Source organism: Ixodes scapularis, unplaced genomic scaffold (genome assembly GCF_016920785.2).
Source record: "Ixodes scapularis isolate PalLabHiFi unplaced genomic scaffold, ASM1692078v2 PGA_scaffold5__190_contigs__length_132052651, whole genome shotgun sequence".
In the NCBI taxonomy this organism is placed as follows: domain Eukaryota; kingdom Metazoa; phylum Arthropoda; class Arachnida; order Ixodida; family Ixodidae; genus Ixodes; species Ixodes scapularis.
In genome coordinates this window covers 53,544,999-53,687,607 of record NW_024609880.1, presented here as the reverse complement: position 1 = coordinate 53,687,607, position 142,609 = coordinate 53,544,999, and the positions used below count along the sequence as shown (strand labels likewise).

Genomic DNA, 142,609 nt, shown 5'->3' with positions numbered 1-142,609 from the left:
CTCGGCGAACAGCGGCGCGGCGGCACGTGAAAAACAGACACGCAACTCTGACCCTTGTAGGGAGCCTATACAGGAACTCTAGTTGCCTTGTTCTGTGTCCTGCGCAATGCTGCAACAACATGAATGACAACAAGTTCCAGATTTCAGTGATGTGATTGGCCTAAGCCGTTTTGGAGCACCTTTTGGAGCAGCCCGAACAGTGTTTTGGAGCAGCATAAGTGGTTTTTGGAGCAACCAAAAGAGTGTTTTGGAGCAGTATAAGTGGCTTTTGGAGCAGCCAAAACAGTGTTTTAGAGCAGAAAAAGTGTTTTTTGGAGAAGATATTCTTCGAAAAATAAAGAACAAATATTCGTTTTAAGTGCTGGACAAAGGAAGGGCACTTTGCTCGACGCAATAAACAAATTATGGTCGAGTTAGACCACCTGGGAGTCTTTCCACATGTAACTGAAATGCCAATGACATGACACATTTTGCAATGCTTCAGTTAAATGGTACATATATATGTACCCGCTAGAGATAAATAAAAACCAAACTGCATATATAAAATTTATTTGAAAATGACCAGCTCAGTAGTAAATATCGCACCATTAGGTTTACTAGGTATATGATATAATGAATGAAAGCAGCCTCCAAATCATGAAACACGTAACTACTGCAGTGCATTGCGAAATCGTATACACAAGACAAAGGTGCATTACGACTAGCGGGTACTCTTCTTTTTGCTTTTCTAAACTTTCTGCAAGGCTGCTGCAAGCCTCGCTTTGCCTTCGGCTAGTAATGAATGTCCACTTTCAATTTCTCCAAAGAGATATTAAGACGCCCCACAAGCGTACAGTGATGTAGGCGTGGCCGAGCAATTCCGAAAAATCGCTTGCCACCTTTTTACTGTTTCCCGACGTGCAAGATTTTCGTCAAAAGTAAGCAAATGCCAACGTAAAAAAAAAAAATGGATTGCCAACGATCGGCTCGTGCCCCTGTCGTGCAATCATGTTCACATGCACATGAGAGAAACTTCGGCAGGCTTGCAGTTGCACGTGCTTAGTTGCGCGAGCGGAGACAACGGCTGTTCAATCGAAACCGAAACCACACCACTCCGCTCAGAGTGGTGTGGTTTCGGTTCCCGACAGTGTATACAAAATGTAACTGTCCAGCATACGACTAAAACAGTCCAGCGGCACTTGCTTGCCAGGCCGGCAGGGGAGGTACAACCTAAACACACAGAAAAAAGAACCTGAGCATAACGATGGAGGACATCGCGAGCCAAGTTCGAAACGTTCTTGGAGCGCTTTGTGAAACGACTGAACGCGAGACAAACAAGCGCGCTGTGCAGGTTCAGCGTGCAGACATTGCCTTCTTTGCTTAACTCACTCCTTTTCAACGTTCTTTCGCGGCAGATTTTTCGCATACGTTTCACGTTTCAGAAAGCCCATCGAGAGAAACCTAGGTAGTGAATACTTCGACACAGAAGTCTTTGAGTTAAAGAGGGATTTCTGTAGTACTAGTAGCGTATGATTTAAACAAGAACAATAATGCTGAACATGCGGCGGTCCTTACGTTTCAGTTTAGAAAGCGCTATATTGGCAGCGACGTGGGGACAGCAACACCCGACGTCGCGTGACGACGGTGACTGGTAGGCAGGGACCAAATCTGGTTTTCCCACGGCCGTTGCATTTAGGAGCGAGTGCTTCAGCTCACAAAGTAACTCCTACCACGCAAAAACGTGGCTTCGTTTCACAGCATAACGGCATGGCTGGTACCCGGCACGCTAGCGCCGGAGCGCCCGCACACACCCGCGTCTATCGTTGAAACATTTTTAAAAAGATGCGAGACGAGACCCACGAGACGACGAGAGTGCGAAACGCAAGACGGCGGGAAAACTATGCAAGACCGGATGGATCATTGATGCAGGTTACTTTAGTTTCGGTTTTGAAAGACGACCGAAATCGGTCCTTTGGCGCAGGCTTGGCGCAGATTACCCATATTTTGGCAAAATGTAGCAGGATGTAGCAGGGTTAGCCCCTTGGCGCAGTTTGGCGCAATTGGCGCAGCAATCACATCACTGAGATTTAGACCGAGCGCTCAAATATGGACCTCTGACGCATGGGCGTCGGCAGGGGGGTGCAAAAGGGGCAGTTGCTACCCCCAAGCCAGACTGTGACACTGCCACCTGCCCCTGCCTGCCCTGCCCCTGCCCTGCCCTGCCCTGCCCCTGCCCCTGCCCTGCCCCCCCCCCCCCATTAAAAAAAAAGAATGACAGGTGCGCCCCCCCATTAAAAAAAAAGAATGACAGGTGCGAAAGTTTTGCCCCCGCCAAGAAAAAATCCTGCCGGTGCCCATGCTCCGACATGTTTGGCTAGACGTTGTATAAATGTGGCTGGCAGCCTATAGGTAGTCATTTGACATTGCGTGTAGGTATAAAGAAACTCTGTATTTTCAGAGTACTACATTTCCTTTTCCTACCTGGACAGAAAGAGCAATGCTCTCCCATGAGCAGGTTTACTGACATAGAAATGCCAGATGGGGTACCTCCAGCATGCCATGGAACAACCTGCCACCATCCGACTATAAAGAATAATGACGACCCCTTCTAACCTTCCTTCCAACAGTTGAGCTAGCTCATGTTGGCACTTACTGTACATCAAGTGATCCTCGTAAAACCCCAACATCAATAAAGCTCAATTTCAGATTTCTTAAAGGGGCACTAAAGAGGATTCCGCAATCATCTGTTCTTGAATAAAAGGTTAAAAAGCGCGAACAAACGAGGACAAAAAAGAAACACGGACGACAGGACAGGCGCTTCACTCTCAAGAGTGAAGCGCCTGTCCTGTCGTCCGTGTTTCTTTTTTGTCCTCGTTTGTTCGCGCTTTTTGAGTGAAGCGCCTGTCCTGTCGTCCGTGTTTCTTTTTTGTCCTCATTTGTTCGCGCTTTTTAACCTTTTATTCAGTAAAGGACCAACTAGCCCAAACCCAAGTTTTAATGCATCTGTTCTTGGTCATAACTGATCCTAAGGGCCCTAAGCATCCTACAATTACATTAACGAGATGCCAATTTCCTTATTAAAAACCTGATGAAAGGTCGGGACAAATCCCTTTCTGAGCGCGCTCAGGAAAGGCGGGGCACACCCCAGCAGCGGTGTCATCGCGCTCATGCCGCTGCTGGGGTATGCCCCACTTTCCTGAGCGTGCTCAGAAAGGGGTGTGTCCCGACCTTTCATCAGGTTTTTAATAAGGAAATTGCCGTCGTGGTAATGTAATTTTAGGATGCTTAGGGCCCTTAGAATCAGTAATGACCAAGAACAGACGATCGCAGAATCCTCTTTAGTGTCCCTTTAATACCATATTTTCCAGTCTCTAAGTGCCTATAAGTTGTGCCCCCTATAAATGTCAGTTTTAATGATAAATGTAGTATACAAGTCTCACTTCTCGTCCGTCTGTGGCGCAATGCTGCAGCCACGGATCTATGTCGCCACACCTAGGTCTGTTGGAAGAGCAGGCCACTGGCAGGTGCTCTGCCGTTCCTCCTTTGTCGCAAAAAAGGCAATATCGCCTACATCTTGCAGTTAACGTCCATACTTATATAAAGAAAATGGGTATAAGTCGCACTATTGCATGAAATGCACAAACGAGAATTTGGGGGAAAAAAAAGTTACTTTTACACCAGAAGATATGGTACTAATAGGTCACATTTCTCGAGCTGTGACCGAAACAATGAAGTGCTGTTGCACATTATTCTATTTTTTCCAGGAACCCATTGCAGTCTGCTGCATCGAGACCTAAGTCATAACGGCCATTAGTGTAGTGCTTCCCCTCAGGAAATGCTATCAGGCAGAAGCACTTGCCCATAGATCTTGGACCAGTGAGGGGGCAAGGGAGGGAGGGCGTAGATGTCGGCCTCCACTTGCGGGTTCCGAACCGACGGATGGGCGTTTCGGCGAGAGGTGAGCAGGCGCAGGCGTGCCTTGCGTTGCGCATCGGCCAGCATGGCTGCGCGTCTCTGGTGCCTCGCAGCCTGCATTCCAGGACACATTTTCATGTTCTAGGTTTGAAACACTTTAAACAGACAATACGACGAGGTTGGAAGACCATTAAAGCTGTCTAAATAAATGGATGCGTGAAAGAACAGGAGACAGATCGAACCAATGGCGTTGACATCCGCCATCTTCACGAAGTTTGTCATCTGTCGTCCCCAGAAAGTTTTATTTAGAGCGCAGCTCTTAAGTGCCCGTTTCCGGGCTAAGCGGCGTCGCCGTCGGTGTAACCGCGCGTTGCATTATGGGACGTTTCCCCGCTAAAGTTAGCGGGAAAATGTTTTGCTAAATTAACCAAAACTTTTTCCGCTAACTTTAACAGGGAAATTTTTCCGCAAAGTTTATTTTTGCTAAATGTAGTAAGAAATTTAGCGAAGATTTCTCGCTAAATGAGAGAGGAGCAGGAGAGGAGGGGCATACCCTCCCCTTTGTACTCTCCCCTCCTCCTCCTCAAGAGCTGCACTTTAATTTGGCACTACAGAGAATTGTAAACATTTTTCATTTTTTGCCAATCAATGCACAATACATAACTTGAGTGCGATGTCATTATTTTGACTTACTGTCCAGGCCGAAAAAATGCTCCCTTGGCATAAAGTTGGCACAGAGAAGGAAGGTAATCGACAGAACAACCACTGTATTCACTGACAGGATGAAAACAGCAAGGCACCTCTGCTAGATGAAGAGATGCCAATTCAAGCTATAAATGAAAATGACCGGTGCCCACTTACCAACGTCTGCTTCTTGAGTTGGGGCACCCCACCATCAAAGACAAACACAGGCTTGACGCCGTAGAAGAGCAGTTTGCAGGCACGGTGGAAGAGGGCCACCAGGTGTGCATTGGCCGCGGGACCCCCTTCAGAGTCCCGCATGCCCTTCAGTGCCTGGTGCATCCACATGCTTATATCTGGGCACACAAAGTCAAGGAGCCACAACACCCAGGAGACAAGGGGCAGCTCCGCTAGTTTGAAACAGTGCAACCGGCACTTACAGGTGGCATCCAAAAAAACCCTATGATAAAAAATTAATGCTTTGAGTTTCTCTGGAGTAGCGACAATCATTCTTGAGCGAACGCGTGAAATTTGTCTCCACAGTATTCAGGCATGAAGTCACGTAGATTTAACTACTTCGAGAGGCTTGCCGAGAAAACACTTTAAAAGGCCAGGAATCTCTAGAATTCCATACAGCGCTTTTGGAGATGCGGGCGTCATGAGCATGTGGCTGTAGACAGTGCTTTATAACAATAATAATAATAATGCTTTATTCGGTTTATAAAACCCGGATGACAGGGAAAAGACTTTTGTCCATACCATGGAGGCTCACTGTATCCGCTACTAAGATAATTCAAATCGATAGTAAATTACACTAAAGCCTCAACGCAAGCACTTTTGCGAACTAAATGCTATTGCGAAGAGTTAAGGTATAGCGCCTGTGATGGCGCTGCCCCACAGCTTGTGAAATTGAGCTTAGTGGGGAAGGTTGAATGGAAGGTGAAATACAATTTTTCGATTCCCTGCTACTCCCTCGCATGCTTTCGACTTTTGCTTCCTTTCATACATCTTACAAATTGTGTTCCTATGAACCCAGTGGCTCACCAGACCACTATCATGGGCTCCCCCGAGCTTCCAAAAGTCCCTGACCGTCCCTGTCTCCGAGTAAAGTGTACGTCCAGATAAGTCGCTCTTTTAGCAGACCTGAGCAACCCATTGTTGCATAACTACGCTCCCTATAACTCTGCATTAATTGCTCAAAATATCCGTAAGATTATGTACTGCTTCACTGCATCGGTGCCGACACCTAGGATGGGTTCCTCAGTCCATTCCTCGGGATCACAAAGTTTGAGAACTCGACAAAACTTTTCCCAGTGCAAGGATACCAACGGCGAGGACTTTACTCTCAAGAGTTTCCAGGGCTACGGGCTTGCCAGCGGGCTCCAGTATCTGCCAGAGTCCTTGCACTCCCATGGTAAAGGATAGCCGGTAGCAAGTCACTCGAATTGGAGCTCGTGATGCTTGTGGGTAGGGGCTAGCTTCAGCTGATTCACCGGGCCACCACTGCACCACTTCGATCAGGCACGAAAGACAGTTCGAAAGGCATAATGTCCCAATTCGCAAAGGCACTCTAAAGACGAGACGTTGGCAGACTATTTTCTATGCAAATCCATCGATTGGTTTGAGTGGTAGATTGAAAGCCGCTCAGAGTGTCACGAGGCCAAAGGAAGGCGAGAAGGCGAAGTCACCCACAAAACGTGGAGGACGCCATCTTTAAAGGGAAACTCCGGTCAAAAGTTGAAGGTTGAACCACTGAGATCAGCGAGTCGAACCAAAATAAATGACTGATATCGATTTACCGAGACTAAATACGAGCACTAACAAAATATTACACTAATTGTGCTAATGAGGAATCGCCACATGAACGCGTCGCCGGCTGGTGTGCTCGCTGCGTCCGAAAAAAGGGTGCCTTGATTTCTGCTTTATGACGTCATAAAAGTGTCATGCTCTCGCCGGCCGCGATCTTGGTGGTGTCACAGAACCGGTAGTGTGTGTGACAGACGCCTGTTCTGCGGCAGGTCGCTCTCCTACTTGACAGTCTATGGAAGTTAAGGCTCTGTTATACTCCGACGTAACGCGCGCGCAAGAGAACGCTGGCCGAAGTCGGCTACGTCACGTCGGTCACGCCGCGCGCGTCCAAAATTCGACCTTTCTATACTCCGGCGGCCCTGGCGACTCCCGCGGCGCGCGTCGGTGGGTCGCCAGCGCGGCGCATGCGCAGAATCTGGCTACGAGGGCGCGCTTCCTGCGAGAATGCGCCATTTCCGGTTCCTTTTCATTTCGAATAGCAGACGAGAATTCTCGCGCTTCTTGAGCGCCAAGTTCGAGCGATGGCGTGGACGTACCTTGCCCGACGAAAACTCGCTCTTGCACTGTTGGTGCACCCCCTGCGCCGCAAGCGTAGGTGGTAAATGTTTATACCCTACATCTTTGACAAGCGCACGGTCTCGTGTCGTGTCGTGTCGCACGGTCTCGTGTCGTCCTCACCTGTGTTCCTCGTGTCGTAGAAACACAGGTGAGGACGAATTCCCTCGATCAGCTTCTCGACCCCCGACCGAGTCCGATTCTTCGAACATGGCGCCACACGAAGTGCTCCCGTCGTCTGCTATTGCTCGTATTCGCCGCGCTTCCCGCGGGAGGGCTGCCGGGAGCCAGCGCGTGATGCATCCTGGTCCGGCGTCGCCGGCGCGGCCGGCGCGGAATACGGCATGCTCCATTTTGGCGTCGAGGTGGTCAGGCTGCGTCGAACGCCGCCGGTCGCGTCGGTTACGCCACGACGCCGGAGTATAGAGCGTCGGGTTTTCGCCGACGTGACGTCGCTGTGACGCGCTCGCGCGCGCGCACGCGTTACGTCGGAGTATAACAGAGCCTTTAGCGCAGCCAGGAGTTGCGACATAGTGACGACAGCGACACTCACGTTCGCGCCAGCTTTTTGCCAGAAATTTTATTACCAACCGCCAGGATCGCGACATCCGTTAGCATGACATTCCGGCTTCTGTGGCGTCATTTGTTGCCCCTTTGGGAATGGGACCACGCTCGATGCATCACTAAACACACCAGTCGGAGACACCGAAGTCAGAGGAGTGCAACTTCCTATACCGCCCATGGAACGCAAATTGGAAAACCCTGGGAGGCCGCAGCGCCATTTGAATCCCCTGGTATCTGGTGGCTGTACTAAAATCAACATGGCGGCACAGCGAAACCAAAACCGAAACTGCACGGCAGCGCCATTGTGTTTGGATGGATGGGCGGCAGCTTGCGCCACCTAGAGTTAAAAGTATATATATTGTGGCTTTTTTTTTTTTTTTTTTTTTTTTGCCCGGGATGCGCGTTGCTTTGCTAGGCTTCTGCTGCTTTGCGGCTGGTTTTCGCATTTCAATGCTGGTTAATGTGCGTTGAAACGCACACAAGCCAGCACTGAAAAGCGAGACCAGCAGCAAAGCAGCAGAAACCTAGCAAAGCAACGAAAGTGACACATACACAAAAAATATGCAATGCTTGTCCTTTTGCGTTCATTTTTATTCAACAGACAGTAGAAAATACAGACGAAATTTCTCACTGTTTTGCACACGAGAAACAAAGAAATGAACAACAAAACAAGATAAAACGTTAAGGTTATACGTGCGACGAAGGTGATGATATGTGTCCTTGCAAATTTGATTATATAAGTAAGCATATAAGTAAAGACAGACGACGGTGTCTTAATTGCAACTAAAGGAAACTAAGCAATGAGTACCAAGAAAAACAGCTCAGCTCTTTGGTATTGAGTCTTCATCGAGAACCTGCCCATTCGTTTTTAATATCTCACTGCTAAACGAAACGGGAAACCAGAGCGGATCGCTCTATCGCTCATCCTCGGTTAATCGAAAAATATTTAGGCTCATATTTTCACTCCTCGCGAACAGACGCGTGAATCGCTGACAACAGTGCCAAATAAACAGCTCACAGCAAAAAGTTTGCCATCTTTTAAAGTGAGCATATGTGCTCGATCTTGATATGAAAAAGTCTACACAGAAGTCTCCAGTAATTTGACAATGACATATTTCTCGCGGCGAGTGAAGAGCAATCCTGAACAATGATAGGATTTGCTTTTGTGATTGGAAACCATCGTAGCTATTGCCAAAATCAAACAATACTCACTACCACTGCGACAGTTAGGTTTTGTTGCAAACATCTAATCAGAAACTTAAGCAAGAGAAGACCAAAAGAGCGTACCGCACGTCCATTCGAACTCGAAACCATTGATATCCCGGCTTTCGGCAGTCATTGTTTCCCCACTTGGCACATCAGGTGGTGTGTTGATGACGATAATCCATGCTTGACCACATTACACCAACAACAAGTTCCCACGAAAAAGAAAAGATAGCCGCGCGCGCACGAGCGCGGGACGAATCTCGCGCCGCGACGCACTCCCAGAAGCGAAGCAACTCACCGGCTCGCGTCCCTCGCGCGTTCTAACGGTCCACCGACTTCCCGGCGCCAGCGGCCAGCGCATCTCGAGGCGCGAGGCGCGGGTTCGGAGAGAGAGAAAGCGCGCCCAGACACGTTGAATGAGTGAAAGAGAAAGTTACGATAACAAGCTTTAAACCCATCCACACCTTCAAAACAACTTCAACTTTAGTTCGCTTAATTAAATATATGAATCATATTTATTTAAAATGAAATAACAAGTGCCAACAGCCGCTGGGAGCGCGGCAATCGGAAGCAGTTCGCCGGACCGGACAAACGTCATAAGTATACGCGGCGGGACGGAAGTAGCCGAGAGCTTCACCCCACTGCCGAAGTCGTCACCGTAGCAACCGTAGCTCAACGGTTCCATTTTCGGTATGAACGAGTTGTCCTTTCCGTCCAACCTTCGTCACAAAGTTCGGTATCGCCGCGTGTTTGAAATGAATCTGTTTTATTGAAGCAGATGAAAGCAGCACGTGGGCTTAAGATGTTGTTCAATACTCACTTTGAGGTCTCCGGAAGAGTGCAAGGTAATTATCGTGAGCATGCTTTCTCGGAGGACAGCTCCATAGGAACCGAGTGCTTCTCCATTGTTGAACCTCGTTAATGTCAGTTCTACCATACATACTCCGTTTTACCTTAATAACCAAAGCGAGGCTCGGAAACCAAGCTCATAGTTCTGGCAGTTGCTCGCCGAGATACCGAGGAGCTTGGCATGGTTCAGTGCATAGAGAGAGGCAGTGTCTATTCTGCCGGCAGCCGATTCTCCCGGCAGTCCCATCCCATTGGCTGTCTGAAGTCATGTGAACACTGCGGGTGGAATATTGACTTAATTCTTCCGGTACTACATAGAAACACGTTTCATAAACGCGTTCGCTGAGGCGACGTTTTAAGGGGGGCGCGTGTTAACCAGTTAAGCCCCCCCCCCCCCCCCCCCCCCCCCCCCCCAACGTCCCCTCTCCTCCTTCAGCCCAGTTTCCTTCATCTTACTTGCCCTCTTGCTTACTTGACATATTTTGAACATCAAGTTTATCGATTGTTGGTTAATTTCTCTCCCTGTCGGCTTCCTTCTAGGTGTTTTCTTCCGCAAGGTATGTATGCCGAATCGGAAAAGAGAAAAAAAAGCAAGAACCCAATTTGCCCTCGCATCTTAACTTGCCATGTGCACGCATATCTCTTTGACTCAGTGCACCAAGGAGAAAGCGGAGGAGCTGGAGCTCAGAGGCTGGGTCCGCAACACCTCTAAGGGCACCGTCGAAGGTGTGGTGCAGGGAGAGAGGGAGAAGGTTAACGAGATGTGCGTACAGCTTTGCAAGTCGCTGGTAAGCGCAACTTTTGATTCTTGGGCTAAATGTCGTATCTTTCCGTTTTAGGAAGGGATGGCTGAGCAGTGTCGGAAGTCCTCACTCGAGCATCTCCAAGTGCGTCTTTTCAGATGAGAGAGACGTCCAAAGTCCCGAATACTCAAACTTCGCAATCAGGAAGACGACCTGAATTAAGGTACCTTCTCATCAACAAACTTTGCAATCAAGTCTTTGTGGCTGAGCATTTGTGGACCAAAAATGCTGTCACAATGTTGTTATACACTACAGCTTGGAGCTCGACGTCGTCGTATTTTCACCGAAAACAGCTACATGAGAAGGCAAATCACAAAGCATGAGCCATGTGCGGCTTTTGATGTGTCAAAGTGCAGATATCGTACATCTCAGTTACCTGTGCTAATTTGCTTTGTTAAATGCTCTACCGCAGCCTCATTCAAGTGCTGAGGTTGTCGTTGTACTGATCCAACTGACAAAATAACTAATGTGAACTTAACAAGCTAGATTGACAGATGTAATTGATTGTAAGTTTCAAGGTAGACATTAATCTGGTTAATGAAACAAAGCACTGCTCAATTATAATGGACATAGTACTGTACCAGCCAAACTTGAAGTAATGCTGTACAGTTGTTGACACATGAAAACATTTGGGCACGCAGGGATGATACCACTAGCTACCTCACAGCAAGATCTGTCTCTAGAAGTCAACTTAGCACCCCCTTACCCAATAGCAGTGTGGGCTCTTGTGCTACATCAGTTGTGACCACCCTAGCACCAAAGTAACGATGGCTTTGCGAAAATGATAACATGCACGTTTAAGGGGGAAATGAAATGATTTTAATGTTGGAATTTAATGTTGGAAGAATATGCAGCTTGTATTTCTTAGTATATCTTGGTGCAAGTGAGAAAAATACATTCTCTCCCCTTGAAAGACTGCAATTCCGCTGCCTAATCGCAAACAGAAACACCTGTTATTTCCCAATCTGCAGCTGCGTATGGCAGTTGTGGGAACCACGATGCGACATCATCAATGGAGTACACTCGTGGGTTAGCAAGTCGTGAAACAATTCGGAGTCAAGTTTGAAAGAAATCTTGTTTAAGCATGCATAAATCCATCAAAAGACTTGCATTATCACCAGAAGTTTTATTAAGTTTTCATGGCACCATCTAGCTGTAGTCAACAAAAGTATCCCCCATCCGTTCGAACAAACCCGGTTCCCCGTGGTAAAGCCGGTTTTTTTGACAAACGGAATCTGCGTCTGCGTTTTGTTTTTTGCCTCGATTTGGACCGCTCACCGCGACTTTCGGCGACATTGACCGGGTGCTCTTGTGCCCAAAAAAACAGACCTTGAAAAGTTGACAAGCACGGAGCGAGCGCTGATGGACTAGGTGACAGGACCTAACTGTTGTATGGTCTCCCCGTTACATCACTGCGCACATCACTTGGAAGATGGTGTAACCACAAAATTCAATGTGTTTCATTTTTTTCTAAATAATAACTAGTGCATACAAAAGAAAAGAAAAAGTTTCATTTTATAAATGACAAAGACTTCTTCCCGCGATTCATTGATCAAAGTCTGAAAATCATTGCACTGCCTCTTTAAACAGTGGCACAAGCATAATTCAAATAGATTGTTGAAACGGAGTTGATGGTTCGTAAATTGCTGCTGCAGGACGTGCAATAAAGTGTAGATCAAGGTGATTGCAAGCTTTTTTCCAAGTTACAACAAAATATTTTTTTCTTTTTCAGGTATAGATTTTGGACATGTCATGCTGTAGTGGAGTCTTCAAAACTTCTTCCCTGGTTGTCATGGTAGGAGGGTGGATTAGACAAACCTAACAAACTAGCATTCACATTAATAATGTGCGCTGTATAAATAAATCCCCTTGTGCTCATCAACTGCTTGTAGTCACTTTAATCAATTTTAGAAATGTGCCTGTTTGTATTGTCTACCATAATAAACAGCTCAATATTGATATGAATGAACTCACTGGCAACTTATAATTTTCCAATTTGAGTTCACAACTTGTATATAAAAAATATTCCAGGTGCTTGAGTATGCTTCTCCCACAGCGCAAGTGCACTGTAGCAAAGCGAGCACACATAGCAAAGGTGTCCTGGCTTTGGCTTTTCTGCACTGTGGAAGCACTCAGGGAAACAGTTCTCTGTGGGGTTTTGCGCACATTCCGCTAAAGTTTGAGCTTTGTTGTACAGAGCTGCTAAAGCAAACAAGCGATCAACATCTATTTTTGTCTGTTTTTTTTTTTTTGTTTGGTTTTTTTAGCATTAGGATGTCGTCATCAAAACTATTAGGGGCAACACTGCTTCTAGAGCTTTCTTTTTTACTATATTAATGTGATCCAATTCAAATTATATTTACATAGCTTATCTACCTTTACAATCTGACAACAAATATGTGCTTTGTTAGGATGTAGCTTAATTAGTCTTGCAAATATTAAAAGTTTTATTTGCAAAAATTATGGGAGGATTAAGACAATTTGAAATAGTGAAATCATAAAATAAACATATATCGGTAAACTGAAGGGTCTGTGGAATGCAATAAAGCAGTGGTTCTCAAACGAGGGTCCGCGGACCCTTTTAAGTCCGCGAAGGGAATCTAGGGGTCTGTGAAGCCCTGCCTAATCAGACAAACCTGGAAATAAAAGTTGTATTTTTTCAGATTAAGAAGAAATGTTCCAATTATCTGGTGATTTTTCTTGTGTGTATGTCAATTGGAAAAGTCTCTTTCATGCTAGCCCTTAGTTATATCCATTTATTAAACCATTATAATAATTAACCTATACCTTTCCCCTCCCCTCACCACAAATGGGGACCTCCATCATCTCTGCTGACCCACAAGGGGTCCGCAAGACCTCAATGGTTGAGAACCACTGCAATAAAGCATACATGAAAGCTCTAGAATGATTTATAGCTTTTTTTTGACACTTTTTCAGTTTAAAAATGATTTATTGCAGAAAGTATAAAAGGCGTCTAACAAAACGCTGTTGCCATATTTAAAGAGCACCTGAAACACTTACTTAAAAAATGAGATAGAGGTTGATTCTAGCATGTTTTATCCCGTGAATCTGAATATCATGTTTGTTTTCCCCGAGTGAGTAACTAAACACAAAAAATCTCCGACCAGTCCATACGTCATAAAAGAATCTTTTGGCCGCCAAGCGTGTGTTGCTCGTGTGGGCAGCACCTGCAATTGCAAGCTTGCCAAGTATATTCCCCCGCACTGGCACCAGTCGCAACGTTTTTTTTTTTCCCTTTTAAAAAATAGCAAGGGTGCGCGTGCAAGGCTTTGACAGGCGCTGAAGATGCGCTAAAGCGGAGATTCCAAAAACTCCTTTTGCGAAATCACGCTCCAGGAAGGAGGGCCTTCAGCGGTACTTTAAAATTAATTTTCTGCAGCCTTCATGCACCAAATTAAAAAAAAATAATGTCGATTGTCGAGATTCTGGAGGTCAAATGAAGATGATTTATGTGCTTTCTCAAATACAAAACCGCTTCAGCCTACCGTTAACATAGTCATACCCCTTATTGGATACCTCGCACATGCAGCTAGCAGAGAAAGACAAAAAAAAAATGACTTGGATATGTGCAAGTGGAGATGTGGCTTCCATAAAATAGTGAAGTGTGTAAATAGTTCTCAAAATAATAGCCTAAAACATGCACAGATGCATTTTACTACAAGTTCAAATCAATATTTCAAAATAAGAGACTTTTCGTGAAAATAATTCACAAGATGAAAGTACCTGTAAATCTTCAAAAATACAATTTAAAATATTTGCTTCTTTTATTATGTTTTAAAGAGCAAGTGGTCACTTCAGACTAGTGTAAGAGGTAAAGTTTGGTGTCCACAACTATCCTTTCAATTGTAAAACGAGAAAAAGTGCCAATGTTGCGTTTGCAGAAACAGTGTCGTGCAAAAATTACTAAGATTGTATATGTGCAAGTGAAGATATGGCTTTCATAAAATAGCAAAGTGTGCAAATAGTTTTTTTTAATTGAAAAAAAACAAAAAAAAAAAACACATGCATTTTACAATTTTTTGAAGTCAATATTTCAATATAAAAGATTTATTACATGAAAATAATTCATGACACGATGAAAGTGCCTGTCGATCTTTAAAAACACAATTTCAAAAATGTGCTTTTTTGTTTTTGTATTTTTAAAGAGCAGTTTTTCCCTTTGACGTAATAGAAGGTGGTCACTTCAGACTGTAATGTAAGAGGTAGTTTGGTGCCCACAACCACCATTTCAATTGTACAACGAAAAGAAGTTTCAATGTTCCGTTTGCATAAACTGTGTCGTGCGGCGTTTGGTGCTCGCCAAACTTATCAGGAACGTGCGAACAACGTCTTATCTCATGGAAACGCAATCTTGATGGCAGTCGAAGAACTGCTCCAGGATGTAGCATTCGGTGAAACAGACCGAGCAGAGGAAGCCGCTAGCTCCAGGCTAAGATCGCTGCTGGATTGGGGACATTGCGGCAATTTTGCTTGCAAGGCGGTCTATGCTTCTCACCTTATCCGGAAGAGACATAAGATGATTACCGATCAAACCATGCAATCAGTGACTGTTTCGACAGCTCCCTATGCAGCATTGTGCAAAGAGGTGGCGGCAAGTATGGACTGGCCAGCCGGCAAAATTGTTGCGGCATCCACAATCCAGCAAGCGGCCTCTCCTGCTCGGGCCGTTTTGTTGAGAACTACGTCATGAAGCAGTTCTCTGGCTGCTGCCAGGATGATGCTCCCATGAGATAAGACACCATTGGCGTGTTCCAGATAAGTTTGGTGAGCGCTGTGCATGCTAGGAATTCTATTTTGGTAAATGAAAATTATAAAGCAATTATTCGAGCATGCCATACTTCAAAAATTTCTTTATTAAGGATTGTGCGAAATAGTTTTGTGGACGGCTGCACGTTCCACGGTCGCTCAGGTGGCAGACACTGGATCCGATCAAGATATGCAACAGAAGAAAAACATTCAAGTGCCTCGTCGTCCCGCAAACTGTCGTCTGTCCTTGACCGACGACTCTCAGTCTTGGACCGGACCGCTCATCCGCAAGAGCCAAGAAACCGCAGATTTGTTACAAAACCGGACCGGTCACCGCAAGAGCCAAGAAACCGCAGATTTGTTACATATTCCAAGTTGGATCTCGCAATAGATTTTTTCCCTGCTGCCTCCAAACTCCAAACTAAAAAACTGAGCGTATGCAGAACCTATGCAATCGCTCACAACGGAACACCACCGGGACTATTCAAGTAACTTTCGCCCGCTCCAATCCCGCACGTCGGTTCGGGATCTAGTACGGCATACGCCTCGAGTACTCCTCCCCACGCCAGGTCACTCCTCCACGAGACGCACGTCATGGCTGCTCCCAGTTTGGCACGTCGAGCATGCGTTGGACATGGAAAATCTTTAATTTTATCCTCCGCTGGTTCGACGAATGAAAGGCGGATACCCCCTTTCTCGCGTTGAACTCGGACTGAGGGCCTACGCAGGAAGGTCGACCTCGAACTTGGAGATGCAGTCGAGGAGCCAGGGGGCCCCGACGCCGAAGACGCCCGGACGACCACCCTGCTGAGCGGGACGTCCCTCCCGCTCCGTCACGAGGAGGACCACGCCGGCGGCGTCTGCCGGCGGAGGCCGCGAGAGCAGGGAGGCCCCTCCCAGGCCAAGCAGTGCCGCCAGGTCGTCCTTTGACGGTCCCCGTGCGAAGGGCCCCTGGAGCACCGTACTTAGGCCGGAGAACAGGCGGTCGGCATGGGATGCCCGGCGGAGACGCGCCCTGGCAGGAGCCCCGTTGTCCGGGTGCTGCCTGGTGCCCTTGGCCTCGTGCTCCAACTCGTCCACCCTGCGCCCCTGCTGCAGGCACGCCTCCACCCCTGCAGAGAGAGACCGTCGTTGAAAGATGCGGCAGTGTGGGCAACGCCATCTAGGAGACTAGACTCGCGTACGATGGCGTCCTCGGTGAACCCCCGTCCCGAGCGGCAGACGCGCTGCAGCTCGACTAGAGTCGTTCTGGCGTCGCCGCGTGCTGGCCTCATGCTTGTTGTGAGACACTGCGAGACATACCCGCAGTGTTGGCAACACAAGCTGGGCGATGCTGCGTGGATCCACTAGTGGCTACGCTCAAAGGTACAGTGCAATCCCCTTGTAATGATATCACATGCAACGGTGTGCCGCTTATGACGACCGGTTTCTAGAGGACCGCGCCTTTCTGCACTGGGCATCCAATCCAAATACGACGATCATCGGTCATAACAATTGCATTTTCGGGTTTTCTCGTTGTCATTATGACTGGAGTGTACTATACTCGCGTGGAACTGCGGTCCCTACCCATTGCCGGGAGCAATCCAAGTCGGGGGTTTGGCAACGGAGGATCGCGAGTGTCTGGGTGAATGGATTCCCCTTTCCTCCAATTGTTTACTGCTAATGTTTACTTTTTACTGCTAGATGTTTACTGTTAACCATAGTTCCACGGCAATGCCGGCGAGGTGGCTGCCGGTACGAGGGAGGGACTTACATGAGAAGCTGAGGATCCAGGTGCCGGTGACCAGGGCACTCAGCACCTTGAGGGTCCTTTGCCGGCAGTTGCCACGCTCGTCGCAGCTCACCACCAGGTGGCTCACTGTGAGGACGGACAGCTTGTGTCTTGCCGTTTGAAGGAATGTGATGTCTCTTAACGGAACCCCTAGAAATCTGTTAGTTTCTCTGCCTGTGTCCTTCTCCGCCATATGTTTAGCGGAGAAATCACGCAACGTCGGGATAACGTACGACACTGCAACTCGATACTGCAGCGTCAATTTCGCTGCCACTGCAAAATTGACGTTGTGTGACGTCAAATCGCACTTTCAAGTCCCAGTATCACACGATATTGTGACGTTGCGACATCACCTCCTCCGCTAAGCTTGGCGGGGAATTGAATAAATTAAAGGAAGATCCATTGGTGGATCATTAGGGAATGCGTTAGCACGACCCTTGGGAAATGCTAGCACTGAACCCCTTCACTTTTCTGTTTTGGCTTTCTCTTTTGCTTCGTCTAATTTTTCCCACTTCTCTTTGGCCTTGTTACGGGGTCAGTGTTAGCGTTTCCCAGATGAGGGATGTCTGGCATTTCCAAAAATGCATTTTCTAAGAATCCACCTATGGATCTTCCTTTAATCTTTGCCGGCTTTGGGGGTTTCTTCTGCTAGGCGCTGATTCCGCTCCTCTGTCTCGTTTGCCCGCCTTGCACGCTTAGCAGTGCATCCGCTGCCTGACGCTGCTTTCACTGTCCACCGGTTTCAACACAAAAACTTTGTCCACAATCCGTCTTCTTTTGGCGCCTACTTGAACCAGCGCTAGTACTTGGTTTACACTCCATTTTGTAGCGCAAACCAAGGCATGCGCACTTCACCCATCTGCAAGTTCAGACTCGCCCCAGCATCCACGCGCACGTTGGCTCTTGCCACGTGATGTCGCCTTCCTCTCGCCTTTGTCCTTCACTACTCGCCTCCTCTCTACACGGCGACTTCTTTTTCCACTGTTGTGTCCGCAGACGGACGCCATCAGCTTTTTCCTGTCATGTGGGTACTAATGCTCACGCAATAATATAAAGTATTTTTCACTCCCTGCAACGACTGTGCTAAACAAATATAAACGATTTAAATACTGCATTCCACGCATTACAAGACTTTCGAGATATTTTTCTTTTTCTTTACGATGCTGCTATCCTTCAAAGTATATTGCGGTGTCGTCGAGCTCCAACGTAGGCCTTTATTGCCGGCCCCCTTCTTTTTTCTTTTTTGTGGAAAACAAAGAAAATACTAAAAGCCTTATTGCCATCATTATTAACCCTATGACGGTCGAGTTTTTTTCCCCCTAAAAGTTTTTCTAGTGGTCAAGTTTTGTTTTTGAAGGAATACTATTCGCAACTCTAGCGCGCCGCTCGCCCTGAAACGGACCAACGGAGAACCAGAGGAGCGGGGACGGCAGCGGCCGCGGCGGCGCGGAAACGGTGGCAGGGACTGTCTGCCTTGATGCGGGAAGCCGTTTTGACGAAAAAAGTGAGCGCGCTAAAAAAGTAATTCTTATGCTCCGTCTTGCAACAGCTTTGCACAAAGGACCGGGATGTCTAATTTCATTAGTGCTTCTCGTGCATCGCACACACTGCGGATTTCTGGTCTTGTGCATGGCCCCCAGCTCAATCTTTGCTGAACTTGACGGAAAACGCTCTCGGTAAATATTGAAAAACTCTATAGTACGGACTACGGAAAGTCTATTCTTTGCCATAAGTAGGAGAAAACTCGTCGCGCAACGGTATGTCGAGCAATACAAATCGAGAATGGGTTCGCGTTTTAAGGCCATTACAAGGAACATTACCATTTACTCCAAGCACTTTAAAAAGACAGAATATCCGTACTTGCTTTCAGGTAATTACAAAGCAAATAAAGAAATGCTCGAAGCATTTTAAGCGCGTCTGTGTTAGCCAGCCGTTCGTGACGAGAGCTTAGAACGCGCAGTTTTGGCCAGAAGGACCGGAATGTTGCAAATAACATGGTACAAAAAGTGTTCGGTATATTAAAATATTTACTTTTGATAGAGCAATAAATAAAACCCCTAAACACGCCGATTATTTTAATAGGCAGTATTTGCATAGCGTACGACACCCCTAAACTTCAGTTGGACGTACAGCGTACTGACGTTAAACCGGCGCAGCCAACTTTCACGAGCTGCTTGATAGCCGAGTTAATTAATTTTTTTTAATTAATAATTTTATTTTCCTTTATTTACAAAGGAGGGAGATAGGGCAAAAAGCTACATGGCTTGCAGCTTGACGAGGCCCTACTCCGTGGAGCAAAGCAGCAGAGACATTTCAAACAGGACAAGCAAAAAACAAAGTACTAGACCTTATTGCATGGATTATCTACAAAAAGAGTCGTTAACACTGTTTTCCGATAGCATTTCGCGTAGCATACCCTTTGATTTTTTAGTAATATCAATATTTTCACCTTCGAGCTCCTTTAAAAGTGACGGTAGTGTATGTTTTAAAGAAGGGAGTTGTACAACTTATTAAAATAGCTTAAGTAAGTCTAAATGACTGTAAAAAAAAGAGTAGTCGTTTTTTTTTGGTTTTATTGCAAAACCTAAGCGTTTTTTTTGTTTTGTTTTTCTCTTTGACGCATACTTTAGCTGTTTAATATCTTATATTGCGTCGTCATCAAGCCTCTTGTAAAAGTTGGGGCCGTCAGTTTGACGTCAGTGGGCTTCACGGCGAACTGAAGATTTGGAGTGTCGTATATGTGACAAGGAGTGTAAGGACTACTACAACATTTTTTTTTAATAATGAGCACGGCAACGCTCCTGGCGCGCACTGAAAATTGTGCTTCGTAGGCGCAGCACCAGCTTGCAGCTGTAATGCTACACCGCACGGTAGCCTGCGGTAACAAACTTTCAATCAATAACCATAGAGCAGTTTGATTACGTGTTGCAATACACCAAAAACCGAGATGGTCAGCAGCGAGTTCTGAGGCAGTGACGCGAAGACACCAATACTGTGAACGCTGCTCTTCCGAAGCTTGACGGTCACCGTTCGCGGCTCTTTTTTTTTTTTTTGAGCACTAATGGCCAGGCAAAGCGCAAACATATCTTCATCACCCTCGAAAATATTCTGCCACAAACAGTAACGTGGCCGGTGCCTAAAACGCGCAGGCTCACCACAAAGCTTCGCACTTTGAGGTTTCTGCAACTTCTAAATAACAGCATGCTCGTTTTCCTAACGTGCATCAGCATCTCGGTCACCTGTAATATGATCCCTCCCTAACCGCTTCGCATTTGTAAAAAAATTAATCATTTTTAGCGCGCTGAACAGCGTCAGCGAGCAGGCGCACGGGATATCCTGGAGAATCTATCCCCGTCTCTTCCGCCATCTTGGAACTACCGCCCCGCCACCTATAGGGCGTTGGAGTTGCGAATAAAGAAAGGGTGGACCCTTGGGAACGACCTTCATGAATTCAGCTGAGTTTTCACTTAGCCCCTTGATGCCCAGCGTTGCCCGGGAGCAACAATTCAAGAATTATTTATTTTCTCCTGTGCTATGTGCGCCTCCATAAATTTAGTGCCACCTGTCGCATGGGCAAAGACATCTGCGCTAGCAGTGGAGGATCGAAATGCACCTTAAAAGCAGATCACTCATCCTTCAAAATCAGAGTCAATAGTAGATGTGACGTATGATGGCATGCCCCACTGGCCAGCGCAAATATTACCAAATCCCAGGAAGACCAGCGCAAATATTACCAATTCAGTTATACCTTTCTCTACTGTACAAAATTCTATATGCGCTTGGGCTCTCTCCCATGTCGTAACTGCTTTCATTTGTTTGACGGGAAGTAGCACCGCAAATGCGCACTGTTGCTCACGAGCAACACTACGAAAACATGCTTACGAAAAAAGGCAATATGTACCGTAGAAAACCACGCATCTGCGGATTTCACATTAAGCGCCCATACCCAAATTTGTAAGACCTGAGAAAATATGCACAGTACATTGATATGTAAAATTGATGACTGGACGAGCGCCCATCTCCCCCAAGACCAGATTTCTGTTATTCTGTGTGTTCTGAAACAATGCCAAGGTTTGTAGGTCTCTAGTATTTCAAGTAATGTTTTGCGCACGAAAGTGTTAAGCATGGTGTGCAGCAGTAGTGAAAGGCTCGGAAAAACTATTTAATGTTTGATTTGAAAATATTCGGCTAAAACCACTGATCGCTTCTACCCCGAAATCTACTATTCACACATGACTAGTGTTCAATGCATTTTTATGACAATGCAATAAATTTGTTTCACAGATCATCCTGTTTAACACATACAAAGTATGGCCCCACGAGGTATAACGTTACTGATTTCCCACTATAATGAATCTTCTCGGTATAACGTTACTGATTTCCCATAAATCATTGTGCTTCAACAAGTACAACCTTGCTGCTCCTATCTATTTCTTTTTTCAGCCAAAAGCCTTATACGTCCCATTATCCTAAAAGACAGCATCGGCGTTGTGCCCGATAAATGGCCATAAAAATATGTCATCAAGCATGCGCCGCTCAAGGTCAAAGCGGATGCGCCTCAGAAATAAAACACAAAGAAAAGCACAGCAATGCAGATGCTTTGTCACGGAAACCGTGAAGCAGGTGGGGGCGCTTAAGCAACGCAGATGCTTAGTCATGGTAGCCGTGAGGCCGACGGGTGCGCTGCGCCTGCACGGGGGGAGCGTGATGTCACAGCTGGAACGCCGTGTGCAAAAGAAAGACGTGGTGTGCTGCTTGTAGGAATGCGCTCGCATTCCTACATCCATGCAGCCATTCATGCAGATGCATCCTTTTAAAGCTTTCGCTTAGTTCATGCTTCATTTACTATGTTGAAAAGTTATTAGGTATAGCAACATTAGATACAGCAATAAGTGTTGTGTTAAAAAATGTTGGGGGGACAGAGGAACACAAAAATGTGTTTAGTGACATCTAAAAGGCAGTTTCACATCTTCCTCGTTACAGCAACGTTCCTCTAAAGCTGGGATCCATACTTTTTGATATTGAGGAATGCCCACCTCTATCAATTGACAACCGAGCAACCCTCCCGGTCTCGGTAGCGACGCAATAAAGCGGCGCAAAAGCTTACAGACCTTGTAAACAATAATGCACATTATTGCATATATCAGCTGCTCTAGACGAGGGTGTAGTGTCTGGATCGTAGCTATGCGTTGATGAGAGGCTAAGATAAAACAGTGCTGTTAAAACGCTCTCCACGGGGGCGGGGACGATGGTGTCCTAGGGTTTGAGAAGCCCCGCCCCACGCACCTTCCTCGGAGAAGGAGGAGCGGCAGCTGCCGCCAAGCATCTCTGCACAGCGTGCCAGATCCCTGCACTGGGCCTCGTCCAGCCCAGAGGCCAGGAGCACCGGGGGAGGGCCGGATGCCACACCCTGCAAAGCCAGACGGACCGCAGTCGCTTACTGCAGTCCCGTGACGTTGCTCGTTGCACCTTTGGGATTACTTTCCCTGCGTGGGCGACATGAGACGCCAGACACACCAACACCAGTCCAAGATGATGTTTTGAGCAACGCACCTGCTTGCAAAAGCAAATAATTTAGGTTGCGTTTTGACTGTGCGTCATGACTCTTCCCCACCTTGCTCGCAAATGCTATGAAGTAAACCAACAACAGACAAGCTGAGAGGACTGCACATTTCTTTAATTTTCTTTTAGTCCTTTCAAGCGCTTTTTAGCGTGTATTGATGGGTGCTTGTATTGGATTGTGGCTCGTGCACAAAGGGACGCTAGAATGCCGCTTTCATGAAAGCGTCTTCTGGGCGCTGCAGACGGTTGTATACAGTGGTGGAGTAGCAGACGATGGCATACGGCGTCGGATGTTGCAGTGTCGCTGCTCACATGAGCAGCAGGCAGTGTCAGATGCCAGACTGAACTAACCGAACATTGTGACAAGGAGACATTAGGCTTGCATGCGGTGTTTGGCCGAGCAGCCAGTCCAAAACTAGTGGGCCAATACCAATGGGCGGTTTCTATAGTGGGGCGTGGGCGGAGTACACCTCCATCTAAATTGTGTTTCACAACATAATTATTGCGTGGAATATTCTTTTTTTTTTAGAGCGCAGCTCTTAGGCACCCGTTTCCGGCTTGAGCGGCGTCGCCATCGCCGTCGGCGTAACCGCGCGGTGCATTATGGGTAAATTTTTCCGAAGGGACCCGAGGACTCCCGAAGGAACCCGAGGTCGTCCCGAAGGAACCCGAGGTCCTTCGAGAGGACCTCGGGTCCCTTCGGGAGGACCTCAGGTTTCTTCGGTAGACCTCGGGAGGACCTCAGGTTCCTTCGGGAGTTGCATGCAACTCGCATACAACAAGTTGTATGCAACCTGTTGCATGCAATCCAGGTTGCATGCAACCTGATGACGTTATCGTCATCCGCATCGTCATCGTCATCATCACTGATGACGTCATCAGTGACGTCACTGATAACGTCAGCAAATCGTCATCGTCAAGGTCACGTGACCGCCTGAGGTCACGTGACCCGACTGAGGTCACGTGACCCCCTGGAGTCACGTGAACCCCCTGAGGTCACGTGACCCCTGAGGTCACGTGACCCCTGAGGTCACATGACCCCCTGAGGTCACGTGACCCCACTGAGGTCACGTGACCCCCTGGAGTCACGTGAACCCCCTGAGGTCACGTGAACCCCCTGAGGTCACGTGGCCGCCTGAGGTCACGTGATTCTCCCGAGGTCATGTGACCCTCTGAGGTCACGTGAAGGGTCACGTGACCCCCTCCCCCGAGGTCACGTGACCCCCTTGAAGTCACCCGACCTCCCATGAGGTCACGTGACCTTAAGGAGTCAGCTGTCCCTCAGTACGCTTCCATCCTCCTCCTCAAGAGCTGCGCTCCAACCGGCGTTACAGGGATTTGTAAACCGCTTTAATTTTTTTTTTTTTTAGGAAAATTTATTTTATGAAGTATTGTCTTATTTAGGCACTTTAAAAAAATGTTTTTTGCAAGTTTCGTTTCGAGCATAACTTTTTGCTCTTTGAGGTTCATTAAAGAGAAGCTGAAAAGGTCCTTGAAGTCTAACAAACAATAAAAGCTGTAATGTAGACACCTTAAAAATTACGTGCCTTCAGTTTTATTTCAATCTTATTAGTAGGAGCGTCGTAATAGTCAATTAAAATTTCGACGTACACCCGCCTGTTGCAGCGCGCCGACGGTAGGGAAACGTGAGAGCAGAGAAAAAAACCACAAGTGACGTCGGCAGCAGGGTGCTGGCCACTAAGGTGGCTCGGGGATGCCGTCAATGACGTCACGACCCTCTGGACAGATAACAAACGGCAGAGAGGATCATTGCATACCCGGCGGCAATTGCTGCACATATTTTAATGCGAAAGCATTAACTGGTCTCATGGAGTGAGCCGACGTCATCAGCTTTGAAACCATGCAAAACGAGCCAACGGCACCTTTTACACTTCGGTCCCATTGGCTGGCGCGTCGACGAGGCTCCCATTGGCCGCTGCGCGTCAGTTTGTGTAGTGTCATCCTGACTGCGTTATTACACAGTTGTGTTGTCACTGATTACTGCGTTCGCTCGCCGCTTATCGGTTGTAGGGCGCGTGGAAGTATATACGGCGCATAGAATAAACCAAGGGGTTCGTTCTGCTGGGAACTATGTTGCTGTCTCTTCCTTCCTCGCACCGCAAGGCACACGACAGTTTGAACAATCATTCACCCGATGGCGCTGCATGTCCGCGAGGCAGTGGCTCTACCGTTCCACGCCCAAAGTCAGCGCGTTGTATGCCGCAGACTGAAGGGAGCGAACGAGTGGCTTGCATGCTTTCGCATTCACAACTCATAAGAAGTGCTTAGGTGTACCTCGAGCCTTTTTAAAAACAAATCAGGTTTACGTTTACTTCTGCCCAAGATAAATGCGATAACTGAATCCACGGGACGAAATGCTATGCGGAGCACAAGTTTGTCTGCTTCTTGCACAGGGGTTGCAATGATGTCAGAACACTAAGCTCTTATTGGCTGATTAAAAAAAATAGTGGGTAAACTTCAAGACATTTAGCATTGAGGTCTACCCACCATACATTCAATCAAAGCCAATCAGAGCTCGGTGTCATTCTGATGTCACCACAACTCCTGCGCAAGAAGCAGACGACTTGTGCAGGAGCTCTCCTCCTAACTCAAATTTCTTGAAAAGTGCTTCAGTTTTCTTTTAAGTAGTTCCTTGCAGTGCAGTACTGTCAGAAACAATCAGGAAGAGCAAGAGTGTGGATAGTGCAAGATGAAGAGCCACCTTCCACCATCCACAGTTTCATGTTGCCTCACTTCTTTTGTTGTGGACAGTGCCTACATAGTACACTCATGTCGAGCTTTTCTCTTTCCGACGGGAAGTTACAGTTCTGTGGCAAGCGTAATTTGCTCCTTAAAGAAGAGGCGTGTTTCTGCTGCAACACGACATGCATCGCCTAGCCGGGAAGTCAAACTCTTCAAAATTGCTCCAGCGAGATCTAGGCCACAGTCGTCCCTAGTTCCGCAGCCTCCACTCAGCCGCTTTAGCTTACATAGGAGTCGAGCAGAGTGATGTCGATTACATACAAACCATTAATCAGGTAGCCCTTCGCAAGAGTACGTGCCGGCCAAAAGCGAGCCATCAAGGAGGGGCCCCTCTCGATAAAATTCCAATAAACAAACAACGAAACAGCTCAAAGGGGACGCAATGAGAGTAGTAGTGCTGCCATCTGCCGGAGAGCACATGGAACAAGTTCAGAAACCGAAAACCAAGCCAGACCTTAGGCTTGCACACAATGTTCTGCCGAGCAGGCCAAGCCAATCTTATATTAATGGGCTCCGTAAGAGGTGCCACGTGGCAGGTGGGGTCGTCGGTACGAAGCTCACCCCAGACCGGAGGGCGACCACCTTTGGCGGAACGGCCGTGCAGAGAGCTGCCCTCATCACCTCCCCCTGAGCCAGATCTTGGGCTGTGAGGCCGTCACTGGTCCTGCATGGCAGAGCAGCCAATCAGAGATCAGCCCGGACACGGGTGCTTGGCATAAACACCAGGGAAACCTCGGAGAGATATCTGAGGTGCCGAGACCGCATGCTCTCTATCGCACGACTCAAGTGGATTGTTGATTCTTCGAAGGGGCCGCATAAACCGATTCCTTAACATACAGGTTCTCAAAATAGGTTCCTAGGAAACCAGGTGTTCCCCAGAATACCCTCGTTCTCCAGGATACCCACAAAAGTTCCCCAGGATACACTGAGGAGTTCCTCAAACTCTCAAAATTCCTTGACTCCAAAGAAAAATGTTTTTCACATACAATTTTAGCAGATCTGAGCTATCCACTGATGGATAACTATGGGCCAGGCTCTCTAGTATATAGCCTTATTTTACAAGTTCTGTATGCTTCTGTATGGTCTTATTGTGTCAGTGTCAAAACCTGGAAGGGCTGTCATTCAAAAGAGATGGTAAAGTTTGAGAACCTTAACATGTCGAGATTTTGTACCGAAGTGGCCGAGATTTTGCATTTTGTGTATCAAAATTTGGAAGAGTGAACTTACCCGAGTAAAACATATATAATTAACAACCTGATTTCGCTACCTAAGGCGCCCGTCAGCTAACAAAAGGCGTCTGATTGGCACAACTGGCGAAAGACGGAGGCAAGTACAAGCAAGAGCACAGACCCTAATCTACGATAGCAGTCAATCTTATATTTGAAGTGCGGACTTTTTTGGTCTGTGCTTTATTTTGTTACTTTTGCTGGTAAAGCACGCTGAAAAAACACAAAAACAATGAAAAAGATTCCTTGTCTGGTTCTCTCAGCCGTGTCAACAGCTGACGCCCCCTCTCGGCTGTTGCGTCACCCAGACGTCTTTAAGACGACGGCCGTGGGTAGCAAATCACAACCGAACGTGCGTGTCGGAGTGGGTATTTTGTTTTGCCTCAAATTATTATAAAGAAAAGTCTCAGGTTCATATTGAACAAACCCACTCTTCAAACTTTCTAAAATAATTTTTTTTTCTATTTTTTTTATAAAATATTTTGCGTCGAGCACGGTGGAATACTACAAACGCGCCATGTCTCTGTCTACTTCTTCGTCCCTGTTTGTTCGGCACTTCAGTCCAACAATGTACCAACTAGCCCATCTTTCAATCTTAGTGAAATACTACATTTTGGGTGCTTGATTCTTGTACCTACTATCGAGAGTGGCTATACCGAAGTCGGTTATAACGAAATAGTGATTTCCGATTCCCGTTGACTTCGTTATAACCGGCCTCAACAGTAGTTCTGTCAATTGCTAAAACAAGCTAAAAAAAAAACAAAGACAAAAAAACACAAAATTTATTTTTTATGAATGTACGATGCACAGCCTATTATTTTGTTTAAACTGAATTGCTTTAGCGAATGTCAGAGAAAATGAATGCCAGACATCATACATTTTATGTTTTGGTGGCATATTTAGAGCCTCGCATCTTAAATTCGTTACAAGTGTTGCTTACTAAACACTAGATGCCTGCAGTCTTATACATGTGCTATCCACTGGTACCTCTTTAGCTTAATTTATTATTGCAAACTAATTTATATGGAGTTTTAAATTTCATCAAACATTCAATTTAGCCATATCAGTAATGTGATTGGTCCGAGTCGTTTTGGAGCATATTTTGCAGCAGCTAAAAGTTTGTTTAACACAGAACTTGCTAGCCAGGCACGTAGCCAGGGGGGAGACCCATGGGGCCCAGGCCCCCCCCCCCTCCCCGAAATCTTTCATTTTGCTGGGACCTCCTCTCCCCCTCTCCCTCATACAGCATTTTGTCATGGGCGGCCCCCCCCCCTTAAACCAAAATCCTGGCTACGTGCCTGTAGCCAGCTGTTTAGTTGCATGTAGAAGCACCAGTCACGACAGCAATATGCTGAGTGTGAAGGACCGTATGAACTGCAGTGAATGGCCATTTTAGAAATGGAGCTCAAGGTAAACCAAATTATGTTCTGTAAAAATAATGACAGAGTAGAATAATATTGAGCACCCAAATTGACGTATAATTAAAGGTCTAAAGGGTGTAATAGAACTGCAATTATTCATTCGGGTAAAAAAATATATTCTAATTTGAGTATAACCTCAATTACATTTTATATGTAGAACTTAGTGATAACAAAAAACGGAATGGGAACAATAAATAAGCCTTAGAAACAATCCAGTCGAACTCGTTAAGGTCATTCCCGAATTTCAAGTGATTGTGACTTCTAGTTTACCTTGCTTTCTTTTCAGCTCCGACTCAAATTTTTGTGTTATTCGCCGACGGCAATCTCTGTGGAGTCGTGTCTAGTCTGCCTTCTTCCTAAAGTCTCTGAGCACATCATGCTCAGAAACGGCACTTGAGAACGAACTGGAGCACTCGGCTAAACAGATAAATCAAGGCGTGTCTTGGGCAGCATATCTGAGGCGACCAAACCCGAGAGGCACTTACTTGGCGTCGAGAGTGGCACCGGAGCGCACCAGAAGCAGCACGATGTCTGGGTGACCGTTGACGGTGGCGTCGTGCAGGGGGGTCACCCCTCCGGGCCCGGCCACGTCCACGCATGCGCCATGGCTCAGCAGCAGGCGTGCCACCTCCCGGAAGCCGTGGTTGCAGGCCTCGTGCTGAGCAGAGCAGACCGAGTTGGGCAGAAATCGAGGAAGCGCTCTTTAAGACGTGGTAGACGACATCAATCAGAGATGCATGGGGGGCACCGTAGTAGGGGGCAGAGGAGAGGCGTACCAGGGGGGTCCAGCCTGCGTTGTCTTTGACGTTCGGGTCGGCCCCCTCCTCCAGCAGCTGCCTCACCCGGTCTGCATTGCCCTGCAAGCGTCAGGAATGCACGGGAACACGTCAAGGAAAAAGCCCCCTAAAAACAGCGCACGAAAGGGCACAAAAACTCCAAGGACACGTAAGCACTTCTTATGGGTTGTGAATGCGAAAGCATGAATGTAGTTCTTTCGCTCCCTTAGTTTGTCTGTGGCGTAGTGGCATGGACGACCACGTTCCGCCGGCGGACGGCTGAGCGCGCGACTTCGTGAAGTGGCCGCACCGAACTCGGCCGTGCCACCTCTCTGGAGTCTGCCCGGGTAGGCTCCGACTCTGCCGCCACCGCCCCCTCCTCTTACCGGCAGCCGCGCCGCGGCCAACGTTGTTAGATTAGCTCAGATACGGAACTGCTCATAGACGCTGCATGTACGAGCAGTACTCACCCATCACTCACCACAACTCGCCTCCAGTCGTTCGATGCGCCGGATGGCTGCTTTGGTAACTGCAGTGTATTCTATGGGATACGTACGTTTCGAAGTGCAGCGTCTCAATGACATTCCACCGTACTCTATAGAATACACAGTTCGTAAACGAAAATCTAGATGGCGCTTCAAAAGATTGGAGGCAGACTGAAGTGAGTGAGGGGGGGTAGCCCCTTCTGTGGAAGTTCCACAACTGAGGTAATCTAGTAACGTTGGCCTCTGCGTGCACTGCGCCGCCATGGAGAGGGCTTCTCTGGTTCCCTGATGACGCGCGCCAGCCAATTGGAGCATAATTCATCAGAAATCGGCTCCACTTGAAAAAGGGTATTTTAGATGCCATTTGGCCAGTTTGGCGTGGTTTCAAAGCTGATGACGTCGGTTCCCTCCGTGAGACAGTTAATGCTTTCGCATTAATAAAAGAAAGGAAAAGCAGGTCCCTCGTGCCAAGTGAGGCCCGCATTAGCGACTGCTTACGACCGGATGCAGCTCTCGTAACCTCCTACGACGAAAGGACCCGCCGGCATCGTGACAGCGCAGCCAAAGAACGCCCGTGATTTCCGCATATTTCCTACTTTTTCATGCATCAAATCTCTTTTTTTTCATTGACTCGAGAACCTTTCAACCACGTTATAAGCGACCGTTTCTTGTAGACAGTGTATGCACGTTTGTGTTGTGTATTCAAGTTCTCCCGCCCCGGTCCTCACCGAGGCATCGCACATATTGGGGTTCCCCCAAATAGCGCTAGACAGGAGCACGCATCCGGAGCTGCATTCCCAAGGATGCTGTGGAGCTTGTGGAGGCGAGTCCCTGGTTCGTTGCTTTCCAGACGCATGGTCCCATCTGGCGCTAATTGGGGGAACCCCAATATATGCAATGCCTTGGTGAGGACCGGGGCGGGAGAACTTGAATACACAACAGTTTGATCTCGCAAAGACTGCAAAACCTTTGTTCTAGTAAAATGCAGTTACAGGGCCACCTCGTAGGTGGCACCGGGTGCCAGTGTGTCCTCTAGTCGTATGTGATCGCCAGAACAGGGGCACACATTACTATATTTGGTGACAGGTTGAGTTTAGGGGAGGCTTCTCCCTTCTCTTTCCCATTTAACAGAACCAACACTGAAGAGGAGGCAACCTCCTCTCTAGCATCGGCTCTGCTAAAGTGGAAAGAGGTGCGACGAGCTTCCCCGAAACTCTTGACCTGTCGTCGACCATAGAATTAATGCATATGCTGCTTCAAGCGTTATCTGCTTCAACCCTAGGCTAGACCGATGGTCAGCAATCCACATGTTGGATCTCGCCCATGCCATTGTCTCGCCGGGATCACTACGATCTCCAGCCAAAAGTGGTGTCAACGATTGTTCAACGATCAACGAACGACGATTGCCGAAGATGGTCGGATTGTGCAATTCAAGAAACCCTCAATCTGGAACACTTTGGCTCTGTGCACTTTGTCAGTTGCTAACGAGCATTTTCGCGAGCTACGCGGATTACGCCGAAAGTTGGAAATGTGCAACGCCCACTTGCTTTCTGCTCCTTTATTCGCGTTCGACTTCCGGCAGGCATCCGACTGCCTGGCACACACTCGTCACAAAAGTGGCTGGTTGTGCTTGAAAAGTGAGACTTTGGAGAGTGTTTGCGCCAGACTGGTGCACAACGTTCAACGCAGCCATGACCAATAATTGGCGGAACAAACTATCGGAAGCACACAAGCAGTGGGTCAGCGTGTCCCACATGCCTCGTGGTGGTCCAAACAACAGACTTTTAACCACTGTTAGCCAGTCCTTAGGAATGTTGGGAATATATCAGCTCACCTAAAGTAGTCTCAGGCACTCGAATTCGCATCTGTAGTTTGGAACGGTATTTCGCATCATCTATGATAGACATGCTAGTCAATTTCATTGTAAGTAGGGTTTCGTGGAGTTTATTTTTCTTGAAATTCGGGGGGGATGGGGGGGAGGGGTTTGGGCATCTTTTTTTTACTGCAAATTCTGTGTTTTCCGGTGTCGAAATTTGGTGTTGGGCACAAAATGGGTGTGTGTATATGTAGGAGAAAATGGGACACCTTTGGGAAACACGCAAGTGACCTGCATGCATGGAAAATGTCCCGGTATCAGTAAGAGAAGGAGTTGCGAAGGAAGCAGCCACCTCATGAACAGTTCAGTTCCGGGTTAACGCAAGATAAAACTGTAGATAAAGATTTTCTTTCCACGGGTTTTTCTTGTTCAAGGAAAGCTCCAATTCGGCATTTTTTCGCCTTCCCTCGTTTTTATAAAACAGTCTAGGGGTTACCCTTTGGAGTTCATTGGTATTTATAGAATACATGGAACCCTAGTAATTATGAACCAGAGTTCTCCCAAGAAACTTTTGAGATGTGTACATATCACAATTTCTGGGGTATTGGGAGGAGGCGGAAGGGGCGACGGCTGCAACTTTTGGTCATTCTCGGCAGTTTCTCTGCCGCACAGCAGCGATTTTGTTTACAGAAATTGTGCAATTCCATTGCGTAGCCACACAAGTCTGCCAATTTGACAATCTGGGTCGTCGTGCATTTTAGGAATCAGCGTCATCTTGTCCAGCGGAGGCAAAATATAGAAGTGGGCTGGACACAGCAGAGATGGGCAATAAGCCAGACTGATGGGCAGCAAAACCACTCCCGCCCACTACAGAGAGAACCGTTATGAACATAATTCAAGTTCAGCCAGAGTAAAACTGCATATTTTACATGACGGAAGGTTTCTTCGGGATGTTATATTTTGCACACGTTAATTCACGGTTCGACAGACGGTCTACACTTGCTTCCATCAAATTTCACGTCTCTGTTAGAGCAAGTTCCAGAAGTGTCAAAGTATTTTTTTCAGGACCTTTATCTGGGGAAAATACCTTCATTTTTGCTTTATAACTTTTATAAAATTTATATATAAACCTTACATATAACCTTAACGTCTCTAAAAAGTAGCAAACCGGGACAAAATACCCCAGGTTAACTTCTTTGTCTTCCTTTCTGCCCTTTCTTCTTCTTAACGTCTCTAACACTCCCAGCGTGTTGCTCGCTCATGACGCTCGATATGATGCTCATTTGTGACAATGTTTTAATAGAAAATGCCGCATAAAATGCATTCTTTGTTAAAAAAATGAGCATTGAAGATAAACATGAAACAGTCATTGAAAGGGACTTTGAAAACATTCCATTGGGACAGACCTTAATGGCTGCCACTTGAAGCATGGTCTCCCCCAGCTTGTTGCGCTTTTCAAGTGCCTTGGAGACTGGATTGGTTGTTCCTTTGGATGTCCGGCGGTCCGACGATCCAGCACTGCTGGGGGCCATTGGCGGAGGATCCTTGCTGGGGGCTTGTTCGGGTGGCCGCTCATCCTTGGCTGAACAGACACTGCCATTAGATCAGTGTGGGTCAAAGGGCCTTGCAAAAGGCCCACTCGCTACGCTGTCAGAAACATGCCCAAACAGTGGACGGGTATCATCTAGTAACGTAAAACTGGAAATATGTGTGGGTGTCACAGGGCAAGGTCCTAATGCGGAAGACTGAGAACTCGCCTGTCTCGTACATCACGTGTGAAGGGGATTTGATGAGGGTGGTGCAACTGTTCTGAACCTGACGCAAAGAATTGTGTTACTGCGTTTATCATGTCTTTCACTTTTCAGCGTGTTGAACAACTGAAACGAACAAAGATAATCTTTCGATTTTTCATTGCAATGTACGTAGTTTACGAAAAAGCTCTAACTCTTAGTTAGGCATGTTTCCCAGCATGCGCTTGGTTTTGATGTAATCGCAGTAAATGAAACTTGGTTAAAAAACAATGAAAGCATTGTTATGCGTGGCTACAAGTTATCATATCTTCCATGTGATACACATACGAGAGGTGGAGGCATCGCGTTTTTTGTGAAAGAAAATATTGTCTTTTAGGTTCTATCACCTGCCACTATTAGTGATGATGTCATTGAAGCACTTTTTATAAAGCTTGATTGTGGCGTAATAGTCAATGTAGTGTATCGACCTCCAAGCTCGTTAGTAAACTCCTTTCTTGTAAAATTCGAGGCAGTGCTTACAGCATTGTCTAATGGACGGAATGATTGCATTGTAGTTGTTGGAGGCTTTAATATTGATCTGGCGAATGATACGCATAATAGCTATATGCTGCTTTTAGAATCTTTCTACTTACACAACTTCATTAGTGAACTTACTCGCATTACTAGCACCTCCAGTACATTTATTAATCATGCATTTTGCAATACTGATATGGATGTCCATGCTGGTGTTTACCTAAGCTTGATAGCTGACCACTTGGCCATTTTTCTTGTTTTAAAAAAAGAGATCATTCATAAAAGAAAATCTGGTCGACCTGAACAGCGGAATAAAATAGATTATGCGCAGGTTTGCAGGGTATTAGAACTAGATATTAACTCCACTAATAATCAAAACGTTATAGACCAATTTATTAGTCATAGTCATTAGTTATAGACTAGCTGTAGATCAATTTCAGTTTTAAGTATAATTAACACAGTTTTCGAAAAAAATAATATGCTAACGAATAAAGGACTTCATAACTGAATATTCAATATTTTGCCACAATGAAAAAATGTCTAATCATTGCTGCTACTCACTCACCTGCTCAGATCTGCATTCGGTGTTTATCTCAAAGAAGCTCTCACATTTTTGCTTTATGTTATGCCATCTGTGAGTAGCGGCATCAACCAGATAGTAGTTAGAAAATAAACAAACTATTTTAGGCTTAATTTATTTTTTTCATTTTTCTAAAACCTGCATTTATAAAGTTTGGGTACCACCTTGTGTGAAAAGTTTAATCACGCAATATGTTAATTTGTTTAATTATATACATTTTTTTATGCTTGAATAGCACTCAGAAATACCCCGTTTATGCTTGAATAGCACTCAGAAATACCCTGCTGCAGATGCCGCATGCCCTCTCCAACAGTCTGTTGCTTTCACCGTTTGTCAAGTTATTTAGAAAAGGAGCGCAGATAGATGTTTTGCTTCACAGTCATAACAGTCATCATCTGTGAAAAAGCTGCAATTCATCGTTTGGAGTTTGAATGTTAGCAATTGCGTACCATTGTTAGACCTCTCCTCGACCTCGGGGATGTGGGATGTGGTCCGTGAAGTAACAGCAGGACCTGAAGAAAACAAATGCATAATTAAAAGCTCTTTTTGCCCACGCTATGGCCAAGGATGCAACAGGCCAAAATTGGCAAAGCTTGTCTCTCAGAGTTCTCCACACAAACATAAGCCTTGCATCACCAACAATGCACACATTAAAAAAGTTGCAAGGTCCACGTGAGAGCAACATGCTGGTGGTGGCAACTGGGCCAACGAAAATAATGCCCCGTTTCCTCAACTGATCATTATACACTTCAAAATAATGCCCCGTTTCCTCTAACTGACCGCCACACACTTTACAGGAGACATAGAACAATTCCTGCGATTAATTGGCCAAAATCCGATAATCGTTGCACCACGCCTTTAAGCACTAGTTGAACATATCTGAGGTATCTAGTAATGCATAACTATGAACCAAACATCTCGTATCATGTGCCTTACTGCTTATAGGGCCTGGAGACCTGATAACTGCTTTACTGCATTAATCTTCTAGACTGGCAGCAGTTCCTCGGCTTCCAGTCAAGCCAGAAAGGGGTTTGTTGAAATTGCAAAGTTTCAGGACTCCTGCTCTGGCCCAACTTGACGAAAAGAAAGAAGAAACATACCTGGGGTTAGTGTGAACAGCAAATCCTTAAGCTGTGCAGTGCAGGTGATCAAATTCTTTATCTGATGATCCGGTTTTACTTCGCGGTGCGTCGTTGGTGTACCACAGATGCCACAGGCCTCGGCACTCGCAATGCACTGCCTGCAAGCATGCACGACCATGCCCTTCAGGCACTTTCAAATGTGTTTTCGAGACTGTTTTGAATGCTTAGCAAAAATAGCACTTTGGCGCAAGATATAGCAGAATTTCGTTGATGGCACAACTTAGCACAAATGGCACAGCACTTCCATCACTGCAGCTGTAAGGTCAAAGTAATGGGTAGGCACGCTGAAACAGAGAGTGCCCTCAAATATTGACTAAAGCGGACCTGTAAGTATATTTGACTGTTTCGTGTCAGCATTCAATAAGATTGCAGCCAGTTTTGAAAGTGGAAGGAAGGACGTCTGCCAGTGTCTCGAGGCCCTTCGTTCGACCATTCCACATTTGTTTCACCTGTATTATCAAAGTGAGTATGCGCTCAAAAGCTGACAAGCACACTCGCAATTAACTTTTTGAGCCTCTCGATTTGCTACCACACAATTAAAACTTTCAATTACCCCATAACTTGTTTCACTCAACTCTCCCATACCTGTATGGAGCTTTCCCCATTACCCCCTTTCACAGTTATTCGCTCCCCCTACAACAGCCTCAGAGCACATACCTGCTTGGCCACAATGCCATGCCATCTGCAACCTCATTAAATGCTCAACTGAACCCAACGTTATGATGTCAGTACCAAAGACACTTTCAGCTTTCTCGAGAACTGACATAGAATATAGACCTTCTGCAAAGCATGCTGCACCTTCTGTGGTGCCAAAAGGAATTGCCGGAACTCGAGGTACAACCTATCGTAGCGGACGACGGAGGCGACCTCGGAGATGACGGCGAACGGGCAAAGGCAGGCGAGCAACTGCACAACCCTCTCGCTTTTTTTAGTGCCACGTGGGGGCAAGGACTGCACTCGTGGTCTTTTGGCATTTTAGCAAAAGGTCCGTCAGATCTATTCTGGAAGACAAGCTTGGAAGAGAAGAGCTTTGGGAGGGATGGACACATTAGTCCGAAGAGCTTGCAAGCACGACGAAGCTCCCCTGATCTGGCACCATAACCACGGGCGGTGTGCACACAGGACGACGGCTCACCTGCAGACGGTGTGACCACAGAGTCCGACGACGTGGGGCTCAGACAGCAACTCCTTGCTGCACAGAAAAACGGAGCCATCCAACCCTTGTAAGGGCTACCCTTATACTCCCTCTAACCGTAACTTGGCAGATGGGGAAGGCTACGGACCCAGCGAGCCAATCGGTGCGTCAGAGGGAGACACCCGTCTTATCTCACTAGTTGCGCGCAGTGCTGTCAAGGGCAGCAGAGAAAGGAAAGTCACTTTTGGGCCAAGTTTCCCTGTGGGGAGAAAAGCGGTCTGGGACACGCAAACGAGCCCGGGCACGATTCTCAGGTTACGATCTCACGTGCTTCACCTTCGTCGCTCCAGTTGGCTCGAAGGGGTTGTAGCGTTCGCTCTTTGCCAAGTTACGGGAAACGATTTGAGAATCTATACACCAACTCAACTCTGTTACGTCACGCCGCGGTGGTGGCGTTTCAGGTGCATTTCCAATCAGGGGGCGTGGGCGGAAGTCGCCATGCGGGACGGGCATTCTTGTGTCGTTTCGGAAGAAACCAGACTAAAATCTGTCTTCTAGCCAAAACACCACGACCGGGATTGTACCAATAGCCGGGAAAGGCGTGAAGATCCGTTTTCAGTGTTTTCTCTGCCTGCTTGGTTCGTCCGAGAACGTGGATAGGTGCCGTGAAAAGGGAAATTCAGACTCTGTCAGACTATGATTACTCATGCTGGAAACACTGTGGTTTAAATTCACGGATACTTGCCTTGCCATCACCAATTTATTTATTTTGTTCCAATATGAACATAGGAAAACCATCAAGTTCTTTCAAAATGTTGTCTGCTTATTCAAAACGACAGCGGCGAGTAGACCGAACGTTGGGATAGGAAGTCCAAGCCTCAGAAGATTTTTAAGTTTGAAGGTTGTTTGGGGTAAGTAGGCTCGGTGTAAACAGTAGATACAAGGAAATTATCATTGTTATCTGTGGCCATCACCGCCTTGTTATGCCCGATTCACTTGGTCCAATTCTGTTTGCGATTTTCAGTAATGATGTTGAGCACCGCAGCTACCGTCCAAGCTAATGCACGCCGAGCGACGTTGCGACTGAAAATAGTGAGCAGAATCTCATCATGTGAATCGGGCATTAGCATTGATTTTACAGCATTCACACGCAATGAATCGCCACAAGTCCTATTATTTTCACAAAGTTTTGTGGTCTAATCAACCTTGTTAATTTTGCTCAGGCCCCTAAAGTAGTAAGACAATGCTAGGAAGATGTAGAATGAACAATTCCAACGTGAAAATGAACATGGGGACTCACACCGATGTTGACAACATCATATTCCTCTGGTTTGTTGATGTGGGACGCAGCGCTTCTTGCCCACACCTCAGTGCGCATGCGTGGCGCCGGTGGCGTGCCACTAGAGGTGCTCCGGTTTGTTTGCAAACATCAGCTGGTGTACAGTCGATGACAGGTCAAGAAGGAAGTGGAAGCTCCTCCCACCTCTTTCCACTTTAGCAGAGCGAACGCTGGAGAGTTGGTCGCCTCCTCTCCAGCGTTCGCTCTGCTATTATGAAAAGAAGTGGTAATTTCGTCCACCATATTGTTGTTATGAGCTGTCTGCCGCGTGCTAAAAGCGAGTTTTTCGAAGATTAGCCAGCTTGCCAGTTTCATCATGAATTTTTATTTTCCTCTAATAAATAAACCATTTTCTCACTTACTTTCCATAAAAACGTATGTTAGCACGTTCATTGTTTTTGGTATTATGCACGCGCACTTTCTGGCTGGCCGCAGTTGCGAGCGAGCGCTGGCTGGACTGTGGTTTTTGTAAAGAGTAGAAACGTGTGTACGCGGTAGGATGACTTTTAACGCTCTCTAGTAATAAAATAACCTTTATTGGCGGATCAGGAGAGCGGCGACACCGCAGAAAGGCGAAGGAGGCCCGCGTTGCCGCGTCTAGCGATGGTGATTATGTGGTATCTTGGAATCGACAGTCAAAGTATGTACTGGCAATAAAAGAATGATAGACGACTTGCCATTGCGCGCAGCTTAAGGTGGAGAGCAATTCCAGCAGAGCATGCTTTGTATTTTCCATCTTGAGAGCACCACCCGATTTTGCTGTCCGTGTCCGTCCGTAGCGCTTTCACGGCTTTCACTCAGCGCTTCCCGCGTTTTTTCTTGTTACTGATGACGATTGTGCGGGCCCAGCGGACTGAACTCAGCGTTACTGAAGTTACGTTAAGCAGTACGTTCAATGTACGTTTCGGAGTTTATTTTTGTACAATTCTAATATGTTTTTCGGTTTTTTTTTTTAGAGATTCAGTGTTTTTCAGTATCATTTTTGTTGCCGGGCGAAAAATCGGGGTGACTCAAATATTTTAAAAACGTGCCCGATAAGAAAAATAATCAAGACAAGATCCGTATGTGCGGAACTAACCAGCCATAAAAAGGTTCAGAAATTTAATAATTAAAAAAATAATTGCATGTAAATTATTCGAATCGGGCGGTGACTTGCGCCACCTAGACGACTGACGAGTAATGGAAGTGAGGTTGATAGATACGGTAACGATGGGCGAGGTTTCTGGGTACCGTTTTTACACCCAGGGGCGGATATAGGAATTTCTTGAGGGGGGGGGGGGGGTCAGGTGTTGGTCAGCGTACCATATGTTTAGGAACCCCCTCTCCTTCTCCTTCGTTTTACGCCCTAAATTTTACGCATACAGAAATCAAGAGGGGGGTCAGGACCATAGGTCGGCATTTTAGGACCCACTCACTCACCATCACATCACCGAAATTGGCAGCCCATCAAAGTCATTCGGAATCACATCACAAAGTACACCACCATTCAAAAGTCACAGCCCTTCACATCACAGAGTTCAACTGTGCCAAAGACTCATAGCCAATCACATCACGCACCCGCAAACTCGCCCCCATCATGGTTACTCACAATCACGAGGAGGTCCCACTCACAGCCAGTCACTCACATCACGGCCCCTCAGAGTCGCCCCCTTCACGGCTACTCACACTCATGAAGAGGAGGCCCCACTCACGGCCGCATCACGGCTACTCACACTCATGAGTAGCTCACACTCACGGCCAGCCACTCACATCACGGCCCCTCAGAGTCGCCCCGATCACGGCTACTTACGCTCATGAAGAGGAGGTCCCACTCATGACCCCATCACGGCTACCCACACTCATGAGGAGACCACACTCACGGCCAGCCACTCACATCACGGCCCCTCGGAGTCGCCGCCTTCACGGCTACTCACACTCATGATGAGGAAGCCCCACTCACAACCCCATCACGGCTACTCACACTCATGAGGAGCTCACACTCACGGCCAGCCACTCACAATCACGGTCTCGCGTCCCCTCATCGAGGGGCCTCCTCGCTACGAGCCGAGCGGGCCGGCGCCTGCGGCTCTAATGTTTGTTTTGGTTTGTTCCCAGTATTTCTTTTTAGTTTTTTTAACATTGAGCAAGAGGCATCCACACCACGCCGGCACCACAGCACTACTAACAAAAAAAAAAAAAAAAACTATATATACAAAAAAGCCAACCCCCGAAAGTTTTTTTCTTTTCCCCTTTTATTTGCACCGAGCGCGAAACCCGCTTTCCCAAGGTCAACCAGATTCGGGACGACAACTTCCTGTTGTCCCCGGCCCCCCCTCCCACGGGGAAAACCGCTCCGCGACAAGCAGGGAGCGTGTGCTGCAGCCAGCATGGTTGCAAGCGCTGCGGACTCGAAAGTCGAGACCCCCAACTCTTGTCCGCCGTCTTGTTTCCGCCCATCGAACGTCGTTTCTGGAGTGCAGACCGTTGAAATTTTACGTTGTGCGGACTATCCGCAGGCTTGTTTAGTATCACGAAACGAATTTTGTGAATGAAGGAGTATGTTAATTTATATATACATATATGTAAATTTAAAATACGTTTCGAAGTGCGAATTCATTACTTTATATATATATATACGGCAAATCTCCCCCCTCAATCGTCTTTTTAATGTTTTGTTGAACGCTCATTCTCCGCCAAGATGCAGCGCTAGAGGTCCGAACCAAGGTATGGTGTACTAGACGTACTAGAAGACTGGGCAGTGTAGCGAGCGCCGGCGGAGGGCGGGCTCTTTCAGCGATGACCGGATCGGTGGCCGCGAGAGGGCGCAACGTGTAGTAGGCGTGCTGTCGGAGTGCGGAGCGCAGGCGGCGGTAGCGCTTGGCTGGCTTGGCGTTCTGCACGGGTTCGATTGCTTCGTATTGTTTGGCTAACTCTTTACGGTATTCTTTAGTTCTGCTGTTTCACATATTATTTATCGCACTAATTCGTTGCCAAATGCTTTGCCCGAGACGTGCATCTTCGGGCAGGACACCACAGTACACATCGCGACACCGACATTTACTTCGAAAGAGTATTAGCGAGGACGAACTTTTATCACCTGCATTATAGACCCGAATGAGCTTTTTCCCCAGCAATTAGAACTTTGCTGAGATCCTTTGATTTCTCATAGAAAAACCATCGATCGCTTGTTCGCGCTAGCAATGTTGCGTTATGAATAGCTGCGGGAAATCCATCCCCCAGGGCAACGTTCGGGAAGTCTCTTGAAAGAGACGTCCCAAACGTGTGTAATCCTCTGGGTAACATAGGATAAGCATGCTGATGGCATGATACTTAAACAAATGTGTGCTTTTGTGACCCTATAATTTCGCTGTCACTGTAGTTATGATCAATAAAATCCGTGGTTGAAGCAAAATGGGTCTTACAAAACGGACTATATCGTCTACTTCTGTAGGCTGCGTGGAGATGCCACCGTCGACTCTCGCAACTACTTCCACGGGCTTTCGAAGGAATTTCCAGCACTAGCCTTTATCGTATTTGCTGTTACTACGTAGGGTCTTCAAACAGGACTGTGCGAATAGTTAGAAAAATGTATCCACTCACCAGCTCTGGTAGTAACCACAGTGGATAAATTCTTATTTATCCACTGAGCACCAGCTATATTGATGTGTGTGGGCACCAGGGCACACAGATAAAATTTTAATCATGCACTGGGCGCCAGCGCACAGATGAGATTACACCCATGGATTCCGGAGGCGATGGTACTTGCTTTTCCCAAGAGCTCGGGAGAGGGGGGCTCCCGAGCTCCCCCGTAGTCGGCGCCTATGGCGTTTTGTACCTCTACATTCTCCAACATGAGGTCATGATCTTGATGAGCTTCGACATCTTCAGGATAAAGGACTCAGTATCTTCCGCTGGGCCATAAGACCCTTCAATTTTCTTGCGGTAAAAAAAGAGGCCTCTTAGCACCTCCTCATTGAAGAGACGGAGTGCTGGGCCAACCCTCATCTTTTTAAAACCGTTAGGAGAGAGAGAGAGAGGAAAAAAAATAATTTGCTGATGTGAGGCTATAACCTTTAACGTCACATTTTCACAGTCACTTCTCCAAGCCTTTCTAATGCAGTCAGCGTGCACAGGACCCTTCGGTGTGTCCAAACCAGTGTCTATAAAACCGATTTAGCAAATGGCCACTTTAAAGTGCAAAAAGTCCGAAAAAAAAAAATGCAGAGGACGACTGTCATGACTGCCTGCATTACCTGAAGCAGAGCAGGGCCGTACCCAGAAAAAAATTTCGGGGGGGGGGGGGGGGGGGGGGGGTTTCGGGGACAACGGCGGCCATTTTGTCTTATTTTCGCCTATGAATCATGTGCATCGGTGGCATATAATGGAGAGTTATAGCAAACCGAAGAACCGGTCCCGGTTTGGTACCCGGTAGCCGACCGGTGCCGCTGCGCGTGCGCAGAGGTGGAGATTAAAATCGGCTGGCTGCAAGTGCACCGACCAGGGCCGTACCCAGAAAAAAATTTCGGGGGGGGGTCAGAACCCCCTATCCCCCCCCCCCCCCCCTGCATGGTTACGGCCCTGAAGCAGAGTCTCCCTGTCACTCCTTTTAATGTTGCGGGACGACGACTGACGCCGATCGAAATCGAGAGGGGCACGAAAAAGGGAACGGGCTTCTTTGCAGGACCGGTAGCCACTGTTGCAACCCGACACGGGCCCCAGGAATTGAGGTTAGGGAGGGGGGGGGGGGGGGGGGGGGGGGGGGTTCGGGGGGCATTCAGAATATAAAGGCCCGTTCACACTCTTGCGACCGAGTACGACTGAGAGAGACGAGATCTTTTACAACTTCATAAATGTTTTTAGAATGAGGGAACACACTGACATTGTGGCGCCATCTATGCGGTGACCCTGGAACTGCATTTCACAAGAGCGAAGGTTTTGCGGGATTTTCGAGGTCAAATGTGCGTAATACCCATAGAAAGGCTCGTTTATAACATTGTCAAAAGTTTTTCGAGCCAAGAAAGGAAGGATAATGCGCGAGAAATAAAAAAAAATATGCCGGACCGCCGGGTTTACACTGCTTCCCAATAGATGGCGCCAGTGTGTTTTCTGGTTTAACAAGTTTTAAGGAACCCAGGTTTAAGAGGTCGCAAGCAGTCGCAAGAGTGTGAACGGGCCTTAAGAGTCGTTGCGAATTAAAGGGGCGCTTTCGGAAAAACAAGGGGGGAGTGCACCCCCGTAGAGGGGTGTAGGGAAATCACTGCCCCGACACAAAACACGTCCCGTCTCTCTTATCCCGCCGTTTTTCCGTCATTGCACGCGTTGTCTACATCCCACTGAACGGCACCGATCACAATCCATTTCACTCAAGCATTAAAAAAAAAAAAACTGCAGTAAAACAAGGCGACGACGCGAACCACGCGATCACAGGCAGTACGACCACGCGGCAATCCGAGCGGGAAGGAGCACGCCTGTTACCCGCAGCGCCCCCTGGCGTCCTTGCGCTCCGTCATCGCTGCGCCGACCTCCTCCCTCCGTTGCTTCTCGGCGCGGACGACACACTGCCCAGTTCTAGTACACCATAACCAAGGTAACCAACCGTTATCTTCTTCAAACGTTATTTTTTCTAAAGTGGTCTTGGGAAACTGGGACCCATTTTTGCCCGTTTTCGCTAACTAGCGGCATAGAGCTCCATATATCCGAGCCATATGCTGAGAAAGTTCGGCAGATGGGTGGAGCTTGTGATCCGCTAGATATAGCTAAAATAAGCCGACCTCGAGATAACACAATATGGAGATTCGTTTTCGCTTCGCCACTTCGCTCTGAGCGAGCCCACTGAAATTTGAGGTTACAAGGAGCGTTATGGAAACATTTCTCATTCATCGGTATTCTATTACGCCTGTGATTCATCACTGTATTAAAAAGAACAAACTCTTTTTATCAATCTCTAAATAACAAGACCTAAAAGAAAGTTTTTTTTTTTTTTCGTTTGTTTGTTTAAAAAAAAAAAGCATGGTTTCTCAATCAAAAAGGGTCAGGCAATTTAGAGCATGTGTTCGCAGTCTCAGCATGGGAAACGCTTTCAGTGGTGTTGAATTGTAGCAGTAGTGCGAACATAGAAAATTAATTTTATAGAAAAAAAAGAAGGAATGGAAGACGGTACTATTTTTGGAAATCGTTGCAGATAGGGAAGTCTGAGCAATTGATCGTGTTGAAAGACATGTCACAACGGACGTGGAGTGGCTAATTTAGAGTGGGCCATGTTTCAACTGAAAGTACAAGTATAATGTTTAACGCAATATTTTATAAATGAGAAAACACGATTAAAAAAGAGAATGACGTCAGCCCCGTAGCTTCCGCAAGCAATTATCTTGTGGAGGAGAGTCCTCTCCTGATATTTTTAATCTCTTCACTTGCGCTGACAGAGCTAGGAGTAGCGGGAATTCGAAATGCTCTGGGAAAGCCGGACAAGCAACACACCGTAAAAACAATTTTTACGGTGTGTTGCGGCTTTGGACTAGTAGGGCCACTGACTCGTGAGCAACGTTACTAAAGCAAGCTCAGTTTCGCAGCTCCCTATTCTCGCCTGCAAAGGCGAGTGGCCCAGGTGGCGGTCACGAAAACTAGCGGCGCTGCAGTCGGATCTTGCTTCCCGGTCCCGCGCGTCGTCTACTACCACCGCGTTGAGAGCTTCTTTTTTGCTTTTTCTTTTCTTCCTTTTATTTTTTACTTGCATGTGTATATTAGCAAAAGAAAGAAAAAAAAAAGGTAATGAAGATGAAGTGTAACACACCACAGAGATCAGAGTCGGCGCGTTGTGAGTGTTCTTTGAGTGTTTGAAATTTATTTTTGTGCGCGTCTGTTTCCTTGCGCTGTGAAATATTAGTATGAATTGCCAACTCGCTCAAACTCGAGTATTGCTATTGAAGCTTCGCGGGCTAGACGATCCGGAAACAAGACTCGACTCGCTGCGAGTTCTCGTGACCGCCACTGAGCCCACGTCACAGGCAGAGCTGTGAAACTGAGCTTGCTCCAGTAACGTTGCTCGTGAGGGCAGTCATGGGAAGAATTTCTCAAAAAACATCCTCGGGATACTGATGTCTGTGACTCGAAATTAGAAATGTATGAGATCTGCTTGGGCATTTGCAGAATTTTTTTTTTTTTTTTTTTAATTTTTAGTTTTCGTTTGTGTAGTATATTTTTCTTATTTTTCTTTCGTCTGTTATTTATTTTATATATGTACTCCTTATTATGCTTTGTTCTTTAAAAAAAAATTCTAAAATTGCATTCTATCTCAAAATAAAAAACAAATTAGTTTTGTTTATACAGCAGGAGTTTAGTCTGCCAGAACATGGCGATATTGTTACACACTGTAGATGAGCAATTTAGCCAGTGCAGTACGACTGCTAGCCTGGGGTCTTTAACGTGCACCACGCAGTAGTGATGCACGACCGCACGCCGGTACGGTGCAGCGCGAGCTTTCGCTCCACGCGCGTCGAGCAGGGTGTGCGCTTTAGCCCACTCGGCCACCGATCCCCCCCATTCTATCTCGCAATCATGGAATGCTCGAAGGAACTACGAAGAAGAGGAGGTGGAGGAAGAAGAAGTATTAAATAGTTGATGGTCAGCTCTGTGTATGTCCTCCCCTGTCTGCGTGTAAGTGTTTAATGTTCAAGCTGTTTCCTCATAGACTGATTTGTACTCACCTCAGACGTGGACCACTTATTTTTTTCTTCGCCGTGCCAAAAAATGATTCTTCCCTTCTGATTATTCAATATCAGTCACACATAAGCGTTTAAATTAAAACTACCGAATGACGGAAACTCCAAATCAAAATAAATGCTGTTTTTCAGAATAATATTTGGCGGAAAGGGTTCATACAAATTGAGGCAGCAAGAAATTATGTGATTTAAATAAACTCCTTTTTTCTCCACCCTGCTTGTAAGTGTGCTGGTTAAAGCCCCTTGATAGAGTTCCTCAATGGTGCTGTGCTGGCGCAGCGCACAAGCAACATTGAGGCACTTTAACCCTCGATGTGCTTCATATGTCTTATATTCGAAAAAAAAAGAAGTGCCAATGAGCAGGTGCACGCTTCGTGGGCTCTTGGAAACAAATGGCGGCGCAGCACTGAATTGTATTGGAATGAGCTATCGATCGAGACACAATGTTTTCGTTCTAGCACGTACTGCCTTTACGTTTCTCGCACGTCTGAAGAACAATGTTTGTCGACTTTTAGGAATCACGAATCGTTATTTATCGAAGGATATAGGCGTATGTGTCGCTGCTTGTACTTCTGGCTTATGTGAGAACTGCATTCGTCCGTGTGCTGCCAATGCACAACTCAATCACGCGCCTCAAATAAAAAAAAAAAAAAAAAAAAAAAAACGTTTACGAGTTCGACGAAGGGCATCTGTACGCCCCAGCGGAGAGCTGAGGATTAATTTCGACCATCTGGGGATCTTTCGGAATGTCTCCGAATTAAGCCGACATTACGTTGTGCGATTGTGCATGTAATATTTGTTCTCCTGTGGCATAAAGCCAGTAAAGATAGCTCGTAGTTCAAGTGCCATTCACGATTTATTATTAATATTTTCTTGCCGCACGAGTGACCTTGCAATCGAAAATTTCAAGTATATGTGGAAATTGGGAATTAAAACCCAATTAATATGATAAGATTTCGCTTGCGATGTCTCAGCTCTAACGTTAAGCACCGTAGCTTCCACCGCACTTTTATGGCCGCACAAGCGACGACGCAACAACAAAAGCTTACTTAAAATCGTACAACGTGTATCAAACATAAAGGCATGATTGTGCGAAAAAGACATGTGCAAAAAAACAACCCCAAATTGCACGCAAGCCGGAACAGGCGAAAACGGTTTCATGCCTCCTTTAAGATACTAAAGTGTTCAATGCTAGCTTATAAAACATATCGTTTTGTTAATAGCTCTTTAGAATGGAAAGAATACAGCTAGGCGAGTTAGTTAGGAAACGATTGTGAACCCATTATCAGGTTCACAAGTATGTCGTTAAAAGAATACAGTATGTAAGATTTCTGTGCGATAAATACCAGCCTGCAGATCGTCTCGTGCAGACGACCAAGCTTCATCCGAAGCAACTAGTTCGCGCTTTTAGCATTCCCGGTTAACAGTAGTCCATGCTAAGGTTAGACGAAGTATAGCAGGAGTTGAGCGCGGACATCGTTTTGTCCGTGGACTCGTGCTCGGAAACGTGATTACCACGTTCCTTGCTTCTAGCTTTACTGCCGACGGAAACCAAAATAAAAATTAGAGTTACGTCCAAAGTCATTTTACCCCAAGGTTTCGAGTTACGTCCGACGGAATTCGAAATCAAAATTAAAGTTAAAGTAAACATTAAAGTAGACGGAAATAAAAGCTTACGTTATGTCCTGTGTAACCAACGCAACCTTACTGAATGTTACACTTTACGACCTATACATGATGTAAACGAAAAGATATCGTGAATTATTACTACGTTACGTCCGATGCAGCATTCGTTGATCGGTTAAAAGCGCTTGGTCCTATCTCGTCGTCCTCGTGTCCTCGTTTTTTAGGCGCTTCGCAAGTTAAACATCTACCAACTAGCCCACCTATCCATTTACCGTAACTTTAATTTTTATATCGGGCTCCGTCGGACGTAACTTCACTCTTTATTTTGAGTTCGGTCGAACGTAACTTTAATTTTTATATCGAGTTCGGTCGGACGTAACTTTAATTTTTATTTCGTGTTCAGTCGGACGTAACTTTAATTTTCATATTGGGTTACGTCGGACGTAACTCGCAGCCTTGGGGTAAACTTACCTCGGACGTAACTTTAATTTTTATTTCGGTTTCCGCAGGACGTAACGCTAGACATTGCGCTAAACGCGACCTTTCTAGTGCCACGCCCCCCCCCCCCGCCCCCTCCCCTCCCAGCTTGTGGCAGCGGAAGTAAATATTCTCGCCCGCTATCTTCGATGACTCCATTTCTATAGGTATACAAGCCCCGCTATCGCCGGTTTTTGCCCAGCCCGATGTGCGTGATGCACACAGCACTTCAAACGTTCCAAAGGCTGCGCGAACACAACTCGACAATAAACGTGCTTTCAATCAATCGCCATGAAATTGCTGGCAAACAAACTTCAGCTCCTTGCACTGCGAACGCCACCTCCCCAGCCCACGACTCTCCTCTTTTACGCGCGGAAGGCGCCGTAATCCATGCCGACTACACAAAAACCTCTCTACAGCTTTGCTTCTGCGACGCCCCCTCAAGCTCATCCATCTGCTCAAGCACGGAAACGCAATAAAAACACAACCAAACACAACAGTCGCACGTTTACAAAAAAAAAAAAAAAAAAAAAAAAAACACTCCACCACCCGCGCGGTTCGCACCACCCTTGCCATCAATATCCCTCCCCCCCCTCCCCCTCTTTCGCGGCGCCACTCAGCTCTCCAAAGTCAAGCCGCACAACTTTCGCAAGAAACGCCAACAGCCAAACACATTTCAGCGTCTGAATGAACTCATGAACTCACTCACAATCACGAACGTTTCAGATTTCACAGGTTCACTCCCCATCAGATCACGAACCCATCACGCTCACGATGCTACTCACAATCCCATCACAAACTCATCACGCTCACGAAGTCATTCACCACCCCATCATGAACTCATCACGCTCACGAAGTCACTCACCGTCTCGTCATGAACTCATCACGCTCATGAAGTCGCTCACGATCACATCATGAGCTGATCCGAGTTCATGAAGTCACTCACAATCACATCATGAACTCTTCAAACTTCACGAACTCGCTCACAGCCACTCACAATCACGCGGTGAGTGTGAGTGAGCGTGAGTGAGCGAGTTCATGAGTGAGTTTGCCGAGGTATGGTCAGGACATCCGGACCCCCCCTCTAAATCCGCCCCTGTTTACACCTGTATGCAACGATACTGACGATACCTCAAAAATATCAAATTAGTCTATCTAGCTTCATGTGGTCAGGGCTCTACTGGTCAATGGAGATCACTTTCGAGTCTTTGCGAGGTTCAGACTAATTTAATCACTTCAAGCCTTCCTTTCAGACTTTGCTGTTAACCTTTCAAGCCACAGGACAGAAAACTTTGCCCAAGGCATGCTAGGATAAGGTGGCGATGCAAGCGAGTTTGTTCATGACTTCTGAAATTGGAAAACAGCGCGCAAAAAGACGAAGACGGCGAAAGAAGAGCACAGGACAAGCGCTGTGCTCTTCTCTCGTCGTCTTCGTCTTTTTGCGCGCTGTTTTCCAATTTCAGAAATGCTAGCATAGCTCCCCCCAGAAAGTCCTGCTCTCTTTACTTTACCAGAGCAAATGCAGGACAACCTATCTTTGCCTTCTTTCCAGCCTTCACTTTGCTAAAGTGGAAAAAGTGGAGGGCTTTGTGGGTGGAGCGTCCCCTGCACTCTTAACCCGTCAGACTGTAGTGCACGTGACCAGCAGCAGCATTTAATGCAATGTCATTATCTGTCTTGTGTGTCAATACCTCCTTTATCTGCAAAAGCAAATAAAATTATTATTATTACTATTATTATCATTTCGGAGATTAATACTGAGAAATTGCAAAATCGGAGCCAACTCAGCGTTCCAAATATCTCAGCAATTGAATACTTACTTTTATTTATGCTTAACAAATTGATTCTAAAGCTTTAGTGACCAAAACACCACACCCTATCAAAAGTTCCTCAACATTGCAGAAGTCCAGAAAATTAAAAAAAAAAAACCAGCTCTAAAAAAAAAAAAAAAACGTGCATGTTTCAGCAATGCCATAATCAGCAGACAACCCAGAAGTTAATAACAACATTCTGTGGTTTTAATGAACATCTCCAAACCACAAAGGAATGGCACAGTGTCGTCTCCAAATGATCTGTCCCATGAGTCAGCAAATTTCATGTCCAGCACAGGGACTCCATGCTTGTCATCTGAGGAAGATGTCAGTGTTCCGGAAACTGGAGTTATCCCTGGAGGACAAAAAAACAATGGCACATCAATGATGTCGCTCAGACAAAAGACCAGAGAATGACTTCCTCACAATTTATTAACCCTGAGAAATAGTCCCCAAGGCATTAGAGATCAGGCACAAACTTCACTTGTAACCTTTGATTCAGCAAAAATCAGCCATTCTACGCTTTTTCCAAAACCTTTAACATGTAAAGGCCAGTCCTTAGAGATATGTGCGGCACAGTTTCTCTGCACACACGTCTTTCTTGGCTGACGGAAATGATGTTTTACGGCCATGTTCTATTGTCTCCTCTCATCAACATGCAAAAAAAAACACTTGGTCATTTGCATGCTTTTGGTACTTTCACATTCTTGATAGGGGTGACAAAAAACAACGAAAGGAAAAATTTCCTGGCTTAAGACATTCAGTCAAGTGCCATGAAAGTGTGATAGCACATGATGGAGTTTTTAACAAGCAGTCTTTTTATCGGAATTTAGCGGAAACATTTCCCTGCCAGCGGCAAAAGCTGTAACATCCTGTCACGCAATGACGTCATGTGACACGTGATACTGCGACATCACATGAAACTGTGATATGTGACATTGTGATGTCAAATAACACCTTGATGCCATGTCACACAATGAGGTCAAGTGACATTGTGACATCACATGACATGTGATATTTCGACATTGCATGACACTGTGGCACCATGTGACACCATGACATCATGTGGCACTGATCTCATATGACACCATGACGTCACGTAACATTGTGATCTCATGTGACATTGACGCCATGCGGTGCGACCAACATGAGCAAGCAAGGTGCGTGGAGGGTTTCCACACAAAGCTATTGCTTTAAAAGAGAGAAAGGGGTGAGTGCCTCAGGCTGTCGGTGTGGGTCTTGTACTCCATAACAGTGTTGATGGGTAGGTTGAGGACCCTGCGGAGGGTGTCCCGGATGCGGATGGTGGTCTGGGAGTCACTGGCTGTCCGGTTCCAGATGGACACTATGTCCTCCTGGAAGCGGATGGATACCACCGCACCGCACACTTCCTCGCCAACCATGAACTGCTCGCCCAGGATGGCCAGGATCAGGTTTTCCCAACAGCGGGAGGCCAGGCCCTTGCGCAGACGCACGATCCACTTGCCCCCCGTGCGGTTTGCATCGTCCTGCACAGCGTCACGGCGCAAGTCTAGAGACACTGTACATAAGCTTTGTTTAGGAACAGTGCTGCTGAAGCCGTATTGCTGCAAGGAAACCTCTAAAGGCTTGTTCACACAGTTGCATTTGACTGCGTTAAGACTGCCTGCGTTGAGCTGTTGCTATGGCGACCTTATATTGAGCCAATGGGGAGGCGCTGTGCTGCACGACGCATCGTAACACAACGCAGTAGACGCAACCGTGTGAACGAGCCTTAACCCTTCTGTGTGACTTCGTTATAACGAGGTAGAAAAGAAAAACAAAGGCAAGTTGTTCGCTACAACAAGTCTTGTAGCCTGCACTGTTAGTAAACATTCTTGCTAAGCCTAGCGATTAAGGGTCAAGTGTAACATACATTTTTAACACAAAACCTATTTTATCAGCCAAATTCTATAAGAAAATTGTCGAAGAATCGTCATGAAGGACTGTGTCATTCCACGACACCATGTCACATGACATCCTAATGTCACGTGACTCCACAAACCATGTAACTCCATGAAACTAGTCATGTGACACCATGGTGTCAAATGACACCCTGATGTCGCATGACAACTTGATTTCATGACACCACGTGAATCTAATGTAAAGTAACATCATGATGTCATGTGACACCAAGACGTCATGATAACAGGGATAGAAAATCTTCAGGTGGCGTAACACTGCGCCTCCGCCGAAGAGCTGCCATGTCAAAGATCGGAACGCGATTCTCTCCCGTCGCCAGGGCGTGCCACCAATCCGGAGGCTGAGGAGGCCGTTTTTTTATGAGCGGTAGGGTGCGCCGGGCTACAACAATGCGCAGTTTTAAGCGGTTTTCGTGGGGTTCTTGCTTTGTTTCCAGGGGGTTAGCTTCCAGAAGTTGCCAATAATAGGGAAGAAGTGCTTCGCACCACGCAGTAACGCAGGATACAATACATGCACAGAGAAGCTCTCCCTTTTTACTGCTCCCAAGGAAGAGGACTCCCTGAAAGTATGGCGTCATGCAATCCCAAGTAAAGACTGCCTGCTGCAGCCAAGATATTTCGGTCTGCAAGAAACACTTAGAATAAAAGTTTGTGACCAAATCGTGGGAAGCTATCTGCAAGGGCCTCGTCCTCGTAAGTGCACTCTGGAAAGCCGCTCTCAAGAAAGATGAGGGGCCAATGAAGTTCCCGGGCTGTTCCAGCTACCCAGCAAAAAAACAGAAAAAAAAAAAAAAAAGACCCGACGATTGTTAGTTTTTTTCAGCAAAGGAGTGCTCAGGGAGCTCACATGCCACCAGCCAACACGAGTTCTCACATTGTTTGCAATTCTAAAAGAATTGAAAGAATTCAGAAATATGCATACAACATAACCACCGAATATGTACTGAACATTTTCCACTCGTCGTTTCCTTACCACGAACATAAAGTGGACATCATGGTGCAAGGTTTACATTACTTTGTTGCGATGCAAATGCATCAGCATTGTGAACGGCTTAAACTTAACGAGGCAAACAAAACTCAAAATCTGTGCAAGCTGTCAAAGGTAGTCCAGTAGACCACCACCACCTCTCCTGGAATGACCAAAAAAGTTTGAAGAGCCAAGCAGGCTTAATAAGCAAACATTTCAGGAAGAAATTGGCAAACTGTCTGCCTAATTAAACCTCTTCTTCTGTTCAGGCTTTTCTGATTGTTATGCAAAGCTACTTTTTAAATACTATTTTGAACTTTTTTTGCCAAATGTTGCTCTTTTCTAAAGTAGCTTTGTAAATTACGCCAACAAATTAGTTTTCTGCAGAATGAACAAAATCCACACATCAAAACTTATCTATGCCGTGTCCATCTCATTGTGTTTGTAAACAGGAACTAAAGTTCAGTGAGACTTGTCTTCCGGTAAACTCCATTAGAGAGTTTTAATATACCGTTTTGGCTTAATCATGCGATAGAAAAAGTAGCACGCCAGCTGCAAGTACTTTTCACATACTATAAACGACCTAACTTTTGAGAGAACCTCATTTTCGTGAATTTCGCAACTTTAATAATATTGCAAAAAATAGATCCCGTGAAAAGGTTTCCCCATGGTGACAAATACATAGTACATAGTGTACCACCCCAATTGGAGAAATATCCCTGAAAACCACACTTTGCTAAACTCGCAAAATATTGAGCCCGCAAAAAATAAAGTATAGTTTACAGTGTGTGTAGGTGTGGTCCATGAACATGTACAATATGTCTTAAAAAGTATGCCGATAACATAATCTTTTTTTTTTTTTAATTTTATAAAGAGCACAGTGCACTTGAACCTGAAGGTCTGCTGTGAACACGCATCAATGTTCAAAAATTTCACAGTAGAGCACATATGCGTTTCTTGCTTCAACAAAGAAAGCAAGCGCCATATGCATGAACATTAAAATTTATACCGGCCAAGAGCCCTTCATTTATATGTTTATTTGAATAGCCATATGTAACGCCAGGTATATCCCCCGCCACCTAAAAAGTGTCATGTTTAACTACAACATTCAGTTCAGCACGTGCAAAGCTTCGCTGCACTTGCCAAGCGTTTCACTCAGCGCGTAGCAGACGGACGTCGTTGGCCTCAACGCCCGTGGCACCATTGGTGGTGCGCACAAAAAATGGGGACGAAAGTTTGACGCCTCCGGAGATGGCATTACTCCATCTCAGTCTTCCTACACCATGGTTGCGATACACTAAGACGTTTTGTGACATCACATGTACACATATCACATGCCCAGCTCATTCACAACACATTTCGTGCTCTCCAGTCTTTGTCAGCATGATAAAGCTTTTTTTCTTTTTTTTTTTACAATACTAGTTGTTGACATTTGGAAGGTCCTCATATATTAGTCTCACTGAATACTGCGTCAGAGAACCGCATTCTCATTTTTTAAGGCTTTGCCGACAATAGCCTCACTCTAGCAGTGTATGTTTTGATTTCCTGCAGCACCATTGGACAGCAGCAGTCACGCGTGCTGTTACTATCATTATCACCGTTTCGAATTGCTGCCATGAGCCACCATATTGTGGCTGGCCAGCTTCTGCTGCAGCACTCCGGGTCACTCCTCAGCCACTTAGCGCAGTGACGCACCTACTTTTTCCGCATTTCGCGACTTCCATGTGCCCGCTTGCCTTTGGGTGCCGAAACATGTCAGAGAATGGCAAGACTCTTCTGCTTCCCGTCAGGCAAGAACGCTACTGTGAAGTAGAGGAGCGTTTGGCTTGCCATTATAAAACGAAAAAATTCCAAGCACACAGCAAGGAAGCAAGCTTTGCGAGGTGAGTGTATTTCACTGGTCTTTTTCACGTATTGCTCATTGCTTTGCAGCTGATAAGGCTGCTTTGACCGAGCTTAGCTTGGCACGAACAATGATTGGTGGAAGAACGGCAGCCTCTGAATAAGCATTCGATTGCACCATTCAAATTGCTTCGCTTCGTATGAAGTGTTAAAAACAATGCAAGGAATTGCTCTGTAGTTTGTTTTGTGCCACAAAACAAAAATAATGAAGCCCTCACAGTACAATCTTATAGAGGTATGTCACTTGATGTCCCGAGTGAAAGAGATGCATCTTGCTCCTCAGGTAGTATGAACGATGACACAAACTAGTGTTTGCCGTTTAGAGAATCATTGATTCTCTAAATAGAGCCATTCTGATAACTCACCATCAGTTTCATTTGTCTGCCTTAACCTTGCGCAGAGACCGCATCGACTGCCAATCGCCTTAGGAATTGTTACAAGAAAATCATTACTGGACTTCGCTGCAAGCTTCATATGGCCAGCAAAGCAATTGTCAAGCTATCACAAGCACTTGAGACAGTTTTATTCTACCGTGTTCCTGTCGTCCTGAACATCTTTATGCAGTAGTAAATAAATCGAGAAAATTCTGCTGCCTTCATACGACGGTCTTTTGAATGCTCAAAAAGCGTGAACAAAAAAACAAAATGCCAGCGGCTTAATGCAATTACAGAAGCAGCAGCTAAGCTTAGAGTGATGAAGTTAGCCACTGCAATGGGAACACGGCCCAGACCACCCTCATCGAGTGAATTATTGGTCTTTCTGGATATTTAGAGAGTGATAGGTGTCTCACCTGAAAATGAGATATTTTACCAGTGCGGTCAACAGCTAGCCTGGTGTCTTTAATGTGAACCGTGGAGTAATGATTACACGAGTGCAGCTAGACTGCAATGTAAATGATGTTGTAATTGGTATATGGTGGCTATTCACAGCACCACACACTTACCTGAAAGACCTGTTGACAATGCCAACAGCGCACAATGAGTAGTTATCGTACAGCGTACTATGCAAGGCTCTCAAATGGCGGCACGCATACGGATGAATTTGAGTGCCACAGCGCAGAGCTTGGGAGTTTTGGCACTCTGAAAACCCATTCGGTGACTAAGTAAATACGGTCACAAATCAATTACAGTTGAACCTCGATTTAACAAAGTTGGTAAAATCCACAATTTACTTCGTTACATTGAATTTCTTTACATCAAAATTCGGTGCCTAGCACGTAAAAAATCAATGAGATGTGTTACGGGTGCAAACACTCACCAGAAGCCAGCAACTTTTGCAACACTAATATAGGCGTCACATGGCGTTCAAACACTCGAATTGCATGCATCGCCTGTTGTTGCTCATGTGCACTGGTCTACCGCCCCAGCACGTCAATCGCGTCAAGCACTTCACGGCTGCCCGGCCCCTCGCAAGTGTCTTCGGTGTCCGCCTCGCTGTTATCGTTTTCCCATTCGCCAAGCACATCCTTCGTGATGGAAGCATCGGTAACTTCTTCCGTCCCGACGACACACGAGTCCCCATAGAGAAAGTCCTCCAAAGTGACACCATTCAAAACGACTCCGTTACTGTGAAGGAACTACCATACACCCAAAAGAGCCTCTTGGTCGTGCTCGTCTTCCTCCAGGACAGCTTCTCGGCTTTCATCGCACTCACTTTCTCTAGGAATGGTAGAGGAGGACGAAGGCCCTCCCTTTGGTTCCTCGCTGTCCACTTCCTCGGCGGCACTGGCTGCTGGTGTTTCGAAGCCAGCTTTCCTGAGGAGTTCTTGATGACCACCTTCGCTGTGACCTTCCACAAAGCAGAAAGCATCTCGAAAGCTTGAAAGATGTCCACTTGCGTTTGGTGCTTCAAGCGAAGATCGAGCAGAAGCTTGTCAATCAGCCGCCGCTGATACGAGCACTTGACGCTGTTTATGATGCCCTGGTCGAGCGGCTGGATCAGCAACGTGCAGTTGGGTGGAAGAAACTTCAGCACCACGTTGGTCAATTCCAGGTCCTCAATGTGGTGGGCAGAACAGTTGTAGAGCACCAGGCACACACTGGGGTAGTCATCCCTCATCTTCTCGTCGAACTTCTGGAGCCAACCTTGGAAGATGTCGCGGGTCATCCACCACACCTTCGAGTTCAAAGTGTTCTCGATCTAAAGCTCTCAAGCACCTCTAAAACATTTCGGCTTCTTGCTCTTCCCAATAATAAACGGCAACCGCTTGTCACCGGCATCCACGTTCACACACAGCAGAACTGTGATCCGCAGACCTGCTGTGTTCCTCCGTGGCAGTGGTCTCCTTTGAGAGCCAGCGTCTGGTTCGGAAGCATTTGGTAGAAGAATCCCGTTTCGTCTGTGTTGTAGACGTCTGCTGGCTGATAGTGCGTCAAGATTCCTATCATCTCTTTCTCAAGCCAAGCAGCAGCTTCAGGTGCATCGGCCAGCGCCAACTCTCCGCTCACCATCGTCCCGACGATCTTGTGCAGAGTTTTGAACCAATGGAGCTATCCACTGCTTGCATTGAAGTCATCGTGGTACAACAGGCATCCGAAGCCCTTCGTCTTCTGCTTTATGACAGCACCACTCATTGCAACGTCTAGTGCCCGGGTATCCACAAACCAGGAGAAAACTGCCTTGTCCACGTCTGGGTAGGAGGCGGGCTTCAGCCGTTCTCACTGGGAAATTGTGCCAATTTTCAGAGCACTGAGGATACTCTCTTTTACTTTTAAAATCGTCGAAAGCAAGCTCTGCGGTATCTCAAATCAGGCCGCAACCATCCTTCTTCTTCTTCTTTTCGCCGTATGAAATGGCTTGCAGGATTTTTTACTTCTCTTCAAGTGAAAGCACTTTGCGTATACCGTCACTCATGGTGGCAAAGCACCTGAGAGAGGACGAAGTATGTACAGTCGGATGAGAGAAGCAAAGCAAAGCAAGCAACAAAACGAGGCCTAAACACGGACTGGAACGCCCGAACCAGCACGGAAAGTATGCAGGTTACACTTGCGCCCCCTCTCGTCTTCGCTCAACACCACACATCATGCACTCCAAACTCAACAGAGGCACCTTGTGGGTATTCTCCGAGATGGCGCTTTCTGCGACTTCGCCTCCCAGTGCTGCCCGCGTCACGCTCCGAGGCCTGTCCGTGTGAAGTGACATTTTCAAGCACTCGCAGTCACAGTAAATTTTTTTTACATTCTTCACTCCTTTTTTTGAAATATTCCTTTAGGGCCTTTTTTTATTGGTATTTTACGGCGATGCCACTTCGTTATATTGAAATAGCCAAAGAAATTACTTCGTTATATCAGGCTAAAATACAGTTTTCTATGTGCAAAAAGTTATGAAAAATGTGGTACTTTGTTTAAACTGGGATTCTTTTACAGTGAGGTTCGTTACATCAAGGTTCAACTGCATAACAAGATTTCCCGAGTCACTGGTATAAGGGTAACTGTCGAAAAGGAGCATTGGGTGCACTAATGCAGTCACAGGGACCCCGCCCCACAAACAAATTTTATGAAATTCCAGGAACACGCATGTGGCACGAATGAACAAGCATAGATGGTCACACGCACCTCCCACATGGGTTTGATGCCCTCCTTGAAGAGATGGTAGTCGCTGTGTCCAGACAACTCCGAGGGTCGCATGAGGTGGCTGTAGTTCCTCCAGAACTGTTCAACCTGCACACCAGCACAAACCAGGAGCCACCCAGATAAACCGGGTTCTTGAGCTGCACCACACCTTTCCTTCGAGATGCACAGAACGAATGAGCCGAATGAGTTTCACAAACAAAACTAAACAGCTGCGGAACGACAGAGGCCCAGCCGTGCCTCTGTCTATATTCTTTCAGATGCACACTCGAGGCTCATGAGATGCCGGCATATTAGGAAGTTTTCGAATAACGTACACAATTTTAGTGCATGCTTGCGCTAAATTTAGCACTTGTGTTAGCGCATGATATGCAAGTGTGTTCTAAAATAGAATTCTAGAACACACCACGACGAATAAGTCAAAGCATCTTGCGCTTGAAATGCCAGCAAGGTAGTCAATTTTTATTTCACACACGAAATGCTGTAACTTGAGAAGAAACAAGTCTTTTTTGTTCAGAGTAACATTTTAGATTTATTTAAACATGGGAATGCGACGCGAACGGTCGACCGGTCGTGTCCGCTTGCGTTGCCTCAACAAGAGGAGTCTCGTGTACTGACCTTCGTGCACCGTACCTTCGCCGAGAAATGTTCGCGTGTCGCAAGCATCAAGTCGCCGGTGAAGTTGTCCACCTTACTGGGTTTTCCAAACCGAGTGCAATATCGTCCCGTATTTAAAATCGCCGTCGCGAAGATACCGCCGCCGACGCGCTCATGATGCTGCCAAAACAGCTGCAGCCATGGTCCTGAGAGTCGCCATTTTTTAACTGCGCTCGTGTTGGCTTTAGCCAACTGCTCGTCACGAATCCTCCTTGGAGGAGCGCAAAGACTCTTTGTGTACGCACGCAATTTCCAAAAAATAGCGCATGCAAAGCGCAAAACGTGGTTAGCGTTCGGCACCTGTGCAGTGGCAATGACGCTATTCTTTGTGTATGTAAAGCTTTAGCGTGCGCTATTCTAAAACTCCCTATTATCGAAAGTAGGTAGCTCGCGCTCGAGGCGGAACAACTGAATCACCACCTCGCTATTCTTATCACGCCACCGACTATAACTATGAAACGAATTGGTGCTTCGCATCCACACGGCCCAGTCACCGGCTGACGAAGAAAAAGCGTTCACACGCTTTCTCCATAAATAATGTGAAATTTAATATCGCAAATACTACAAAGAATTTCTGGTCTAGTGTCATGTTCCCATGTCGTAAGCAGCTACGGGTAATTGAAACACAGCCAATGACGCTCGAGCGCAAACGTGTAAACCAAGTTGTGCCCAACTACTCGGGATCTGGTGAGCCACGATAACTTGGAAGTTTTTCGAAAGCATTCAATGTGCCGCCGAAAATGGTAAACTATCTCTGGGCCTAGCGAGACTCATTGTTGGACTGGTTGGCTCGTGGTACCGAATAAACTTGTATGTGCAAACATGGAGAACGAAACACGAAGGAGTGAACGAGGCCACGCTTGTCCTTGTCCACTCTTTCAGGCTTGACCTCTGTAGCTGAGCACACGAGTTTACTCGGTATGTCCGGGCTACGTATCTCGTAAGATACTTCCTCCCGATTTTTACGAAAGCCGAAACGAGTCACTCGGGAGGATGTATCTCGTAAGATACTTCCTTTTGATTTTTACGAAAGCCGAAGCGAGTCACTCCGGTACCAGTATAAGTGCCCGGTGGTCATGGCAGACGCGGTGACGAAGCGGTGCGCTTCGGCGTAACTGCTCGGCGGCACTCACGGTGTCGAAGGTGCAGACCAGCTTGAGGTTCTGGTCGTAGCGCTGGTTGTTGGGCTGCTTGCCCGGTGCCCTCCTGGAGAACCACAGGGAGTAGGCAAACTGGAGACGGTGCTCCCCACGCTCCTCGGGGGTGCCGGTCAGCTGCAACAATATTTGATTCAAATTCAACTCGAACTGAAATTTCACTATTTTCACGCCCCTTACTCCGGGCCCATTTCCGAATCGCAGACAGCATGTTTTAGCGCCTTGTCAGGGAACCTTCCCTCGAGAGAATTTCTTGTTGAATTCTTTGGCACGAGTGGATTACCGTGCGTCAACTTTTGTCTAAACCTTCAGAACCAAATTACGCGGTTTGTAAATGAACCGATGGACAGGAAGACAAACTTCATCACAAAGCTTTCCAGAGCTAAGTGGGGTGGCCCACGGCAGATAATGCTAATTACTTAAAAAAAAAATAATTTGCTCAACATTTTTTTTTTAAGATGCCTCTCATATTCAGGTAGATAACTTGGAGACTGTACACTGTATGTCCAGGCTGAGGACATTTCATCGTTATCAGAGAGGCACATCCCACAGTTCAAAAACCACCGCCCTAACCACTGTTCCCTCGTGTTTTGGATTTGCTCTATCCGACGTAGAGCTCTCCTAAATAATTTACAGAAAACCATTTAAGCTACACAGCCTTTCAGAGATAAATTCCGTCCGGATCCCCTACCTATTTGGTAAACTGTAGAGTTATCTTTATCATCCAGGTACGACGTTGTCATTAACGTTAATATTGTCAAACAATAATGCCCTTTGTCGCCGAAGCATTATTTTCCGATCGTACTAGTTGCAAGAGCTTATATTTTTATTCAGGTGTGGTTGCCTTGTTATTACTATACACAAAAAAGAATCACCTGGCCTAGACATTTCAACAAATGCAACGACGGCACGACAGCACTTGTGGGATTTTAACAAGCATCACTTCCTATCAAAATTATGTGGACACATTTCTCTCTAAATTGAGCAGCGGAATTGTGCTGTCACATCACATGACACTGTGGCGTCACGTGGCAATGTAACCTCACATGACACTGTGGCATCATCTGACAATGTAACATCCCATGACATCATATGACACTGACATCACACAATACCATGACATCATGTGACACCGTGACGTCATGCAACACCATAACACCAGGACTTCATGCAGCGAGCATAGCACGAGTAAGAAAGCTCCGTCGAGCGTTCCCATGCAAGCCTGTCGCTTCAAAATGGGGTCCCAGTCTCGGGGCACCCGTCGGTCCAAAGAGCAGGGAGTGCCTACCGGAGCAGCCATGATTTGTCTCTGCTGGCCCACCACCGCCTCCCCGTCGTCCCCCTGCGACTCGTCTTGGGCCAGCCTGCACACACCGCACAGGGTCACGGGTCACACAGGGCTCCTGCTAACGCTAAAGGTTGATTCACACATTTCCGCTTGATTGCGATCAACTGCGTGGCAACTGCTCGTAACCACTGACGCTGAGAGAAAACACCGGTGCCTTCTATCCGGCAGCCCTGAAAACACTTCCAATCTTCACATATATTGCCGCGTGCATGGCCGGGACGGAACGCTTCTCCATACTTTTAGAGGGTTAGTGAGGAGGCAGACATGACCTTGCCGAGTCAGTCTCCTGAGTGTCCGATGCTTCAGCATTCTAGGCGGAATGTTCAATACCGAGCCCAGTATGGCCTTGCCGACACCCCGACGCTTTTTCTCGATGCTCGTTCTTTCTTTTGTTTCTGGCACAAGTTCACAGATTAAACCTTTATTATCAGTTTTACGTTGGTCGAGCCTCTTCCATCCGCAACAATACTTCATTCATCATTCTTTCATCGTATGCTTGAAATAATTTTGGCAACGTTAAAGGAGATAATTTCTCATAGATAGTGTGTAGACTTGATCTTGCCAATACTGCAGAATATCGGATAGATGGCATCAGTGTTACCTCATTGTAAGCAGTTGCAACCCAGCCAATCACACTCAAATGCATATGCGTGAACCAGTCTGTATATCTGGACGGCCTGATCTCAAGACCTCGCTCGTACGCCACAACTAGTTTGTGCCAGCCAACCCGAGAAACTGACACCTCAGACTACACTGCGCCTCACCAAACCTTTTCAAATGGCGAAGGCTACGGTCCCAGTGAGCCAATCAGTGAATCGGAGTGAGACAGATCACCATACCCCATCGCACTAGTTGCGTGTAGCATTGTCAAAGAGGAGAGCCACTTTTTTCCGAATCTTGAGTGATGTAGCTAGTTTTCTAGGGGGAGGAAAGCAACGTATGGGAAGCACGAAAAAAGGGTCCGGATGAGAGGTGAGTTCCTCTTTCCCATCTGCAACTTCTTTGGATTATGCTCTTGCCACTGTACCTTTGGTAAGGGCTGTCACATGCTTTGCCTCCGTTGCTCTGACTGACTCGAAGGAGCCAAAGCGTTTGCTCTTTGCCAAGTTGCAGTGAAACAAAGTGTAGCTAGAGCTGTATATGGGGAGTGTTTGGACAGTCTATGATCTCGCCGTCGTAACGCCTCTTTCCCGAGTGAGCCAATCAGCCCGCGGAGCAGAGTGAAAGACGTGAGCACATGCGCGTGAACACCCGGCTGCTCCAAGCTGAGCGGGGAGGGCTGCCATTTTCATTCACGCGCCTGACGGAATGTATGGGATCGACATCCAAATTTCGGCTCTTTCCTTTTATTTGGCAGGCTCTGGCAAGAAAATTATACAGCGTTATTCCTCGGTGGTTTAAAAAGCTAACGAATTAAGTTTCTCCATGTTTGAACGCAAGCTTTGATTCAGGCGAGAAAGGAATAAGCCCATAGCAGATGATGCGTAGTCTCAACAGTGCTCTGCGCCGACAGCGTTGAGTCAAAATGGTGGTCGTCTCCACTTTGCTCCCTTCTTTCTCTCTTGCTCCTTCGGCGCTCTCCTCCCTTTCCTTCACTTTCACTTCGTCGCCACACCCACTCGCCAGACTCTCCAAATATACGGCTCCGAGTGTAGCAAGGATCGAGTTCAGTCACTTCTTTGTGGTGGAGTTTTTGAAGTATAACTCCGTCTCTGTCGAACTCCTCACACTTTAAAGTATTTGATCTAGTCTTTGTTCTCTTGTGAAACAAAAGTTGGTCCAGGACATTTTACAAGGTAGTAGTGACAATTAAAAAACAGCATCAAAATAAGGGATGGTCAAGTTCAGACAAGTAATTTTTCTGGTTAATTTTGCGAGGACCAGAGTGCGTGCGGCATGCATCACCTACAATAGCGGACAAATGTGTTCCCATATATATATATATATATATATATATATATATATATATATATATATATATATATATATATATATATATATATGGGTGATTTCATCTCAACTCAGGCACGGATTTAGGGTCGAATTTTTAATTTTGACGAAAAAAATATATGTTTTGTGGCAATTCCTATAATAAAAGAAGACGCAAACGGTTATTTCGTCGGATTTTTTGTTCTCAAGTTATGGACCGTTGAAGCGGTCAAGGTGGAAATTGATGTTTTTCCAGCCTATCGGAGGTGCCATATTTCACTCTATCTCTTTTCCCTACTTTTTACGCTACATCAATATAACTTTTTGGGAACACTCTAGACATAGGCTTTTTCATGCTAATTCAGCGTCTAGGTCATAACATTCTTAATTATTATTTTTTTATTTGTCAAACCTCTTCTCTGTGACGATATTTGACGAAGTTCAGCAAGCTGTGCTGTGTGACCTAATCAACATAGTTTTATGATATTTATATCACCGTAAAGCGCCAATTATGCTCTTTCTTTTGAGTATAATTTCAATATTTTGCCACAAGTATATAATGAGTTACATGTGCCTGAAAAACGAATATTTCGAAAAACTAGCAAGTTTGGAGTCGATTTTCTAAAAAACCCCACTTTTTATTTCTTTTATTTTTTATTCACAGTTAGTTAATATAGTAGTCTATCAGGAACTACCAACAGAAATTGTAATATATTGTTTGTATGGCCGCTATTAAGACTCGAATCTCGTGCTATGAGCGTTTTGAACGGGACTTCGCACAGGCGCTTTGCTGAGCAGAATTTTGGCCAATGTAAAGTTTTCTATTTAACGTTAGTACTTACCACAATATCTGAGCGCAAAAGCAAGTGAAGTAACAATATTTATCCTTACAATATTTATTTACTTGGCACTGGGGTGATTTGAAAGGTGTGTGAGCTTCGCCTTATGTATTGACAGAGAAGTACGTAACATCTACTCACGGACAAACTTAAGTCACGAGGGAAACGTCTAAGTAACCTGGCATGAATCACTGCAAATAGAAATGAAACCTAAACACATGACTAACACATTTGAAGCCTTACACGCCACGAAATGCTCGTCGTTACACGCCACGAAATACTCGTTATTTTACGAAAGAGCCCGTATGCGCACAAAATAAACCGTACTTCCTAAGCGTGAGATACTAAATCGCACATATGTATATGCACTGCATATCTGTTTGACATAAGAAAATATGACAATTACATATAAAGTTCGGAATTTTAAACTCAAGATGCGACACGTAACCAGAGAAGGGAAGTAATATTTCATGTTGTAGCCTAAACATGTTCATTGCATAAAATATATCAAAATGTGTTCACCAAACGTCTCATATACTCCTAATTAACATAAAATACACTCAAAGCTATGACAAATATAAACTTTAAAACGAATTGAACACCGCCAAATTCCGTCTGGTTTACGGATAGTCGACGCAGTACCTTTTCAATACTACACGGCGCTGCTTACACAAGAACAGTGATAAACACCTGGGATAGGGATAGTCATCTTTCGACGTAGCACAATTCGAGACAATAGGTTGATGCGATTCTGAGCCAGTTTTCGCTTTGTCCAAATTGCAGTCAGTTCAGTGTCAAAGTCTATGGCGCGTCGTCTGATCACACAGCGCGCACTCACAGGGGGACAAGGATGAACGCACTGTTGAAACGGTCCGGCCTTTTCACGGTCCCACCATTTAGCTCTGTCTATTCTGGGGTTTGGTAAACTCTTTCTAGGACCACATCACCTCCCCCTTTCCCCATTGCTTTGCTCCACACATGAGAAGATCGGATGCCTTTCGATGGGGTTACCTTCTCCCACTCCTTCCTTTTAAGCTCCCGATAACGGGACAGCTCCTCTTGGTCGATGAAGAGAAGCGTTATCCCCTTGATTTTCTGGCCGAGAGCTTCAACGAACGTACGCGCGTTAGTTATGGAGTTCAGCTCAGTTGTTTTCAAGTTATGCAGTGACGCATGATGCTTCAGCACACCACCCACTCCATCGCACGCGCTTTTGCCGTGCCCTGACGCCGAGTATATCCACCTGCTGACAACAAACTTCTTCTGAAATTTGTGTAATTGGTGCCGATTTTTGAAATGGCTTGGAGCGCCGTCCTAAACATAGATTAGCTCCAAAAAAATGGGCAAGAGTTCCTCGAGCCTGTCTTCAATCATTGTGAGCGCAAAGAACGCGTGTGCAGAATCATGACAGGTATCGTCACTCACGACGCCGAAACTTGGTGTTCCTTTCGTGGTCGTCGCAACGCAGGTGAAGAGTGTCACCATCTTGGTTTTCCAGTGGTATCCCTGCACTGCACGTTGGAGCACAATACTCCAGTTTTCGGCGAAATCAAAGTGAAGGACTACGACACGTGGCTTCACATTTGCTTTTTCAAGCCATATTGCTCTCTGTTGTGCGCGCCGAATATAATAGTGGAGTATGTATTGCTTTGTCCACTTGTTGAGTTCGTTAAGAAAAGCAGTGGCCTCCAAATTTTTTTTCACCAACTCGCCACCAGATTCCCACAGTGCCAACTCCAGTTCATCTTCAGCGCTCATCCCAAGCATCTCGAGGGATATGTCCTTCCGGTTCGAACAGGCTTCACACCTCAGCAAGAAGCAGTTTTGGGAAGGATTTTCACAAAGAAAAATTTTCTGGACGTCTTCAAAGGTCATGGTCTTCCCCGCTGCATTTGACAGAGATGTCAGACAGAGTATGAAGTTGGTGCAGCATACACACACACACTCTTCATGTACAGGGTGTTTCTTAACCCACTTGGGCCGAAGAGAATAAAATTTTGTTAGGCCCATTTTTGACTCGGGATTGGCCGCCTTGAATTCTTTGTAGGTTTCCCTAATAGATCTCGTCATAAATCGCTTCGTGACGAAGACTTCCTAACCATCAATAAAAAGCCTTACGACATCCTTCTTGTTCGGGCTTTGTCTTGAGCAGTCTTTCGCATCTGATGTGTAGTAAGTCAACGCAAGAGCGACATCGTTTTCGTTGAGAGCATGTCCTTGGTATGGGTCAGGTGATGCCCAGACCCCCATTTTTTTTCAGCTTCCTTGATTGGTCCAAAGCATGCTTCGTCACTTCAGGAATTGCTTTCAGGATATCTTTCTTTTTGAGGTTAGATGGAAAGAGAGTTAAGAGGCGGTAGCGTTCTAGCTGCGACGCGCTCTTGACGTAGGCTGCTCGTAAATTGCTGACCCAGTCGGAGCACGAGGAGCATGGATCTTCTTTGTCTGTGCCCGTAGGTTCTCCGTACACGTCACTTAGTTTACGACCAATTTTCTTTTTGAAGTCCGCGGTTATCTCAGATTTTTTTCGCTTAAAATAGCCGGTACGACTTCGTGGGGTCACGCTAGAGGGGAGTTTAAGTGGTGTCACACTTACTTCGGCAGCATCAATTGCTTCAGACACTCCTTGGACCAGGGCTTCCTCGTCAACGAATGATCTGTCCGCTGGTTTCAGGGATGATGACGATGAGCTTGATGACAACGTTTCCTGTCCTTGCTTATGTTCTTCAATCTGACCCAAGAACATTGTGTAGCAGTTATTGCACAGAACATCTCCAGGGCTTACGCGCTGGGCGTCCTCAGCCGGTAGAAATTACTTAAGAAAACTTAGGTTTAGCTCCGAGACTTGACGAAAATGGCGTCCGTAAAACACTCTTTTCTCGTGTCCCCTTGAATAGTCGGCGCACACTTTCCGGTCTGAACTGAATAATGTATTAGCCATGGCAGTAACGAACACTTCTGGCTTTCTGAAAGCAGGAGCAGTTTTAAGTTCATCCAGCTCAGACAGCACGGAGGTAGAATGTGTACCAGCTTTCCGCCGTGGCTTAGGAATTCAAGTAAAGAGCCAGAAAGGGACCGAGAAGGCTATTATCAGTTAGACGACGTGCGAAGATTCGGCTTCCTTTGGGTCCCCAATCTTCCCGTCGATCCATACATCCATACATTCGCTCTCCGCCTCGCGCGTAATCTGAGTGCCACGCAGCAGCGGCGTCTCTTTTAGTGCCCGCGGATTAGTGACACGGTTGTGTTAGAAGGACGAGGAGGGGAGCTTGGAGAGACAGAGGGGGGCTTGCGACGTAAACTCTAAAGGCGCGTTCACACTCTTGCAGCCGAGTACGACCGAGAAAGACTTCTTGGGACCGGATGCGCTGAGCGGAGCTGGTCCTAAGAGATCGCAAGAGGCTTAAAAACCGGTTTGGTCTCTCTCGGTCGCACTCGGTTGCAAGAGTGTATACGGGCCTTAAAGGCCCGTTCACACTCTTGCGACCTCTTAAACCTGGGTTCCTTAAAACTTCTTAAACCAGAGAACACACTGGCACCATCTATTGGGAAGCAGTGTAAATTCGGCGGTCCGGCATATTTTTTTTTATTTCTCGCGCATTATCCTTTCTTTCTTGGCTCGAAAAACTTTTGTCGATATTATAAAGGAGCCTTCCTATGGGTATTACGAACATTTGACCTCGGAAATCCCGCAAAACCTTCGCTCTTGTGAAATGCAGTTCCAGGGTCACCGCATAGATGGCGCCACAATGCCAGTGTGTTCCCTCATTCTAAAAACATTTAAGAAGTTTTAAGAGATCTCGTCTCTCTCAGTCGTACTCGGTCGCAAGAGTGTGAACGGGCCTTAACCTCGAAACGCCTGTTCTCCCGACAATCAGGGTTTCCGTGTCGGTCGCATCCAAAGCCATAATCCTTAGAGGCTCCAGGACCCCGACGAAAATAGAAGCGGTAGCCCCGTGATGTTCAAGATAAAGTATTCTATACACGCCACCTGACTGGGGTGGCATCTGGAAAATTTCGGAGCCGAAAGCAAAAGGCCTCAGAGGACTTCTCTAACGATCTGCATTCCCCCGTATTGGGAGAAAAAGATGCGCTCGCACTTGTGAATACGGACTTCTAAGTAACTTTTTTTTAAGAGCACTACTCAAAATTTTTTTTTAATGTTTATGGTTGTATATTAGGTAACTGCTAACGATAAATAGAAAACCCTAATAGGCCAAAATTCTGCTCAGCAGAGCGCCTGTGCGAAGTCCCGTTCAAAAAGCTCATAGCACGAGATTCGAGTCTTAATAGTGGCCATACAAACAATATATTACAATTTCTGTTGGTAGTTCCTGATAGACTACTATATTAACTAACTGTGAATAAAAAATGAAAAAAATAAAAAGTGGGGTTTTTTAGAAAATCGACTCCAAACTTGCTAGTTTTTCGAAATATTCGTTTTTCAGGCACATGTAACTCATTATATACTTGTGGCAAAATATTGAAATTATACTCAAAAGAAAGAGCATAATTGGTGCTTTACGGTGATATAAAAACAATAAAAATATGTTGATTAGGTCGCACAGCACAGCTTGCTGAACTTCGTCAAATATTGTCACAGAGAGGCGGTTTGGCAAATAAAAAAAAAATCATTAAGAATGTTATGACCTAGACGCTCAATTAGCATGAAAACGCCTATGTCTAGAGTGTTCCCAAAAAGTTATATTGATGTAGCGTAAAAAGTAGGGAAAAGGAATGGAGTGAAATATAGCACCTCCGATAGGCTGGAAAAACATCAATTTCCAACTTGACCGCTTCAACGGTCCATAACTTGAGAACAAAAAATCCGACGAAATACCCGTTTGCGTCTTCTTTTATTATAGTAATTGCCCCAAAAGATATATTTTTTTCGTCAAAATTAAAAATTCGACCCTAAATCCGTGCCTGAGTTGAGATGAAATCACCCATATATATATTTAAGAGCGGTCCCCGCTCGAAACGTCGTAATAAACTTTGAATTAGTAACTCCGACAGTACGCATCTTTGACTTATTAACCTTTCCCGGTCCATTGTTTTTATATTTACCTCACTTTACCTATATATATATATATATATATATATATATATATATATAAACATTCCAGTTGTTTAAATGAGACCATGATGTTACTAGAAACAGCATCTAGAAAGTATGACCAATCAAATGCCTGCCTTATATTGACTGATCCCTCCCTCTGTAAATGAGTATGCAGATAGCATGATCATAATATTCTACCCCAGACAATTGACTGGTCCAACAGTGCATAGCTTCCACCACGCTGCCAGCTTAGCGGTGAATGGAGTATAGTTCGGTTCTCAGACACAAAGTGCTGCCGTTACTTCTCAAAAAATGCAAATGTTGACATAACAAAACCCTGTAGCAGCACAATAACTGTTTTTCTTGCTCTTAGGGTGCAGTAAATGAGGTATCAACGTGATCCCGAGCCATTGCTCAACACACAAGATTAAAAAAAAACATGGCATATTCATGAATAGAAAGTTGGGCTCTGATTGGCTCACTATGGGGAGAAAACATGAGGTGTTGACCAATATGATTACTGCATTTTCCCTCATCTACATAAGGATAGGAAGTCTGTCACCTGGATCCTAAGTTCCCGGGTTCAATCCCCTCCCTTGCTCTTTCAATCTGGATCAGCATCGTACTGGCGTGCGGTCGTGTATCACTACTGCATGGTGCACATTAAAGACCCCCAGGCTAGCGGCTACTGCACTGGCTAGATTCCTCATCTATAGGGGGTATTCACTGGACGCCATATTTGAGATAACTTCTCACAGCGCATGCTCGGGAGGAGTTTCCCGTCAGCTCTTGGGCAATCACAAGAGAAGAAGGGAAAGAGAAACTCACTTCTCACCGGGACTTTCCTTTGTATGTCCCAGGCTTCCCCAGACATCGCTATTCTCCCTCTAGAAGATTATAGAAGATTAACTTTCACTTGAAATTCTTACAAAAGCAGCTTTCCCCTCTCTCTCTTCCCCCGCAGTTCGAAAGCAGCAGTGAGCTCAGCTATGACCGCCAGTGAATACAACCTATAGGGTGCCTCAAGTGAACCTTCCGCTTAGAACTAAACAGAAAAAGCGGTGCGTGCATATAGAAAGCTTAAAGGCATAGGTACCTTTCTGTAAGAAATCAGAGCAAAACACTTGCCAAAGTCCACATTAGGTGCGTTCGCAGACCAGACCAAGTTACTGGCGCTACTAAATTGTGGCGCCATCTCCCGATAGGTGCAGAGAACAAACAAGAGAGCATGTCATCTGCTTGCTGCACGTATCAGCAGATGGCACCACAAGTTAATAGCATAGGTTAGAGAGCCTAGATTGTATAGAGGGTTAGACTCAAACCGTGGGGAGCATTTGCAATCTAATGTCAGACGCGTTTTGCGGAGATTGGTCTGCTAATGCACTGCATTGTCACACGGCAAGGAGGAAAGCGGGCAGAATGGCCACGACGCTTGCAGACAACCAACGTGCCTGTCACCTCCCCTCAGCTTGTATAGCAAATGCGGCCCATAAACCACATGACCCCAATCAAGCGGTTGGAAACTTCGTAATAAATGCTCTCTAGCGTCGGTAATTCGGTGATCTGCAAACGAGCCTAACGTGAACTTCGGCAAGTTTTTTGTGCTCATTTTTTACAGAAAGAGACCTACGCCTTGACATTTCACACGGTAACTCACCTGCTCAATGCACATTGGGTGAAAGATTAAGCTTTCTATCTGTAAACGCTGATTTCTCCAGCTCATTTTTCAGCGAAAGGTCTGCTTGAGACACCCTATACAGCTGAGAGACAAGTCACCCATTGAGGCTGGGTGAAAGCTCGCCCGCGTACTTTCCCTCCTTGTTAATTTCCGGTTGTCTAAACATACATACAACATACTTACTTTATTTCTGCCTTCACAACCTTGTACTAATGTCAAATCAAGCTTCCTAGCTCAACATACCGCATGCAATACGAGGACTCAGGATCGCGGGTGACTGTTGGCAGGCATCTCTTCTGGCCTAAAAGTTTGAAGACTACAAAGCGCCGAGGATGTTTCAGAGCGGATCTCCTGAGCTCGTCATACGCTAAAACATCGATTCGGTCAAATGACCGCTGTTCACTAAATCGTCATTCGCTCAGGTGATGGTCCCCATTACCAGGGTTCTCGTTCACTCTAAATGTCCGACCAGCGAGGCAAGCTTCGTTTTACACGTAACGAGACAGAAAATCTCGTGTGCTTGCGAGACGTAAATTTAAGCTGACGATCGACAGAGAGGCTGGAAAGGGGGGATTCCACAATGCTGTCTCCTCGAACAGCAAAAGTTAAAAGAGGTATGAAACGGCATGCTAGTAACGATACTTGAGATGCCTCAAGCAAAGGCGAGCACAGTCATTGCTCGAGAGAACAAGGGATTGAGGAGGCAACACTCAACGGTCGTATTTAGATGCTTTGTCCCAGATACAACAAAATGAGAGAAAGGAGAGCTTCCTTTCGAACGTCTGCGACCGGCAAGGCAGGCAACGAGGACAGCATACTTACGGATCGGGTTGACTGCGTTAGTTTTGCATCGCTCTTTTCTCTGTCTACAAAAAAACTGCGAGGCTTCAGTTTTGCGGTACTTACTTTACGGTACGGTGCTCAACAAAACTCAGAAAGAGAGAAAAAAAAAACCCTTTCAGGACACTGTCTATCCAACGCTCATATTGGTCGTGGAACTACGCAGGATGAGACCAAAAGTGGACGAGTGAGCACGTCGCCCGAAGCTCGAAGAAACCCGTCGTCACCAGCACGAAAACAACGAAAAGCAACAAAAAATCACACAATACCAGTTTTGGATATGGATATGGCTTGATATAATACTTTAGAATCTTGCTTGGCTTACGGATTGGTTGCTCTATGTTTGTCTACGGCTACAGCTACGACAACCACTTTTCCGTTTCCGTTATAGTGGCGGCGCAGCTTTGGTTTTGATTTGATTTTCCCCTCGGAGCTCTGTCAGAAAACAAACTTGCGTATAATCGGGCATATTTACCACGGAACTCGATAATATGTTTGAAAACTGTATAGGCTTTCATTGATTTCTTTCTGTGCTTTCTAGATTATGATGTTAGAGCGCATAAATCGCCAGTCCAGTGAAAGGTATGGTTCGAGTTTCTCCTTTCATTGTATTGTAATTGTTTTTACACCCGCTGCAACCTAGTATAAATACCTCGTTTACGCAAAACGAAGCTTATAGGCGCCGGAAATAACACAGCGACAAGCTTTATTCCCGTCTCCAATTTACGATTCAATCCGTGTTTCAGGGAAACCACCGCAGTTCCTTTCTCGGTTCTGCGGAGAGACAACCGTTGTCCCACATCAACAAGAATCGTCGTCATGCCATCGCTAATAAGATAGTTGGCGTTTACGCCTGCTGCACCAATGCGACTACTTGGCATCACCGTGTGGGCTTTCGTCAGCATCACCTTTGTTGGAGTGCTCGCCTACTGCCTGCTACTGTGGAGCCAGTACTGGAGGTGGGCTTCACGGCACAGCTCCGGAGCGTTGGAGGTAGCCACCGTTCGCGGTCACTTGCCGGCGCCTGCAGCGGCGCTGGCTGTGCTCAATTCCAACGGATCGCTCGTTGGAGGCGTGCTTCAAATCCACAGGATGGCTCCTCTCCCAAAAGACAAGCTGCTCGCCAAGGTATAACGCGCCCTCTTTTAGCGAGTTGTGTTGTTTGTTTGTTTAAATAGCGAGCCCCAATGGGCGTCGTGTGTCCTCGCTGCACATGAGACATTTAAGGCCGGTTCAGTCACTTGCGTTTTAGTGCGTTTGACTGCGTTGCGGCGAGAACCGAAAGCGAGTCACCGGCACATCTGTGTTTCGTACGAAGCGTGGAATCCAATTCAAGGAATCATCTTGGCACGCGACATAAGCAGCAGGGATCTCCTGGTTTCCCGCTGCCGCAACGCAGTCAAACGCAGTCAAACGCAACTGTCTGAACCAGACTTTAGACAGTGCAGCACCACTGCTAGCCAGGGATATAGGACAATGTTGTAAGTGTGTGCTTGTCTGTCGTCCACGTGCTTCCCTCCTCTTTCCCTGTCTTTTTGTGCGCAATTTTAACCATGTTTACTCAACCGCATGGGCGTACCAACCCGTGTGTGTGTGTGTGTGTGGGGGGGGGGGGGGGGGGGGGGGGGCATGTTTTAGAAAGCGAGACCTCATTTTTCTTCGGATGACAGCAGTCGAGACGCTCTTCCCTACCGGGAGTCTAAAACACTAGATAGTTTTAGTGGATTGTTAGGACAACTCCGGTAACGATACCCGATACTCTGTCGACGCTTTTGCGCATGCACCGTGTCGTTATCGGGTATCTTAATTAGGGAACCGTTTTCGCACATACGATACGACACAATGGTCTCTCCGGTACGAACTGCGCATGTGCGAGACTTCTGCTGTAGCGCATGCGCAGTTCGTACCGGAGGGTGTGCGGATGTGCGAAAACGGTTTTTTAAACTCTCTCCTGACTCCACGATGGACTCCCGTTCCAGGTGGAAGCTTACCGGGTGCAGCTGGTGCGTCAGCTGCGTCGCGCCCAGTGGGATAGCAACAGGCCGGTCGGGGCCGGAGGTAGGGACCCCCAGGAGTACCGCTACAACGTCCGCTCCAGGGGCCCCAAGATGCGCAAGTTTGCGGCCCCGTCGGAGCTGCTCGACAGAGCTCGTCGGCTACGGCTACGGATGATCACCAGGTTGGCTTGCTCCTTTTCAAACGTTAGACAAAAAAAAAAAAAAAAAAAAAGAGAGGGGGAATTTTTTTTTTTTTTTTTTTTGTGAATGGCGGCGGAAGCCGAGGTACTACGTCACGCAGCTGCGGTGGCGCTGTCAACGGCACTGCGCATGCGCAGACGCTTCGCGTCACACGAATTCGGTTTGTGCGCACGCGCAGTGCCTACACCTAGTGTGGGCAAACACGGGGTTGTTTGTAAACAGCGTGTCGGTCTATACACGCAATCCTACTGCACACTGACCGTGACGTCATGTACGTGCCATGACATCGCGACCTGTGGTGTCATGTGGCGTTACAGTGTCACAGGACGTCAAGGTTTCGCGTGTCGCCTGGACGTCACGTTACGCCACAGCACGGTGTCAAAGTTAGCGGACAAATTCTACCGCTAAATTTAGCGGATAAATTTCACAGCCAGAACCCACACGAACCGCACGTGGGCCGAGATCCCCTGACAGATCTCGCCAATATCGGCTCTTGCCGAAAAAAAAAAAAAAAAAAGAAGGAAAAGAAAGCAACACCAACATTACTCGCACGTCTTCTTCGCCGCATAGCGCACTGAGATTGGTGTTGCCATGCTCAGAAACAATGCGCATTAAAAAAAAAAAAGTTTTTGTTGTGCTATATTTATGCGTTGCGCCAAGTAGTTCTTGCAAGATTTGCTTGTCAAAGAATAATAACAACAATAAAACTAGACTATTTGGCTTTTGAAAAGTGTATACGGCTTGATAAAATAACAAAGCTAATCCAAGATGCATCTAAAGTTCCTCGATGCACCTACAGATATATTGATTCAGCCGGACTTGTTTTACTACGGTTCTTAAGGCCGTAATGGTGGATTTTCTACGTCACTTATTGGAAGCCAGCGTGGTGCACTATAATTGGCCACGAGTCAGCGTTCGGCTGCGACTCGTGTCAGTGAAAACGCACGAGTCGCGCAGCCAAACTCGGGTTAGACCGTGTGTCTAATCTCACCTCGTTTTGGAGTAGCCGGCGCCATTTCAAGGCTGCCAAATTCTCCATAGCACCATTTATTTTCTTCTTCTTCTTCTTCAGCACTGTATGCTTCGTTTCACCTCTTCCGCCTGCATAAATTTTGCTTATATATATTTATGAACTTATATTGCCAAAGTGTTTCCGATGTTCTGTTTCTTTTTTCTTTTTTTTTGCACTTTCCCTCGTGTAACAGAGGCGGAGCGGAAGTTCGTCTGCTTCTTTTGTAGGGGTTGTGGGGACGTCAAACGCCGAGCTTCCTAGGAATGTCCTTGAGGGCAATGAACTTGAACCTTAAGTTCGGACGCAGCCGACGGTAGGAGCTGATATAGTACCAAATAGACAGCATAAAAAAAACAAAAAAAAAACACCATCATTGGTGTTCGTCATGTTTTTGTACGTCTTCTGTCATCCCTGAACCAATCATATATACACAGAAAAGGCCCAATGACTTGCGCTTTTAATGCTGCTTGATTGGTCCCATTACTTGCTCTCTCTGTTCCGTGAGGTATTGTCAAGGAAACATGTTCGCCTCGTAACCGGCAAGGAGGTAAAGAGTAGAGATCAACGTGTCCAGCTTGTACGCTGTAAAGATATGTCGGTCACGGCGGATTTACTAGAAAATTAACGGATTTGTGGAATTCCTGATCTTGTAGTCAGTCTAACGGAATGACGTAAGCTTACTGTGACAACAAACGCACGGTCAAAAGTGATCCACCGTGTCAAAACTTTTGGCTCAAGGTTGGACGTCTCGGCACATCACTTCTAGAGAAAATACGATAAATGAGTGATCAAGTTAACGGTGAAAAGAAAGGGATTGCAGCTGGCAAAAGATAAAATGCTTCACAGTAACGCACAAAAAAAAATGTTTTGTGTGTGTGTATGTCTGTGTGTGTGTGTGTGATCTACGTCCAATTGCGTACAAAACCTTCCTGGTCGTCTGTCTCTATTGGCATTGACGCGGGCTAGAGAAAATCAACGCAGAAAGAAACAGAAGTCCACAAGCGAAGGGCATATAGACGCTTTACACACTCGCCAGAATACAGCCGCCATTGCTGACCTTCTCTTGTTTTACCGAGATACCGAGGCACTGAAATTGGTGCGGACGAGTCTCCACAAAAGCCAATGCTGGGGAGGAGGACAGAATAAAATCTAAGGTGGCAATAAGCTAGCCTGCTATGGTAATAATGAAGTGAAGTAAACGTAATTAGGGGAAACAAAAACTGAAGGTCAGTTATGGCGGTGCCCATGCACAGCTGCTGCAAAGCGTCTATATATATGGGTCCGTCCGAAAGGAAACAGGAAACAATGGCATTACACTTTGTTTCTTTTCCTGTGCGCGCACTTTTTTGTCCCTTTCAGATTCGCTTCCCGTGTCTAACAAAATAAAACGTCAGCGTGCCTATCCAATTGAGACGGTTGCCCTCTCGTAATTCCTCCGGTAATACTCATCCTGAGTCAACGCCTGGGCTAGGAATCTCCGACCACCCGCCAACAATGGCGGGGTGTTCTAGACCGCGCGAAAAAACTCCAGGACAGGAGCAAAATATGCAATTGCAGGAATGCCCTGCCCATTTACTTACTTTCGTAACAGGGATTTATTGAGGATTCTCGCTCTGGGGGATATAAATATTTTTTTTTTTCTTAGACACCCCACTTCTTGAACTACTAAAAGCCCAGTTATTGACTTTTTTTTTTTTTTTTTTTCTGCCTACTGTCCAGTTCCAAACTCTCAAGTTGGGTGAAACTTCTGTTTCGCATGGCCACACCAGACAGACATAGCGAAAGGTTATGTGCGTGCAGAGTTCTTCCTGTGGCCACGTCTACGATACATCTATACTTCGTTCCACCTTCAGTCCGAGCGCAGTGGACGCTACGAGCTATCCCAGCCGATCCAGCGCCGGGAGAAAATCGCGTGACCTGGCGGTTGGGCATAAGGACACAGGGAGCTCAAGGTCACATGGAACTCTCTCTCAACGCTGGATTGGCTGGGATGGCTCCTAGCGTCCGCTGCGCTCGGAGTGAAGGTGAAACGGAGTATAGGAAGGATTTGCGCGACTGTGTGCTCGCTGAGCCGGCTCTTTCCCACTCCCAGGGACACGGAGCCTTTTAAGCGCATGGGCTACAGTCGCTACTTTCCGACTACGAACCTGTACGAGAGCTGCTACAACAGCTGTGCCCTTGTATCCAGCGCGGGCTCCCTCCTGGGCTCGCGGCTCGGCAATGAAATCGGCAAGTCATCGCCTCACCGGATTCCATTCTGTCGCGACTTTGTTGGGGTCTTAGGGTGCACAGTGTTCTGTTGCCCCGATGGTCTCCTCATTGCCAACCTACACCGTAAGTTTTGGGCGACAAATGAAAGTTTTTAGAGAAACGCTTTTGGTAGTCCCGTACCGCTGTGGAGTGGACGCACGCATTCTTCAAAGCATGCTGCGAACTGGAAGCGCAAGTTCCCGGTACCAGTATCGTTCTATGCTTTGTCTGGCCTTACAACCTACCCGTGGACACGAGTGAAGGTTGTTGGGGCTAGGGGCCATAGAGTTATTACAATAAACGCTAGAGGCTCAGCTGGCGCTAGTATGCTGTTGCATTTTGAAGCAGACAACAAGCAGTCAGAAATTGACTTCCGGTAATGCATTTTTATGGGAAAAAGCGAGTGCATTTTCTCTCTGCGCTCGATTATAAGAGCAAATATCACGAATAATTTGTGCGTACTAGGCACATTGTAACAGTTCTCAATAACTCAGACGAAATAATTGGTCAGTTACAGTATTTTTATTTGAAATTCGTGGTATGAAAAACGGTGTTAAAACCGCTTCGTAAGTGTATTTATGTGCACTGTCGGACACTGTTAGCGCGAACACGGCGTCGACGTTTTCCAACATGGGGGTATGCGTGCCAAACGAACGAAGGACATGTGGAAAACCAAGAGAGACGGCAAGAACTACGCAGTAACACTGGATAAGTAACTCCTTGTGCACGCAGACGATCAAAATAAATTGAAAGCCACGTAATATAGTCAGATTTGCAATAAATAAGTACTGCTTTATTCTTCCTGCTCATCGAATATGTGCGAAGATGCTTGTTCTGGGTTCAAATCATCACCCGCACGCTCCAAATCTTTGCAAATAGGGTGAGCTAGAGAGCATGTGACCGATAAAAACTGCCCGACATAGAAAATAATAAAAAAGACACCTTTCGTAGCTCACGTGCTTTATTTTTTGCGTTCGAATGTTTCTTTAACCGATCGTAAAGGCGCACGACGGAGTCATTTTCATCCAATGAGAGGACTGGCATATTAGCAATATATAAGCACCACCGAAATGCTAGCAAACCTTAAACACACTCTACATTTTTTTTTTTTTTTATCGTTAGTTTGCTTAGAATCGTCGCTCGTTTTCACATACCTTCCTTGAAACAGAGGTTTGGACCTGAAATAGAGCGAAGTTTAACATCGTTCAGTGGTAGATAAAAATGCCTTGACTAAAGCAATTACACTTTCACAATACCAATAAAAGTGCATACTATCCGGTACAACCGAGATGACAAACGTTATTCATCTTATTTTCCGGCAAAGAGACATAATTCATGCGCGTTTTCGCATAGGAATACACAGGGAGGCTGGAAATGTAGACTGCATGCTGTCTGCTTCAATTTGCAACCGGAAGTCCCGTAAACACTAGCGCCAGCTGAGCCTCTAGCGTTTACTGTAATAACACTATGCTAGGGCCAGCTTTGATTGGTGCTTACCATACAAACTTGTTAATTGGTCGATTAACCTACCGATTAATCGATTAATGCTTTAATCGCGATTAAGTTTTTTAACCGGTTAATCCGCAACATTTTGACGAACCAAAAGAAAGTAAAAAATAAACGCTTTTACCACGCAGACGTGGACGAGAACACTTGTATAAAGTGCAAACTTTAGGTGAAATTTTGGTCTAAAGTAAGCTGCAGGGGCGAGATTTCTAACTCCAAAGAAGTGCGGAAGGTTACACGTATTTCAATCAGGAGACAGCTTACACCAAGCCTGAAGGCAATGAGGTACTATGAAAAATCAAACTTTAGAGCCTGAGCGATACGTGTAGAGGCTTTAGCGTTGATGCACCCTTGCCTTTCAATGCGCTCGAGGCTAGTGTAACAACATGTAGCGCTGTTTCAGTGTTCATCAGCATGCCTTGTGCGTACATTCACCATGTTTTTATACAATGTCACACTCCACCCTCTGCATATTTTGCATTTTATGTTGCACACCAGTACACTCGGTGTCAGCTTGAGAGTTCAGGGGAAGCTCCTCCAACACCTTTCCACTTTAGCACAGCGAACACTGGAGAGGAGGTCGCCTCTCCAGCGTTTGCTCTGCTAAATTGTGAGCGGGCCTTAATGCTTCGAGTGAATTTTGAACCTTGGCATAACCTTTGCTATGTATTAGGCGTTAGACTCCGGTACCAGTCCTACTTTGGGTTTACCAAACTCAATATGCGTACACGCACAAAAAAACGACCTAAAGTCATTTGTTTTGTTTTCCAGTCTCATGGCTTTGCTTAAAATACACACCCTAGTCACCTAAATGAGACACCTAGCCAAAAGGAAGTGGTTTATTTATTTATTTAGGTAATTAACTCCTCAACCTATAATTGAATTTTGGAAACCCGCATCTATCACGTCATCGCGTTTCTTTTTTTTTTTTTTAATCTATAAATACTTAAACACGCGCACGAGCAAACGGCCGACCCGTCAAACAAATCTGACCACATTGAAATATGCGGAATTGGCCTCTGGAAATTTCAGAGTGCTAAGTGCGCACCGGTATGTATGGCTTAATGTTTGACTCGTCGGTTCTTTTATCGAGATTGCAACTCGCCATTAGCTCAGGACGATTTGCGCGTTTTGTTCTGTCTACATTTGCTGCAAACGTGAGTTTATAGTGTAGGCAGCTGCTCCCTTTGAACGGGAAGTAGTGCACCCAAAGTGCGTTCCACGCAAAGCTCGCGCAGGGAGAAACAAGTGATGTCAATATAGGATGTAAAAAAAAATACCGCACTGTATAGAATACCACACACGATTTAGTGCGTTGATGTACAGGTCTGGAAGGCGCCATCTGTTGGTTAAGAATCAAGCTAACGAAAGTTGTGGTTTCACGTGAAAACCACGCTCTCTCCGCCAAAATAATTACAAATCGCGCGTGCACATGTAAAATCGTAGCTGGACAAGCGCGCTCGCCACTTCACCGGAAAAAAAAAAAAAAAAAAAAAACACGGGCGCACAACGCACAAACATCGCGTGCGTATGAATGAGCGAGAGTGTATATACAGACGCGCGTTTGCTCATGGACTTATAGGCATGTGCGTATGCGTGCATGCATCGTCGAATGTGCGTGTACGCGTCGGTGCCTTTGTCTGTCTTCGAGTCTGCGTGCGTATGGAAGAGTGCGGAATGTATTTCTTCCATTAGTTTCGTTTACGAAAAAAAGCAACTACTCCATATCTCGGAGAAAACCGACGGTAAGTTATAATTTAGGCAGCAACGCGAGAAAGATCGCATCACTGCAGAACTACCGTGAGTTTATCGTTATTTGCACTTCCCCAGCTTTGCGACGTAAGCTGCAACGTAAGTTGCGACGTAAGATTGCCCAAACGGGCAATCATGTCGGCAAGACATCCAGATCACTTGACATTGTAAAGTAGACCGGCGGTGAACAGTTAAAAGTCCAGGACCCTGCAGTCCTGGATCAGCCATAACCGTTTACGCGGAAGATGCAGTCCTTGAGATCTTGCGTGCTTCGACCTTGAACGCAACCTTCAAGCTTTCGTCTTATTTTTCTGTCGCGCGTGATCAAATACCGCAAGGGATCAAATACCGCGCAGGGTCAGAGTGCCATCAGAGCCGAGTGCCATCAAGGTCCGTAGCGAGACACGTCGCGGTACTCTGAGCCGGAGGTCAAGGACCGCTGCTTCCAGAGACGGTTTCTATGCGTTTACGGGAATCGCATACAGGTATTTCTAAGGCAAAGTTTGACTACTGATGTGCCCCTGGCAACAGTAATTAAATTAGAGCGACCGAATAATTTCGTGGGGACGAACGTCTCTGAGCGGAACACTTCCAAGCGTCGAAATAAATTAACGTTTACACGATTCTAGTCAGTTAGTTCTGCGAGGAGTAAAGTTAACATTTAAAAGCTTATTACGTAGTTCGGGTCTTACTTTTATTGTCTTTTTGCAAAATGTTTCAGACGCCGAATTTTATGCTTTAACCTTTTTTTGCATAGTGGCCACTACGGTGGACATGGTTAATTAAATTTTTTCAAATAAAGTGCCAGGCCGCATCCACTTCAATGGACATATGCATTTTCGATTGCTACTCTTGGATGACACCACCATTACACTGGTGTTGACATATTCAGCATCCAAGATGGCATCTTCCACAAATTCCAGGTAAGGCACGTGCATCCTCGCAAAAACGTCGTAAACTGTTGCAAAAAATTATTACTCCTCTGTTAGACGTTTTTATGCCTTCGCGGAAATCTTGAGGTTTCACATGTATAAATATGAGTGTCCAATAAGTCTTCATTGTTCAGTAAGTGATCTATTTGTGGCTTATCCACTCTGGTGGACACCATGAACAGGAGCATTGCGGGCCATATACTGTACACAAATTGTTTTTTGGTCAGCAGCGTTGTAAATATACTGGAGTGGTCCAATTTTCTGTTGTAGTGAATAAGGCGCCATGATTCTACATATTGCAAGAAAGAAAAATACTATGTTTTGTTCTTTCTTGTTTTACGGGCAAACGATCTGCTGCCAAATCGCCCTGGAGGGGAGAAGACATTGATGCTTTATTGCATTATATTCCACTATCTGACTCAGAAATCTATGTCCTACTTAAAGATGGTTTGCCGTTAGGAAGTGAGGATGATCTTTTAGACAGCGAGCATGATGACATCGATTATGCCATAGAGGATGATCAAGGCAGGTGTGAAGAGAGCTCGGAAGATGCCAGCCAAAGGGATGACAGTGATGGAGGATCACGACACGGAAACCCAAGCTCCGCCAACAAGAAAAAGACGTCGAGTTTAAAAAGAAAAACCCAAGTTATTGTCATGGGACGAAAGGGATCTTGAGCCCCCAGTGCATGCTGTATACTTTAGTTGACGTTCTGGAATTAATAAACCACATTCCTGAAAGCTAAGAAAAATCCTGGGTTAAACTCAGTACTAGTGGTTGCAAAAACGCAAAATTTTATGATTTGCGTGGACGTTCTTGAAGTGTGCAACAATAGATTAATTAAAACAAAAGCTGGGAATGAACAGCAAGACCAAAGAAATCGATGATGCAATGAATTAAATCGTATCATCACGGAATACCAAAAGCGCTGACGGCAAGGCGAACATGCGCCGGAATGCCTTGCTCGTTCTCCAGTTTAGTCGACACGACATGTCGCCTGTGAAGCCATTTCAATGCGTTAACTATATTGTGCTACATTAGAGAGTTATAAAATAGGGGGTCCCAAAACTTTGGGTCCCTCAAGCTGTTTGGGTGACCCAAAGCGTAGGAGCCGGCCCCTATTCTAAAATTCCCTATTGACAAGACTAGTGAGACTATCACCGTGCCGCACCTACCTTTGACAGGTTGGAGCATGGGGAAGCTACGCTATCCCTGACAACACGCAGAATAGTTGACGCCGAGTATAGTTAGAGTTTCCGGACGAATCTCTAGCAGGGCGTCTCTCGCACTCTCCGGCAGATGCTCACCAGGCCGTGCTGCGCTTCAACGACGCCCCGACGCAGGGCTTCGAGCAGGACGTGGGCAGCCGCACGACGGTGCGCCTGCTCAACTCGCAGCTGCTGTCCCGGCCAGAGTTCGACTTCTTCAACTCGCCGATGTTTCGGAACCTTACCCTCATCGCCTGGGACCCTTCCCGCCAGGGACAGTCGTTGGAACAGGTGAACAATCTACAGGACTATAGGTCACGTCAATGAGCGTCACGCAGGTATAACTTTATGAAGGTCGCAGGAGATCTCGCGTCCTGACCACAGTTCATCCCAGGTGACTTCAACCCTGGACAGTTCATGCCGGTCATTTTATACCAAAAGACATAGTAGTCCAGTATGTTTTATCTAAAGAAAACTTTTATCGTAAGGACGCTTTGGGTCGGAAGGGGTCGAGGAGGCTTCGTGCTTTCCATGCGATCCCCACTTTTTATTCAAATTACTTTTTACTTCGAAAGTGGGTCCAACGGGTCATGCAGATTTCTAGTCTGACAGATTGCTTCATAGAGTCGATAATAAATACGAAGGTGAACGAAAAGAAAGTAGCTCTTTCAAGCTGCTCTATTGATCGCTGTTATAGGTCGTCCCAGGGCAATGTCCTATGGTTTCTTTCAGGACTGGAACTTGCCCTCACATTGAACTTTCCAGAGAAAAATGTAGAAGTGTTGACCATAGAGCTCCTGTGCCTTCCCAAGAAAAGAGACCTACACAAGACTTACCCCGATCTGCTATAGACATATTTGGCTATTGCGTGTCACTTCCAGTCTCTGCAAATATCTGATTACAGCCTTGCAGGGAACGAGTTGAGGTTGTTTGATTGACAAAACCTGAATACTTTAAGATTTGTCGTTTTCAATAAAGCAGTTTCACCCATATCAAAAAGGGGAAACTTTTGGTAAATCTAAAATTATAAAAAAAGAAAAAAGTGGCAGCCAATTCGATCACTGCACCTCGCAATTCCAGCCCGCCGCTCGCCCTTACAAAAATTATCAATGAGTTTCAATTGCATTTCTAATTTTTTTGTAAGGGCGCCCTCTCGCGGACGAATGAAGAACCAGAGAAGCGTGGACGACGGCGGCGGCGCAGAAACGGTGGAAGGGACTGTCCGCCTTAAAGGCCCATTCCCACTCTTGCGACCGAGTGCGACCCAGTACGACCGAGAGAGACCAGACCGGTTTTTAAGCCTCTTGCGATCTCTTAGGACCAGCTCCGCTGTAGCGCATCCGGCCCTAATAACCGGTCTGGTCTCTTTCGGTCGTACTCGGTCGCAAGCGTGTGAACGGCGCTTAATGCGTGAAGCCCTTTTAACGGAAAACGTGAGCGCGTTTAAATAGAAATTTGTGTGCCCCGCCTTGCAACAGCGTTGCACGAAGGACCGGGATGTCTAATTTCATTAGGGGACTTTCCATATATCGCATACGCTGCGGATTTCTGGTCTTCTGCATGGCCGCCCCGCCAGCTCAATCTGTGCTCAACGTGACGGCAAACGCTCCAGCTAATAACGTAGAGCTCTAGACTACGGTCGAAAAGTCTATTATTTGCCATAAGTAGGAAAAAAATCGGCAAGCAACGGTATGTCGAGCAATACACATCGGGGTTGGGTTCGCGTTTTAAGGCCATCACAAGGAACATGACCATTTTTTTTTAAGCACTTTCAAAAGACAGAATACCCGTACTTGCTTTTAGGTAATTACAACGCAAATAAAGAAATGCTCGAAACATTTTAAGCGCGTCCTACCCAACCGTTCAAGACGAGAGCTTAGAACGGGCAGTTTTGGCGAAATGGGCCGCAACGTCGCAAGTTGCACGGTACAAACAATGTACGGTATATTGAAATATTCATTTTGATAGAGCAATAAATAAAACCCCTAAACACGCCGATTATCTTAATAGGCAGTTTTAGCATAGCGTTACCGTTGGCTACCGTAAGCACGGCAACGCTCCGGCGGGCGCTGAAAACTGTGCTTCAAAGGCGCAGCGCAAACTTCCGGTTGTAATGCTACACCGCACGCTAGCCTGCGGTAACAAGCTTCCTATCAATAACCATAGAGCAGTTTGATCACGCGTTGCAATACACTAAAACCGATACGGTGTGCAGCTAGTTGTGAGCCTGTGAAACGAAGACATCAATAATGTGAACGCTGCTCTTCCGAAGCTTGACAGTCACCGGGCGCGGCTCACTTTTTAGAGCACGAATGGCCAGGCAAATCTCAAACGCGATATCTTCCTCACCCTCAAAAATATTCTGCTACGAACAGTGACGTGGCCAGTGCCTAAAACGCGCTTGCCCACCACAAAGCTTCGCGAGTCGAGGTTTCTGCAACTTTCAAATATCAGCATGCTCGTTTTCCTGACGCCCCAGGGCCTTGAGGGTATGTAAATAAATAAATAAATAAACATCTCCGTTACGTGTAATATGATCCTGTCCAAACCGCTTCGCATTTGTAGACAAATAAATAATTCGTAGCGCGCTGACCAGCGTCAGCGAGCAGGCGCACGGGAAAGCCTGGAGAATCTATCCCCGTCTCTTCCGCCATCTTGGAACTATACCGCCCCGCCACCTATAGGGCGTTGGAGTGAGTTTGCTTCGAAAAAACAGTCCGAGTTGTTACCGTGTATCACGGAGGTTAGAACAACGATTCTTTTTTTATACGTGACAAGCTGCTTCTTACGCAAGCCTAAAAGCCTAACGGTGTTGTTGAATGAGAACAAGCGAGTACAATTGACGTTCGATCTCGGCAAGTTGGCACACCTGCACGCTCGCACCAGACGCGGGGAAGCCAAAAGACTAACTCTATGCGAGCCTGTTCAAATATTGTGCTGAAGTTCGAGGATATCTGTGTTACCAGTGCCATATGTATACGTTCAATGTAAAAAAAAAAAAAAAAAAAAAAAAGAGAATAAACTAAGCGAATAAAATGTACAAGATTCAGCGAATAGATTATTTTGCAATCCCGCCTTATACCCTGGTTACATGGCCACCTTTAAATGCAGTTAAGTGTGAGTCAGACTTAACTGCGGTTTAAGATGTCCGTCGCATGTCTGGTGTAACTATAGAGTATTATTACTCGAAAAGTCAAACTGTTCCATTATGTCACTCGTCGGAGGTTCTTCTATTTCGGCGACGGTAAGAGGCGGTCTTTGTACACGTCTGTAAGGTGATGCGTGTTCACTGGCAGCTGATTAAGAAATGCATCACGTGACTAACTAGGTTCGCGCGTCTTGCCTTGTGATTTCTTTTTTTTTTTCGGCGTTCTTCTCGGGAAATGGTCCAATCTCGTTGGCTACGGAATGATATTACGATGATCAAAATTGGCAACGTCCTGCCAAATTTCTTAAAAAGATGGTGAACCGAAATCTGGATTCCACAAAACACGGCGGCAAAAGCGTGCAACGGGATGCTACAAACACCAAAACACCACTCATACAGCGATATCTCAAATAAATGACCGTGTTTTTTTTTTTTTTTCTTTTTTAAGGAGGCGCATTTGACGGATGTGTTTACGTCTTGTTTCTCCGAGAAGGAAAGGGAACGGTCTCGCGTTTTCTCCGTCTCGCCGCCTTGAGGGGGCGAAGCGACGAGAGGAGGAAACGAGATATCTTGACGTCACGCGCCTCGTCGGTCTCGTTCAATCTCGACCTTTTTTTTTCTCCCCCAAAAAATACGGCCGTCGATTTGAGATATCGCCTTACGAGTAGTGTTGTAGGGATTGCAGAGTCCCGCCTACAGCTCCTGCATTGTTTTCTGAAATCCAAATTTCGGTTCACTATCCCTGTAAGGTATCAACAAGCATTGCGTAAATCAAATTTTCTTATTTTTTACGTCACCGGTTGCACTATCTCTCCACGGGGCGCGGTGCCGCCGGGGCTGAGATGCGCTCCGATAGCAAACCGAAACTTAAAAACCCGTCGATTTGTGCGGTTTTTGAGAAATCCATACAATGCTTCGCGTGCCTTCTATCGTTCTGCAATTTGTTGATTTAGTGTTTTTTCGGTGATGCTGAGCAATTTTCTAATTTAAACCATGCCCTTAAAGGGATACTTCAACGAAATTTGAAATATATCCGTCGTGTTCAAACAAAGGTTGAATATGAGCCACAATATCCGTAAATGACAATCACACGTTTGTATTTGGAGCCTGCTGTATTTTTTGTTATAAACGGCCCACTCTAGCAAGCGCTCGGAGAAGGCCCAGCTTAGAGCACGTGACATCCGACGCAATCGTGACGTAGGTCGTCTCGGGACGAGCGATGCTACGGCGAGGCTGACGTCGAGGGGATGGCCTAGTCGTTCCAGCCAGCGAAGCGGTTGCTTTTGTACGAATTTTGAGTGACAGGTTAATCTTTTATAATCTTGTAGGGGGACAATAGCTACTTCTGAAACACACAAAAGGGATTCTCGGAAGATGGGAGTTCCTCCTTCCCCTCTTCTCTCGTCGTGGCCGGAGGCGAGACACTCACCGTCACTAGCTGTAAAGGTTCCCAGACGGGCATTACAAACGAGGCGTTAGCAACATCCACCAGGTGCTCTTTGCTAATCGTTTAATTCGTTTTAAAATTCCCTTTCGTGGCTTTTTTAAATGGTATGTTCGATGTGATGCTGCTCTTTTGAACACATATAGACCAAAAAATGAGCGCCGAAATTTTCTAGCTTGGACGTGTTGCATGTTGCACCCTAACCTCGAAAACACCAGTCTTCCGTTGGAAAGCTCAAGAAAACTAATTCTAAAGCTAAATAAACGATATTTCAATGTGCACCTGGTGGATGCATGCGGAGCCTATTTGGGAGGTAATCTAGCAACGTTGTGGAATCTGCTACGTAGTCGTGACGTAGCAGATTCCTTCGGAGCAGCGCCGCTCTTTGGCATTTCAACATATGTAGGCTCCCTACTCTCCCCCTAGAAGATTAGCCCGTCCCTCAAAACTCGAACAAAAGTTGCTTTCCCCACCCCGTTCAGCCCTAAGCTGACAGTGTTGTGGAAGCTACGTGCTCCTTGGGCCAGCCACATGCTCGTCACCCCACGGGTACTTCGAACGGCTCGGTTGTAACGCGCTGACGCTATTGACTCCACCACAACGCTGACAACGCCACCAAGGGCAAAGCTCATAACCACGCCCGCCTTGCTACTGTGATACTCTGTATTGCTACTCCACGAACGCGGGGAATCTTTTCTTTCTGTTTTTGTTTGCGCCGGATATCCCATGACGCATCGCTTCTCTTCGAGCGCTTGCTCGAGTGCACCGTTTGGAACGAAAAATGTAGCCAGTCGTTCAAAATACAAACGTGCGATTATCATTTACGGTTATTATCCGTCATGCTTGACTCCTTTCCGAACGAAATCTGAATATTTCATTTTTTGTTTCCGTACCCCTTTAAACACAATATTAAAAATTTAATTACGCAAAAATAATGACAACTTAATTATTCCGGACTTAATAATTTTCCTAAATGGGCTCTTGGCTCAGGACCAAACGCCACAAGCCTTTTTTCGTTGCGATGAGTAGTTTTCGCAGGAGCGATTTGGCCTGCGTTTTCTGAAACACCCTGTATATGTACGCTATATAAAAATATATATATATATAATGTATTATATATATATATATATATATATACATACAGCACTACGGCCTTGTTATCTATGGCGGTGTTGGCCCGCAGACGTGGTGGTGCAGGAAGCGAGGGAAAAGAGAACAAGCATGTGCTTCGGAGGAAACTGGGAGGGGCTAAGTAGTATGGTCAAGGGCTCGAGTGTACGACCGAAAGAGACGCGAACGACGCGTTCTACTACTGCCTCTAGAGCGCTAGCTTTGGCAGTGTTCTCTTAAAAACAGGGTGAAAAAAAAAAACCGTGAGATTTTTGAACAAATCAAATAAATCAGATTTGGATACATTTGATTTCAGTCACCATAGCCCGAAAAAAGTAGTACTTTATCACTAGATATGTATTTTATCACTAGATGTATCCGTCCCGTCACTGAAAAGAATATGGAATAAAACTTTTCCGTAAACATAAAGTACAATTTCTTGTTTTCGTTTCTTTTACGCTTTGATTTTTTTTTTTTTTTTTTTTTTTTGTGGGGTTATTATGTAATTGACGAACGAACTAGGAAGAAATCTTAACGCTCTGATTTGCTAGCACCGCTTTATGCTCGTGTTCAGCCTGCCATAAATTTTTCTTCTTGATGATTGTTTGAACTGAATACGAAACACTGCAGGCATACCAAAAGTGTAAAAAAAAAAAAAATACACAGACGAAAAAAAGAGTAAAAATTTGGGATTTATTTTGCTGGAAAGATTTGATTTAAATCGGTATAGAAAAACCGGTGTGAATCAAATCACGATTTAAATCATGATTTAAATCGTGATCTAAATAATCTTGATTTTTATTCTCCACCCTGGTTAAAAGTGACACTGCGCCCGACGATATTCGCACCGTCGAGGCACGAAGTACGTTGCCACTTTCGTCTCTGAAATGTCACTGCGAAGCTGGGTGTAGAATAAAAATTAAGGTTAGTTAAATCGCGATTTAAATCACATCGGCTTTGAAGATTTTCGGCGAAAAATAATTAAAACTTCTCTTTATATTTACTGTTTGTGCGCAATAGGATGCTTTCTATGGACATTTGTTTTTCATATAACTTAAAAAAGTAATCGAGCAAGGAAGACTTATATCAAGCTGAACACAAGTAAACAGCGCTGCTCAATCGGAGCATTAAAGTTTCCTCCTACCTTCCACTTTTTTTCTGTCAGTTTCGGGATCTCCTATTGCAAGCAAATTCGGACGCTAAAGAAACGAAAACAAGAAAAAGTATCGTCATATTGCAAGTGAATCAGAAGGCGGAAAAGAAAGATATTACAGTTTTCCTCATTGACTATGAAACGAAGCTGCCTTTCTTCTAGTGTGGCAGAGTTTGCATCAATTGGAAGTTGTTAAGTCAACTCTAAGATTTACTCTTATTCTTGTGCGCAGTTTCTATCGGTCAAACGAATTGATCAATTAATCTGCCATGCTTGAAACGTGTCTACTGGTAAAGAATCCTTATTTCCTAGATACAGCGATTTAAATCATATATTAATCAGATTTAAATCAAACAAATTCAGTTTGTTTGATTTCTTTTCTAAAAACAAATCATGATTTATTTCTTCCCTCTTGCCGCGAAGCGGTACACAATGCATTCTGAATGCGGAAAAGGGGAGAATATTTTGTTTTTCTGTCAACGTTTATTCCCACCCGCAGCCGCAACAGAATGGTGTTTTATCGCATGTGATTGATTGACTGATATATTTTATGTTGACACAGGTGTCAAGGCGGTTTTAACACTACATGATTGATTGATTGATTGACATATTTTAGTTTGACACACGTGTGTCAAACTAATTGATTGACAGATGTTATTTTACACAGGTGTCAAAGCATGTAACGCTACGTGATTGATTGATTGATTGATATATTTTAGTTTGACGCAGGTATAACGATAGCATTTCACTAAACAATGAGCGAGGCAAGTTAACATTATTAAAATGGAATCGGTTAGTTTTTTTCCGCGTTGTTGAAAGGAGACACAGTAATTAGGACTCCAATTTGTGGCGTCTTTTGGTGTCGTGAACTCAAGCAAGGATTGTGCGCTTAAGTATGCGTCACGGTATGCGTGCTGGTGCACCGCTCGCCGTTTTGTAACAACAACAACAACAAAGCGTTTTTGTGGCGCGTTTTTTTAGATGATTTTTCAACACTGGTTTACTAGAGCCTCCTGGCTCGACTGCGTGCTTCAGGGGTTGGGTTACATTTTTTTTTTTTTTCTGGAATCTTGTTTTAAGTATTTCAGACAAAACCCAGACGAAACCTGCAATCCAGGTTTTCAAAACTTCAAATGTCCTCCGGAATCCTGAAACCTTCTTAGCTGTAACTATACCAAACAGCGGATGCATGATTACACTGCAAGGAATAACAACGTAAACATGTAAACAAAACAAAACAAAAAAATAAATAAATAAACCGCGGTGTTTTATGCGAAGATTGCGAGCGGCCTACTGCAACGCGCTCCGCAACGCGAAACACACATCGCCTTGTGTGAACAGGTCTCCGAAAACTGTCAATTGAAAGGGAAGTAACAAGAGCTCGACCTTGCGCCACGTGCTGCCTTCACGTGTGTGTGGATACGTGCAAAGAATATGGTCACGCGATCGCTCGGGACAAACCGCTAATAGGTTTGGCAAGCACGCAGCTGCCACTCGACTTTCCACCTGTGTGTGAGCCACACACAAAAAGGGCCGGTTTCATAAAAACGCCACCAACTGCTGCAGTTTCATTGGGAAGCTTCGGCAGATCGCGTTCTGTCAATCCCACCTAGAAGACAGGGCCTGCGCCGGACGTCATGGCAGTACCGTGCGCGTGAAGAGCTCGCGCAGTCACTCCTCGATGGCTGCTTCAAAGAGTGCGCAGGGAGCATTATCGGGCATTCGAAAACGAGTTCGTAAACCCCTTAGCGTAAAAAAAAAAAGATAAAAAAATACAAAAAAAGTTACAGACGGAATTAGTTAGGAGAAATTCTCCATTCTAAAAGTCCCCCCAAAAAATATGTAAGGGCTCAAACGAGCTCCAGAGGTGATGTCTAACAAAAGCTTCGACATTGAAGTCATCTCATGCGGGACAACGGAGCCGCAAGCGAGGTGTCTATTGCTTTCGAGCTCGGCAGTTCTCAGGCTCTCTGGTCCGGTCGTTGAACTCACGTCACAGGTCTGTGATTTTGTTCGTACTATTTGTAAGCATATCGACATCGCTTGCAGTCACTGACAACTTAAGAAATGCAGGGCGGGGCTCTTCACGCTTCTTCTTTCGTGATTGGTTCTTCGCCGTTCTTATCGTCAACTGTCGCAATTTCATTGGCTGCGGCGGAGCCCTTTTCCTTTTCCTTTTCCTTTTCCGTCTAACCTCCACCCAGCGCGTAACGTGCGTAGCCTCGACTCGGCGACTCGGCGCGCAGCGGGAATAGTTCTTCCGGTTCTAACACTTCCGGTATGCGGGAGCAGGCCTAGCCGGCTGGCAAGATGCTGAAGTGGTGCGCGTTAAATGGGGTTTGAAGCCCTTGACAGCGAAGTGAGTTGTAATAAGGTGGGTTAATGCGTCGATGTATCATGTCCGCGCATATTTGGTCATCGGGCTGCCACTGCGCAGTCGTTGACTGCAGCAGCAATTTCCGAGAACGGAAGACAGCGCGCGACAAATTGTGCACCGAACACAAGTCGCAAAGCGAATGCGGCTGTAACGTAAACACTTTGCATCGCTTCCCCGCTGATATCAGCGGAGAAGCGATGCAATATCAGCACATAAAAAAAAGCAAATAGGCAGTATAGAAACGGACATCTACAAGTGCAGTAATAGGCCTCGACAAGTCAAATGTAGAACGAATTTTGCAGCTTGTGGTGCAAATGTAAGACCCTGGGTGTAATGATTGTTATTGGCTACTCAAGTTTTCTTTTTCATTCCGTTCATTTCTACGAGGACGTGCACTATCATTTTGTGTGTTGCTCGGTAGCGACGCCCGTTAAAATACGTTAATGGAAACACTACGAAAAGAGGGCGCAAAATCGTCGTCGCCCGCCCCCCCTTTCACCCCCACCTCCTGAATAGTTCCGACGCATCTGGGCGTCATACGAAGTAGAGATGTCCCGGTAACTAGCCGGTAACTAGCGATCGTACCTCGGCGGTGCACCATAACAATAAACCGTTCGGCCCGCGTCGCCAACTCCCATTATGAGTATTTCTACGATTAAACGATGATACTTCTATGCCCAGGGTCGCCCTCGCTCGCGCATAGAAACACCTCCGTTAGTCGTTCGCCAGAAGGCTGTCATTCTTCACAAACAACAACACGCGAAGAGTGAACACTGGTAAACGTGCTCAGGAAACGTGAACATGCCTCCGATTTCGATTACCGGCGACGCTGGCGACGAACCTCTCGGCGCTGTTGGCGCAACAACGGGCGCCATGAAGGCGAATAAATAATAATAATAATGACTTTATTTGTTTACGCCAGAACACAAGAATAATTCACACTTTCAATAACAAACAAAATAAGAACTCACTAAAGGAAAAACAATGAAGATACGATGCACGGGGTCAATGGGAACAACGCGGGAGCTAGGAACAACGCTGCTCTCCGCATACCAAAATGGGCGCACAACAACCGTACGCCAGACGGCGCGGCTGTCGCTGCAACACGCAAGATGGCGACGACTACGCGGAAAAGGTGTATACTATAACTTGGGACTGCCCTGTCAGTGGCAATACATGGGTTGCACCTGACGTCATCACGCCGTACCAATGGTCATTGCTACCGGTTCTTAGCGGAAGGTTCCCGCAATCAGCAGCAAGGTCTTCATCATGGCCGCCGACGCGACGCCAACGTAAACCATGCATAGTATATATCTTGTACTCGCCGTTTACTTTTCGGGAATCACCTTGCTCTCGGGGACATTTGAGAGCGAGCGAGTGACTTATGAGGTTCACTAATGCCGCCATACTGTTCAGATTTCATACAAGAGACACGGAGTTTCTTCGCAAACACGATGACAGATTTCTCCGCGGACACGCCTCGAGTATATATTCGAAGCATGTTTGGTTCATGCACACGTATGCTTTAAAAATCTCTGCGGACAGTTCTTGTATGAGCGATGCGATCGTCGTACAAAGAACAAACACGCGTCAGACAGTGCCTGCAGAATTTCTTTTGTAAGATGTACTATGACCGAGTCCCACTAGAGTGACGAACAGAAACAACCGACACCGACAAGCCTCATGTCCGTGTGGTGCGCACGCGACGGTATAGACCGACACGCTGTTTAAAAACAAGCCCGCGTTTGCCCACACCATGTGTGGGCACTGCGCATGCGCAGAAACCGAATTCGAGTGAACTGAAGCGTCTGCGCATGCGCAGTGCCGTCGACAGCGCCACCGCAGCTGCGTGACGTCAGGGACGCGTGTTGGTCTATACCCTGGCGAGCTTGCCAAGGGTACGTTGAACGCTGAAGCCTTCAGAAAGTTGAAACCGTCGAGAAATTTGAAGCCAGTACGTTGTAGCATGCCAAAGATACTTTCGGGTATACGTCCTCTGCTCGTGCAAAATTGTCGATGTCGGTTGTTCATACGTTTGCCGCTTCGGTGGGACTCGGGAATTAGCTGTGTGACCCCCGCTTGAGGTTCTGGGGAGTACTATTTTTTTTTTTTTTTTTTTTGACGTATACGGAAGGCGTGGACGTCGCTTCTTGACGGCGAGTATGTATACCGCTCCTTGGGTGCCAGTGGGTGAAGAAGCCCGACTTCGACCTGTTCCCGGGCTACTGGCTGCGCCGTGAGGTGCTCCCTGAGGAGCCCTTCTACCTGCTGCACCCGGACTCCGTCTGGGAGGCCTGGCACTTCCTCGACAGGGAGAACCCGGGACCCGTGGTGCGGAACCCACCCTCCAGCGGCTTTCTCGGTGGGTGGCTATAAACGCGGAGTTCGAACCCCGCGCCCCGCCTGTTTTCGGTGTAGACGGCCGTGTGGGGCGCGTTAAAGACTCCGGGTTATCCGGGTTAGATGCACTGGCTAATTTGAACTTTTGCAGCCAGTCTCACCAAAATTATGAAGGGCAGATCGACCTTTGGTAATTTTGGACAGTCGGAGCATCCGGTGTTGATCTCGACATCATATGTTTGTGTACCTCGCGTACAGAATTTCAGGTGGACCGGAGGTAGCGGGAGTGCGTGTTTGAGGGTGAGGTGGAGAGGGAGCACGGTTCGATGGTCGTCCAGATCGGAACAGGCAGAGGTGGGGATCGAACCCATGATTCGTGTACCTCTCAGGAAGCTTTGCGAGTTCAGTCTCCTTCAGGAAACGCGGCAACGAATCACGGTGAACACTGAAAGGATCCACGCATATGACGAAACTTAACACGATTAGGTCTGAAAAAACAAAATATATGCAATGTGCGTGGAGAAAATGAGCACATTTTACTTCCTCGTTATCTTTGTGCTCATCACATTTTCAGATCTAATCAAAATATGAGCTTCGTCATTCGCTGGGGTCTTTCTATTTGTTGTTCCCCGTGATTCGTTGTCTCGTATTGTGCAGAAAGCGAAATCAAGGACGTTTTTATAGGATGCGAGTTCAGTGTATTTTTTTTTTCTTTAGAAGAGAAGCGAGGGGCTTGTTTTGAGCACGTCTGGTGAACACCGCGCTCAAATATGGCACTTGGTGTATACCTCCTATACAGTAAATGAACTAACCTGGATATGAGTGTATAACGTATAACAGTGTAATGTGCCGTGTACGTTTAACGTGCCTTGAACAGGCCTGCTGCTTCTGCTGGGCCTGTGTCGTCGGCTGGACGCGTACGAGCTTGTGCCGTCCATGCGTCTCACCAAGCGCTGCCACTACTACGAGGTGCACGAGGACCTCGGATGCACCCTGGGGGACTGGCACCCGCTGGCCGCCGAGAAGTTGCTCGCGTTGCACATGGCCGTCCCGGAAGTCCTGGACCAGGTGTTCGCTCAGGGACGTCTTCCTCTTGGCGGAGGCTCCTCTGCGGCCCCGTGAGCGGCAAGGACTTCGATGGTGCGCCTCCAGACTGACCAGTGTGCAGAGGGCTCTTCCCGCTCTCCCATCCACTAGGGGGATATTTGGGGCCGCGTGTGTTAGCGCAGCGCAGCTTGGAGCTCGTGGGGCGAATGCTCGCGCTGTCGTTCCCATGGATCCTGGGCTTAATCCCCACCCTTGCCCTCTTCGATCTGGATGAGCATCGCCGTGTATCGCTAACGCGTGACGCGCGTTAAACAGCCCAGGTTATCAGTAATGCTTTACTGGCAATAATCCTCATACTACAGCGGATGTACCAGACGCCCGTTGGGGTTTTGACTAACTTTCTGTTCCATGCAGCCATTTTTTGCTGCATGGCATTTTATTTTTTCTGCACATGCGGCAGCCTCTTACTTGCAGAGAGACGTCACGAGAACTATCTTACCTGCTGTGAACTAAAGTTATTGCGGCATCACGCATGCGCTGAAAAAGCTTGGTGATATCAATCAATTACAACGCTTGAAAGGAAGTCATCGGTTGTTCGGCCGGTTTGGTGAGACATTTCGGTAATCGGAACAAGTCAGCCGCAGTGAGAGGCATTGAAATGCGCCGTCACCCTCTCTCGACCATGTCTTGGTTAGCGATTTAAGATCATTCTGATTCTGTCTTGCTGCAAACCACGTGGGCAGAGGCTCAAACGAATGTTGTTGCTCCCAAAGAAATATGTCCAGAAAGAATATACTTTAAATGGGTATCAAATACTCCCGAAACGTGATTAGTGACGCAGCTGACTGCCATGTATAGTGTTACGAGGCTGGCCGGGAATGACACGCAGGTTATGCTGAGGGGGTACTTACCTAGTAATAACTGCGTAGTGAATATCTCGAACTATAGCCACGGACAATGAGAATGGTTCCTCGGTTAAATCTGCTATTATATATCTGTTGTAGCTGTACCCGAGTTTGACCAGTTTAAGTGTGAGACATCCCCCTTTCCGTCTCTTTTACCTTCAACTTCTGCAATCTTCCTATTATCTATTCATTTTTTACCACGCTGGCGGGTAGTTTTGCGTTATGAATAACTTACATTAGCTCGCTTACACTGCCCTTTTGTTAATTTGTTTTTCTAACATGACCTTTTTTAGTTAGACCGACGAAGATGATATGCTTCTGGCCGCACCACGGACTGTTGACAAATCACAAATTTCACAACTTTTGCCGCAAAGCATAGAATCTCCCGAACTAGAGATTGCCGTGCAACTTACAGTGAGTCCCACTACACCTGTATGGTAGATAAACTGCTGCATACGTAGCGATGCGCCGTTTGCAAATGAAAAAAAAACAAAACAAAAAAAAACAGACACAATAAATCGCAATTGAGTGCCATTTGTTGTTACGGCGAAGCAACAGCCTTGCTGCTTAGACCTCGTTTTGTACGCCACAGAGTATGAATATCACGTACATCATTATATTTTATCTTATTCCTCGGTGATGTTTGTTCCACGTGACCGAACGAAGATTGTGCGGCCTTTTCCTCAATTATATGCAGATGAAGACGACGGAACAGAGGCCTGATTGGGGAGGTCATCTTGTCGTTCTGCATTGCAGCCTTCGTTTGCTCTTCCTTTGCACGTAATTGACGGACGTCGGACGTCTTTTCACTCGCTTAACCTTGGGTGGAGCGATGAACCGAGCACGAACACAATTACGGCCCCGAACCCTACACACTCCTTCCAGCATGTATTATCGTGTTCGTTGGCAACCAAGTTCTGTAGCGTAGCGACAGAGTCCTGAATGCTGGACTTGTCCCAATTTTCATTTTTATTTCAAGCATCGTTACTTCGTAATTACGAAAAACCCCGAGACTAGCGTCAAAAAGAAGGACCCCTCTCCTCCTTTTTTTTTGTTTTATGTTGTTTTTACCCTAATCTCAGAGTTTTCTGTAATTCTGTTAAATTTACACAACATCGTTTGCACACCCACTCTATCTCTTTGTTATATATGGCGGCTAATATTGTGTCTTTTTTCATTTACCTGCTACCTCGTAACGTGCTTTACGCATACAGCTATGTCTCGGTAATAGAGACTTTTTAGCAAACCGTTACCCTGATCCTCGTACTGCACTACCGGAGCCTTTAAAGCGTGCTTTTAAGCGCGCGCCTTGCGGTCAAGGTATCACCCTGAAAGGCTTCGGTAGTGCGGTACGCGGAACACGGTTACCGTTGGCTAACACTCCCTAATATGGACACCTCTGTTTCCCAAAAGAATCGCTCCTAATGTGAGTCGTCTGTAATAACGATTCAAGTTAAAGAGTGAAAATAATTAACAACAAAAGTGGCCACAAAAGCCTTGATGCCGTAATTCCTGGCCGCTTCCGCTTCACGCCTGACATGGTCTTACCTCCTTCTATAGTATATGGGTAAGTGTCCTTACTTTCATGCAAAACTGGTACATTTGACCTATGAATGTTCTTCAGGTTTGTCATTCGTGGGCGCGACACACATGGGGACAGAAGGGCAAGTAACCAACTTGACCGGAAATTCCCGAAAGATCGAACCGATTATTTGGTGCTCAGGTCTTACTTACATGTGTGTCTCAGAAGAGACAACCAACCACAGACAGTAGTAAAACTCTGGGCGTATACCCCGTAACCTAAAAGCAATGTTTGTGTTGCGTTTGTGTGGGTTATTTCTAAAAATTCTGTGTCTGTTATACGGGACAAAAATGTGCGTGTTAATCAGTTTCGTCCCAAACTTGCTGTCCATGGACCGGACTGTGGATTTCTATATTAACCAGTCAGATTGTATAAAAACGGACCTATCCCCCAAATGTTGTCTATATAGTGGGGTGTCCGTACTAACGAGATATGTTTCACAAAAACATCTCATAAAAGCGTCCTTCAGCATATTCTTTTTTTACGGCAATATCTGTCCTCGACCTTAGATTTTTCCTGATTTCCGCGCCACCTACAACGAACCATGCGTTTTGCTTTAAGCCAGGGTCACAGAGGCATCGAGGCGACCAGTCTACTCATGAGCAATGACTTTACTTGGAAAAAGATGGCAGCGCCCTATCCGCGGGGCGCATCTCGATGGCGCACAGTTCACAGCACCGTCCTTGGAGACACACACATCACACGCGCCGCGTGGGCAGTTTGGGGGTCCCGGGGCCTCTGAGTCGCGGGCACCCTCAGGCCCGGCCCCGTGTTCTCGCGGGATCTGAACCCCGGGCCAGCCGGGCGGGTGGCCGAAGGCGACCCGCACCCTCGTCGTCAGTCTTTGGTTCGCCTCTCCCTGAGGCAGTGCAAGAGAACTCAGAGCAGCCGAAGGGCCACCACCGCCACTAGCAGCGCCCAGGAGCACGCGCTGACAGTCCGTGCCGCGTCGTTGGAGGAGTCCTCGGGCACTGGTCGGGTCACGGGACCAGTCTCCCCTGCTACCGGTGCGGCGTCTACCTGGAGTCCTTGCGGGTGCGATGGAAGTCTCGCGGCCAAGGGCGCCTCTGTGCGGTCGAGCACGTGCGCTGTTGCGCTCTCGGGATTGCGTCGAGAAGAGGCCCGTTGCGCCGCCATCGCGCTCGACATGGCCTTGCAGTCGAACCACCAGACGGAGGTGGCACGTGGGTAGGGGGGGTTGCCCTGGTCCACCTGCGTATAGGCCGGTTGAGTGGTCAGATGAATTGCGTCAAGTTGTGACAATCCCTAAGAAGAGGCATCGCGAAGCGAGTACGCAGTTATCTAAATCATGCATACGCTATACTGCCTACGTCTTAAGTCTAGTCGGCAGCTATATATGGCTTGCATTAGTGAACGTCATAAAAGTGGCCATTGTGGTTGGCAACGTGCGCGATCAAAAGCGTCACTGTGATCGGCCTTCCACGATTGACCGAATGCTGACTATGACGTCAGCAAAAGATTTCTCTTGGACGGAAATAAGAGGAATGAAAGAACTTCAATGTTGGCGGTGTTGGCAGCGTTGATTTCAGAGCGCAATGATTTCAAGCTTCCACTATGCTAACTAGAAACACCATCGAACTTGACGTTCACAAGGTAATGACGTCACAAGAGGGAACCATAAGCGTGCGCCACCAAAACATCTCGCCGCTAATAGTTTGTTTCGTTTCCCCTGCGAGCAAAGCCTAATCTACAAGCAGGTGAATGCTGCCCTAATGCTCGCACTGCGCGAACGCGTATGCTCGGCAGGGACTCTAAAAGCACTACCTCTTTTAGCTTCTGCTGGCACCTCATCATCTGGTAGCCAGCCAATACCACGTAGAAGACAAGGCCGGCGCATGACGTCATTGCTAGTGGTTCCCAGATCCGCCCCAAGCAGCAAACAGGCTGAAGCTCAGCAAGAGACGTCGCAAAGCGGCAGGCGCGTCCGTGTTAGCGTCGCCGCCTGCTCGCGTTGTGCTTGTTGCGAGACGCATTAGCGGCGATGCTGACGCAACCTAGGCGGCGCTGCGGGTATCCACTAGTTAAAACGTCGTTTGGGGGGGGGGGGGGGGGGGGGGGGGCAAGGCTGGCTTTGTCTTCTAGGGTGGTATTGACCCAACACGTCATACTTTTCCCAGAAACTGGAGCCCTTAGCTGACTAAAATTACGCGCGTTTCGAACCACGGCTCTATATTCCTTACTCTGAGGCTATCGCAGCGAACGCCCAGCATGCACCCCGATGAGGTAAGTGGTCTCTTCTCACCCCAAAGTCCTTGTCGTTGAACCTGTAGTAGTTGCCGCCCTTGAAGAAGTACGAGTATCCGTTCTGCCACTGGAAGGCGGCGTCCAAGTGTCCCGGGATGCCGTTCCAGTTGCTGATGGGCTGCGGGTAGCGGTCGCTGACGGGCACCTCGCTGCGACTGTCGTAGCGCCAGTACTGGTCGCCCTTGAAGAAGTACGTCTTGCCGTTGCCGCTCCAGACGAGCGCGGCGTCCACGCTGGCCGGAATGCCCTGGAAGCCCACGTTGATGCGCTGTGGGTAGCCGGAGCTCTTCTCCTTGTTGCGGAACCTCCAGTAGTTGTTGCCCTGTGAAGATGGGTCATGGTTGTGAACACCGTTCGAACTTAGGAGCCAGCACCTCATGGACGAATGGATGTAGTGGATGTGACGCGGGAATGGGGAAGAGTCAGGCCCATCTGGCGAGGCACCTTACGTTTCGTTTTATGCAACAGTTTCATACGCAAGTTATGGAGTTTCTACATTTATTCGAAGAAACAACCTCCGCAGACATTACTATTGCGGTCATGGGTGCGTGCAGAAATCGTTATTTGAATCCTATTCCCAACTAGAAATTAACGCATATCCAGCTTCCCTGAAAATGTGCACGCAAGGATGGCATGTGGGAGTACGGGGCTTCTACTATACTTCGCTACAAACGTAGATCCTATCGAAGACTACGGGCGCGAGCTCACATACTTAGAAGGTGCTCCCGCTCCGCGATCTTTTGCGCAGTCAACACAAATTTTGAAGACAAAATCGCAGGCCTGGAGCCTTCGCTGCAGTGCATGGTAATATGAGACAAAATGTAATAGTACCTGTGAAAGTAAAAGTGGATAGTGAAAAGAACGCACCTTGAAGAAGAAAGTTTTTCCGTCGGACCAAGTGAGAGCGGCATCCAGATTGCCGGGCAGACCGCTCCAGTCGTCGGAGATCTTTCGAGGATAACCGTCACCAATACCGTCTGTCTCAATCTTCCAGTAATAGTCGCCTGTAATGAAGCAGAAACACGCATGCTCAGAACAAGTAACGTCACACACAAAAAAAGGACCACAACATATTTACATGCAAAACTGAACAAAAAAAAAAATTGTCGAGACAGGCAAGTTCCAAACATTTGTAAAACTAACCAGGCACCAAAAACTATGAAAGGAGTCTAGGGAGACATGTTGCATACGCGTTGCATACACTCGCCCTTTTCCTGTGAAGCCTATTCGAAGTGAATGGCTAAAATGATTGGATGGCGAAGTCATGTGCAAATTATCATTTGTCGTTAAAGTTTGCTTTAAAAAAAAGAGTGTTTCAGACGTCAGGATATGCAACCCCTGTGACTTGACCCGCAGCCTGCTTGGCGTTGCATGGAAATTACACAAATGGTCATTGCAGCTGACACGACAGCAGCGACGAGCCGCCAAGACAACCGTGTGCCACGTATGTCCGCAGCAAACAACTATACAAGTGGATGAATCGGCCATGTCGCTTGTAATCGATCAATCACAAAATTAAAGATACGGGCACGTATTTTCAACTTGCGACTGCCTCACACAGCTGCTCTTTTGCATAGGCTGTCGGACGGTGATGTACGGCGCAAGGTGGTCCGGGTGACCCGTCGTCAACATTTTTATTTCAGCCGATATGAACGAAATCGGGCCACTTTGTCTCAGTGAACCAGAAGTTTAACTGGGTTATATTGATCGTTACATATTATAGGTGGTAAAAGTTTTCAACCACGTTTCCTTAGTCATCGTCACGCACCACCGAATTGGTTAGTCTCAGCTCATAATAACTGTCATGTTGGAATCTTCCGTTGACGGATACGAAACGGCAGCCAGAAATGTTCATACAGAGATGCGAAGAACTCAACGATTATAATTAATATAAATCTCGCCAAGAAGGTTGGCCCTCATGTTGGATGAAAGAAAAACGCCTTTGATGGGGCGAGTGTTCCTCAAAGTATAGACGATTGCAAGCTGGGCGACTGGCCGCCGCCATGTCTCTGCTCGAGCAGGCACGCCCGTGCGATTGCGAGCTTGCCAAAGCTACGTTCACCCGCGCGTTGCATGCGCTTGCACGCATGGGGCACCACTTGTGGCGCCATGCTTGCAATTGTCTATAATCTCAGCGAATTCCATTGACCGCACTCGCCGGAGTCAAGGGGTGCCGCGTTAACTGACCAAATGTTCAACTGGGCTACTGTATTTGTCATGTTCTATTGGCGACGTGAGCGATCGAAAGCCTCGCTGTGATCGGCTCGCCACAATTGGCCGAATGCTGACTATGACGTCAGCAAAGGATATCAAATCGACGCAAATAAGAGCAATGTAAGAAATTCAATTTTGACGGTGGGCAGTGTTACTTTGAGAGCGCTGTGATTTCAGGCTTTCACTATGCTCATTAAAGGCACCATTGAACTTGTTCTACACAAGGTAATGACGTCACGAAAGGTAAACAAACGAGGGCGCCACCGAAACACCTAATTACACGATGATCGTCTACGCTCGATTTCACATTAAGTCCTATCGTAGTCAACGTTACTTTCGGACAGAGCCAATCAAACAGCACCAAATGTGTACCGTCATGACGCCCGTTATCTTTGCGCGTCTGCTGCCGCCGTCTAGACCAATCGCGCTCACTGCAATCGGTACGATCCTGCGCTTGTTCATGTACGCGATTGACCCAACCGACGATAGCAAACGCGCAAGAGCGATAGGCGCCATGACGATCGGCTTTTGGAGCTGCCTGCATTGGCTCTATTGTGTCGTTAGCGTCGGCTGTGGTGGGTGCACAACTTTGCGCACATAGAATCGACGCAGCAGCCAATATCATCGATCAAAGAGGATACGGGAGATACAGGGGCACGCAAGAAACACGGCGGTGACCATCAAGTGGTCACCACCACGTGACCACTTGATAGGTAGTGGGTATGCACACTTTTCATTCACTATAACCCTCTAAAACAAATAAACTTTTTTTTTTTTTTTAAGTGAAGAAACGATATTTAGCATGTTTCAGACGAATTCAAGCAAGCGGTGACCATCAAGTTAAATTCAGCGACTCGTAGCACTTTTCTGAGAACTAATCGATAGTGGACCGTGTTTTTAGAACTGTGATGTCTGACCCTTTCGGTAGGTGCTTGTGTCTACTTAAACGTTTTGTTTAAAACACTGCTCAAAAAAAGAACGCACTTTTTAAAAGTTGCATTGGCCAGAAGCCTCTTTTCTGGGATGGTGTATAACTGAAGAGACGTGTGTTGAGGCAGGACCCTGGTGAAAGAGATCCACTAACTCTGGAGAAACGGGGGAGTTGTTGGACGCACCTTTGAAGACGTAGGAACTGCCGTCCTCGGTCCTGGTGGCGGCGTCGATGGACGCGTCCTGGCAGAGGTCCGGACCGGGCTGGGCGGGCCTGCGGCTGCCTCGGCTGGGCGTCTTGGTCGTCCTGTGCACGGCTCCTAGAACAAAAATTCACGAGGGCTTAAACACGCTAGATAGTGGAATGGAATTTTATTTTTGTGTAATGCAACAACAACAAGAAAAACCAAGGACATTTGGATTGTTTCCACTTATCATGTTGTGCACTTGTTTTTGCAAGCACAGTTCTCAAATAAAAAAAAAACCTTTCACCCCCCTTTCCCCCAAAAGCAAAACCGCTTATTGTTTGGGGGAAAAATATAAACATAAATAAATATCAATTCCTATTTGATATGACAGAAGAAAACTTTTTTCTTAATTCGTATATGTTATTCTGGAAATATTTGAAACCGATTATGACCGATGCTGGTGTCTGCAATGAACTTCTAGTCACATTACGTATCGCAGCTTCGTAAATTGACGGCCCATTTGTTTGAGAATAAATTACGCGCTACGCATCGCAGTGATACAGCACTTCTGCGACCTTGAAGAAGAGTTATCCATTAAACACATGGCGATGCCTGCAAAATCGCGGTCAAAAAAGTAAAAAGAAAATTTAAATATAAAATTTAATGCGTGAAATGCGTTTCAGACGTAACTAATTGCGATCAGCGTCGGTAATGTCGTGCGGGTGCAGTTGCCAAAAGCGATTTAGAAACTCTCGGATTTCATTAACACCGCGGAGATGTCAATAGCGTGACCCCGGAAAAAAAGATACCACAGAAATCCTTGCGAAACCTGTGGTCAACCGACTGGAAGACCTCCGCGCGTATCCCAAAAACATCTTATTTTTTAGTCAGGCCGTCTTAGATATCTAAGCTGTCGAGAACTTCCTCGTTCTTACACCGTCCGTGAAAAACAGCCGAGAGAGAAAACAATTTATAAATTGAACGAATAGAGACACACTTAATACACCCGGTCTGAGAGCTTTCTGAAAGTTAGCGACGCAACAACGAGAAAAAGAAAACAAGCGACTTGAGCTTTGTTTTATCATCTAAACACAGTTCTAGAGAAGAACAAAAAAAAAAAAAAAAAAGAAAATCTACGATTACGAAGATTCGCCGCACCGTATCCCGGCTATCCCACTTTCTTCTAAACAACAACAAATAAAAATGAGTTTTTTTATTGGGCGAAATTACCATCAAACCTGGGAATGTACGATTGCATATCGGTTGAAGCCGCACGGATATGCGTAAACATTATGAAAATCGCTCTTCCCCCCCCCCCCCCCCCCCCCCGCCCAATTTAGCTTTTTTTTCTTTTTCAACAGTACACTCCCCCCTTTTGATCGCATCTGAATAAGAAGTTGAGCAAAGCGTTCCGATATCTTCGATACCACCGAAAACTGTATATGACGCAGGTGAAAAGACAGCGGCGAGGTATCGGTTATCGTTATCGGAGGTGACGATACCCGATACCTGGCTACTAAAACTCTAATAATGTCGCCTTTCTCTACCGCTAGCGGTTGCGTGATTTATTATAAGGGACCTCCTACAAATTTTGCCCTCTTGCTGGGGGAAAGGGCTGAAAGGGTTTTGCATTGCCATAACTATGAAAGAAACTTCCCTGTCGGCGTTGTTCACATTGAATGCTCCTCAAGATTTTCTATGGGGGGCTTGGTTTATAGGAGACTATATAGCTTTTCGTAGAGACGACCAATAAATAGTACGTCTATTCGGGTGAACTGACTATAATCACCGACAACTTAAGACATGCAGGGCGTAACGACTCCCGAGCATTTCGTCATCGTCCCGCAGCCAATGAGAATGCAGAAAAGCCAATCGGGAAGCCAGAGAAGTAAGCGTAAGAAACCACACGGAGTGGCAGAAATACGACCGACCGATTTCGGAGTCGACGAATCGATTATCTTCGTAGATAATATTCGTCAGACTTGGGGAATTTTCAGATAATCGAAATATACACAGTTAGTTGGAGCCGCATCACCTGCAGTGACCTCCAAACATTCCCAACTCAAATTATCGACGCACGGAGCCGGGTAAACTGAGGGCGAGTAATCGACTCGAATTAATGTCTCGAAAGTTTTCCTCAAACTTTCGCTTGCCGTGTGTTGCACGCGGCAATCGACAGTTTGAGGAAACAGACCGCGCAGTTCGCCGAAACAAATCAAGGTCTATCGTATCGCGGCTATGGTCCGGTTCTCTTGCACAGTTTCGGTGGCGGTATACGAAGGTGTATAGTTACCGCTTTCATTTCACGAGGCGGAGGTCACCGTCACTGCATTAACGTTCCTAAGGATATTACAAAAAGAATTAATAGTGCGCCGATGCAGGTTATCTGCCGGTGGTCGAAATTTACCGGCGGTTTTCGGCGGCGCTGTTCGCGGGGGAAGGCTTGCTAAGACGTGAGCGGCAGAAATACTGGACAACAAGGCGAAGGCTTCGCGCCTTTTAAAATGAGTAGCACATTGAGATATAAAGTGAATATTTGAAGTGGAAAGTCAGTAAAAAACGGCAGGCTGGGGGTCAGACGCCGAAAAAGTGTATTCGAGGCATACGTGAAAGCGCGAGGGCTTCTGCAGAAGTGCCACAACTAACCCAACGTGATCATTTGTATGTCAATAGAACGTGCAAACTGTCCAAAATGTCCTTCGTTTTCTTGAGGAGCATGCGTCCTGGTAGCCGAATCCCATATATAGCAATATTCTCTATAAGAACTCCATGAACATACGCGAGCAGAAGTAAGGAAATTTAAAAAAAAAAAAATCGACATTTAAAGGTTGATTAAAGCAGCATTCGCGTGAGTAAAAGCGTCCACAAGCAAATATGGTTGGTGTGGTTACTATGCGTTAGAGAGCAATGCACATGCGAGCTTGTTTCGGCTCCTCCAAGAAATTAAGCACTGCGCACGTCACTTCGCAGCATGCTTGCACACTTGTCACTACATTAAACGTTATTTCTACACCTTCTCCATGCAAAGACAGAACAACATGCTGTTTTGTAGAACTAGCCTTGTAATAAAACAATTATTCTAGACGGTATACTTGCACTAACATGAGAATGCAGGCGAGCTGGTATACAGACAAGACTAGTGAACTTTAGACAAAGTAACGGGTAAGAAAAAAAAGAAGAGGATGCAGACGAAGCCTTTAATGAAGGTGCTGTCCTCCTCTCTTGCTCGTTCTTACCCATTACACCGTCTCATGGTCACTAAACCAATCGGTTACATGCACATAGTTATAACCTTTGCGGACCACAAAGATGATTAGGGTTAGTAAAGCAGCGGGGCGCTCTCACCGGGAGTACCGCCCGCCCGGCGGGCATCCTTGGGGCGGCGCGGCTCCCGAAGCCGGTCGTGGGAACAAAGAGCGCATCATGCGGAAGACGGCCATCCAAAGCAGGCGTTGCGACAGAGCCATGCGGTTGCAGTCAGCTTTTTTTATTTGCGAGGCATGCGGTTAGAACGGAGGAGCGGCTCTTCGGCGCCCGGGTCTCAAGTTCCAGGGCTGACGTCGCCGGAGCACGACCCAGCGCCTCCGGGGCGACGGCTGCATGGGCTTGGGCGCCGCGGGCCGCTGCGACCGCCGTCGCACGGTGATCTTACCGTAGAGCGACTGGATGCCGTCGATGTCATCGCGGTCCAGCGTGAATCCCGGCTCGTAGCCGCGGTAGAAGGGAGCCATGAGGGAGCGTCGAACGTCGGAGTGGGACAGGCCTAGAGAGTGGCCGAACTCGTGGGCCGCCACCTGGAACAGGTTCACGCCTGCGCAGCGCGAGTGGGCACCGAGCGATGAGAATTTCATAATACGCGTCAAAGATTAAAGGCTAGTTGAGATTTAATTGTTTTGTGCATTTGTTTACATAGCGGGAGGTTTCTCAGTCCCAGCGGAAGTTGTGACTCAATGCGTTACAATACGAACCAGTCCGCGGACCTCGCGGTTACCATATCAACCATCTAGTCGTAAGCGGTTATATGTTGTCGCCATCGGTCACGCTCAAATGCAGATGTGTGAACCGGTCTTAAGATTGAAGCTCTGTATTCACTTGACAGGAAAGTGGGAGGTACATAGGCAAAAGTGGGCGCTGAAAGAAGTCTCCAGTTTCACATCCCGCCCGCGCAAATCGGAAGTTTGTTACCCTATGAGTGTTCGTCTAAACGCGACCGAGGAAGATGTGATTCAGCTTGTGTGGGCATGGCGGAGCCCGGAACGAGCAATTTTTAAAATGACACGGCCCGGGTACGCTTGCTCAGCGCACCATCTAAATAAAGTTTTACTATTTTTTTTATTTTTTTTTTTATTTTTGATGTAGAGTTATTTGGCAAAGACGGATCACACGCGTGGTACGTTGAAGTGGGCTTAGGTCTCCACTGCTGCAGTGTATTGTATAATTACATATATGCGTCTGGAGCCACTAATAAGCTTCAGAGTAACAACCATCTTGGCGCCTGAAATCATCGTTGCCAGTTACCCAAACCTTCGTCTGAAATCGCAGGGGGGAAACTGTTTTCCGTCCTCCGGAAGAGTTAAAACAGATCGCGATGCCGGGAGCAAAACGACACATCGTCTAAAGGCTCAAGGCTGGTTCACACAGACCCGTTTTCTTTCGTTACGTTACGAAAAGTCACCGATAAATCTGTGATTTGTATTAAGCGTGGCTACCAATTCAAGGAGAGAGCCTGGCACTCGACATTCGAGACACGAATGTTTCGGTGACTTAGACGTAACGTAAGAAAACGGTTCTGTGTGAAAAGTTGAACCGAGCTCAACTCTTTACGTTACGTTACGACCAGCCTTGTGTCCTTGGTTGCCACGGTAACTCACCGGTCCTAGCTCGTCGTCACCGAAACATTCGTGTCTCGAATGTCCCGTACCAGGCTATCTCCGTGAATTGATAGCCACGCTTAATACAAATCACAGATTTATCGGTGACTTTTCGTAACGTAACGTATGAAAACGGGTCTGTGTGAACGAGCCTTCATTCGCACAGACCCGTTTTCTTACGTTACGTTATGAAAAGTCACCGGGAAATGTGTGCTTCCTATTAAGCGTGGATACCAATTCAAGAAGATAGCCTGACGACACTCGAAATACGAATGTTTCGGTGACTTAGACGTAACGTAAAAAAACAGTGCTGTGTGAAAAGTTGAACCGAGCTCAACTCCTTACGTTACGTTACGACAAGCCTTGTGTCCTTGGTTGCCACGGTAACTCACCGTCGTAGCTCGTCGCCACCAAAACATTCGTATCTCGAATGTCCCGTGCCGGGCTATGTCCTTGAACGGGTAGCCACGCTTAATATGAAGCACAGATGTCCTGGTGATGTTTCGTAACGTAACGTAGGGAAACGGGTCTGTGTGAACAAACTTCCCGACACTGTCATCTAAAGCTATGGAAATCGCATTTTCGAATCTTAACGATCGCCGATTGCGCCCGCTCTGTACTAAGCATCAAAATGGCGGCGCCCACAAGAAAATCCGGGAATATATAGTGGCGACGCCCTAAAGCCGCGGTCAGGCTGTAACACGTCGCACAAAAGACAGTTTGCAGATGCTGTATAAGCCGTTTCTTTCTCGTAGGACGGTCCCGTCACGCTGGTCATAGGAAGACCGTCTGCAGACATGTTTGGAGATACGTTGGTCATTGTGTCTGTACCGGACACTATGTTTTCTACACGATATATAAGCGGTGTGGCTGCGGCTTAAAGGCCGACGACCGGACTCTAGATTCTGCAAGGCGGAAGATCCTCCTCGTCATTGAGGAGGAGGAAACAGGCAAAGGTGGACAGGGTAGGAGGGGCAGAGAGGAGGAAGCGGGGGAAAAGGGGAAAGCGCGAACTGGTCGTCGGTGGGTCTTTAAGCGTATACCCTTATTGGGTGACTCTAAATGGGACCCTTTCTTCGATAGATAGCCAGAGAGGAGCCGCGCGTACCTCCGTGCTCCCCGATGGTCCATTTCTCTTCGTCGTCGAAGTGAGCGTCGCCCCCGTAGCGCGGGAAGAAGGCGTGCGCCAGGGTTCCTCCTGGACCGTTGAAGGGGTCTCCGTCACCGTGCTCCCCGCGCACGAACTGGATGTCGATGTTCACGGGACCGGTCTTCTTGTGCGTGAACGTCAGCGGGGACACGTCGGCCCACATCTGGGACAATTAATCGCCGTCATGGTAAGCATACGCGCGCGGACCAGCGAGAAGGATATATACGAGTTTCAAGAAATGTACTATAAATCCAAATACGTTACACCGAGCAAGCGAGCCAAGACAGCGAAAATTGGCGAGACAGAGAATATACTGTAGTTATGTATAGATACAATACAGAAAGGCATACAATAAGGTCATCGCGAGCCACATCACGGAACATCAGGCCGTATCATGACCATGGCTGCATTTACACGGTTATGCGACCGCATCTCATAGAATCAAAAGGTGAACAATCAAGTGCACACAATCTCCTCCTGAACTCATTCATAGTTTTATAATCTCGATTCAATGAACTACGGTAGCATCCATGTAAAAGCAGTCGCTGTCTGTCTTCTTAAAACAGGCTGACCCCATGTGAAATCTGCGTGATTGGCAGTTGATTATTGGGTCTCCAGTAAAGTATTGCAGAAGCAACCCTACGCTGTGCACGTAGATGTATGTCTAAACCACTAGGGGCCGGAGAGAGGGTGTTGTGACCCAACACCACAACCGTTGTGTTTTGCGGTGGCCTTCGGTTGGTGACGTAAAGACTATAGCCTACGGCCTTGTTATATAGGAGGTGTTGTCTGACCCCGACATTTCTCCCCGTGGAAGCAGGCGAACGGCCGAAGCTCCTGGCTTCGCCGCTGGGGTCACAGAGAACCGAAAGACGCAGTTATAGCGCTAACGGGAGTAAACCCGTTCCGACGCGCGGACTCTCCTCCCTGACGTCTGAAGCGACAGCAGCGCATCAGATAAGAAAGCCAAAGCAAGACGAGGCAGGGAGGGGAGGGGCGGCTACCTTGAATGCCCTGGCGATCTCCTTGTCGACGGCGTTGCGGTCCTTGAAGCGACGCGGGTACTTGCTGATGCGGTACGAGAGCTCGGTGCTGGCCCACTTGGAGCCCTGCAGCGTGTAGCGGCGGCGGCGGCGCCGAGCCTCCAGGCCGTAGCCGACCTTGTCCTTGACCCCGCATCGAGGGAGCTGCATCATGGTCGCCGTCTCGTTGTCCACGCGCCCTGCAACCGCGCAAAACGGACGAAATCGAGACGTCAGGCGGGGCTCTTGACGAGTTTCGAGACTTATGCCACACACGTGCGTCCACTAGACAGTGACTCCCCTAGAGATCGAGACTGTCTTTAGGAGACGTACTGTGTTAGGTTGTTCTTTCACCCGTTCTTGAGTCATGTTGGGTCTTAACGCGCACGGAGGCTTCAAAGCGCGGTGGCGCACCTGCCAGTCTTCCCAAAATGTATGTAGTACTGCGCCGGGAAGCACCAAAACACCCTGTAGCAAAATAATGTGGCTGTTTTACTATAGAAGCCTTTACAGTATATATAAGGCGGCACGAAAGTGGACATTGAGCACTTGCAGCGTTGATTTATAAACCGATGGGGGCTTATATACGGTTATACGTTTCTGTACAGCTGCCGCGTAATGTTTAGTTATTTTAGCAGCCCCCCCCCCCCCTCCCTCTTATAGCCTGTCTCAGAGCTTAAATTGTGCTGTCTCTTGCGGACCTATGATGACCCCGTGGCAAATTATTCTAATTAGCGACCCTCATCGCGTGCAATCCAACCATCATACCCACATTCAGGCTCTCTCTCTTTCTTACTTTCTGTTTCACTCTTCTCCCCTCTCTCATTCTGCTGCTCTTCGGCCTTTCTTTCACATTGCCAAACAGCTCCCACGAACATCTATCCCCCTTGGTATACGGGACGATCTTTCTCTAAATATATTCCTTCTCACATATACGTGTCGATTCTTTAACCTACCATAACATTTTACACCTCTTTCTAGCTAAAAAAATATATATGAGACTTTCCGCAATAACTAGAAAGAATAAACTCGAATAATAACAAAGAATTAGAGGGCAGTTGTGTAGTGGACTAGAGCGCACAAGACCGGTAGCAACGCGAGGAGCCATATTGGGATATTCTGAGATCACTCTCCGAAACAAATGGGTTCCGCGAAGGAGCCTCAAACGTCTCAAGGCTTCCAGACAATCTTATTCACTGTGTATACACACATGGCGGTCTGCCAACGCGGCTCTCTCTCTCTCCGGGAAGTCAGTGGGGCGTGCAGAATTGTTCCGCCTCTTCAAGTGGGCGTTTGGTGGTAAGCCCACAAAAACCGACCTCGACGTGGAGTCATCCGGCGGAGTGCGGTCACAATGAGTCACGTTATCGTATGCTAAAGCACGTTAACGACTACACTCACTAACAGCCTGAGAACGGCAGGACGTCTCTCTCGGAGACTCGGCGTCCAGCACGTGCTTGATCGTTGCCTTTTACCGTGCTTTGACTGAGCGTGCACGCTCGAGGTTCACGACACGGCGAAGTGTTATCGAAGGTAAAAAGCTCGCGCTTGAGGCTGTACAACCGAGAGACCTCTCTGCCGTTCTCCCTTTGTTAGCGACTCTGCGCCGAGAAACTGAGGGAGAGAAGGAGACGAGAGGGGACGTCAGATCGCCGAGCTCTGGTTGGAAGGATTAGTGGGTAGGCCTAAAGGTAGCTGCCAGTGTTGGGCAAAGTACATCTAAAAAGTACTTCAAGTAAAGTACAAAGTAAATGATAACGTAGACTCTTTAAGTAAAGTAGTAAGTACGCTGGGTACGATGTACTCGAATTAAAGTACTATAAATGCAATGTACTTTAAATGTAAAGTACAAGTATTTTAACCCTATGTTTCATGATGTCCTTTAATTCCCCTATACAGTGATTTTTTAACTGGTATGCATTGCCCAGGGGTAATCATGGGTGCATGACCTATTTTCAAGAACAGCGGCGAATGTTGAATAAAGTCAAGTGGCAAACAGAGTTGTTATTTTCAGGAATGGTGCCAAATTCAGAAGTCCCTCTTCTGAATTGGGCGCCGCTTGCACTGGATTGTTGCACCCAAGGGGGTTAAATGTACTAGGAGAAAGCATGACGTCAGCCCCGCGGCTTCCGCAAGCAATCCTCACAAAAAGGAGTGTCCTCTCTTTAATGAAAAAAAAAATACTGAGTGTGAAAGCGAACTGGTGATAATTAATCTTAATGTGACACCTGAGATTGGGCTGTGAAAAAATTAAGGAACTTTCAAGTCGAAGGAAAAGACAAAAGAAGATGTCTGAAAACATTGTGACGTTCTCCCCTGTTGTCTTTTTCTTCGACTTGAAAGTTTAATTGTTCCGCGCCACAGTTTCAGGTGCTAGAGTATGATTACTTTTGATCTGATAATATTTTAAACCTCCTCGCTTGCGCTTACCGACCGAGAAGTATAGCGAGAGTTCAAAAAGCTACTGGAAAGCCGCCCCCAGAGCAAGCGGAGCGATGCGTCGTCTGCTCACGTCTCTGGTGAGAGGAGAAAATCCCTCCCAGTATTTCTTTGGAGTTGACAAAGCATCATTTCGTAATACAAATTTAACAAAACCAAATTTGGGGAATCTACTTTGAAGTCGGGAATTGTACTTTCCTCGAAAAATACCAGAAAAAATACTTTAAGTAAAGTACAAGTACATACCCAGAGAATGTACTTTAAGTCAAGTACAAGTTTCCTAAACCTACTTGAAGTAGTACTTTAAGTACAATGTACTCAAAGTACTTCCCAACACTGGTAGCTGCCCTTGTCTCCAATGCACTCGTAGAACGCGTTCGAACGCGACAGCCGGATGTCGGCGTTCTAACCCGTTCGACGAGTGTAGTGGAGACAAGGGCAGCTATAGCTTTAGCTCTACCCACTAATCCTTCCAACCAGAGTCCACTCTCGTTTCCTCCTCTCCCTCAGTTTATCAGCGCAGAGTTGGACTGAGGAAAAACCTCTCCGATTAAACGACAAAAAAAGAAAAAAAGCTTTTACAGTTGAGTTTTTTTATCATAAAAGAAAAAACACAACTTGTTTGAACCTACAAAAAAAAAAGTGCGATAGAAAGCGCACGCGCAGTACGTCGAAGGGTGACTGTCTGGCGACGATGTTTTGCCGCGCGTACATGCTTTGCGAGATGCAGTGCAACGAATCCTCCCTAGCTGTCTTTACTCGCGGAGAAGGTCACGGCGGTAGACTCGAACAGGCTTTCGCCGCTACTCGCTATTTGATGTCCCCTGTGCGGGCGCGGGTTGCGGGAAATTCCACTGAAGAGCATCATTGGAATGGCTTTCTTTTTCTGTTTATGTTTTTTTTATTTAATTTTGACGCACGTGAAAGCGCGATCTAACACCAACTTACGAGTTGTTTGCAGGGCCACGGCAGGGCCAACAAAGGTACGCTGCGTGAGTGTGTGGCTCTGCGGAATGCTTCATATTTCGCGAGCAATCGCGGGTAAAATGCACACCTTTCGAAAAATGCCACGCCTTTGCGCGGCATGCCTTTGCAAACACTGCACGCATCCCCCCGTCCCCTTATTTATACATAAAGGTTGCATTTTGGCTATCTAATTTAAGAGCGCGATTCGGATTGTTTTGAAGACTTATTTGAATCGTCTTTGCGGGATCTCATCGTTCAACTTAAACAGCGATATGAGCATTTGTCTGGCATATATATTTTTTTCTTTTTATCGTGAGAATGTGGGTAATCCCGCTTAAAATTTAAAACACTTGCGAAAAAAACATCGCACAAATTTTTATAACACAAGGAAAATAGTTTCTCGAATTTTCTTGTGAGACAGAACACGCAATCGTGCAGACATTAAAAAAATATACTTTCGAGGAAATCTTTTTTTTTTTTTTTCGATTTTCTCGTAGTGAATATCTGTAGTCGATGCTCGCGTTCTTCTCTAACTTCTAATCACAGCCTTTCCTCCGTTCACTTTTCTGTCCCTTATGAAGCATGAGCTGTGAGAGCGAGCGCAACGTTGCGAGGTGGAGCTGAGGATCGTAGCTCTCTCGGTCGGCCAACGTTGTCGGAGGGAGAGAGTACCGCTTAGTCAGCGAGACCTACCAAGAATTTATCCGCGCACTTCAGTAGATATATACACCCGAGGCGCCCGGTAACAGCCGCAAGCTTTCTCGAACAACGTCACTCGTGTAGGTGATCGGATATCATAGTGCCTGCGAATGCGTCCACTACGTGAGCCGGTGTGGCCTTCTCCTAGGGACGGGGCGACAACGTGTCTAGCTAACAACACGTCAATCTTGGCGCTACTTCTACGTTCAATATAAGTTTCTTCTGATTTTTTTTTACCGAGTTGTGGCTGCCCAACACGCATTTAAAGGTTCTTTTGGGGGTTTGTTTGTGTTTGTACGTTCAATTCCAACACCTTTGGAAAGTTAATTTCGTGTTTACTTGAGAGTAACATAAACAAAGCTGCTTCCACAGCGAGCAGCTTTGTTAAAGAAAGAGAGAGAGAGAGGGATAGAGCGAGAGGGACGGAAAACTATAGGGCGCTGCCACCGAAGGTTCGCGTTTTCTGTTGCACTCACAACTTTCCCCTCAGACATTTTACAAATTTTCCTCATAGCCAGCGTTCGGTTGGGCAACCTAATGAAGATAGAATTACGCCAAATAAAACACAAACGCGGTTGCGCGATACGCAAAAAAAAAAAGTATATATATATATATATATATATATATCGTAAAAAGGAGGCAAATGCTTTAAAACGTATTTATTAGACGTCGTTCCGAGCGGGGACCGCTCTTCATCAGGTTATATATATATATATATATATATATAGTGAGATATATAAAGAACGTTCGGGTGGGGCGCAATAATACGACTATACTAATCGGGAATACCCGCGGCATACGTATGTGTTTTCGAAGCGACTTGAGTTACGTGAACCTTTTTTCCAGTGAAGGCCACCAACAGCTCAGCTCCGTACTGAGTCGCCAAACGTTTCGGACATTGTACCTTATTTTTCATCATTTATCAGATGGCCAAAGAGTTAATTTGTTTTTGGTCACATCATTTTACCGTTCCCCTCTCGGAGCCGTCACTCCTTCCTTATGTAGAAAAGACCCACAGCCTGCGAGCAAACCAAAGGGCGCACAAGAAAACATCCAAAGATTGCACACAAACGCTTTGTGGCGTTTCTGTGCAATCACTTCTGCATAAAAAAAAATTGTTAGCAATTGCACAACGCCTGGCAAACTATCCCTCTACACTGGAGATACAGCCGAGACACCAGATGCCAAGGCAGAGAAATTTCTATTCGCAACTTCTAAACTTTTAAGAGAAAAAGTGAGTGCGATGCTCGAGTTTATTATCCACCGTAAGCTCTTGTTCGTCTTCTTGCTCCTGGAGGTCAATGGAACTGTTTTTTGTTGGTGGGCCCTCCGAGGCTTTCGCCAGTCACCCGGATGGAAGTCTCGTTTTACGGTATTTTGCCACCTTCAATTAACATGTTCGCGCCTTTCAGCTACTTTAAAAAAAAAAAAAAAAAAACTTAGCAATGTCAGAACTGTAATAGAGTATGGGATATTGTTTTTTTTTTTTTTACTTCGGTAATTTTGTGCCTATATCGTGAGTGTTTGATGTGTGTGTGTGGATGTGTTTCTTTTTCGTCCCTATTGCGATGCAGTACCGCGGTGAACATCGATGAATAAACATAAACAAACAGACGCTAAACCGCTTGTGACGACTGCTCTAATAAAACAGTAAAAAAATAGCCTTCTGCGCGATGCCTATCTTTGTCTGCTGGGCTGTGGAACGCCTTCTGAACATGCGCTGTTGCTCTGCTGTGCGGTAAATCCGACGCTGTGCATGCGTCCACAGCTCAATGACTCGGCATTTTTCGCCCGGATGATAAGCGATTCCAGAAGTCTGCATGCACACTGCCGATAAAAAAAAAAAAGTGCATCGTCAGTGCACTCGTCGTCTTCGTACAACACCCGGCTGAACCAGAGCAGCCACGCGCAGTCAGTGACTCCAGTTCTTGCGCTTTTTTTTCTTCTTTTTTTTTTTGTCTGTGCGTGATCGACTTAGCTGCGGATAGAAGTCGCCCAAAGAAAATGAGAAGCGGCTGTGAAATGCACTTTTGGAGGCCCCTGACTGGCTCCGTCGAATTGTAGCGTCGGCTACGGTCGGATTTAATATAAAACGGAGTATGGCAGAATACTTCACAATTTGAGGAGAAAAAAAAAGTTGGCAAGATTCTCTTTCTGTTTTGGAAGCTCCACCACACCACAAACTCCTCCCCGATGGATTTTAGCGAGCTCGGCTCAGCGTTCCCTATGCGGGGAGCAAGTCGTCTGCTTCTTGCGGAAGAGTTGCGGTGGCTTCAGAACGACGCCGACCTTTTATTGGCGGATTTTAAAGAAGAAGAAGAAATAGTGGGTAGTCATCAATGCTAGGTACCTTAAAGTCTACCCACTATTTTTTTTTTTTCGATCAGCCAATAAGAGCTCGGCGTTCTGACATCATCGAAACCCCTGAGAAAGAAGCAGACGACTTGCTGTCCGCATACAGCCCGCGGCCTCCGGCTTTCACGCTACACTGAGATCTCTAATGCAGACAAACGACAGCCACCATCAGTCTACTGAGATTGGGAGTTCCGACGTTAATCCACGCGTGGAATGATGAAAATAAAAAGAAAAAGAAGAAAAGCTCGGCGAAGGCAACCTTCGTTTCGCTCTGAACGAGGAAGTGGGCGCCGCGCCAGCTGCTGCCTGCCGCCAAGCACACTCTCCGATTCTCTTCGAAACACGGGACTCGCGGAGAAGAAGAGAAGTTATACGCTCTGTGCACATTCCCGCTTCGTCGCGTGACGAAAGCGCGTGACAAAGATCGCCGGTCAACACGGCGACCGTCTGCTGAACTGATACCGCGTCGTGACGGTACGCGCTGTGTCGCGAATGTACACCTTTTATTTTATATATATATATATAACGTGATAATAGGAAAAGAAACGACTTTGCGCACATAACCAATGAAAGGAAGGCATAGTACGATGCACTGAGCGAACTGGGGAACGGAAAGCGTTCGTATAAAAGGTTGCGAAAGCTTCTTCTCTAGTGTGTAAGGCTCATGACGTTTTCAAAGTACCAGTCGGAGTCGTTTGGAAACTGTCAAGATGGGAACTAAGAAGGAACCCGATGCGCCTGCTATCTATGCCTCGGCGCGAATGGAGTTACTGTACAACCCGTAAAAAACGAGGGTGTTAAACTGTCTCTCGAATGCAATGAAAAAGAAAATACATTTCTGGTGATTGAAAAGAATAGTGGTGAGGGACTCCTAATTTGAGTCAATGTTACTGATCTTCCTGATTCTTCGCGGAGTTTCCGGGTCACCGAGACTGGTGCTAAACAAACCGATAGAAAGCTTGTGCACTTGAAAATAACATCTTGATGTATTTAGGAAGGAGATAACCTCCTCTGTGACCACGCGAAAAGAAAAAAAACAAACGGAGCAAAAACAAAACAAAAAAAATCGATCGTAAGTCACTCTGGTATTGCGGTAAATCTGGGCCAATCATTTGTGTGCATAAGTGTTCCATTAAACACCAACCGAAAGCTCAACTGTTATCGAAGTAGTATCGAGGGTACCATGTTTGCGTTACTACAGAATACATACTGAAAGGCTAAGAGTCTCCTAGCGCGTTTCGGTTGCGCGTCATTGCGGTGCTTCAAATTGTTTTCGAGGATGCTAAGCTGGTAGAATTTCAATGGTGGATAAAAAAAAGTATTGGGAAAGGACAACAAGAACAAAAATAAGTACTAATTCTTACAATCTCAGTGCAGCGCTGTGAAAAGCACAGACTCGCGAGCGTAGCTCTATACGGCGTTTTGCTTGCACGATAATTCACGAGACAGGATCTTCGTTTTCACGAGGTCTTGAAAGTTCTTCTAAAGTGACAGTGCTTGTCCCAACGGTGCACATGACTTCTGACACTGTGTATAATACGACTACAAGCATGCAAGACGTGCTGGCAGCTTCTATGTTTCTTCTCATCGAAACAAGCAAGCACGTGCAGTTAGAAGCTTGTCAAAGCTACACGCCAGTTCAAGTCAAGCGTGTTCGTGTCATAGACCAATCATCTGCCCTATAACACTCTGCGTGTAATCCCGCGTATAGTGTGCCCGCCAACGGTCGAAGCACCATCAAAGGTAAGGGGGACTCTGGTCAAAGATTGAACGTTCGAAAAAGGCGTCTCGGTCACGTCGAACTTGTCAAGGGACCCTAATGGCAGCGGACGCTCCTTGGCAGGACACACAAAGCGCAAGTTCCGTGCCCCTACAACAGTCGGGGGAGGCGGCGACCGGCAGAGGCTTCCTGCCGTCCTTGCGGTGAGGCGGCCGCACTCACCGGTGACCCTGAGTCCCGCGAAGCGCTGGAAGTCCTTGACGGCGTCCACAAGAGCCTGCTGGGACCGCAACGCCGCCGTGCCGTTCCGAGGAGGGGCGATGTACCCAAACTTCTCCAGGTAGTCCTGCGCCACAAAGCACACAACGCTCGTTGCACATCTACAACGGACATGACTGCGCGGAGACAGCGGACACTGCTAACTAAGAGGCAGCGATGTCAACGTGATTTGTTTTTTCTAGGCATGTGCGAAGGGTGGATTTTGAGTTCGAAGCGAATTCGAAGCGAATAGTGGTTTTGGTCGAATATTGCCGAATCGAATATAAAATAGTTATTCAAAGTCTTTCAATACCATGCACAATGCTTGAACGAAACGTCAGCTGTACTTGTGAAGGTTGTTTCCTACCTTCACCTTGTCCAATTAAGCTCAGTTAATTTTTATATAGGTATATGAACTGGGGCATGTAAACGACAAATTTGTCGCAGCTATCCTAATCGAAGGGATTCATACATATGCTCGCTCTATTGCAAATATTCTTACTTCTATTTCAAATATGACAACAACAAAAGAGAAGAAAACAAGCACGAATGATGAGCGCGGGCTCTCAAGTGATCGCTGCCAAACTTCTATACATCCTAAAACAATCCCGTGCATCTACTTTCCCGCACAACACTCGGAGAGCCAATCAGCGCAACTTACGGAGGCAGCTCAGCGAATGACGATAGCGAAACATATGTTTAGGCCAAAAAGCGCAGTCTGATTTGTGACATTAAGCCATGCAAAACGTCACACTTGCATTGCATAATGTCACAACTCAGACTGCGTTTTTTGGTATAAACATATGTTCGGCATTGTCATTCGCTGAGCTGCCTCTGTAAGTTGCGGTGATTGGCTCTCTGAGTGTTGTGCGGGAAAGTAGACGCACGGGCTTTTCTTAAGGAGTATACTCTTGCGTAATCGCGGCGGGTTAGTCCTGTTGAGTGCGCTTCCCATTGAGCACAGGTGAACTGCGGAAAAGCAATACCCGCGGATCCCGAGAGCTCCGCGAGTATTGCTTTCCCGCAGTTCAGCTGTGCTCGGTGAGAAGAGCACTCAACGAGGCTGACCCGCCGCGATCAACACTTATTAGTACGAATATCGCTGTCCATCTCTAAGCGCATATCGAATAGCGTATTATTCGAGATCACCATTTGAAAATTCAAATATTCGCACAAAGTCGCATTTTCTAGTCGCCATTATACGCTATTCGAGATCACCATTTGAAAATTCAAATATTCGCACAAAGTCGCATTTTCTAATCGCCATTATTCGAGGTACACTTTCGAGGGTCAACGTCCCGAGGATGCCCGAAAGTATTTCTACACGTCACAGAAAATCTCGTCGTTCAACAGCCTATATGGTCACTGACAGCTGAATAAATACAGGGCGTGGCCTATTATTATAATCACTCGTTTTGCTTCGTGATTGGTTCTTCAACGTTCTCGTCGGCCGATTCTGCACCCTGATTGGATGCGGGGTGATAATGAGATGTTCGGGCCTTGCGGTACGCCCTGCGTTTCTTAGGCTGAAAGTTACTGTGAGTCTCTGCATGGTCGCCGTGACAAAGTGTGATACTTCTCCGAAGTTTTCGGACAAAGAACCCTTAGCTCGAACGAGAGGAAAGCGAATTTTCATATTGTTAAAAATACACATTTTTTAATGCAAACAAACAGCAAGACAGCGTATTAAGTGCACAACTCCTTCTGATTCAGCGTGAAGTTGAGGAGGTATGGTTGCGCCGATGTTGAGAATGTCTGGAGTTCTTGGTGCGCTCATGCTTCACCTTGTATAATTAGAGGGAGTATAGGTTCTGAAAATGCCACAAACGCCGATTTATTGCGATAAGGCTGCCCCTTCTTAACACAGACGGTGGGAACGTCATACCGCAGCGCGAACCGTCGCTAAATCTCGGCTTATAATCTGACCTTCAAAATTCTGCTCAAGTAGTTCGGGCTTGGCCGTCTGCAACCATCCGACATTCCAAGACTTTGACTACATCCGAGCGAATAAACATATTTCGTTGATGGCTTTTTTTTTTATTTTACTATTCATACGGGTACAGACTATATAAATATCGGCGGAATGCATTTACGGTTCTGACTAGTTCTGCCTATAAACGAAGAAAAATTAAACGCACGTGTTTGTTTTCGCGACCGGGAGGTCTTCACGTAGAAGTAAAAACGCGTCTGGCATACAACTCGGCTAAACGACAGAAACGAAAGAAAATGACATGCTTAGCGTACCAGTTTTTTTTTTTTTTTTGGAGGGCAATTTTTTTAATTTCTACATTTGTGCGTTTCGATATGGTCACTTCATTCTTTCTCGGATCCTTTGAATGCCACAGATCACGCAACCACCACAGGAAAGAGAGAGAGAGAGAAGAGAAAGAGACATAGAGAGAAAACTTTCGTCAGTTTCTCGTACATTAAGACCTAGTATATTTTTCGGGCTTGTCTATGATGTGGCCGACTTTATCTGCTATTCAATGAGGCAAATATAAAACTGTCTTTTTTGGTTATTAGTGAACGTTCATATCAGATAAGTGATCAACGCCAACTGAAACAGTGCTATACATGGGCAAGCTGAACACGCTTTCCTTTCAATTGTAGAAGTACGATATTGGGAACTAGGCAGGTTTCTAGATACACGCGCCCTGTGTCCTAAAAGCTATATTTCTGCTCTAATTCGCTTCGAGCTTGCTATCAGAAATAAAGGTAAGAAAACAGAGACAACATTTAAGTTGATCCAGGCATCGGTCGACGTACATCTGAAAATTGTATCTGTGTCCTGGAATCTCCCCTCTACAGACAATATTAAGAGTTTGACACGAGCAGAACATTTTTTGACCCATGAGTTGCTAAAAGTAAGCGATCCCATTCAGTGACCCAAAGCAAAGTTCAAGAACCTTACATTATCGATGACGTCGAAAGAACGTGGAGCAGCAAGATGCATAATGACCTTTTTGCGATGGTTGTTCCAGCATAGTGTTACTCTTACAGTAAAAGAAGAATGATTTACACGGAAGTAACGGAAAAAAAGAAAGAAATATTTGCTCGAGTAGTTTTGAAGTTGCGAAACCATCCTTCCAAGTTGCGTATTCAGCCCACGCCAACTTACAGCGCAATCAATTGAAGCGGTGGCTACTGTGAGGTCTTCATCGTGACTTTACTTGGTTAAGTAGAGTTTTATATCCCCAAGCTAGTATATAAAAAAAAAAAAGAGAAAAATAACGCAGAAATAATTATTACGAGGGGGTAAGCTGAAAAAAATTGCGTTATTATCACAATAACACCCACGATGACGCTTTCTTTTTGCCTCCAAACATTTTGTACAAACGTCCCATGCATCTCAGTACACGCCTCGCGTTTCTTGGCTTGTCGGTGACCACGCATAAAGTTGCGCGAGGGCCTTAAATTCTCGTGAGATGTTCACTATATAACTCGCAGAATAGTGTCCCTAAACAATGAACGACAATCTAATCACCCGAGACAAAACAAAAAGAGTCAACTATAGTCATTGACACTTTAAGAAACGCAGGACGTCGACAGTCCCAAGAATCTTGTCATGAATCACAAAGCGGGAACCGAGCGCTATTTAGGTTGTCGGTGACCATGCAAACCACCGTAGGCGTCGTCACTCTCCTTCCCAGCTGCGTGCACCTGTACTGGGTTCCTTGCACCCGCCTATACTATTCTTCCATGTTAATCCGCCCATAACAAAGGAGCCGAGGATCTGACCCAATGTAGTCCGCCCCCCTTGTTCTCAGTAATTGAGAGGCGTGGTCCCGCGCCCAGCTGCCTCAACTGATTACTGAGATTGTTCACATTCCTCCCCTAAACACTGGCCAGCTTTTTTTTTTTTTTTTTTTTTTTTTTTTTGTTGTAATGCAGCTAGACCTTCACTCGCGTCAACTGCCAAGATTGCACTATGAATCGAAAACGAGCGACCGGGGGAAACCCTCTTCGGAGAGCCAAGAAGCCGCTGAAAAATAAACGAGTCCCTTTCGATTGCCTCGTTTTATTTTGTTTGTTTTTCTCGCGAGGTTGACCGGTCGGTTTTTAGTGTGGTTTTTCTCCGAACGTCTAACGTTAGACACGTGCCTCCGTTGAATGCAGATGTTGTCTAATGGGAACTTCCCTGCGCCCCCGAGGTCACTTGACCGAAGCGGCCAACAAACTTTCTGGAGAAAAGTCAAAGCAAAATAAATGCAAATTGCGAAGGATCCGTTCCAGTAATCTTCAAAGTGAGCGTTACTAGCTGCCCAGTAATCTCATGGAACGGACGAAGGATGGTATATCATGGTACAGACTGCAGTTACCAAATGTTCGTTATTAGGGAGATTGCATTTTTGGTTGGTCACGAGAGGCTTCGATCAGTTTGTACACTGTAATCAGCTCCGAGTTGTATGATGATGCTTGGAGGGCATTGTTTCACAGGGAAGCGAACAATAACACAGCGTGCCTTTTTTCTTGGCTAAACTGCAAGGTTGATCGTATATCCTCCTTAATTAAGTTTTCTGGGTAAGTGCTTGGACACGCCTGCTTACTGGCAAGTCTCAACGAATTTACCCACTTCTTTGGTAGCAGCAATTAGAGACTGCCCTTATTGAAACAAAAGACGTGAAACTGTAAGCACAAATTGTTTAACGATCAAGATAGGCGACAAAAAAAACATTGTTTTTTTAGAATAAGTAATTGAAGCAGCCTTTTGTTAACATCAACGCGGACAATAGACAAGCTTGGTAGACGTTTTTTTTTTTTTCCATAATTTTCTTGCATTTAAGATGTCGCTAGCGTTGTCTGCGCGTTCCGGATCTTGTAGCTGGAAAACGATCTACTAAAACCCCCTTGCTACCTTGATAAATCCTTTGAGGCACAGGAATAGCATGCCACTGCTGGCCTCCTTTGAAGGCCACGACTTAGATTCTGAAGACGACTACAAGCAACTGAAGCAGCAGCCTCCACTTATCGATTCCTTTGATTCGTTATGAAATTCATCAGTCTTGAGTGGTTTGGTGCTTAGTTTTAACGAGAAAAAACGTTAGAGCACAAAGAAACGGGTTCGCTCAAGCTTGTTTTAAGTCTCAAGGGCACGTAGAAGTTCCAAGTAATATTGAAGGTAGAGGTTGTTAGTTAGCAATGATTATCAGGCTCCCAATTGTTTCAAGGATGCCCCGAGGAAAATGTTTACACAAGTGGAATAGAAAAAAAGAAGAGGTCAACCTTGGTCAACACGCATGTCTGCCACTTTGTACAGGGGAAGAGAACTAACGAAGTGAAAGAAACTAAATATTTAACAGCCGTAGAGCGAAGGGTGTTTCAAAGAAGGTGGTAATGATTATCTGCGGTTCAAAGAAAATAAGTGGTAACTGCAGAGGAGCTTCGTTTTTCTAGTTACTCCAAGTTTCAAAGATAGCAGAAAGTAGACAGTGCTAGTTGTTAGTACCGCAAGTCAAAAAGGAAATTTGCAGTGCATTGAGGGGCGAATACAAAGAATAAAAAGGCGAAGCAGGTCAAGTATGAAATCCCAAGATGTACATTCACCCCAGCGTTTTGCAGGTTCAAAGCACGACTAAACTCCCGATTGTTTCAAGAGAGATCAAAGGGAAACGGCAAGCCGAAAGGATGAAAAGTTACGCAAGAGAGAGAGAGCGAGAGAGCTTGATCGAGGGTCCTTTATGTCATAGACAAAGACAGGCGCTGGCAGACGCCTCTCGGCCATGGTCAGCCAAGGCCGATCGAGACACGCGGCTGACACGGACAAAAGAAGGCGTCCGGAACCCGGGAGGACAAGGCCGGCCGTTCGCAGCTGAACACACATCGACCTGGAGATAGCGACGGCGCACACAGAAGCCAGCGGCAACGTTCCGACTTCACGGGCGCGAAAGATCGAGGGTCGTTTAGGCCTTAGGGAATGACGTGCTTTGGCTTCGGCAGCGTGCATGCCTCATTGCAGGGCTCTACGTTCCCGTTAATTTGAAGACCGGTATTGGGGAGAAGATCAAACAATCGCGCCTCTAGCAATGAAAGGGGGCATGAAACGATTTTTTACTTACGCTAAATACTACTTAGAATCACCCCCTAACGTTAATAACTGAATAAACTTTCCTTAGTCTTTCTTTCTAAGCACTGACAGTCTCCGAAAAAAAAAAAAAAAAAAAATCGAGAAATATGAGCATGGTTTATCCCCTCAACTCGAAGCCAGAAGACGAGGTCACGTGGCCTGGTGCCTATCCTATGCCACCAACGTTAATCATAGCCACGCGCAGGGGTTGGCGAAGTAGAAAACGCGTGTTGATCTCCAGGCATTGTTAGAGTTCGTCTATCCTTATCACCGCAGTGGTTAGACACGAGCCACTACCCGAGTGTCCGCCGAGGCATTAGCTGTTACTAGCCGAAGTCGAGTTCTCACGCAGTTTTTGTGTCCAATACATGAGCCCTCCTCGACTGTCGTCAGGCGGGTGGTTCCGATCCCAGAATTACGTCATCAATCTCTGCGAAGGCAAGACTAAAAGAAATAGTCCCCTTTTATCCTCGCAACTTCACCGCAACAAAGAAGCTTCTGAATCAGTGGCGGTCTGTGCGAGTATACTTGGGCCAGACCACCTTTGCTAAGGACGCCAAAGCGAGCATAGCGGTGTGCATCGTTAGGCTCGGCACGGTGTGAGCGAGGGTGAGCGAAGGCGGTCAAGGTAAACCTTTAACATCACGTGCGAATCAAGGCAAAGTTAAAAGAACCGAAGTGTGTTGTTGTGAAGCGAATGATGACAGCAAGCTTCCACAACGTTCGTTTCCCACTGTCAAAAATGCCACTCCTCTCACTATTTACAAAGGTGCAGACAACTCCAGCGAAGGCAACCTAACTCGACCTATTGATCACATGAGCACAGCGTGACGCCTGGAGAGAGAGAGACACTATCTCTTGCTGGCGGTGTCAAAGAAGGAAGCAGGTATTTCGCCTTCCAGTACTTTGTTGGGCCAATGTCTACATTCGTAGCGTAGTCTTCATTTATAATATTTTACGTTTCTCATCTCAATTTTTTTTTTTAATTTTAATTTTTTTATGAACTGCTCTTTATTATGGAATATCGTGAGAAGGTTATTTGGATTGATAGTGTCGATAAAAGTGGCACGTTTCCAGAATGCTTCTCCCTCCCCTGTTTGTGGAGAGATAGAAAATTGCTATCAGGAAGTTACGGGTAAATTTTTCATAGGTGCCTTTCAGATTGACGTCAAACCTGGCAACCAAGAACGTCGTTTGAGAAGCCAATTGCGCAGATTTCTTCGCTGGTTTCGCGCCCATAAGATTAATATTCTCTGCACGCTCAAGATAACGGAAGCGCATAGAAATACATTGCACGCAATGCATTCAGTGACCGTATAAAGTCATGTTGGCGCCGTTCACAACCCCCCCCCCCCCCCCCAAAAAAAAAAATAAATAAATAAATAAAAAACAATAAATTTTATAAAAGTAAACGAAGGAATGTGCTTCTGAACAGGTGGTTCTGCTGAAAGTGGTCGGAACTGCTACAAACCTGCTTTTGTTATGTTGGCGATAGGATTTTTTTTTTCGTTCAGTTAGTTACTGACAAGATGAGAACAGACGGGAGGAGTCTCAGTTATTTCGCCCAAAGAGCAAGCTTTTTACCTTCGATGACGCTTCCGCTTCGACGCCTCGAGAGCCTCTAGCTTGCAAGCACGGTCAACGCAAAGTAGAAGGCAACGAGTGCGTGTTGCAGGTCGGGCGTTAAAAAGAGACGCCTTAACGCCTTCACCTTGTTGGTGAATGAAGTTCAAGAGTAAACCGTTAGCCAGCACCACAGAGCTCGAACCCATCTAACTTGAACATTCCTTATTTTCTACAAAGGTTCTACCTTTGTAGAAAACAAAGGTTCTAGCTAGAACAAAGGTTCCAACGATAGATCCCGCCATCCGCGCCACCACCTCCAAAGAAAACAACACTCCACGAGTTTTCAACCGCCACCGCCCTTCATCCCTGGAGAGACGGTGAAAACAAAATGTCTTACAATCATCTTTGCTCCTACGTATACGGAGTTGTCACGTGACCTGCTGGATGATGTCGATGGGCGCCGCGCTGCTGGCCGATTGCTGCGCGCAAGTTTGTGTCGCCGAGTGTGCTGAAAGTCAGAAGCGAGGCAGAAAGCCAGGGTGAAGAGCAAGCAGGGAACACAAGCACGGGGAAAACACAATCATGCACGCGGAATGAACTCGCCCAGGCCATTAAAAAAAAAAATGCTACTTGTAATCAATATCTGCCTCCTACTTTTTCTTTCTTTTTTTTTCTCTGGAGGAAAAGTGAAATTGTCCACCTAAATGTACTTTCCTTAAACCGTGGGTCTCTCAATGCGAATTATTTACGACTGACAATAATGAATACACGCACAAAAAGAATTGTATTTCAAGTTAAAAATCTTTCAGCCTTTCCACTCTGGTGAATAAGGCAAGCCAGCGGAGCTGTACAATGGAAAGTAATGACCGGCCGCAAGTCGGCAAGCCAGAGTGGAAAGGCTGCCGCCATCTATGAGCGACGGCGGAAACCAAATACTTGGCTTGCCGCCGTGGCTCATAGATGGCGGTAGGTGTCCAGAGTTCGGTGTCTTCATTTCCTTGCGGGGGACACGATTCTGGGAAAACTAACCCTTAACAGCTCCGCTGTAAAAAAATATATTGCGTGCATCAAGCTGAAGTAAGAGTGCTTCGCATATATCACACAAAAGACACGGTGTTCGGTGCATGACACGATGACCGCAGAAGCATCTGCATGCGGACACGCCTCAAGCAGATTCGAAGAATGCAATGTATGCAAACAGTTTTTTTATGACCAATGTAACGAGACCGTCACACAAGGACGGAACATGCTTCAGACAGCGTCTGCATACTGTTTTTTTGCATGATGTATAACAAACAAACAACAGTCGCAATCCCACCTTCTAAACCTGCTACCGACGTACTACTACCGATTACCGAGCAATTTCTCGTATGCTTCGTTTCACCATATGTCCGGGCGTAGCTGTCGTGCTACCAGCTGATTGGACTAAAAGGGCCACGTCATGGAATTTGTCACCTTTTTTTTTTTCTGTACGAGTTGCATCATATAAAACCAATCATGTACAGGGAAGACCATGTGACTGGCGCTTTTAGTATGCGTTCGCGGTTGAATGTGTCTGAGCATTCGGCTGCGTTTGGACATAGGAGGAAACAAAGTATACGAGGTGTGATCCTGAAGTTTCGAGGCTGATTTTGTAGCGTAAAAGAAGAGGGCAACGCAGTGACACGCGCGCAGCAGTCGAAAGAAAGGATCTTCGTGTCTCGTTATAACCAAGTGCGTCGCCCTGTGAATATTTTAGAGCTGCGCTGCACGAGTTTTTGTGACCACGTGAACGGGCACAATAACGATTTCATCATAGACTGCAAATCAGAGCGAGAGCGAACATCAATTCTGCGTCAAAATCGGCAAAAAAAAAAAAAGGAGACTTATGAAATTTTTCAGCAGGCTTGTGTCAAAAAACAGTAAATTTTGCTAAGTATTTTAAGTGGCACTCGCGCTTCAGGAACGGCACAACGTCACTGGAAGGCCAAGAGCGGTAGGGCGACCTTCTCCGACCTCTCCTTCACTTTAGTGACGTTCTGCCATTTTTGAAGCGCGAGTGCCACTCAGAACACCTCGCACACCTCACTGCTTTTTGACGTAAGCCTATTTTAAATCATTTCAGGGGTCTCTGTTTTAGATTTGCCGAGTTTGACGTAAAATTGATGTTCGCTCTCGCTTTGGTTTGCAGTGTATGCTGAGGTTGCTATAATGCTCGTGCATGGGGTCAAGCAAACTCGTGTGGCGCAGTTTAAATGTTCACAGAACGACGCCCCTTTGACATAATGACGCAGGAAGGCCCCTGCCTTCGACGGCTGCACTGTGCTGCCCTCTCTTTTTACGCTACAAGATTAGACCTAAAACTTTTTGATCGCACCTCGTAGGTACGGAATAAATGAAAACATTTCTATAAAAAGAAATGCGCTAAGGCACCGGGCTGAACGATAAGGAGGGAAAGAGGGACAGGACATGGAAGACAGAGAAACTAACCTCTGTGCTTGGGGAGAGGCCCGGGATATAGCTTTAAAGGGATACTGAAGCGAAACTTGAAATACACCTATTATGGTCAGAAATAGGTTCAATATGATCAATGATATTCATAAATCATAATCGCGCGTTTGTATTTTGAACGGATGGCTATATTTTTCACCCTGATGGGCCCGATTGGGCGCGCGCTCAAAAATCGGCCATCGGAGAGCGCGATGCGTCTTGGGATATTCGTGACGTCACTTGTGCCGGTCGGGAAAGGCTACGGCGTGAATGTTGTGGTTACGAGCGTTGCCACTTGGTGGCGCGTCGACGATTTACGACCTGTGACAACGTGGCCGTTTGAGATGTGCAAGGGCTGCACGCACGCTGCACCACGGGACCACAGCAAGTCGGCAACCACGGCAGCACTGACAAAACCAGCTCTGAGGCCGGATTCTCAAAGCGAATTCACGACGAAAAAAGTGCGTACGACAAATTTGAGAGAAAACCCGTGCTCTCGAAACGAAATTGTCGTAACCTTTGCGCAGGTTACGACAGAATCCTACGACAGCTCCGAAGCTGTCTTACGCACTTTTTACGATCAAATCAACAAGGCCGACAGCGTCGCTCAGTTACTTGGTATCGGCCACCAACAGACATTTATTTTTCTTCGTGCTCTTCTCGTGCGTCCCGACTTCAACCAGCAAGAAAAAAGGAAGGAGTACTTAAAACAGACCACGACGATCAAGAACGCAGGATCCACAAACACACGAGAAGAGCTACAACAGCCACGATTCTGCCGACCGAGCGAGCTCGGCAGAATATAGTAGGCCTAGCAGCAACATCGACTCGGCGCATCGTTGCTCCGGCGGTCCTTGGCCAAGACCGTCTGTCCATGACCGGCTGGCCTGCTGAATGGAATATGCCCGCGCGACCCTTGTGGACCCTTACCGGATGAGTAGTTTGATCCCTGAACTAAATTTCAGAGGTCAATATTTTCCCCTTGTCATCTCGATCTCCTTGTTTTCCGAGACAGCGGTGACGAACGCTGTCGTCGAAAAGGGACTCTCATTGATTCTATCTCCTTGTTTTGTGTGATATAGAGCTCAAATAAACGCCATACGGATTACCTTGGCAACTCGGTATGTACACTCTGTTATTAGTATGCCATTTTTATTCTGACTCGACGCTACGTCAGTGTCGAGCTATAGCAGTTCGTGGGAGCTACGCGATGTCGGTCTAATTTTTCTTTGCCGAGTGTCATGTCAGTATCGAGTTGCAATCGTAAAAGATCGGTCCAGAAGCGCTTACCGAAACGCGGTCTAACAGAGCGAATCCAGCACTTCGATCAAACGCGCGTGTCCGCTCCGAGTGTGAACAGGTATTTGTGTGGCTCTTGCTGACACCCTCGTAGAGGAGGCTATGTTCAAACATATCCTTTTTAACGTCGGCTCGCAGCTCGCGACTCGCAGCAACTGCCGTGCCAGAAGCATGCTCGGGTCGTGTCGTGCAAAGCCGCAACGAGAACGAGCTCACTGTGGCCAACTACGCTTTGGCTTTCTCCGCCAAGGCTTTGCGAACGCGTTCAGGCCTAGGCGAATCCTGCCGGCACGCCGTATTGCCGCAGAACGGCGCTGCTATTTTGGCACAAGTGATGTCACGAGAACTTCCCCCCATCCACCAGATGAGAATTTGAAATCGTTTAATTATGTTTAAATTTAGTTCTCCTGTGTTTTACAGCGCAATATTTATATTTCCGAGGTGGTGCCTGTCCCTAGCCCATATTTATGCAACAAGATCGGCGCTAAAATTTCGTTTCACTACCCCTTTAAAGCGGGGATAGCTGAAGCGCTTCCATTGTGCTCGCATGCTCACTAGAGAGTTCTAGTAGATCGTTCCGATACCTTCGCTAATAATGAGTTTTAGGAGCTTGTAGCGGTATACCTCCGATAACAATAGCCGATGCTCCAATGACGTCTTTGCAAATGCATCGTATCGTTATTATGTGTCGTTATGGGTGTTACCGTAACGATCTACTAAAACTCCCTAATGATACCCGACAAGGATACGACGCGTGCGCAAAGGCGCCGGTGACTTTACCTTCCTGCAGAACACTAAGAAGCCAATCACGGCAAACAATAGAAAGATACCAACTAATGACAAAGCTGATAATACTGAAAGATTAAAAAAAGGTGATCTTCACAGGAACAAAGAACAAGTGAAACGTCATGCTCACTGTTCATGAGCACATCGCCCCTTTTTGGTGTCTAGCTGTATCATCCGTTTCGTGATTCGCTGAGATGTTTTTACTGTTCACCGTGATTCGCTGTCGCTTGTTCCACGGGAAAGTGAACGCAATACCCTTTTCTTTTTGGAGTGCAGTGCTTGCAGTGCAGAGCGTCAAACGTCAGATTAATTTCAAAAGAGTCGATTGAGAGCCTTTTTATATCGAACAAGTATGGAATGTTCAGCACGAGTTGACCAAATGTCCAGTGGTCATCCACCACCCTCTAAATGTTCAAAGTTTACGTGCAGGGTTTTTTTCGAACCTACCGCGCGACGAGGTGAAAATAACAAACAATATATGAGGGTAAAAGCTTAAGCGGGAGTGGCCGAAAGTGGAAATGGAGGAAGCCCAGCAAACAAAAGCTCCAGAATCAAACAAGAGGACAGTAGCAACGGCAACAGGCCGATGAAAAGACGACCTTCGTCGGCCCTAGACAAAAGGAGCAAAAGCCCAAGAGAAAACAAACAAAGCAGCGTAGAAGCGCGCCGTCGTTCCGCCGAGAATCGTGCCTGCCGACGAACGACAAAGGAGGAGGCGGGCTGAGTGAGCACAGCAGGGTATGCACCCTTGATGCTGAAGAAGAGGAGCACTGCGGCGGATGACGTGGCCTTGAACCCTACCCCGGGACGCTTGACTCGCCTCAGAGGCGAAACCATTCGCCCGAGTTTACCTCTCATTTTTTTGTATTACTTTTTCTTCTTTTTTTTTTTTATTTTATAGTGACTGTAGAAAACAGGGGAAACTCCCACCCTGCTCGCTCTTTTGACGACCTCACCTGGGAGCGCCCTTCCAAAAAAGAACGGCCGCTTACGCCCATAAATCGAGGGGTGGACGCATAATATGCATACTGCCTGCCATGCATTATGAAAGGGTACTGCAGCTGTCGCTACCTACTGCGGTTTCTTTTCAATCTTTGCTTTCTTTTTCTTTTTTCTCGACGGGGATGAGTGGGAAGAGTCGGGGGCGAACGGACGGAAAATGCGTCTCACTTAGTTGGCTTCGAGGCGCGAATTCCGGCGCGAAGAGAGAAATGAAAGGAGCTGTTTGGCTGCGACTCGAGTTGGGTTTTGTTTACGGACGCGGTGGGCCCCCGTCGGTGTGTTCTTTTTTTCGGAGGAGCATCGCGCGTCGTCGACGTTGCGACCTTGACGAAACGGAAGCAGAATGTCGTTGGATCCGCGTCACTTGCCGAGTCCCGGAGCGATATCCAGGTTAATGTCACCGACGGCTATGGATCGACACGGAGAGCGCCTTTTCTGTTTCTTTTTTGCTTTAGTTGATTACTTTCAATAGCGCACATGGTGCCCTCGAAGTTGCTTGGGCTCGAAGAATACTGATAGTTGTTCGATTTGAGCCCCTGTATAATCAATCAGTTCAGCAGGCCTCGATGTTTCATTCTAATACTCTGACTTTGCGTAGAACTTTTTTTTCTTTTGTCGTCTTGTCTATAGTTGCCGAGAAATGTAGGAGTAGGCTGGGTTGCAATCACAGTAACCCTGGAGGAAGAAGAAGAGGAGACGGACAAACACAATACTACAAACCCTTGTTCAACTCTCACCAGGGTCAATATGAAACCAGCTCGCCATGGTTTAAGTTCCACGCACAACGGAAGGCCACGAGCGCGTGCCATGGAAACTGCCGCATCCAAAAGAGACGCCCAGTCGTTCTAATCCTGTCGGGACTAGAGTACGACTTTCAGCCCAACGGCTGCACTATATTAAACAAGTTGGTAATGATAAAATAAGTGGTTATATGATCTGATGCATTTTAAATATTCCAACAGCAGCCCGTCAGAATGATCGTATTAAATCATGATTTCGTTCTCTTGAAATGGCCTCCCAAAAATACTTCGTTTCTTCGAGCGAAATGATTGCATATAACACCGAAACACAGTCGAATAAGGTGTTTGATACAGTCACATATATGCATATATGTTAGAATAAAACAGAAACAGCAAAACAGAGTCATACTAAAGAACTGGCTTAGGGGAAATGACGTCAACCATTACGGAAGTCACGTGAGAATGAATTGTATCACTTTCCATATTATTTGTGCTTGGATCGTCGTAAGAATTACGTCTCTTCTTTATTATATTTATTTTTATTACACGATCTGCCTCATGCGGTTTATTACGTATAGTACTCAAATATTTCTACTTTTGTGTAATTCATCGCGCGTGACAGAAAAGAAAAAAAGAGCAGTCAAATCTCAACGGGTAAATTCTATGCTAAACGGAAGCCATTTATATTTTTAGCCGCAAACTTTTTTTCCTTACAAATTGCGTGTTCTGACGTTAAGGAACTTCGCCAGAATCACTTTATCGCAAACGGTGATTGGACGCAAAAAGTTTCAATATCAACGGCCAATGCAGCTGAGCAAGCCTCTCCTCTCGTCGCAACAACTTGCTTGCGCGCGCCGTCTTTCGCCTGCCTCGTTTAGCCTTCAGGAGCTCGCTTATCTCTCCTAACATCGCGCAAGCTTCCGATCGCCAGATACGTATGTAAGTACGTGCGTTGTGACTAACGGCGGCGGTGTCCGCAAACGAAAAAAAGAGAACGTTCCTTCGGTAAACACTTTCGTCGAAGACCCTTAAATAAAGAAGCCAAAGAGCCAACCACGTAACGAGTGCGGCGGGCATGAGGTCACCGGAAAGTGGAAACCCCACAACGCGTCCTGTACAATGATTATAAGGTCGATATGGATGCGCGAAGAAGGTGGCAAAGGGAAGCGAGTTTGTGTGTGTGGTCTCCGAGTGGCTATCCGAGCAAATAAGTTTCGCTTCACAGATACAGATAGCAACGTTTTGTGCTGAGAACGCCGCAAATTGAGTGGCACACACTCGGCAGCAAATGGCAATTACTGCATGTGAAGGATGTTTTCTGAGGACAGAAAGCAGACTTGTACGGTAGTCGTCATTACAAGTAATCAAAATACCGGTGATCGATTAAGTGTTTGGTGTAATTATGTAGTAATTTGATTACGTTTATTGGGTAGTAATCGTGAGAGTAATCCGAGAACATTTGGAAGTAATAAAATTACTTGGAACCGCTACAATTTGTTCTCCCCTTTTTAATGGCACTCTTACTTTCTACATTTGTTTTGAACCAAGTCGTCGACACAAGGATGGCTTAACAAGATTGCTGGATTCGGAAGATGGGTGGTTTATAATTTGGTGATTCTAATTCGATAATGGACAGCACAAAATAGCCTTTTTCAAACCGGCAGAAAAATGTGTCGTTTTGAAAATCTGAAGTGTTCGAAAAAGTATCGGTTACTTTTTTAAGTAATGGACAATTACTTTCCTCTCTAGTAATCAGGTAATCTAATGGAATACCTTTTTAGGAACAGTAATTGTAATTGTGATTGATTATTTTCTCGAGTAACCTGCACAAGACTAACGGTTAGGCACTGCGTGGTATCATTGTTAGGGATGTGCGAATAGGGGTTCAAATCGAATAGAGGAATGGCATTTTTTTATATCTTCAACGCTGTTAAGAGAATCAGTTGTCGTGACTTTTGCCCAGCACTGTGAAGGCTATGAATGACCGCGGCGCTATTCAATTCAAACCACTATTCGCCCACCCATTATGAATACTAATAGGGCAGGTGGAAGAATGTTTCACAGATATAAACTGTAGGGGTATGCAAATATCGCTTGCAATCGAGTATCACAGTCTCATCCTTTCAACGCTGTAAATTGAGCTGGTATGTCGTTTTTTTATGCGCTGTAGAATAAGAAATAAAGAAAGAGATTTGAAATGAATAAAAAAGTGATAGGTTAGTCGGTACTGACCCAGCAGGCTACTTCATATTTCTGGCACCTCCTTGCTAATAAAAAAAGGGAACAGGAACTTAAAAAAAAGCCAGAGAGATGAAAACAAAACGAAAGCTGTGCATATCTGAAACTTGAGACAGCGAACGGCAGAAGAAGGCAACATAGAACATGTCTCAAATGGAGACCTGTTATCCGTGTGTTTTGGTTTTTGCTCCTTCTTTCTTCATCTGCCGTCTCCGGTTTCAAATATGTTGCGAATGAAAGCGGCTCGCCTGTTTCCTAACTTTGTCCGAAAAATGAAAGGTCGGCGGTGAATGCGGTATCAGGGTGCATGGATCCGATTTTCACTTTAAATCAAATGTGACAAAAGTTTTTTTTTTTTTCGAAGTTTTGAAATTAGGTTTGTGGTGCTGAGAAAACTGAAAAGACCCCTGGGAAGCCTAGGCAATGTTTGTTGACGAGGAAAACCCATTAGCCACAAAAGAAGAATGCAATAAAACACACACAAATAAAACAAAAAAAAGTTACGGAATCACCGATATTAGTATTATTAACTGGTTATTGCGCGCAAACCCTTGGTTCTAAAAGAAAAGGACAAGATCAGTGTTCTCGAGACCACGTGACTGACGGTATAGTTGGTTCCAAGTGAGAGGGTTACACAACCCAGCCGGCGCCTCGTTGACGGAGTTCAAATCCGCAGTCATGCTCCCATAAGTCAGCCACGGTTTCCACATTAAACATGATGTCAGCTTCTTTTTTTTTCTGCAGACACATTTGAAGAATGTTTCAAGCATGTTTGCTTCGTGTGCTAGTATGGCTACGGCTGAACGGCTTATCGAAAATTTCGGCGGTCTCATAGACCGGCGGGAGTGTTCAAGATGCTCATTAAATAATTCTTCCCTCATTGGGGTCGTGGTATGTTTTACGTAAGTAAAACCTACCAACGTGTTTAACGTTGGTAGGTTTTACGTGTTGAACAAAAAACGAAAAAAAGTACATTTTGGTGGGCTTCCGCCTGGTTAGGTAAAAATTAAACTGATAAAAGGAACTCTAACCACGTTTTATTAAAACGAAGATCTCGACGTTTCGGGGCCAGCTCGGCCCCTTGATCACGGGTGACTGATTGCTGGACTGTGGTAAACTAGTATTCTGCCTTCATCAGTAGTTAACTAAACAAATATTTCGATTAATGTAAAGTAAAATTAATTAAAAAAAAAAGCCAGCCTCTTTGTTTTTGCACTGCATAATAATAGAATTAGTAAGAAACGGGAGAGTGTTTCGACATGTTCTGAATGTGACGCTATGAAAGTTTGGAAGTAGATATCAAAGCTTCAGAACGCCCTTTTATCTTATGAAACTGGGACACAATATTTGTGAAAACAATTTAACGGCAAAATGTTGTCAATTATTGGCATGTGGTGCCTTTTGCCGTCATATAGTCCGGTGGGTTCCACCGGAAAGTGTTATTTTATTTTAAAAAAATTTTTCGAACCTTTTTGTTTTATTTTGATTAAGTTATAAACCATTGGAACATTGTGACCACACGCTAGCATTACATTCAGGCGAGTTCTGGCCTCAGAGCGATGCGTCGTACTTTCTATATGCACGCGGGCCAAAAAGTGAACAACCTCCAACGCAATTAGTTTTTTTTTTCTCAAGTATTCTGTATACCATAAAAGCACATTCACGTGTTGTTCACACCGACACATCCCATCAGTGTTAAATATTAAGGCGCGAATCAACACTCGTACTTTGTCAACACACCTCGAAACGTCTTCATTCAGCAGCAATATTCATTCCTGTCGACGACCTTCACTTGAAAATTCAATAATGCACAAAAAGAAAAAAAAAAAAAAAGAAGAAAAGAAAAAAAAAATCTAAGCAAGGTAGTCGTCTGAGGGACACGGAAGAGTGAATTCGAAAAGGGAAACGAAGAATCGCGTGCGTAGTAAATGACTCAAAAGAAAAGTAGAAAAAAAGAAAAAGCGGACAGGAAGGAAGCCGCCATGCTGGCGAGGAGCCTATAGGACAGAGAATAAACGTAGAAACGTCGATGGTTAATAAGTCATCATGGCAGCCGACGTGCAGTTATTCCAGGTTTGTTGGCACCCTGAGGAAGGATACGCCTACAAGAAGCAAAAGACTGAATAAAGCGACCGATAATTCGGTGCCAACAGTACGGCAAGATCGTTGGAGGACGGAACATGAAAGAAAAAAAAATAAGGAAAAAAAAAAGGGGGGTGATTGTATTATATAATGCGCCAATACAAGAACCAAATTAAATCGTTCATTTATAGACCTCAACCCCGACGCGTGTTAAGATAGACAAATTACGTGTTTTGAATTGCAGCTTCGAAAGGGTCAGTTTCATGTCTTCTAGAAAGGGAAGGACGTGATACTCTAAGATATTTGGTTTATAAGTTCCAGATTCTGCATATTCAAATAATGTCATGTCCGCTGGCCGTATACTGAAAAATGGGCTAGTCCGCTGGCCGCATATGAGAATAGTGTCCCATTCGCTGATCGCATATTGAAAAAGAAAAAAAAAGTAAAGTTTTGTGGCTAAAAATAAATAATAAAAAAAAATTCCCGTCTGTTTGTCGCATAATGGTATGATGTCAAACTCCGCCGGCCGCATATTGAAAAAAAAAAAAAAAGAAGTCGTAGCATTATCTTAGTCTTACACGTTCCATCAGACACATACTGGAAAAATGTCAAGTTCGCTGTCCATATATCGAAAGAAATCACGTAATATTATCTCTGTCTTTGTGTGTATTTTTTTTTACGTTCAAGCAGCCGCACATTGGAAGCATGTCGAGTACGTTGAGGTGTCTCACAGTGGTCGATTCACGCAGGTTGAGTCAGCGTATCAGCCGGTACCGGCTTCCGATCATCACTTCGGCCCCTCGGCGACTCAATGACTCAATCGCGCGCCCACGAACTGCCCCCACGCGCGCCGCAAGAGGGCAAGAGTTGGCCCATTGACATGCACGGCATTACCACCCGTCTGCCGTGTAAACACAGCGGGTCTGACATTTGGACGAAGAAAAAAGTTCGCAAGAAACTATCAAACTGTTGTTGCTTCATATGGGGCGGGCAGGCCCGGTGTATCCATGGGAGCGGTCACTCGCGTCGCACGCAAATTTCATCCCAAGTCGGAAAACACACGGGAGGAGCTTCCGAGGAACCGCTTTTCGGTGAAACCACGGTTCCGCGTACTTATGGTTGGCTCTGGGCGGCCGTTACTCGGAACAACCTCTCGCGATCGAAACTTTCCCAATGGTAGGCTAATGCGCGTACGCGCCACTCATCCTTTAAAGCGATAGTGGGGAGGGAAAAGCCCAACCTGACTCTTTCTCCATTGATTTGACAATGACCCAGTCGTGAGACAACACACAAAAAGTTTAAAAAAAAAGTTGTAAATTGCGCCGGCGGCCTTTGAGAGTCCGGAGTCGTCTGGCCGGCGGCGACCGAGACCCACTGCGCGGCCCGCGGTGTCCTTCGGACCCCGGCGTTTTTCCGTTTTCCCTGAGCAGCCAAGGCCGTGCGCGCACTCACTCACCATGGCCATGTCGGCGGGGTTCCCGTCGGCGGTCCGCGCGGCCAGCGACAGTAGCAGCAGCAGGTGGGGCAACAGCAGCAGCATGGTGACGGCGACGCTGGCCGGCGACGCGGGACGGCGCATGTCTTTGTTTTGCGGCGGCGCACGCGGCGGAGGCCCCTTAAGAGGGGGCCCTCTCCCCTCAGCTGAGTCACGGGGCCCCCTCGGGGGAGAGGCCCGGGTCCCGATTGGCCGCCCTCTCGCTCCCGTGCCCCCCCTCTCCCCGCGAGCCTTGAACCCGGCCCGGGAATGCGCGCGGGACAACAACCGGCAGGTGCGAGCCGCCCCCCCAGCCCCCTCCCCAGCCCCGCTTCCTGGGATCGAGCGGGGGGCGCAGCCTGCGGGCCGCGTCTTCCTTCCGGGCCGGGGGTCCGGGGCCCGCCGCGTGTCCCCCTCCGGCGGGGGCTGACGTCAGGGCTGCCGGCGGCCGACGGCCCCGGGACGTTTTGCCGCGAGAGGCGATTCTCGGAGGGAGAGCCGGTCTGGGCGGGCTGGCGCGCCGCCAGTGCCTTGGACGAGAACGCGCGCCCCTTTTCTTTCCTCGAACCAGAGTCAACAACAACAGCTTCTGCTGTTTCAGGGGGCGCTTTGTCGGCGACCGCCGCCACGCCAGCCGACCGCAGTCTGGAATCCCGGGTCGGGACGCCAGCAGCGAGTCTCGGCTGACACGCGACAGCCGCCGCAAGCGGTACGGTGCCGGTCCCGTTTGTGTTTACTTTGTGAACCCCTCTCTCTCTTTCTCTCTCTCCTCTCCCGTCTACGGGTCCGTCTGGAGGTCTGGGCCAGAGAAGAGCGCTGACCTCGAGCCACAGGGATTCGCCAGTCGGTTAAGGTTTGTGGCGGAGCCCTAACCTTGGCCCTGACCCGGTCGGTTGATTGTGGGTGACGTTTCCCTACACCCCACGACGGTTCCCCGTAGACACGTGTATACCAGAGGAGGACTTTGCTCTGCAAAGTTTTCTTTTCAAAGGACGAGTAGTATAGGAAACCCCCGGAATAATTGTCCGCCGCCTCATCGACTACCGCAGGAAGTGAGGGGAAAAAAAAAAAAAAAGACAAGCGGCACTTCTTTTTTTTTTTTTTTCCTCTTTCAGGGCGGCCTTCGGGGCGCCTCCAGCCAGGCGACTTCGAGACGGTTCTTCTCCACATGGAAGCAACCTGGACCTGGAGGCACGTGGCTCCCCATACCCACTAGGTTACTGGACACCCGGGCCCTTGTGACCTGTAGAGCAAGGAACCGGCCAAGTAGATAGCCGTGACACTCGTAGGTTCCCTCCGCACATTGTTTTGACATGGGTGATGCTTGTGTTCGGAGACCCACCAAGTTGAACGCCAGAGATGCCAGGACGTTGTGCTCAGCTCTGCGCCCAGTAGGCCAAGTTCGCGCCCTGGTAGTCGATGTGTGGCGAGTGCCGCTACACGCGACGCGCGTGTCGGGCTAGGCGACCTCGACTATAGGCCACCGTCGCATCAAGATCGATGCGAGGCGACCTCTGCTTCGGCGAACACGGCAGCTCATGGCGTACCTCCGGGAAACTATGGCACATGTTCATCTACAAGAGCACTTTGCCTTGTTGTCGTCTCCACTGCCGCAAGCGGCATTGACGAAATGAGCCTCGCTTTATTAAATTATTATGTAAACACCACTCGTTGTTATAGTACCCATTTACGCGTATCTCCCACGTACTGATGGCACCTGAATGTCCGTGACTTTGGTCTTGTTTGTCGTCGTAACCTTAACCTCTAGCATCCGGATTTCGAGCCCGAGGTTGCGTATTTTGATTGTGTACATGTCCGGACATCGTGTTTAGACAAACACACGCAACACTCGTTGAAGGTCCCTGCCCTCTCAATTTCTTGCGGTGCAATATACCCGATATCTCCTCATCGATTCGTAGTTGCGACGTCTTACGTGTTCGATGAATATTTACGGAACAAAGTACGCATTCAATTTCTCACGACACCAACACGCACGAGCCTTTAAAGCAACGAAGGTATTCTTTGTCATCAATATTATTTGTACTTTCTCCAGATAAGCAGGAACGTCACATGCAAACTTACAACACTACTTTAAAGCGTCCTTCTGGGCAGAAACCACGTCCCCTTGGACGCCCCTGACAAATAATACCAGGAAATTGCAGCGTTGTCTTCCAGTGAAGCAACAGGTTTGTGGAAGGCGTACATCGGTCTTTGCTCATAACATCCACTTTACCAATACGATGAGATGAGCTACAAGCATGCCGCCCGGTCTGCCAGTCAACTGTTAAGGTCGTGGTTCACTTGGTGCCTTGCCAGCATGCAGTTAGAGAAGTTCCGTTTGCTGGTTACAAGTGAACACCCTGGCCGACCGGTCCCCTGTTACTCCACCCCGTCTTATTGACTTCTTTCTCAAACTATATGACTCTGCCAATGTAAGACATGACCGATACGTTTTATTTTTTTTTAGATTTTTGAGCATTATTTTAAAGCAACCGTGAAGTGTATTTTGAATTGAGATTTTACTAAAAACATATTGTTTGTAAGTGGAAAAAAAAAATAGTGAACGAGAGTAGAAAGCTAAAAGCTTTCCTTGGCAACAAAATGTTGAAGATAAAGACAAGCTATTTCTCACCTCTTCTCCTTCGACAAGCTCTACGCCTTTTCGCCGCGATGCATCCGCAGTGCCCAAGTAGTTCAGCCGAGCTAGCCCTACTTACGTGTTAGACGAACACCGTGCCACTCTGACGTATACGTTCCTTAAGAATCAATCCGTCGACGAACATTTGGATTCGCGTTCGTGCCTAACGAGTGCCATAACGGCACTCATTGGCCCCGAACGCGATTAACCTTTTCCGGGAAGATCTACGCGCATGCGCGGACTCGCTTTTCACCTGGCGGAAGAAACTCGCATATACGCATGGTTAGGAAGAAACGACAAAAGGAACTGGAACAGTAGGCGACACTTGCGTCCGTTCCCCTCCAAGCCCAGTTGTGGCGACTATAGGGAGATCAACAAGGACGTTCCTCCAAAGGAAGTTCGCCCACCGCTGGGTGCCGCCATCACGCGAAGAATACACATTGAAGACATGGCGCCCTGGTCTGTACTATACTCGTTTACGTTGAAGCACGTGCGGCATGCGCGTGAAGCTACACTCTTAAAAATCTGGAGCGTTTCCTCTCCCGCAATGCACTTGGGAGAACCAATCGCTGCAGCCAACGGAGGGAGCTTGAGCTGAAAACATGTTTAGACATAAAATAATAGTCTGCGCGACGACATCAAGCATGATCAAACATCATGTTCAGTGCGCAAAAGCAGACTTTTTTTTTTCAGACCTCTTAGAGTTAGCGATTTTGTTGTCAACATATGGTCACGCTTTACTGCGGTACCTCTTGCCGACGAACACACTCTCAAGAAAAAAGGGTGTCAAAAGGTGTATTCTTACACCCTTTGTCCCATATAATTTACCCCCAAACTCCAATTCGACATACAGCGCCCTACAGTCGAGCAGGCGGCCCCAAATTATACGAGGGGCTTGATAGCCGTGTGGTACAACTTATTAAAATAGCTCATTTACGTTTTACTGAACACGAAAAAAATAATCCGGGTTTTCTTAGCCCTACTGTAAAAACTCGGTGTTCTCTTTATGTGGTTTTTGATCCGTACTTTAGCTATTAAAAATGTTGTATTACATGGCTATCAAGCCCCTCGTAAAGTTTCGGGCCCTCTGTTCGACTGTAGGGCACTGTACGTCGAATTGAAATTCTGGGCTGTATTATATGGGACAAAGGGTGTAAGAATACACCTTTTGACACCCTTTTTTTCTTGAGAGTGCACGCGTGTTGTTGCCGGTGGGTGACGCAAAAGCCGCAGTCGTACTACTCATACAGCGCACAACAGACACGGGGTTTGAACCGTTGTTAAAAGAGCTAAAAAGACGAACGCAAGAGAGAAGACAAACACGGGGTTCGCTGCGGACATAATGCCAGAATGACCTGTGGACCCGCCCCAAGCGTGTCCGCAACATGTTTGCCTCATACATGCTTAGAACATGTCTGTAAACAGTCTATTAAGACCAATAAAAGAGGACCGTCACACAAGGCGGACAGTGTCTGCAATTGTCTTTTGCATGGTGTGTCAGCAGTTTGACTGCAGCTTAAAGACAGCCAGCAAGAAGAGTGTTTAGTCTGTGCAATTCGGCTATAATAATGGACTACGTCGCCGTATTAACAGATCGAGGTCAAAGTACTGCGATATCGGAATCCCATCGAATCTTCCCACCACCTAGAAAGTGAGTGCAGACAGCGACAGATAGAACAAATGTAACATGTCTGTTTTCTGGTGTCTGTGCGTTTTATCTCCCATGTCTACCTCTAGTCTATTCAGAACGTTATTCTTATTCTTTTTTCGATTTGTTGGTGTCAGACAAAGCAAAGGAGAGCGCCGTTGCAGTCAAAGGCCCGACTCCACCTTCACCCGTGTACTTTCTCTTAACCTTTCTTTTTTTTGAGAGAGAGGACGCGAGTTTGCATCTCTGAGTCATGTCGTAATGGGTTACCTTCGAAGCCTCCTTCTTTGTGAACATCAACCAGGTTACATTCTTTTTTTACTATTATTATTATCAATCAAGACGACGCCCTCAAAAGGCCGAAGGGCGCATACCAGGAGCACGAGTCATCCCGATGCTCCAGAACGCAAGGGTAGTGACCATCAGCGAGGGTATAGCACCGGACCGGTCGCGGGAACAGACTTCGCGCCGCACGAAACATTGCGTGCGCTCGACTCGATTTCGTTCACCACTACGCATGCAGTTGGGTAGAAGCTACGTGCTCGCTGAACCAGTCATACGTCGACCTTTACACCTCGTGATCACGCTCCCCCCGTCCATGCCCACGCGCAGGGGGTGAGGCCGAGCGCGCTGCTCACATCGCCCTGCTAGCTTTTGC

General features: G+C 46.5%; 5 protein-coding genes and 1 long non-coding RNA gene across 12 annotated transcripts in view; 2 read left to right on the top strand and 4 right to left on the bottom strand.

Moving 5' to 3' along the window:
- The window catches only part of LOC8053354 (DNA excision repair protein ERCC-5 homolog), a 20,882-nt gene extending 14,456 nt beyond the window's left edge, over positions 1-6,426 (bottom strand). Inside the window, exons 1-3 of one of the 2 annotated variants that reach the window (XM_029969000.4) lie at positions 5,901-6,426; positions 4,756-4,931; positions 3,839-4,008 (exon numbers count right to left, since the gene is read on the bottom strand). In XM_029969000.4, coding sequence (XP_029824860.2) covers positions 3,839-4,008; positions 4,756-4,931; positions 5,901-5,988 — 434 coding nt within the window. In that variant the 5' untranslated portion in view covers positions 5,989-6,426. The remainder of the gene's footprint in view (positions 1-3,838; positions 4,009-4,755; positions 4,932-5,900) is intronic. The other variant, XM_029969003.4, reaches the window with a different exon arrangement.
- Positions 6,427-9,382: 2,956 nt separating this feature from the next.
- LOC8053353 lies at positions 9,383-12,243 on the top strand. Its single transcript, XR_005714819.2, has 4 exons — positions 9,383-9,554; positions 10,212-10,321; positions 10,398-10,524; positions 12,094-12,243. It is a non-coding gene; the product is annotated as an uncharacterized LOC8053353 (long non-coding RNA).
- A 2,170-nt stretch (positions 12,244-14,413) lies between these two features.
- LOC8051539 (BRCA1-associated RING domain protein 1) lies at positions 14,414-38,262 on the bottom strand. Of its 2 annotated transcripts, XM_029969037.3 has the most exons (11): positions 38,086-38,262; positions 36,070-36,126; positions 34,893-35,032; positions 34,242-34,304; positions 32,355-32,530; positions 28,648-28,728; positions 28,357-28,529; positions 25,786-25,888; positions 22,186-22,309; positions 16,882-16,986; positions 14,414-16,240 (listed from the first exon to the last, which is right to left on the bottom strand). In XM_029969037.3, the coding sequence occupies exons 1-11, from the start codon at positions 38,142-38,144 to the stop codon at positions 15,849-15,851; spliced, it is 1,473 nt and encodes a 490-aa protein (XP_029824897.2). In that variant the 5' UTR covers positions 38,145-38,262; the 3' UTR covers positions 14,414-15,848. The 2 variants fall into 2 exon arrangements, with proteins under 2 accessions (XP_029824897.2, XP_040062347.1); XM_040206413.2 differs by lacking the exons at positions 34,242-34,304; positions 34,893-35,032; positions 36,070-36,126; positions 38,086-38,262 and adding an exon at positions 33,219-33,389 and having other exon boundaries at positions 15,108-16,240.
- Positions 38,263-49,204: 10,942 nt separating this feature from the next.
- On the bottom strand, positions 49,205-71,155 carry LOC8051457 (eukaryotic translation initiation factor 4E type 2). 4 transcript variants are annotated; one of them, XM_029969049.3, is made up of 6 exons: positions 70,887-71,155; positions 60,500-60,575; positions 59,188-59,328; positions 57,383-57,487; positions 50,238-50,527; positions 49,205-49,374 (listed from the first exon to the last, which is right to left on the bottom strand). In XM_029969049.3, exons 2-6 carry the CDS (start codon positions 60,509-60,511, stop codon positions 49,332-49,334), a joined length of 591 nt encoding a protein of 196 aa, XP_029824909.1. In that variant the 5' UTR covers positions 60,512-60,575; positions 70,887-71,155; the 3' UTR covers positions 49,205-49,331. The 4 variants fall into 4 exon arrangements, with proteins under 4 accessions (XP_029824909.1, XP_029824915.1, XP_040062344.1 ...); XM_029969055.4 differs by having other exon boundaries at positions 70,971-71,155; XM_040206410.2 differs by having other exon boundaries at positions 60,500-60,574; positions 71,019-71,155.
- Positions 71,156-71,748: 593 nt separating this feature from the next.
- Positions 71,749-97,092, top strand: LOC8051456 (beta-galactoside alpha-2,6-sialyltransferase 2). The gene is made up of 6 exons (XM_029969102.4): positions 71,749-72,032; positions 72,884-73,083; positions 76,207-76,343; positions 81,854-82,053; positions 93,182-93,356; positions 94,212-97,092. The coding sequence occupies exons 1-6, from the start codon at positions 71,769-71,771 to the stop codon at positions 94,454-94,456; spliced, it is 1,221 nt and encodes a 406-aa protein (XP_029824962.2). The 5' UTR covers positions 71,749-71,768; the 3' UTR covers positions 94,457-97,092.
- Positions 97,093-97,461: 369 nt separating this feature from the next.
- LOC8051455 (stromelysin-3) lies at positions 97,462-137,797 on the bottom strand. Of its 2 annotated transcripts, XM_029969086.4 has the most exons (10): positions 137,648-137,797; positions 125,973-126,083; positions 117,910-118,033; positions 109,491-109,708; positions 108,445-108,649; positions 106,118-106,276; positions 102,463-102,597; positions 100,001-100,137; positions 99,132-99,455; positions 97,462-98,080 (listed from the first exon to the last, which is right to left on the bottom strand). In XM_029969086.4, exons 1-10 carry the CDS (start codon positions 137,768-137,770, stop codon positions 97,748-97,750), a joined length of 1,869 nt encoding a protein of 622 aa, XP_029824946.2. In that variant the 5' UTR covers positions 137,771-137,797; the 3' UTR covers positions 97,462-97,747. The 2 variants fall into 2 exon arrangements, with proteins under 2 accessions (XP_029824946.2, XP_029824954.2); XM_029969094.4 differs by lacking the exon at positions 125,973-126,083 and having other exon boundaries at positions 137,648-137,792.
- Positions 137,798-142,609: the final 4,812 nt, after the last annotated feature.

Coding starts and splice junctions, on each gene's coding strand:
- LOC8051457 (XM_029969049.3), bottom strand. Junction 57,488..59,187: donor TGGTCTGCACCTTCGACACC/GTGAGTGCCGCC, acceptor GCTGGTGTGCAG/GTTGAACAGTTCTGGAGGAA. Junction 49,375..50,237: donor ACCCACACCGACAGCCTGAG/GCACTCACCCCT, acceptor TTTGTCCTCCAG/GGATAACTCCAGTTTCCGGA.
- LOC8051539 (XM_029969037.3), bottom strand. CDS start 38,144: ATGGAAAATACAAAGCATGCTCTGCTGGAATTGCTCTCCACCTTAAGC. Junction 36,127..38,085: donor ACCTTAAGCTGCGCGCAATG/GCAAGTCGTCTA, acceptor TTTTCTGTGCAG/CAAGGAGTTGCTGTCTGAGC. Junction 32,531..34,241: donor CGAGGAGAGGTCTAACAATG/GTACGCAATTGC, acceptor GTGTCTGTTCAG/CCAAGGATGAGCGGCCACCC.
- LOC8051456 (XM_029969102.4), top strand. CDS start 71,769: ATGCGACTACTTGGCATCACCGTGTGGGCTTTCGTCAGCATCACCTTT. Junction 72,033..72,883: donor AAGACAAGCTGCTCGCCAAG/GTATAACGCGCC, acceptor CTCCCGTTCCAG/GTGGAAGCTTACCGGGTGCA. Junction 93,357..94,211: donor ACCCTCCAGCGGCTTTCTCG/GTGGGTGGCTAT, acceptor TGCCTTGAACAG/GCCTGCTGCTTCTGCTGGGC.
- LOC8051455 (XM_029969086.4), bottom strand. CDS start 137,770: ATGCGCCGTCCCGCGTCGCCGGCCAGCGTCGCCGTCACCATGCTGCTG. Junction 109,709..117,909: donor CGCGGGACTCAGGGTCACCG/GTGAGTGCGGCC, acceptor GCGCGGTTGCAG/GGCGCGTGGACAACGAGACG. Junction 108,650..109,490: donor AGATCGCCAGGGCATTCAAG/GTAGCCGCCCCT, acceptor TAATTGTCCCAG/ATGTGGGCCGACGTGTCCCC.